The sequence below is a fragment of the Ornithodoros turicata genome, chromosome 6 (assembly GCF_037126465.1).
Source record: "Ornithodoros turicata isolate Travis chromosome 6, ASM3712646v1, whole genome shotgun sequence".
Lineage (NCBI taxonomy): Eukaryota > Metazoa > Arthropoda > Arachnida > Ixodida > Argasidae > Ornithodoros > Ornithodoros turicata.
In genome coordinates this window covers 3397425-3510435 of record NC_088206.1, presented here as the reverse complement: position 1 = coordinate 3510435, position 113011 = coordinate 3397425, and the positions used below count along the sequence as shown (strand labels likewise).

General features: G+C 45.3%; 5 protein-coding genes across 15 annotated transcripts; 1 reads left to right on the top strand and 4 right to left on the bottom strand.

Moving 5' to 3' along the window:
* Nucleotides 1–327: 327 nt before the first annotated feature.
* On the bottom strand, nt 328–12201 carry LOC135398835 (probable serine carboxypeptidase CPVL). The gene is made up of 5 exons (XM_064630347.1): nt 12023–12201; nt 10605–10839; nt 6134–6461; nt 2177–2697; nt 328–1575 (listed from the first exon to the last, which is right to left on the bottom strand). Exons 1-5 carry the CDS (start codon nt 12103–12105, stop codon nt 1294–1296), a joined length of 1449 nt encoding a protein of 482 aa, XP_064486417.1. The 5' UTR covers nt 12106–12201; the 3' UTR covers nt 328–1293.
* Nucleotides 12202–14393: 2192 nt separating this feature from the next.
* On the bottom strand, nt 14394–21559 carry LOC135398833 (probable serine carboxypeptidase CPVL). Its single transcript, XM_064630346.1, has 5 exons — nt 21324–21559; nt 20175–20409; nt 18787–19114; nt 15653–16173; nt 14394–15023 (listed from the first exon to the last, which is right to left on the bottom strand). Exons 1-5 carry the CDS (start codon nt 21410–21412, stop codon nt 14742–14744), a joined length of 1455 nt encoding a protein of 484 aa, XP_064486416.1. The 5' UTR covers nt 21413–21559; the 3' UTR covers nt 14394–14741.
* A 16593-nt stretch (nt 21560–38152) lies between these two features.
* On the bottom strand, nt 38153–88442 carry LOC135398831 (phosphatase and actin regulator 1-like). 10 transcript variants are annotated; one of them, XM_064630339.1, is made up of 14 exons: nt 88295–88381; nt 85808–85928; nt 54209–54403; nt 52159–52257; nt 48798–48920; nt 47483–47677; nt 45659–46013; nt 43979–44166; nt 43175–43352; nt 42223–42278; nt 42073–42134; nt 41108–41245; nt 40959–41035; nt 38153–40131 (listed from the first exon to the last, which is right to left on the bottom strand). In XM_064630339.1, exons 2-14 carry the CDS (start codon nt 85857–85859, stop codon nt 40116–40118), a joined length of 1734 nt encoding a protein of 577 aa, XP_064486409.1. In that variant the 5' UTR covers nt 85860–85928; nt 88295–88381; the 3' UTR covers nt 38153–40115. The 10 variants fall into 10 exon arrangements, with proteins under 10 accessions (XP_064486409.1, XP_064486404.1, XP_064486405.1 ...); XM_064630334.1 differs by lacking the exon at nt 85808–85928 and having other exon boundaries at nt 88295–88442; XM_064630335.1 differs by lacking the exon at nt 85808–85928 and having other exon boundaries at nt 43175–43331; nt 88295–88442.
* A 1507-nt stretch (nt 88443–89949) lies between these two features.
* Nucleotides 89950–100201, bottom strand: LOC135397567 (serine/threonine-protein kinase haspin homolog). 2 transcript variants are annotated; one of them, XM_064629165.1, is made up of 11 exons: nt 99957–100201; nt 99247–99466; nt 98986–99110; nt 98535–98710; nt 96737–96889; nt 96247–96309; nt 94411–94508; nt 93525–93595; nt 92380–92611; nt 90356–90452; nt 89950–90295 (listed from the first exon to the last, which is right to left on the bottom strand). In XM_064629165.1, exons 1-11 carry the CDS (start codon nt 100125–100127, stop codon nt 90076–90078), a joined length of 1626 nt encoding a protein of 541 aa, XP_064485235.1. In that variant the 5' UTR covers nt 100128–100201; the 3' UTR covers nt 89950–90075. The 2 variants fall into 2 exon arrangements, with proteins under 2 accessions (XP_064485235.1, XP_064485236.1); XM_064629166.1 differs by having other exon boundaries at nt 98986–99107.
* A 1395-nt stretch (nt 100202–101596) lies between these two features.
* On the top strand, nt 101597–112746 carry LOC135397473 (uncharacterized). The gene is made up of 11 exons (XM_064629077.1): nt 101597–101878; nt 102126–102438; nt 102510–102661; nt 104070–104242; nt 105661–105813; nt 106064–106129; nt 106786–106880; nt 106952–107025; nt 108508–108739; nt 109696–109795; nt 112460–112746. Exons 1-11 carry the CDS (start codon nt 101597–101599, stop codon nt 112698–112700), a joined length of 1881 nt encoding a protein of 626 aa, XP_064485147.1. The 3' UTR covers nt 112701–112746.
* Nucleotides 112747–113011: the final 265 nt, after the last annotated feature.

Genomic DNA, 113011 nt, shown 5'->3' with positions numbered 1-113011 from the left:
GCAAAAATTGAACAATTCTCATCTAAATACTGGCCTTGTACTTGAAAGCCCAGGCAAGGTATATCTAAACAGGTAGCGCAACTCCCATAGGCCCCTGTGTCTTCAGAATGACGCCATGATAGAGACGGTCAGCGCCATCCATCCGTTGAGCGGACTACTACGATTGAAAATAAATTGTAAATAAATGTAAATAAATGACGTCAGGGATGACGTCAGCACTATGAATAATAAATAGTGAATAATTAGCCATGGCACGTTTACATTCGCGCACTTTTCGTTTGCGTTGTATACCCTTTCCCTCACCCAAGCAACAACACCAGACGAGAATACAGAAAAATAAATCACATCAGGTTTAATTAAACTTATCAATTCGAAATACATAGGGTTATCACAGATTTAGACAACTCCCAACTGAAGGGCATCGTGATGACCACACACAAATTAGGAAGGTTCACTTAAGTTCCATTTCTCTCCTAGAGCAACACGTACACGTAGTGATTAGACGTTTGCATTTATTCAGTGAGTGGCTATTATAGGCAAATTGCAACGAAACATGGCATCGTTGGTGCACAGCTGATTCCTGCTAACACTCACGCTATCATGGCCGCTCGTCCCATGACGAATTTCTTTTTTTTTTTTTTTTTTCGCGGGACCAGCAACAGGGGATGCATTGTATTTATCTGTTCACACAAGTGGTTCTTGGTCTACAGCTCCGAGATGTGAACGTCGTTTCCTGTTTAACCCAAAAAGAGCACCAACTCAGTATTACAATGCACGGATACAGCTTTGCACGGATAAACACGTCCACTGCGACACATGCGCAAAAGGAGCAGGACACAGAAATGTACTCGGGTGGTAGATGATTTCGTATATGTGCACGGGAAGGGCAACAGAAAGTTTCTTCTACATTGAAATTATGAATAACCTATTAGTACACACACAAGCCACGCCCATGTTGTAAAGTTTTTTGTGTTTACGACCGTACCTCTACTGTCAACACCCAGGATCGCTCGCACCTCTTGCTGGTGGCCTTGCCGATGGGTCTGATTTTGGTATTTTCGCTTGTTTACGCTACCAGTTTAGATATGCCTTGGCCCAGGCAGCATTGGAGATGGCTGCGATTTGGTGACGATTGCAAGGCATACTGCGCTTGTGTTATCCCCCACGTTACTTCACACACTCAGTTTTGGCAGCCGTAGCGCACGCTAACCTTTCCCTGTTTTTTTTTTGTTTGTTCTTTTTTAGGTAAACATATATTCGCCCCCTCAGTTTTGGAGTGTTCATGACCCTGAACTAGACGAAGCGATCGTTGACGAACTGGAAGAACATTTCCGTCACCGCCTGTGGTTGGTCGAACGCTGGATAATGCCCGACTCTGGCTAGTTTTACGTAAGTGAAGTTCCCAATGCGCGTCACATAGCCTGCGGAATGAGTGTCGTCCTCGTTGATGTACCATATTTTGTGATGGGCTGACGTGAACTCTTCGGCGCCGGTCCAGGACGACAGGTTCCGGAAGAAGACCTCGGTTTGGTCCCGCGCAAATGTAGGATCAAGCTGGCCGACGTACACTAGGACCTGCGGGGAATCATACTTAAATTACTTTTCAAAGTTAATCGTCCATATTTACAGGTACAGCGCTCGGAACACAACCACCACTCTTGCTGTAACTGGGCGCTATACTGATGAGCGACACATTTCTTTGAGGCTATTTTGCGATTCATTTGACAATGGACCTCTCCCTGTTTGTCTACAAATGACGTCACAGCGTTCGACAGCGCCACCAATTTGGTAGAGTTGAACTACGCTGGAAGGTAGGGGCGGACAAGGTCGCGCCCGGAAGCCACGATCTTGAGGGGATTACGATGGTCCCTGAAAGGGACGTACCTTCGGTCCTACTACTCTTTCAGTAGGAGGCAGCGAACAAGTGCCCATTCGTGGATCCCAGCCCTCCCCTTTAGATTTGTTTCGGTTTCAGTTTGTCTACTAACGTCATGATGACGTTGCTCGGATCGAGGTCTATTCCTTTTAATATCTTGTTACGCATGCGAGGGACCAAGATGTCCTTTATATAAACACGAAAAAGAAAAATGTAGAGCAACAAAAAATTGGTTGATTGGTAGAAAAAAAAAGAAGAAGAATGCAACAAAAGAGACTAACTTACTTCGCCATTGCTTACCTTGTAGTTATTCAACACCTCAACAGCCATGTCCCCGAGGTCCCTGAATGGATCGTGCACAAGGTTTCCGTGGATGTACAGCTCGTACTGTCTGAACGGTCCATCTTTGCCCACGTGGATTGCCTTCTTAAACCAAGGCGTAACCGCCAGTTCGTTGAACCTCGTGAACACTGGGGGTTCTTTGGGTTCCAGAACATTCCCGCAAAATTCGTAGCCCGTCAGCTCCTGGTATAGCGTAGGGTTCGACTTGTTGCTCGAGGACCGAAAGGTCTGTGCCATAAGCATGCAGGCTTCAAGGTGCATTCCTTTGCTGACGAGGGCGCTGATGTTGGACACCCGTTCTGAGAATGTTTTGTAGCCGTTGTGATCAAGAAGACCGAGGGCACTGAAATAGGAACTGACGTGTAAAGGTCCCATGACAGAACTCCAGAAGCCAACGCCGTTGATGACTCCCTTGAGGGTGAGATTGACCTTAGATGGTTCTTTGTGGATACAGTACGCTGTGGTTAGGGCTGGCCTGCCTGGGTGCGGAACAAGAAATTATTTCACCGGACGTTACCTCACCATGTATCCACACGGAAGATGTGATAAGCGTCATAGCATTATGTTGCCACGCATAGCGCGAGCGCTCAGCCTCTGTCTTCTTGTGCACTGCTAACCGTGGATAATGTGCTGTGGCCGGCCCACTGACAAGATATTCCGTAGCAGACGACAGGAAAAAACGCAGGCGATGTCGTCTGCAATGTGCGCAGTTTCAACGCCACCTACAGGATGAATTTAGCAAAGGTTTGGCAATACAAGCAAAGGTTACACATTTTGACCACGTCGTAAAAATACAAAATAACGTTTCTGGCGCTTCAAACTTTGCAGACTGATAGTCATTCGGGTGAAGTTTTTTTCAAATGATATTACTTTGTAGAAAAAAAGTTAGAAGCAAAGCAAATTCTCACCCCATGCATTTCCTATGGCGTATGCCGCCCGCAAATCATCGTTTTTTTTTCCTTTTTTTCCCCGTCTATCTGCTTCACGTTCACATCAACACGTATAGATGGCGCTGCCTCAAAACCCTGCATCAGGTCCCCCAAACTCACCTCGGAAAAGCGTGCAACGAAGAAGGCCGCCACTAGATACCACTGTTGCCGTTCCGGATCACTTCAGCGCGCTAAGTTTAGCGGCAAAATGTTTTTGTTGTTTCTGCGAATGAATCTAGTCTTTATATGTCCAAATAAAACGCGTATAACAACTTTCTCTGTCTTGTTTCACTTTTTGGTCCAGTTTTTAAACGTGTTGAGCGATCGGAAGGATCTAGTGCACGGCTGCGTGCATCACATAGCGTACCTGTCGTACCAGGCGCCGCAGGCGCAGTCGTCTATTTCTCCTTCGGTGACTTGGCCTGTGCTTCAACTGGATCTTTAGCGCGCTACAATTCAACGCAAGCCAACGTCTGGTAACAATGGGGTATCTAAGGGCGGCCTCCGGCATTGCACGCATCGGGATAGGAGCAAATACATGGGAAAATGGCGACCTTGGGGGACCTGCCCTGCATCTGGTCCATCTAGTTGTTTGTCGTTCCATAGGGCTGTTCGGCTGGGCCAGAGGGCGCTCCTGTTTACGGCAGTCACCACCACTTGTGGCGATTGCGCTAAGTTTTCCAAAGTAGCGTGTTCTCTCGTCACGCACATGGTACGTGCTGTGTCAGAATGACCAAGTTGTGTTGCGCTTTTGAATTAGGCGAAAGGGACCGGGTGCGTTTTATAACAGTAACGTGGTCCAGGCTTTTATTTTCCCCGTTCCCCGGGCTGCACATTCTCAGATATTGCACGGAAACGGGTGGAAGATCGTGCACAGCGCATGTAATCACATTCTTCGCATGGCGGGTCTACTTTGAAACTTTTCCTCCCCGTACCGCCAGGGGAGAAAGGCGGCGCTAGTGTCGCGTTGCCAAACTCCAGGCGAACGTCCCTATAGGTTATGGTTTTTCTTCGTTTCCAAGCAGCACCACATCTACGTGGTGATGTGAACGTGAAGCAGACAGAGGGAAAAACGGCGCTTTGCGGGAAGTGTAGACCGTTTACAGCAGCCAGTGGCTTCGGGTGCTAATAGATGGCGCCAGAGTAGCCACGCCATTGCTTGCCTTCTGCGAGTGCCTGTGTGCCTTTGCCTATGTGAGTGCTTCCACATTTCTTGCCGTTGTGCTACAGTTCTGTGCAAAATCTGGAAAAGCAGATGGAAGACTTGTTCCGTGATTGAGTGTAGAAACTGTGACAGAGATCGCATCGTGTGGGACGAAGCTGTTTGTTAAATTCACGAGCCGTCGCTATACAAAGACTGCCCGCGTTCGAGGCATTTTGCGATGCACGGGTTTCCACAAAGAGAGAGAGAAAAACAACCTGATTCGACAACGGTAGGTATCGATTCTTCAGAGGAAGGATTTCGAACCGGGAAAGTCAGCGAGGGTAAGTAATGCAGCCCTCAGAGTGGCGCAGCATTTCTATGTGAGCCCCAAACTCCGCTGTAGGCGTTGGCTGCTGCTTTTGAGAATAAACTTCCCCCATATAGTAGCAGGGGTCACGTTCCTTGCAGCTGAACGGTTCCATGTACATGCCGCGTCAGTGCACGAAGCACTCATGAGCCCCTTGTTTGTCGCCTCTACAACCTTGATGAGCAGTGTACAAATATGACTGCACCTGCTGCTCAAACCCGCTTTACACGTGCATGTTGCCGCCAAAGTGGGCCCGAAGCGAGTCTCTGTACAGCTTGGGACAAAAGTTTACGGAACACCGGGGTGGCACGTTTCTACATTGCAGCGACACTCTAGCAGCGGACAGACATACTGAGAGTTGGATAGAATAGCTGGTCACCCGTTTCTTATTCGATATCTTCCTGATATCTAGCAGGAGGCCGCTCCGATGAAGAAATACGCCAGTGCCGTGTTCCGTAAACTTTTGTCCCAAGCTGTACTACACGTTCTGCTCAGTGTTTGTGTCGACCTGACGTCTTCCTTTAAAATTCATGCACCATCGTTGCACTGGCACAGTACTACACCGACATGGCTGCTGTCAAACAGCTTCTAATTCTCTTTGCGAATTCAGCTTTGCAAATTCTCTGTATATCAGCGCAGGCTTTCCGTCTCCCTCTAGCTCGTTGATCACGTGGTTGTATACATCTGAAATCAACAATAAATGTATGCTACTTCATAACGACAACATAACAGCCCTTACACGCATATCTTTCTCAGGTAGTTGTACCGCGACGCTCGCGATATAAAGCAAGAAATCACGATATTACACTATCAACGTACCCACAACGTAACGTATGCGCAACAAAAGAAGAGGGGGGGAAAAAAGACGCCGAAATATGTAGTAACTCGAGCATAGTGGGGCCGATCATGTAGGACGCATGAGGACAGAAATGTCACTCTAAATCAAGCAAATTCACTCATCTGACCGTTGAAACTTTGGCCATAGCCTCGTGACCTCCTTCCATCCGGAATTCATTGCAAAAAGTTTAAAATCGGGGAAAGCGTCTCCGGGTTGCACCTCCGTACTACGTGCGCCGTGCCAACAGGCAGCCGAAAGAGAAGGCAAGCAGTGGCGCGCAAGGTCACGTGCGCTAAGATGGCGGCGCCCAGATAACTCTGCTGTAAACGGTCTATAGGCCATAGGAAATGCATGGGGTGAGGATTTGCTTTGCTTCAAACTTTTCTTCTACAAAGTGATAGCACATGAAAAAAACATGGATGAAACTATCAGTCTGTGAAGTTTGAAGCTGCAGAGACGATATCTTGTATTTTTACGACTGAGTCGAAATGCGTAACCTTTGCTAAATTCTCCCTATAGATGCAGAAGGCCTGCTTAACGAATTCTCTAACTCCTTCGGACGTGTACATATCAAGTCCGCCAATCACAGAAGCCAGACAAGATGTCTACCAATCATATATGCCGAAACATTACGTACTTCCGTAGGATTCACCAGCGACGTAAAAGTCCCTTCCATGATACTCGGGGAACAGGATCAGGAACTGACGCAAAAACTCCAGAATGTATCGGCTCATGTCCTCGACTGTTTTCGCGAATCCATGGGTGAGGTCCCTCGTGAAACTGTAGCCGGCTCCAACAGGTTCATCCAAGTAGACGACATCGAACAGCTTCCACAGTGTGTGGTTTCTCCTGTAGAAACTCCCGTTGCCGTCGAGACCGAGCAGTCCGTGCTCGACGAATTGCCCGAACAAGGACGTCTGTCCTGGTCCCCCTTGAAGCCATAGTAGGAGCGGTGCAGGTGACGTCTGTTAGGTGACACAAAAAAGATATCAATGAACTGACACGAGCGGAGATAATTTGAAATGGAGAGATCATGGTCTGCACAGGGGAAGCCTGTCGGATCGTGAAATCCTGTTGCAGTGGAAACTATACAGGATCGTTTTTTGTTTTTATTTGTTACATATGTTTTATATAAAAAAGCTATGAGCAGCATAGATGCCGTTAGGTGGAGCCATGCGGCCAGGAGGCATCCTCTCGACGGGAGAACGTAACTACTAGAGTAATGACCAGTTCAATAAAATTCATTAATTGATTCTTAAATTAGAGGTCTTCGCGCAAGAGTGAGAGAGCAGAGTGGGAGCAATCCTCATTTAAAGCCACTATTTTTTTTTAAATCCTGGTACGAGCGCGGACTTTGAAATATACATTGCAGAATTGGGGATACGGACCTTTCGGTACGGGACATTTCGGTACAGGAGCTTTCGGTACGGACATTTCGGTACACGGACCTCTCGGTACACGGACCTCTCGGTACACGGACCTTTCGGTACAAGGACATTTCGGTACACGGCCATACCGCTGGAATATGGTCTTCGGCTTATTGGTTATGACAACGTGTTTTGTTCTCAATACAAATTTTTTATTAAAAATGTATGAGCTACAGCCGTCCTGTTTTCACTTCTAAGATCTCTGGGACGGCAGATATTCTTTGCCGGCTATTTTCACCCAAACGGCATATCTGGGACTCTTATAGATTTTTCATAAAAAATCTGTATAAAAAAGACACCCTGTATAAGGAAGGGCATTACAAGGTCTTGCACGTACGGAAACATCAGTTCGTTGTTCCTTTCCGTGGTTCACTGTAAATTAAAATTACCATGACCATTCTTTCTTTCTTTCTTTTTTCTTTTTTTAACCGCTTTCAACGAAAATACGTTTGCTGAAAAGTCCGGCAACCTCTTCATTTCCTTTTTTACGAACATAACATTTTTGACGACCTACATTAACAACGGGCATCTGGGATGTCTTCTGTGAAAGAGAGTAGGACAAAATAAGCCAGATAAAAATGCCCGCCTGCTATACCGGGGGCACTTTTTTCCGGGAACGTTTTCTCCGGGGTCATTCTTTCCTACGCCCTTCTGGTTGCCACCGGTAAGGCACTGCAGAAAGGCTACTTTGCGATGATTGCAGCATGCCGATACAGGCAATTTTAGGGGAACATCTACACTCCCGTCACCACATTTACTACCATTCTTGAGCTTTTTTTTGTGTCCTTCAGAGGGAAACCCATCAAAAGGTCACAACACGAAAGGCCAAAAGATTAAAATGGTCAACAGACGAAGGGCCGAAAAATCAAAACACCGACCTATCTGAAGGCCGAAGAGACATTGTTCAATTTTTTCGCACAAGATTTCAACATAATGTCCGTCCTAGCGCGTGTAAACTGTAAACACTCTTTTTGAACTAACCATATAAAGAAAATTTAACCTAACCTTACCCTTGAATTTTGACTTTCGGTTTGTTCGAGGATTCGATTTTTCGGCCTTATGGCTGCCACTCCCTGCAGAGGCAATGCCTGGAAGTTATACTTTTCGCGGCGACCATCTAAAGACATGTATCGTGCATGGGATGGTTCGAGTATTTCCCTTGGATGACATACTGAAACAACACATTGCATGATTAATGCATAGTCTAGGTACTCGCAATTTTAGGTACTCGAAAAGAAAAAAAAGAAACAGTCACCGTTTTATGACTAAGAAGCCGAAGACCACCTTCCAGCGGTGTGGCCGTGTACCGAAATGTCCGTGTACCGAAAGGTCCATGTACCGAAATGTCCGTGTACCGAAATGTCCGTACCGAAAGGTCCTGTACCGAAATGTCCTTTACCGAAAAGTCCTAGACCCGCAGAATTGAGTTTGCAAAAATACTCAATATGCAAATGAGTCGAAACCAAAACCGGGCGCAACAAGAGCACAGGAACGATATGACCAATTCACCGCCGACGGCTTATCTGGACCACAAAACGGTTGATCTAGGGTCACTAAATAAGCATTGCCTCAGAGTAGTGACACTGAACTCCACCAGCCATCTTGTTTGCGCACAAGGGCCGCTATCCCCAGTTGAGGAATCAGAGACAGCCAACATTATAATGCTCGCCCTGGAGGCCGTAGGTTAGGGAAGGGTGTGTGTATTGTCCAAGAGACCGCCCAGAGGAGTTCAAGGTGAGCCCAAGCCTGTTAAGGTATCTAGCGTGCTCGACAGATGGCATCGTGAACAAAGTTAGGTCACAGCCATTTATGAGGAGAGTTTGACCATTCTGTTATCTTTTGCCGCCCGGACATTGGGAGTCGCCGTAACATCAGAGCCATCATCGCTCCGCCCACTTGATCGTGATGAAAGGCGGGCCGCGGGGCCCAGGGGATCTCAAGGCTGTGCCTGGGCTCCAAAATGGCGGAATGGGAGATTTCAAGGTGATAGCCCTGAGCCAAAATGGTGCCACTGGCCTTGGCACCACCCATCGTGTGACGTCAAATGGCGCGCTTTGGGACAGACTCCTCCCAATGGACAAACTCTCCTAACGAACGGCTCTGAGTTAGGTGACGCTAGCGTGGCGCGGAAACCAGAGCCGTATATTAAAAGGGAGTCCTGCCATTAATGGGTCATGCCTATACCTGAAGCTCCACCCACTGTTTCAGCTTTCCGACCAATGAAGTCTTGAAATATGGGGCGCTATCAATCAGCCTATCCTCACTATTTGCCCCCTTATCCAACATGGGCAGCGCCATTTTGGGTGGCAAGTGGATTGGATGGGATTGAAATGGATACCTCTCGCAATCTGCAAAACTAGTGGATTGTTGGTGCAAATTTGATGAGCGCCACCTAGGGGGCGTAAGGCACATCGGGAATTGTCGTCTGCTTCCGTCGTTGTACCGCTGCCGGCAGAACCACCTGCTGGGACACGTTCTGTTGTCGGTATGATTTTTAAACAAATCTACATGAATAGTTGGAATATAAGAGACAAGAATGTTTATATCCATGAAATCCAGCTGTTAAATATAAGATTGTACAGCACAGCGCCGTTTTTGTTATGATTTCGTTGAAGATCGCCGTGTTCACTAGGCCTAACACTGGCGACAAAACGTATTATTTTCAGTTGGATATCGATGGATGAGCATAAGTTGAAACTGATTTCCGAAAAATTTATATTAGGATGTACATTTGCAACGTAAAATCAGGTTAGTCTGTGAAAATTTTTTGTCACGAAGTCCCCGCTTCACTGTGTTTGTTTTCGTCGCCATTTTGGGTGGCAGTATGGTGTCATGGCGACCCCCTTGGTAAAAAGCAAACCAATCAGAGGAACGAAACTGTGATTGACAGGTCGAGCCTCTTTTTGTGACTCCTCCCAATGGCCAGACTCCCTTTTAATATACGGCTCTGGCGGAAACCTGGTGGGAACAAATTGGAACTTAGTGTCGATACTCGGAAGCGAAGCTTATTTAGTGACTCTATGTTGATCGGACCAGCGGATCAGCACCTACTGCAATCATTTCCATCAGTCCGTAGCCGTCTGACGCGTAAGGATCACTGTCCTCCCTGCGCTGCAGGTGCGCGTGGTTTCCGTTTCGGCCCGCAAGACTTCATAGTTTCGGATTCGCCAGCAGTATCGGTGACGTAACCGGGAGTTCTGACGCATATGTCTCCTAGGTTCTAGCAACAACCCGCAGCTCCGTTATCTGCCTCATATTGTATGACTGCCAACTGCTGTGGTGAGGAGACGGAAATCGACCTTCGAGGTGCAGTGTCGGCAGACGCCTAGGTAGATTGGGCACCCATGACGTCACACTTCCCAACACTATAAATTAATTTTATGGTACTTCCGCGTCACACAATGAAACAATGTTTTGGGATAATGCAGTGTTGAACACGTAGATTGCAATGAGATAAATTCGGCAGGACTGTGAAGGCACAATATTTAGTTGTTACATACAAGTGTGCCGCCAACTGTACATCACTCCCGTTGTGCGCCAGTCAACACAAAGCAGATAATATTGCGATGTTGGAAAACCGAGAGGCAGGGACAAAAAAAAAAAAGGAACAACAAGGGCTTCCGTGCCTCTCGGTACCAGCTTGCTCGCACCCTGTCTCTATACTCTCGCGGATAATATTACCGTATTATCGAGCGCGCTTTGCCCCTTGGCCAGCATAAAGAAAAGGTTCGTGTCGGCTGACTTGTTAACGGTGATGTAACCAGAGTGCACATCCGGGATGTTGTGGTCCGCAGTGAAGAGGGACACAATGCTCTCCGTACGAGCACGATTTATATCCCCGCTGTCGACGTGCTGGGTCAGGAATAACGAGTCGTTCGTTTCGCTGCAGAGCTCATCTCGAGTGGCACGGCCGAACCTGCAGATTAGAAGAATGACTCAGCAAGTACTATGCATACAAAAAAGCACTCGTTGCAATCTACGATGTCACGTGGACCTGAAACTTGCGATGTAACGTCGGAAAACTAAATTTGCAAGAATGGCGTAAATGCAGGCTAGCTGGTGGATAAATTTCATGATAGGCTTGCCTATCATGCTAAATTTGCAACCCTGGCGCAACACCCGGCCGGCATTTTGAAGGACCTAGATTATGTCAGTAGACGGACGGATAGAAGATCCAGCGACCCTGTAAGGCACTTCCCTGCATAGGTTAGGTTAAGTTAGTTAGTTTAGTTTTATTGGTTAAGTTAGGTTGGGTTAGGATAGTCGTGGAAATGAAAATAGGGAGAGGGAAAATTTGCAACCCTGGCGCAACACCCGGCTGGCATTTTGAAATACCTAGATTATGTCAGTAGACGGACGGGTAGAAGATCCAGCGACCCTGTAAGGCACTTCCCTGCATAGGTTAGGTTAAGTTAGTTAGTTTAGTTTTATTGGTTAAGTTAGGTTAGGTTGGGTTAGGATAGCCGTAGAAATGAAAATAGGGAGATATTAGCTCCTGCATCAGGGGCTTACTACTACTACTAAATCGTTTGCACCAAAATATGCGTGTTTCTGTGTTAGGAAGAAGGCAAAAAAATAGCTGTCATAGTATTTGCAACGAGCCGCATTGTCAACAATAAATTTGACGAGGGTAGCTACTTGTTCTCGCTTCATGTCGAGACGATACCAGACAGATATTTACGACACCAAAATTAATTAGTTACCTTAAAGCAGCTATTCATCTGTTAGCGACGAGTGTGGCTATATGATTGTCTAGAATGCGTCTAGACTCTATTCGGACTCGGGAAAAGTCCGCGTTCTGAATTTTGCAACGTCACTTTGTGCGTGAAATTTTTTTTCTACGACTCCCACGCACTGTGCGGCGAGAGCGGCGAGAATCGGACAACGGCCCTCTAGATTGCCCGTCGATTGCGTTATGCAACAACAACAACAATTTCTACTACTATTTCTACTACTATACTACATGAATATACGATGAGCATCGTAGTACGCCACGCTGGCAACGGCTTACCGACGACCCCTTGGTAAATCGTCGACAAGCTGCTGCCAGGAAGCTTATAGTGAATACTGCGAAGATCCGCACACCAGTGATAACCTACCTTGGATGACAACACCCAGAGTCCAGGACCCAACATAACATAGAGAGCACCACGACATAGCGAGCCATTCCACCCAGCACCATCTTGGCTCCCGTCACAGCAACAATCTAATCGCTTCTCCACTGCAATGTTATCGTATCCATGGGATCTAATCGGAATAAATGCACGACAGTGCTGTATCTTAAGCAATTGGCCCGAATACGAGACCATTTCCGCCACGAATACAGTTACTTCAGTAACGAAAGGAAAGGTGTCTTTCATTATTTTTATTTTTTATTTTTGTTCCGGAGACGGTTATGCAAACGGAGATGAGCGACGGGTATTGTTCAACGTGCACGCGTTAATGTATACAGAGTGAAGGGCACGGATGTCTCTGGTATGAAACATAGTAACAGGTGTCTCGTGTTTTATTCAAGTATGGCAACAACGAGAACAACAGTAGATGCTGACGATGAGATGCAGTGACCCGTATAGTATTGCAAATGCAAAGCGCCTCCAACTTGTGTAACATCTACGGGGAAGTGATTCGCGAAAATTAATACATCGTACATACATACACAATTTTATTTTTATTTTATTTTTTGTTTTTTAATGGTGCGTATAGGACGGGAGGAAATCCATTAGAAGTGGATTCACTTCAATGGATTTCCTCCCGTCCTATACGCACCATTAAAAAACAAAAAATAAAAAATAAAAATTGTGTATGTATGTACGATGTATTAATTTTCGCGAATCGCATTTGGGAAGTTCTTTAATTTATTCACTTCCAATGGATTTCCTCCCGTCCTATACGCAGCATTAAAAAACAAAAACAAAAAATAAAAATAAAATTGTGTATGTATGTACGATATATTAATTTTTGGCGAATCGCATTTGGGAAGTTCTTTAATTTATTTAATTTCGCGATTCCAGGTCTGTTTCCTTCCACGGGATCAATGTCATACAATGTCAATGTCAATGTTCGCGAGTACAATTTTTTTCGAACCAACGCGGTATAACTATAGTTGAGTTGAATTGGAGTGGAGAAGAAAAAAATTCGGAAGTATATAGGCACTCATTACGAGAGCCGGCTACTCCAGATCACTTAGAAAAACAAAAATTGGCTAACTACAATAAGAACAATGAGTAACAAATACACTTAGTCAGTCACTCACGCACACTGTCCACACAGGCTGTCACACACACAACGAATTAGGCTTGGTTTCACCAATGCAGGTTAACTTTGAACCGAGATCAAAGGTTGACAAACTTGATATGTTAACACTCACTTCTTTTTTTACAAACGTTAGTTGGTGACGTGATGAATGTTTCAGTGACAATAACTACCTTTAGTGAGGCAGCGAGTTACGCGTTAAATTCAAGTTAAGGGACCGTTGATCTCGGTTCAAAAGTTAGAAACTGGGCTTCAATCCAAGCGTCGTTGCTCGTGTGCACCGCAGTATCGTAGCCATCTAGCCGCCGCAGCGCATTTTAGAAAAGCAAGCGCCACCTGGTGGTACGCAAGGGCTCATGGGAACTTAGAGCGCCTTCAAGCATTACGATAGGGAATCCGGCTAATTAAGAAAAGGGAAATGTTTAACAGAGGGTCACAATGTGACTCCCGGCCTAGACTTGCAGGTGCAGCCAAGGAAAAGTTGCGGGACCTGGTTAATTATGAAAAGGGAAAAGATTGAAAAGAGGGTCAGAAGGTGACTCCCGGCCAAGACTCGCAGGTGCAGCCAAGGAAAAGTTGTGGGATCCGGCTAATTAAGAAAAAAGCACCCCCAAGAAAAGCCAAGGTCACACAATCCACAAAGAAGATCATGGCAACAATATTTTGGGATTGTCACGGGATCCTCCTCATCGACTTCAAAAAGCAGAACACCACAGTGAATGCGACTTATTATGCTTCACTCCTGCACCGACTGCGAGACGCCATCAAGGAAAAGAGGCGCGGCAGGTTGAGTCCAGGTGTCCTCTTGCTCCAGGACAATGCCCCTGTCCACACGGCATCTCTTGCCAAGGCTGCACTGAAGGAGTGCGGCTTCGAAGAAATGCACCACCCACCCTACAGTCCAGACTTGGCACCGAGTGACTACTTCCTGTTCTCAAACTTGAAGAGGGATCTCAGAGGACGGAGATTTCAAAACGATAGTGAGGTGCAAGAGGCAGTTTTCCAGCATTTGCGGACAAAACTTCGGACTATTTTTTCGAGGGTATAAGAATGCTGGTTGAAAGGTGTCAAAAGTGCATCGAAGTTAAGAGTGACTATGTCGAAAAGTGATACACTTGTTTCGTCTCTATCTATGACCATTAAAGGTTGGTCGGGCCGGAAACCTACGGAACCACCCTCGTATGTCTGTCTTGACGGGTAAAGAAACGAGAAGCCACGTGACAGTATTTCTTAGTTTATTTTTGGTCTAGGCTACCGCTAGGGTCTTACACCTTCGCACAGTACATTCCTTTAGCGCTGAACCCGCATCATTGCTCAGCAAAAATTGAACAATTCTCTTCTAAATACTGGTTTTGTACTTCAAAGCGCAAGCAGCATTGGAGATGGCTGCGATTTGGTGACGATTGCAATTGGCATACTGCGCTTATGTTATCCCCCACGTTACTTCGCACACTCAGTTTTGGCAGCCGTAGCGCACGCTAACCTTTCCCTGTCTTTTTTTCCCTTCTTTTTTAGGTAAACATATATTCGCCCCTCAGCTAGTTTTGGAGTGTTCATGACCCTGAACTAGACGAAGCGATCGTTGACGAACCGGAAGAACATTTCCGTCACCGCCTGTGGTTGGTCGAACGCTGGATAATGCCCGACTCTGGCTAGTTTTACGTAAGTGAAGTTCCGAATGCGGGTCACATAGCCTGCGGAATGAGTGTCGTCCTCGTTGATGTACCATATTTTGTGATGGGCCGACGTGAACTCTTGGGCTCCGGTCCAGGACGACAGGTTCCGGAAGAAGACCTCGGTTTGGTCCTGCGCAAATGTAGGATCAAGCTGGCCGACGTACACTAGGACCTGCGGGGAATCATACTTAAATTACTTTTCAAAGTTAATCGTCGATATTTACAGCTACAGTGCTCGGAACACAATCACCACTCTTGCTGTAACTGGTCGCTATACTGCTGAGCGACACATTTCTTTGAGGCTATTTTGCGTTTAATTTGACAATGGACCTCTCCCTGTTTGTAAACAAATGACGTCACAGCGTTCGACAGCGCCACCAATTTGGTAGAGTTCAACTACGCTGGAAGGTAGGGGGCGAACAAAGTCGCGCCCGGAGGCCACGGTCTTGGGGGGATTCCGATGGTCCCTGAAAGGGACGTACCTTCGGTCCTACTATTCTTTCAGTAGGAGGCAGCGAACAAGTGCCCATTCGTGGAATCGAGCTCTCCCTTTTAGATTTATTTCGGTTTCAGTTTGTCTACTAACGTCATGATGGCGTTTCTCGGATAGATCTCGGATAGAGACGTCTGTTTATATCTTGTTACGCGTGTGAGGGACCAAGATGTTCGTTCCATAAGCACAAAAAAGAAAAATGTAGAGCAACAAAAAATTGATTGATTGGTAGAAGAACAAAAACGAAAAAAAAAAAAAGGAGAAGGAGAGTGAAACAAAAGAGACTAACTTACTTCGCCATTGCTTACCTTGTAGTTATTCAACACCTTAACAGCCATGTCCCCGAGGTCCCTGAATCGATCGTGCACAAGATTTCCGTGGATGTACATGTCGTACTTTCTGAACGGTCTATCTTTGCCCACGTGGACTGCCTTCTTAAACCAAGGCATAACCGCCAGTTCGTTGAACCTCGTGAACACTGGGGGTTCTTTGGGTTCCAGAACATTCCCGTCAAATTCGTAGCCCGTCAGCTCCTGGTACAGCGTAGGGTCCGACTTGTTGCTCGAGGACCAAAAGGTCTGTGCCATAAGCATGGAGGCTTCAAGGTGCATTCCTTTGCTGGCGAGGGTGCTGATGTTGGACACTCGTTCTGAGAATGTTTTGTAGCCGTTGTGGTCAAGAAGACCGAGGGCATTGAAATAGGAACTGACGTGTAAAGGTTCCATGATAGAACTCCAGAAGCCAACGCCGTTGATGACTCCCTTGAGGGTGAGATTAACCCTAAATGGTTCTTCGTGGATACTGTACGCTGTGGCTAGGGCTGGCCTGCCTGGGTGCGGAACAAGAAATTATTTCACCGAACGTTACCTCACCATGTATTCACACGAGCGACATTAACTGAAATACTCCAGCGGAAGATGCCATAAGCGTCATAGCATTATGTTGCCAAGCATAGCGCGAGCGCTCAGCCTCGTCTTCTTGGCACTGCTAGTCGTGGGTAATGTGCTGTGGCCGGCCCACTGACAAGATATTCCGTAGCAGACGACAGGAAAAAACGCAGGCGATGTCGTCTGCTATGTGCGCAGTTTTAACGCCAACTACAGGATGAATTTAGCAAAGGTTACACATTTTGATCACGTCGTAAAAATACAAGATGACGTTTCTGGCGCTTCAAACTTTGCAGACACGTATAGATGGCGCTGCCTCAAAACCCTGCATCTGCTCCATCTGGTTGTTGGTCGTTCCATAGGGCTGTTTGGCTGGGCCAGAGGGCGCTCCTGTCCAGTCCAGAGCCGTATATTAAAAGGGAGTCTGGCCATTGGGAGGAGTCACAAAAAGAGGCTCGACCTGTCAATCACAGTTTCGCTCCTCTGATTGGTTTGTTTTTTACCAAGGGGGTCGCCATGACACCATACTGCCACCCAAAATGGCGACGAAAACAAACGCAGTGATGCGGGGATTTCGTGACAAAAAACTTTCACAGACTAACCTGATTTTACGCTGCAAATGTACATCCTAATATAAATTTCTCAGAAATCAGTTTCAACTTATGCTCATCCATCAATATCTAACTGAAAATAATATGTTTTGTCGCCGGTGTTAGGCCTGGTGAACACGGCGATCGCGGCGACCACAACGAAATCATAACAAAAACGGCGCTGTGCTGTACAATCTTTTAACAGCTGGATTTTATGGATATAAACATTCCTGCCACTTATATTCCAACTACTCATGTAGATTTGTTTAAAAATCATACCGACAAGAGAATGTGTCCCAGTAGGTGGTTCTGCCTGCAGCGGTACAACGACGGAAGCAGACGACAATTCCCGACGTGCCTTACGCACCCTAGGTGGCGCTTATCAAATTTGCATCAACAATCCACTACTTTTGCAGATTGCGAGAGGTATCCATTTCAATCCCATCCAATCCACTTGCCACCCAAAATGGCGCTACCCATGTTGGATAGGAGGGCAAATAGTGAGGATAGGCTGATTGATAGCGCCCCATATTTCAAGACTTCATTGGTCGGAAAGCTGAAAAAGTGGGTGGAGCTTCAGGTATAGGCATGACCCATTAATGGCCAGGCTCCCTTTTAATATACGGCTCTGCGGCAGTCAACCACTTGTGCTACGACTGCGCTAAGTTTTCCAAATTAGTGTGTTCTCTCATCACGCACACGGCATGTGCTGTGTCAGAATGACCAAGTTGTGTTGCGCTTTTGAATAAGGCGAAAGGGACCGGGTGCGTTTTATAACAGTAACGTGGTCCAGGCTTTTATTTTTCTTGTTCCATGGGCTGCACATTCTCAGATATTGCACGGTAACGGGTGGAAGATCGTGCACAGCGCATGTAATCCCATTCTTCGCCTGACGGGTCTACTCTGAAACTTTTCCTGCCCGTACCGCCAGGGGAGAAAGGCGGCGCTAGTGTCGCGTTGCCAAACTCCAGGCGAACGTCCCTATATGTTATGGTTTTGCTTCGTCTCCAGGCAGCACCACCTATACGTGGTGATGTGAACGTGAAGCAGACAGAGGAAAAAATGGCGCTTTGCGGGAAGTATAGGCCATAGGAAATGCATGGGGTGAGGATTTGCTTTGCTTCAAACTTTGTTTCTACAAAGTGATAGCCTATGGAAAAAAAAAATATATATATATATATATATTCCATTAATAACGTCGCACTTTTTATTTTAGAGTCAAATTTCACATCCGATCGCTGCAGAGAGCAACGCGAATCGTACTTGATCTACAAATTCCAATCTCTAATAAATGAGGATGAAGGAGTGCTATCAACTGTAAGAAGCATATCCGGATAACTTTTTTTCTGTATGTCCTCGGAGTGCCCGCTGCCTCTTTTCTTCTTTTCTTTACAGCTGGACACAATGACGCTCAGAACACCCCGGACAACAGGTTTTCAACGAGCGCGACCCCAGACCTTTCTGGAACTCCGAGGCTCTGACACGTAATCTCCCCGGCCGATGACCCAGGAACCTTCCGGAATCTTCCAGAACATGACTCACTGACGACTGCCTCGCAGTGTTTGTAACCTTTTAAAAGACCTTGTACATAGATTTCCGTCTCAGTCCCGAAGAAGGCGGAGCTTCCGCCGAAGCGTAGACTTCCCCAGACCCTTAGTTTAAATGCCAGCTTAATAAATAACTTTCCTCTACTTCCTACTTCAGTCTCTGGTGTCTTTTATATATATATGGATAAAACTTCAGGCGAATGACTGCCAGTCTGTAAAGTTTGAACCACCAGAGACGATATCTTGTCTTTTTACGACTTAATCGAAATGTGTAACCTTTGCTAAATTCACCCTGTAGATACAGAAGGCCTGCTTAATGAATTCTCTAACTCCTTCGGACGTCACTACATATAAAGTCCGCCAATCGCAGCAGCAAGCCAAGATATCTGCCAGTCACATATGCCGAAACTTTACGTACTTCCGTAGGATTCACCAGCGACGTAAAAGTCCCTTCCATGATACTCGGGGAACAGGATCAGGAACTGACGCAAAAACTCCACAATGTCTCGGCTCATGTCCTCGACGGTTTTCGCGAATCCATCGGTGAGGTCCCTCGTGAAACTGTAGCCGGCTCCAACAGGTTCATCCAAGTAGACGACATCGAACAGCTTCCACAGTGTGTGGTTTCTCCTGTAGAAACTCCCGTTGCCGTCGAGACCGAGCAGTCCGTGCTCGACGAATTGCCCGAACAAGGACGTCTGCCCTGGTCCCCCTTGAAGCCATAGTAGGAGCGGTGCAGGTGACGTCTGTTAGGTGACACAAAAAAAAGATATCAGTCAACTGACACGAGCGGAGATATTTTGAAATGGACATCAGAGCCGCCATCGCTCCGGCCAATTGATCGGGATGAAAGGCGGGGCCCAGGGGATCTCAAGGCCGTGCCTGGGCTCCAAAATGGCGGAATGGGAGATTTCAAGGTGATAAGCCCTGAGCCAAAATGGTGCCACTGGCCTTGGCACCGCCCATCGTATGACGTCAAATGGCGCGCTTTGGGACAGACTCCTCCCAATGGACAAACTCTCCTAATGAACGGCTCTGAGTTAGGTGACGCTAACGTGGCGCGGAAACCTGGTGCAAACAAATTGGAACTCAGTGTCGATACTCGGAAGCAAAGCTTATTTAGTGACTCTAGGTTGATCGGACCAGCGGATCAGCACCTACTGCAATCATTTCCATCAGTCCGTAGCCGTCTGACGCGTAAGGATCACTGTGCTCCCTGCGCTGCAGGTGCGCGTGGTTTCGGTTTCGGCCCGCAAAACTTCATAGTTTCGGATTCGGCAGCAGTATCGGTGACGTGACCGGGAGTTCTGACGCATGACGTAGCTTATTTAGTGACTGTAATGTCTCCTAGGTTCTAGCAACAACCCGCATCTCCGTTATCTGCCTCACGTTGTATGACTGCCAACTGCTGTGGTGAGGAGACGGAAATCGACCCTTGAGTTGCAGTGTTGCCAGACGCCTAGGTAGATTGGGCACCCATGGCAATTAATTCATAATTAATTTTATGGTACTTCCGCGTCACGCAATGAAACAATGTTTTGGGAGAATGCAGTGTTGAACACGTAGATTACAATGAGATAAATTCGACAGGACTGTGAAGACACAATATTTTGTTGTTACATAGAAGTGTGTCGCCAACTGTACATCACTCCAGTTGTGCGCCGGTCAACACAAAGCAGATAATATTGCGATGTTGGAAAACCGAGAGGCAGGGACAAAAAAAAAAAAAGGGCAAACAAGGGGTTCCATGCCTCTCGGTACCAGCTTGCTCGCACCCTATCTCTATACTCTCGCGGATAATATTACCGTATTATCGAGCGCGCTTTGCCCCTTGGCCAGCATAAAGAAAAGGTTCGTGTCGGCTGACTTGTTAACGGTGATGTAACCAGAGTGCACATCCGGGATGTTGTAGTCCGCAGTGAAGAGGGACACAATGCTCTCCGTACGAGCACGCGTTATATTCCCGCTGTCGACGTGCTGGGTCAGGAATAACGAGTCGTTCGTTTCGCTGCAGAGCTCATCTCGAGCGGCACGGCCAATCCTGCAGATTAGGAGAAATGAGTCAGCAAGTACTATGCATACAAAAAGCACTCGTTGCAATCTACGATGTCACGTGGACCTGAAACTTGCGATGTAACGTCGGAAAACTAAATTTGCAACCCTGGCGCAACACCCGGCCGGCCATTTGAAAGACCTAGATTATGTCAGTAGACGGACGGGTAGAAGATCCAGCGACCCTGTAAGGCACTTCCCTGCATAGGTTAGGTTAAGTTAGTTAGTTCAGTTTTGTAGGTTAAGTTAGGTTAGGTTGGGTTAGGATAGCCGTGGAAATGAAAATAGGGAGATATTGGCTCCTACATCAGGGGCTACTTTGGGGCTTACTACTACTACTACTAAATCGTTTGCACCAAAATATGCGTGTTTGTGCGTTAGGAAGAAGGCAAAAAATTAACTGTCATAGTATTTGCAACGAACCGCATTGTCAACAATAAATTTGTCGAGGGTAGCTACGTGTACTCGCTTCATATCGAAACGATGCCAAACGATATCAAACTTATATTTGCGATACCAGAATTAATTAATTACCTTAAAACGGCTGTTCATCTGTTACCGACGAGTGTGGCTATACGACTGTCTAGAATGCGTCTCTATTCAGACTCGGGAAAAGTCCGCGTTCTGAATTTTGCAACGTCACTTTGTGCGTGAAAATTTTTTCCACGACTCTCACGCACTGTGCGGCGAGAGCGGCGAGAATCGGACAACGGCCCTCTAGATTGCCCGTTTACTACTACTAGATTACTACTACTACTACTACTACAAGAATATACGAGGAGCATCGTAGTACGCCACGCTGGCAACGGCTTTTCCGACGGCCACTTGGTAAATCGTCGACAAGCTGCTGCCAGGAAGCGTATAGTGATTACTGCGAAGAGCCGCACACCAGTGAGAACCTACCTTGGATGACAACACCCCGAGTCCAGGACCCAACATAACATAGCGAGCACCACGACACAGCGTGCCATTCCACCCAGCACCATCTCCATCTCTAAAGACTTTCCTTCAGGCTCCCGTCACAACAACAATCTAATCGCTTCTCCACTGCAATGCACACTTATCGTATCTATGGGAGCTAATCGGAATAACTGCGCGAGAATGCTGTATCTTAAGCAACTGGCCTGAATACGAGACTATTTCCGCCACGAATACAGTTATACTTCAGTAGCGAAAAGAAAGGTGTCTTCTTTCTTTTTCTTTTTTTTTTTCGGAGACGGTTATGCAAACGGAGATGAGCGATGGGTATTGTTCAACGTGCATGCGTTAATGTATACGGAGTGAAGGGCACGGATGTCTCTTGGCTAAATGGGTGTATTGCGCTGTCGTGTATGAAACGTAACAGTTGTCTGGTGTGTTATTCAAGTATGGCAACAACAAGAAGAACAATAGACGCTGACGATGAGATGCAGTGACCCGTATATAGCAAATGCAAAGCACATCCCAGTTGTGCAAAATGTACGGGGGTTTCACTTTCAATGGATTTCCTCCCGTCCTACGCACCATTAAAAAAAGAAAAAAAAAGAAAAAGAAAACTGTGTTGGGGAGTAATTACAGTCTCTATAGTCCACTATGATGACAATTACGACAACGAAGGCTTTATTTTGACAGATGTTGATTGAGATGTTCCATCACTTGCTCCCGCATGCAGTTCTGCAAATACTGTAAACGTATTTTTGTTCGCGATGTACGTATTAATTTTCGTGAATCGCATTTGCGAAGTTATTAATTAATTATTAATTTCGTGATTCCAGGTATGTTTCCTACCACGGGATCAATGTCACAGCTGTGTTTGCGAGTACAATTTTTTTTTAAACCAACGCGGTATAACTATAGTTGAGTTGAATTGAGTTGAGAAGAAAAAAATTCAGAAGTATATAGGCACTCATTACGAGAGCCAGCTACTCCGGATCACCTTGAAAAGCGAAAATGACTAACGACAATAAGAAACAAATACACTTAGTCAGTCACTCACGCACACTGTCCACACAGACTGTCACACACACAACTAATTAGGCTTGCTTTCACCAAGGCAGGTTAACTTTGAACCGAGATCAAAGGTTGATAAAACTTGATATGTTAACACTCACTTCTTTTTTTGCAAACGTTAGTTGGTGACGTGATGAATGTTTCAGTGACAAAAACTCCCTTTAGTGATGCAGCGAGTTACGCGTTAAATTCCGGGACCGTTGATCTCGGTTCAAACGTGTTGGTGAAACCGGGCGTAAGCAATTTAGTAACCAAGGGGCGTAAACCAGCGTAACCAAGTAAGAAATACTGGTTCTTTTGTTACAACTCGTGTTCTATGAAGAATCGCTCGGAAGGCATTCCGGTCGTCTTCACAACCACGCCTCCTGGGGCTTCCTTCTGGGGTTCAATCCTAGCGTCGTTGCTCGTGTGCACCTGCACAGCGTCGTAGCCAAGAGCGTGTTTCGTAATGAGCGGCACTACGATATGCTACGATGCTCACGCGCTGCCAGGAACGCAGTATGTGTGTGTGTGTGTGTTCGTATCATCTGAGGGTGTTATAGCCAATTAGCTCGGCCCAGCGACCCAGTCAACGAATTCGTTGGATGGCCATTCACTGTCCCAATGTCAAGCACGTTATCAAGCTCGATGACGATATTTCCGTTCGTTCGTCGAGTTTATCCACAGGACAGGTTCATGCACTGCCTGGTATGGAATCAGGCGCCAGTGCATAGAGATGTCAACGACCTTTTCTATGTTCCTTATCACCTGCATCCGGCGAACACCTACCATTCGTACTGCTCCGGTCGCGTTATCATCATGCCCGGTCGGATATTATCGGAGCTGTACCATACGTCTCTGAAGATACCTACCATAAGGCCAACGTTATTGGTCAGTTGGCGCACGCTATCGGAATGGGGCATGAAGATATTGCAAAGAACATCAGCTTCAATGAGCGAAGATTCGACAAGCTATACTTCTGGACAGTGGCGTCGCCAGACCTCCAAGGTAGAGGGGGCTCGATACGAAAACTCGCCCCCCCCCCCCGCTGATTCTGGGTGCGACAACACACACGTACTTGTGCACATTTCAAAATGCGATGAAATAAAAAAGACGAAAATAATTTATTTGGACGTTCAGAATACGATTACATGTATAGGCTGTCATGACCAACGAGGTGGTGTCACGAGATTGGAAGTATTTTGAGAAGCTCATCTTTGAAACCATTCAAGAGTGCTGCTTAGATAGACGCCGTGAACTGCAAGAACTTTCGCGATTGTCACACTTGTTTGATGAAAAACCGAAGAAGAAAACCAGACGGAAGAAAGACATGAGTTCTGACTCAGATGGAAAGCCGTCAAAGAAAACAGATGTCCCTGGCGTAGGCGGATTTAACACCTCCAGGGAGGTGTGAAATGGTGTCAATGGTGTCCCCCCCCTTATATTATGTTCTCCTCGGACTTGCACGATTTGCGTGGGTCGGTCGGTGGCAGGTAGGGGGGGGGGGCTCGGGCCCCCCCGTAGCCCCCCCGTGGCTACGCCACTGCTCAGAATGAGCTGGAATTATGCACACATGCTCGGTAGAAAGTGCTCTTTATTTTGCACGTGGAATGGCAGGGGTAGAAGAAACTTGAAAATTTGGCCTCAGAAAACACCAGGGGTTAGCCTTACCTTTTTTTCAATTTTCAGCAAAAAAAATAAAATAAAAGTGCTCAGAATGAGCTGGAATTATGCACACATGCTCGGTAGAAAGTGCTCTTTATTTTGCACGTGGAATGGCAGGGGTAGAAGAAACTTGAAAATTTGGCCTCAGAAAACACCAAGGGGTTAGCCTTACCTTTTTTTCAATTTTCAGCAAAAAATAAAATTGCTCAGAATGAGCTGGAATTATGCACACATGCTCAGTAGAAAGTGCTCGTTATTTTGCACGTGGAATGGCAGGGGTAGAACCACCTTGGAAATTTGGCCTCAGAAAACACCAGGGGTTAGCCTTACCTTTTTTTCAATTCTCAGCAAAAAAAATAAAATAAAAGTGCTCAGAATGAGCTGGAATTATGCACACATGCTCGGTAGAAAGTGCTCTTTATTTTGCACGTGGTATGGCAGGGGTAGAAGAAACTTGAAAATTTGTCCTCAGAAAACACCAAGGGGTTAGCCTTACCTTTTTTTCAATTTTCAGCAAAAAAATAAAAGTGCTCAGAATGAGCTGGAATTATGCACACATGCTCGGTAGAAAGTGCTCTTTATTTTGCACGTGGAATTGCCGGGGTAGAACCACCTTGGAAATTTGGCCTCAGAAAACACCAAGGGGTTAGCCTTACCTTTTTTTCAATTTTCAGCAAAAAAATAAAAGTGCTCAGAATGAGCAGTAATTATGCACACATGCTCGGTAGAAAGTGCTCTTTATTTTGCACGTGGAATTGCAGGGGTAGAACCACCTTGGAAATTTTGCCTCAGAAAACACCAAGGGGTTAGCCTTACTTTTTTTCAATTTTCAGCAAAAAAATAAAAGTGCTCAGAATGAGCTGGAATTATGCACACATGCTCAGTAGAAAGTGCTCTTTATTTTGCACGTGGAATTGCCGGGGTAGAACCACCTTGGAAATTTGGCCTCAGAAAACACCAAGGGGTTAGCCTTACCTTTTTTTCAATTTTCAGCAAAAAAAATAAAAGTGCTCACAATGAGCTGGAATTATGCACACATGCTCGGTAGAAAGTGCTCTTTATTTTGCACGTGGAATGGCAGGGGTAGAACCACCTTGGAAATTTGGCCTCAGAAAACACCAAGGGGTTAGCCTTACCTTTTTTTCAATTTTCAGCAAAAAAATAAAAGTGCTCAGTAGAAAGTGCTCTTTATTTTGCACGTGGAATTGTAGGTTTAGAACCACCTTGGAAATTTGGCTTCAGAAAACGCCAAGGGGTTAGCCTTACCTTTTTTTTCAATTTTCAGCAAAAAAATAAAAGTGCTCAAAATGAGCTGTAATTATGCACACATGCTCAGTAGAAAGTGCTCTTTATTTTGCACGTGGAATTGCAGGGGTAGAACCACCTTGGAAATTTGGCCTCAGAAAACACCAAGGGGTTAGCCTTACTTTTTTTTCAATTTTCAGCAAAAAAATAAAAGTGCTCAGAATGAGCTGGAATTATGCACACATGCTCGGTAGAAAGTGCTCTTTATTTTGCACGTGGAATTGCCGGGGTAGAACCACCTTGGAAATTTGGCCTCAGAAAACACCAAGGGGTTAGCCTTACCTTTTTTTCAATTTTCAGCAAAAAAATAAAAGTGCTCAGAATGAGCTGTAATTATGCACACATGCTCAGTAGAAAGTGCTCTTTATTTTGCACGTGGAATGGCAAGGGTAGAACCACCTTGGAAATTTGGCCTCAGAAAACACCAAGGGGTTAGCCTTACCTTTTTTTCAATTTTCAGCAAAAAAATAAAAGTGCTCAGAATGAGCTGGAATTATGCACACATGCTCAGTAGAAAGTGCTCTTTATTTTGCACGTGGAATTGCAGGTTTAGAACCACCTTGGAAATTTGGCTTCAGAAAACGCCAAGGGGTTAGCCTTACCTTTTTTTCAATTTTCAGCAAAAAAATAAAAGTGCTCAGAATGAGCTGGAATTATGCACACATGCTCGGTAGAAAGTGCTCGTTATTTTGCACGTGGAATGGCAGGTTTAGAACCACCTTGGAAATTTGGCTTCAGAAAACGCCAAGGGGTTAGCCTTACCTTTTTTTCAATTTTCAGCAAAAAAATAAAAGTGCTCAGAATGAGCTGTAATTATGCACACATGCTCAGTAGAAAGTGCTCTTTATTTTGCACGTGGAATTGCAGGTTTAGAACCACCTTGGAAATTTGGCTTCAGAAAACGCCAAGGGGTTAGCCTTACCTTTTTTTCAATTTTCAGCAAAAAAATAAAAGTGCTCAGTAGAAAGTGCTCTTTATTTTGCACGTGGAATTGCAGGTTTAGAGCCACCTTGGAAATTTGGCTTCAGAAAACGCCAAGGGGTTAGCCTTACCTTTTTTTCAATTTTCAGCAAAAAAATAAAAGTGCTCAGAATGAGCTGGAATTATGCACACATGCTCTGTAGAAAGTGCTCTTTATTTTGCACGTGGAATTGCCGGGGTAGAACCACCTTGGAAATTTGGCCTCAGAAAACACCAAGGGGTTAGCCTTACCTTTTTTTCAATTTTCAGCAAAAAAATAAAAGTGCTCAGAATGAGCTGGAATTATGCACACATGCTCAGTAGAAAGTGCTCGTTATTTTGCACGTGGAATGGCAGGGGTAGAACCACCTTGGAAATTTGGCCTCAGAAAACACCAGGGGTTAGCCTTACCTTTTTTTCAATTTTCAGCAAAAAAAATAAAATAAAAGTGCTCAGAATGAGCTGGAATTATGCACACATGCTCGGTAGAAAGTGCTCTTTATTTTGCACGTGGAATGGCAGGGGTAGAAGAAACTTGAAAATTTGGCCTCAGAAAACACCAAGGGGTTAGCCTTACCTTTTTTTCAATTTTCAGCAAAAAAATAAAAGTGCTCAGAATGAGCTGGAATTATGCACACATGCTCAGTAGAAAGTGCTCTTTATTTTGCACGTGGAATTGCAGGTTTAGAACCACCTTGGAAATTTGGCTTCAGAAAACGCCAAGGGGTTAGCCTTACCTTTTTTTCAATTTTCAGCAAAAAAATAAAAGTGCTCAGAATGAGCTGGAATTATGCACACATGCTCTGTAGAAAGTGCTCTTTATTTTGCACGTGGAATTGCCGGGGTAGAACCACCTTGGAAATTTGGCCTCAGAAAACACCAAGGGGTTAGCCTTACCTTTTTTTCAATTTTCAGCAAAAAAATAAAAGTGCTCAGAATGAGCTGGAATTATGCACACATGCTCGGTAGAAAGTGCTCTTTATTTTGCACGTGGAATGGCAGGGGTAGAAGAAACTTGAAAATTTGGCCTCAGAAAACACCAAGGGGTTAGCCTTACCTTTTTTTCAATTTTCAGCAAAAAATAAAATTGCTCAGAATGAGCTGGAATTATGCACACATGCTCAGTAGAAAGTGCTCGTTATTTTGCACGTGGAATGGCAGGGGTAGAACCACCTTGGAAATTTGGCCTCAGAAAACACCAGGGGTTAGCCTTACCTTTTTTTCAATTCTCACCAAAAAAAAATAAAATAAAAGTGCTCAGAATGAGCTGGAATTATGCACACATGCTCGGTAGAAAGTGCTCTTTATTTTGCACGTGGTATGGCAGGGGTAGAAGAAACTTGAAAATTTGTCCTCAGAAAACACCAAGGGGTTAGCCTTACCTTTTTTTCAATTTTCAGCAAAAAAATAAAAGTGCTCAGAATGAGCTGGAATTATGCACACATGCTCGGTAGAAAGTGCTCTTTATTTTGCACGTGGAATGGCAGGGGTAGAACCACCTTGGAAATTTGGCCTCAGAAAACACCAAGGGGTTAGCCTTACCTTTTTTTCAATTTTCAGCAAAAAAATAAAAGTGCTCAGAATGAGCTGTAATTATGCACACATGCTCAGTAGAAAGTGCTCTTTATTTTGCACGTGGAATGGCAAGGGTAGAACCACCTTGGAAATTTGGCCTCAGAAAACACCAAGGGGTTAGCCTTACCTTTTTTTCAATTTTCAGCAAAAAAATAAAAGTGCTCAGAATGAGCTGGAATTATGCACACATGCTCAGTAGAAAGTGCTCTTTATTTTGCACGTGGAATTGCAGGTTTAGAACCACCTTGGAAATTTGGCTTCAGAAAACGCCAAGGGGTTAGCCTTACCTTTTTTTCAATTTTCAGCAAAAAAATAAAAGTGCTCAGAATGAGCTGGAATTATGCACACATGCTCTGTAGAAAGTGCTCTTTATTTTGCACGTGGAATTGCCGGGGTAGAACCACCTTGGAAATTTGGCCTCAGAAAACACCAAGGGGTTAGCCTTACCTTTTTTTCAATTTTCAGCAAAAAAATAAAAGTGCTCAGAATGAGCTGGAATTATGCACACATGCTCGGTAGAAAGTGCTCTTTATTTTGCACGTGGAATGGCAGGGGTAGAAGAAACTTGAAAATTTGGCCTCAGAAAACACCAAGGGGTTAGCCTTACCTTTTTTTCAATTTTCAGCAAAAAATAAAATTGCTCAGAATGAGCTGGAATTATGCACACATGCTCAGTAGAAAGTGCTCGTTATTTTGCACGTGGAATGGCAGGGGTAGAACCACCTTGGAAATTTGGCCTCAGAAAACACCAGGGGTTAGCCTTACCTTTTTTTCAATTCTCACCAAAAAAAAATAAAATAAAAGTGCTCAGAATGAGCTGGAATTATGCACACATGCTCGGTAGAAAGTGCTCTTTATTTTGCACGTGGTATGGCAGGGGTAGAAGAAACTTGAAAATTTGTCCTCAGAAAACACCAAGGGGTTAGCCTTACCTTTTTTTCAATTTTCAGCAAAAAAATAAAAGTGCTCAGAATGAGCAGTAATTATGCACACATGCTCGGTAGAAAGTGCTCTTTATTTTGCACGTGGAATTGCAGGGGTAGAACCACCTTGGAAATTTTGCCTCAGAAAACACCAAGGGGTTAGCCTTACTTTTTTTCAATTTTCAGCAAAAAAATAAAAGTGCTCAGAATGAGCTGGAATTATGCACACATGCTCGGTAGAAAGTGCTCTTTATTTTGCACGTGGAATTGCCGGGGTAGAACCACCTTGGAAATTTGGCCTCAGAAAACACCAAGGGGTTAGCCTTACCTTTTTTTCAATTTTCAGCAAAAAAATAAAAGTGCTCAGAATGAGCTGTAATTATGCACACATGCTCAGTAGAAAGTGCTCTTTATTTTGCACGTGGAATTGCAGGGGTAGAACCACCTTGGAAATTTGGCTTCAGAAAACGCCAAGGGGTTAGCCTTACCTTTTTTTCAATTTTCAGCAAAAAAATAAAAGTGCTCAGTAGAAACTGCTCTTTATTTTGCACCTGGAATTGTAGGTTTAGAACCACCTTGGAAATTTGGCTTCAGAAAACGCCAAGGGGTTAGCCTTACCTTTTTTTTCAATTTTCAGCAAAAAAATAAAAGTGCTCAGAATGAGCTGTAATTATGCACACATGCTCAGTAGAAAGTGCTCTTTATTTTGCACGTGGAATTGCAGGGGTAGAACCACCTTGGAAATTTGGCCTCAGAAAACACCAAGGGGTTAGCCTTACTTTTTTTTCAATTTTCAGCAAAAAAATAAAAGTGCTCAGAATGAGCTGGAATTATGCACACATGCTCGGTAGAAAGTGCTCGTTATTTTGCACGTGGAATGGCAGGTTTAGAACCACCTTGGAAATTTGGCTTCAGAAAACGCCAAGGGGTTAGCCTTACCTTTTTTTCAATTTTCAGCAAAAAAATAAAAGTGCTCAGAATGAGCTGTAATTATGCACACATGCTCAGTAGAAAGTGCTCTTTATTTTGCACGTGGAATTGCAGGGGTAGAACCACCTTGGAAATTTGGCTTCAGAAAACGCCAAGGGGTTAGCCTTACCTTTTTTTCAATTTTCAGCAAAAAAATAAAAGTGCTCAGTAGAAAGTGCTCTTTATTTTGCACGTGGAATTGCAGGTTTAGAGCCACCTTGGAAATTTGGCTTCAGAAAACGCCAAGGGGTTAGCCTTACCTTTTTTTCAATTTTCAGCAAAAAAATAAAAGTGCTCAGAATGAGCTGTAATTATGCACACATGCTCAGTAGAAAGTGCTCTTTATTTTGCACGTGGAATGGCAGGGGTAGAACCACCTTGGAAATTTGGCCTCAGAAAACACCAAGGGGTTAGCCTTACCTTTTTTTCAATTTTCAGCAAAAAAATAAAAGTGCTCAGAATGAGCTGGAATTATGCACACATGCTCAGTAGAAAGTGCTCTTTATTTTGCACGTGGAATTGCAGGTTTAGAACCACCTTGGAAATTTGGCTTCAGAAAACGCCAAGGGGTTAGCCTTACCTTTTTTTCAATTTTCAGCAAAAAAATAAAAGTGCTCAGAATGAGCTGTAATTATGCACACATGCTCAGTAGAAAGTGCTCTTTATTTTGCACGTGGAATGGGAGGGGTAGAAGAAACTTGAAAATTTGGCCTCAGAAAACACCAAGGGGTTAGCCTTACCTTTTTTCAATTTTCAGCAAAAAAATAAAAGTGCTCAGAATGAGCTGTAATTATGCACACATGCTCAGTAGAAAGTGCTCTTTATTTTGCACGTGGAATTGCAGGGGTAGAACCACCTTGGAAATTTGGCCTCAGAAAACACCAAGGGGTTAGCCTTACCTTTTTTTCAATTTTCAGCAAAAAAAAATAAAAGTGCTCAGAATGAGCTGTAATTATGCACACATGCTCAGTAGAAAGTGCTCTTTATTTTGCACGTGGAATTGCAGGGGTAGAACCACCTTGGAAATTTGGCCTCAGAAAACACCAAGGGGTTAGCCTTACCTTTTTTTCAATTTTCAGCAAAAAAAAATAAAAGTGCTCAGAATGAGCTGTAATTATGCACACATGCTCAGTAGAAAGTGCTCTTTATTTTGCACGTGGAATTGCAGGGGTAGAAGAAACTTGAAAATTTGGCCTCAGAAAACACCAAGGGGTTAGCCTTACCTTTTTTCAATTTTCAGCAAAAAAATAAAAGTGCTCAGAATGAGCTGTAATTATGCACACATGCTCAGTAGAAAGTGCTCTTTATTTTGCACGTGGAATTGCAGGGGTAGAACCACCTTGGAAATTTGGCCTCAGAAAACACCAAGGGGTTAGCCTTACCTTTTTTTCAATTTTCAGCAAAAAAAAAAAGTGCTCAGAATGAGCTGTAATTATGCACACATGCTCAGTAGAAAGTGCTCTTTATTTTGCACGTGGAATTGCAGGGGTAGAACCACCTTGGAAATTTGGCCTCAGAAAACGCCAAGGGGTTAGCCTTACCTTTTTTTTAATTTTCAGCAAAAAAATAAAAGTGCTCAGAATGAGCTGTAATTATGCACACATGCTCAGTAGAAAGTGCTCTTTATTTTGCACGTGGAATGGCAGGTTTAGAACCACCTTGGAAATTTGGCTTCAGAAAACGCCAAGGGGTTAGCCTTACCTTTTTTTCAATTTTCAGCAAAAAAATAAAAGTGCTCAGAATGAGCTGTAATTATGCACACATGCTCAGTAGAAAGTGCTCTTTATTTTGCACGTGGAATGGCAGGGGTAGAACCACCTTGGAAATTTGGCCTCAGAAAACACCAAGGGGTTAGCCTTACCTTTTTTTCAATTTTCAGCAAAAAAATAAAAGTGCTCAGAATGAGCTGGAATTATGCACACATGCTCAGTAGAAAGTGCTCTTTATTTTGCACGTGGAATTGCAGGTTTAGAACCACCTTGGAAATTTGGCTTCAGAAAACGCCAAGGGGTTAGCCTTACCTTTTTTTCAATTTTCAGCAAAAAATAAAAGTGCTCAGAATGAGCTGTAATTATGCACACATGCTCAGTAGAAAGTGCTCTTTATTTTGCACGTGGAATGGCAGGGGTAGAAGAAACTTGAAAATTTGGCCTCAGAAAACACCAAGGGGTTAGCCTTACCTTTTTTCAATTTTCAGCAAAAAAATAAAAGTGCTCAGAATGAGCTGTAATTATGCACACATGCTCAGTAGAAAGTGCTCTTTATTTTGCACGTGGAATTGCAGGGGTAGAACCACCTTGGAAATTTGGCCTCAGAAAACACCAAGGGGTTAGCCTTACCTTTTTTTCAATTTTCAGCAAAAAAAAATAAAAGTGCTCAGAATGAGCTGTAATTATGCACACATGCTCAGTAGAAAGTGCTCTTTATTTTGCACGTGGAATTGCAGGGGTAGAACCACCTTGGAAATTTGGCCTCAGAAAACACCAAGGGGTTAGCCTTACCTTTTTTTCAATTTTCAGCAAAAAAAAAAATAAAAGTGCTCAGAATGAGCTGTAATTATGCACACATGCTCAGTAGAAAGTGCTCTTTATTTTGCACGTGGAATTGCAGGGGTAGAAGAAACTTGAAAATTTGGCCTCAGAAAACACCAAGGGGTTAGCCTTACCTTTTTTCAATTTTCAGCAAAAAAATAAAAGTGCTCAGAATGAGCTGTAATTATGCACACATGCTCAGTAGAAAGTGCTCTTTATTTTGCACGTGGAATTGCAGGGGTAGAACCACCTTGGAAATTTGGCCTCAGAAAACACCAAGGGGTTAGCCTTACCTTTTTTTCAATTTTCAGCAAAAAAAAAATAAAAGTGCTCAGAATGAGCTGTAATTATGCACACATGCTCAGTAGAAAGTGCTCTTTATTTTGCACGTGGAATTGCAGGGGTAGAACCACCTTGGAAATTTGGCCTCAGAAAACACCAAGGGGTTAGCCTTACCTTTTTTCAATTTTCAGCAAAAAAAATAAAAGTGCTCAGAATGAGCTGTAATTATGCACACATGCTCAGTAGAAAGTGCTCTTTATTTTGCACGTGGAATTGCAGGGGTAGAACCACCTTGGAAATTTGGCCTCAGAAAACACCAAGGGGTTAGCCTTACCTTTTTTCAATTTTCAGCAAAAAAATAAAAGTGCTCAGAATGAGCTGTAATTATGCACACATGCTCAGTAGAAAGTGCTCTTTATTTTGCACGTGGAATGGCAGGTTTAGAACCACCTTGGAAATTTGGCTTCAGAAAACGCCAAGGGGTTAGCCTTACCTTTTTTTCAATTTTCAGCAAAAAAATAAAAGTGCTCAGAATGAGCTGTAATTATGCACACATGCTCAGTAGAAAGTGCTCTTTATTTTGCACGTGGAATGGCAGGGGTAGAACCACCTTGGAAATTTGGCCTCAGAAAACACCAAGGGGTTAGCCTTACCTTTTTTTCAATTTTCAGCAAAAAAATAAAAGTGCTCAGAATGAGCTGTAATTATGCACACATGCTCAGTAGAAAGTGCTCTTTATTTTGCACGTGGAATGGCAGGGGTAGAACCACCTTGGAAATTTGGCCTCAGAAAACACCAAGGGGTTAGCCTTACCTTTTTTTCAATTTTCAGCAAAAAAATAAAAGTGCTCAGAATGAGCTGTAATTATGCACACATGCTCAGTAGAAAGTGCTCTTTATTTTGCACGTGGAATGGCAGGGGTAGAACCACCTTGGAAATTTGGCCTCAGAAAACACCAAGGGGTTAGCCTTACCTTTTTTTCAATTTTCAGCAAAAAAATAAAAGTGCTCAGAATGAGCTGGAATTATGCACACATGCTCTGTAGAAAGTGCTCTTTATTTTGCACGTGGAATTGCAGGTTTAGAACCACCTTGGAAATTTGGCTTCAGAAAACACCAAGGGGTTAGCCTTACCTTTTTTTCAATTTTCAGCAAAAAAATAAAAGTGCTCAGAATGAGCTGTAATTATGCACACATGCTCAGTAGAAAGTGCTCTTTATTTTGCACGTGGAATGGCAGGGGTAGAAGAAACTTGAAAATTTGGCCTCAGAAAACACCAAGGGGTTAGCCTTACTTTTTTTCAATTTTCAGCAAAAAAATAAAGGTGCTCAGAATGAGCTGGAATTATGCACACATGCTCTGTAGAAAGTGCTCTTTATTTTGCACGTGGAATTGCCGGTGTAGAACCACCTTGGAAATTTGGCCTCAGAAAACACCAAGGGGTTAGCCTTACCTTTTTTCAATTTTCAGCAAAAAAATAAAAGTGCTCAGAATGAGCTGTAATTATGCACACATGCTCAGTAGAAAGTGCTCTTTATTTTGCACGTGGAATGGCAGGTTTAGAACCACCTTGGAAATTTGGCCTCAGAAAACACCAAGGGGTTAGCCTTACCTTTTTTTCAATTCTCAGCAAAAAAAAATAAAAGTGCTCAGAATCAGTGGCGTCGCCAGACCTCCAAGGTAGAGGGGGCTCGATACGAAAACTCGTCCCCCCCCCCCCGCTGATTCTGGGTGCGACAACACACACGTACTTGTGCACATTTCAAAATGCGATGAAATAAAAAAAGACGAAAATAATTTATTTGGACGTTCAGAATACGATTACATGTATAGGCTGTCATGACCAATGAGGTGGTGTCACGAGATTGGAAGTATTTTGAAAAGCTCATCTTTGAAACCATTCAAGAGTGCTGCTTAGATAGACGCCGTGAACTGCAAGAAATTTCGCGATTGTCACACTCGTTTGATGAAAAACCGAAGAAGAAAACCAGACGGAAGAAAGACATGAGTTCTGACTCAGATGGAAAGCCGTCAAAGAAAACAGATGTCCCTGGCGTAGGCGGATTTAACACCTCCAGGGAGGTGTGAAATGGTGTCAGTGGTGTCCCCCCCTTATATTATGTTCTCCTCGGATTTGCACGATTTGCGTGGGTCGGTCGGTGGCAGGTAGGGGGGGGGGGGGGCTCGGGCCCCCCCTAGCCCCCCCGTGGCTACGCCACTGCTGCTGGATAAGAACATAATATTCGTCCATTATTACTCTAGGATGGGTAACGTGCTTCGTCGAGCGGCGTGGCACCTGGTACTTATGGAAGACGTCCTGGGAGGAACTGGACTTTTCGAGATGAATGCGTATAAGCTGAATGTGTTCTGGAATCTGACCTCACTATGTTACCGCATGTTTGTTGTTATCTGTCTCTTGTCTGTTAGTCTACGAACAAAGAATCTCGAATGTCTTTCGACAAGCTTTGGAAGCATAGATATAGTCAACCTGAGTAAGCAGAGATTATGGGCTTTAAAAAAGACTTTGGAATTTTGACCCTAAAGAACTGCAAAAGGTTAGGCCCGCCTTCTTTGCTATTAGCGAAAAAGTAGCAAAAAAAAACCCCTCAAAATTTTGCCCGTAAAAAACAAGGCTTGCAAATGGGCATGTGCTAATAAATTATTGTGGAAAAGCATATTCTGCTTAGTAGTTGAAGTGCAACTTCGAAAGGCACTAAGAAGTTAGGTTACAGTTTTTCTGGATTCCAAATGTGAAACTTTCCAAACTGAGCTGAAGCTCCTCTGCCTTTTCCATGCGGTGTGGACCAGTTGGTTTCGGTGAATTTTCGTTCGAGAGATTTATTGCGAAGTTTCTGGATCCGAGGAAATGCTGGTCTTTCAAAAGGTTGCAATTTGAGATATGTATCTTGTGTCCTGGAGAGACCAGGCTTTTCATCTTGTCTCTGATAATCTGGTTGTCGGTCTAGTTTGGTGGAATAAAAGATCTGTGCACCCCAGAACAGTAACCGACCTTCAGAACAAGGCAAGTATTCACAAAGGCAGAATTTTATTTCGTATAATGATTCGAAGCTCTAGGATATACCTTGAAAATACGTACTAGTCAACGCTGATAGCGTAGAAACAAGAGCGTTCCATACAAAAACACTGCCTCGTGACCCTGCCACTTTTATCACTGCAGCTGCAAAATCGCACCTCTCTACAGTTTGATCGATGACCCGCTAAACGAGTGCAGGTTCTCCAAAAACAGGGTGCTCGAGAAACGTAGAGCAATCACATATACAACGCCTATACTAAATAATATACTGTGAGCATTTCATAGGTTACGAGGCATATAGACGATAGGCAAAAGCAGTTAACAAATCCATATAATACAATACCTTGTTTCGTCGAATATGGCACTTATTTTCTCGATTTGGCCCTGTGATTTATTGTAAGAAGTCGGGCCTTGGGTTGCAAGGCAGAGCTTCTAGGTCTGGAGTTCCAATACACCTTTTTAGAAAAGCTAGCGCCACCTGTGGCGCGCAAGGGCTCATGGGAACTTCGAGCGCCTCAGAGCATCACGAGACGGCCAGAGGCGGAGGTAGAGGAAGAACAACATTATTCACGGTGTGCGCAGCAGCAGCTGCGTCAGCCGGGGGGTAAACCCTAACCGAAGCAGACGACAGAGCAGTGTCCCTCAAAGTTCCCATGCTGCTTTGCGCCACGCGCTTGGTGGCGCCAGCATCTTTTTAAAATCGTCTGTTAGCCAACCTGCCTTTGGTGCTCCACCTAGGAGCTTCTACCCTTTCTACCCTGCACCTGTCTTTTTTTTTTTTTTAAAGGAAAGGCTTAAGCGAACAACGAAAAAAAAAAAAAAGGAAAGCCTTTGCACATAAAAGCAGGATGCAAGCAAGCTGGTGATAATACGGACATGGCGACACTCCTCGAGATTGAAGGAAGATACACGGGTCATCAAATAAGCTAAGGAAGACAACCTGATAACCTGTCGCTTTCACTTTTCGCCCGATGTTATCCCGCAATCTCGAGCAAATGGCTTGCACGATTTGCAACGAAGATGAGGTGAAAATTGTGGGCCCTAGTTTGTTTTGAATCTCTTTTGATACGCAGGCTGCAAAAGTCAAATTGAAGCAATATCTATAAATTTATATATACACTATATACAGAGGAAGTAACAAAAATTAACCACAGGGCAGAGCAGCTGTACAGGGTTGCTCACACCTTCGCGTTTGCAAGCTAGTCGAGATGGGACGAATCGAGAATTTCCCGAATCCAAGGAAGGTTCTGCGAATTCTCGAATCTTTCGAATCATTTCTTTAAAAAAAGGAAAAGAGTCAAAGAGCCAGGCGTAAAAAACACTTCTAGTGAAAAGTTGAATAGTGTTTTGAAGTAGAATTTGATATTTTTGTTTAATGAAAAACAAATTGAATAATAGCTCACTTTCAGAAGAAATATTTACCTTTGGTTTACCTTTTTTTTTTCTTAATAAACATATCCCCCACCCCCCCACCCACGCCAGAGTACTTATTTCGCGGTGCGCCCTTGCCCCCCCCTGGGAAAATGAAAACTCTCCGCCTCTGAGGTGCCGACCTGCGGGACCCCAGGACGTCAGTCGTGACGTTGCCGACGATGATGGTGAGGCCGACAACGGCCATCACCATCTCCACCACTGCTTTCCCGCACAGATAAGCCTTCGTCGTCGAAGGTGATACGCTTTTTCAGTTTCGGCTAATTTGCATATCAAAATTCGAGGATTGGTATCTTACCGCAGGTGCGTGTTTCAGGATTTTTTAAACGTGGAATGGCTGTCAATTAGGAGAGCCTCTCACTCTGCTATCCCGCTTTCCCCTATTAAAGAGTTAATGAATTCTAGGTAATTCATCATCTGGTAGTTACACACTTTCTTCGCGAGGATGTTAGAGAGGAGTTTAGGCAGGAACTGTTACATGACAAGTTTAAAAGTCAACCTGGTTTTGCTTTTGATTGTTGCTTAGTTTTATGGAAATAATTCAGACTGTATTTATGCGTTTCTTGTAGTCGATGAACAACATGTTAAATAAATTACGTTTAAGAACAACTATATGGGGGTATATTTATCTCCTGAAACTGAAGCACCATTTAATTTTTTTCATTAAATAAAGGTATCATATTCTGCTTCGAAACACTTTTCACTACAAGTGTTTTTTTCCTACTTTTTAATCCCTTTTTAAAGAAAAGATTAGAAAGATTCGTAGAACCTTCCTTAGATTCAGACTCGAAAAATTCTGGATTCGTCCCGCCTCTACTATAAACCATGCAATACCCACAAAAAGCTCTTCAAATTAGATATCACTTCTTGCAGTCACATTTTAAACACAGCATGGAGGAGCCTGAAACAGACAAACTGAAAGGATGCCCCGCCCTGCAGTTCTTGGCATAGTACTTTGACAACGCAGTGGCAAAGAAAATTGGTGCTGAAACACACCTACTTTCGCTCAGCAAAAACGAAAAAAAAAAGCCTGCAATTGTGGTGGCATGCTTGAAGCGATGCAACGGCCATTAAAAGACAAAGCATAAGAGACTTTTTGATTTAGCATTTATTTGTTCTTTTCTTTTGTACCTACCAAATGAATGTACAGGCGCAGCTACAAGCAAAGAACAGGCTTGAACAACTGCAACAAACGTCTGCTAAAAAATAAATAGTCTCACATGCTTAAAACATTTTGCTAAAAAAAAAAAATCCCCAAGCCTGACCTCTTCACTGAACAAGCAAACCATATACAAAACCTATGTACAGATTGCAAGGCGCCAACCTATGTACAGGACAGTGCTAACGATGCGGAAAACAAAAGTATGTACAAGCTTTGGCATGTCCAAATGCTAAAAAAATGTTACAACTGTACAAGTGCTACATGCTCATGCACGTACCCCTATTCGGTCTCCTGTCAGCGGTAGTCTTTTGTACAAATGTGTTGATATGCATATAACAGGTCTGCATAAGTCATTCCCAAAAACAAAACAAAAAAAACTCTTATTGTATTGATCATTTTGCAGCACTACGTCAGAGTTTTCTTAGAACCAGCTCACTATGCTTCCACAATGCTAAGCACCCATTCTACCGGGTGCACCAAATAATATACACTGCAATAAAAAAAAATACTGGGCACTGTGTTTCTAAACCTCAGTGCACTTTGGTTGAGACACCTTGTATAGTTAGGAGCACTCAGCATTGTGGAAGCACAGCACCTCTTTTTACCACTGGCATTCACTTGCATAGTCACTAAGTATCCCTAAAGAATGTGTAGGATGCTGTCAAACAATATAACAATGGACCCCCCCCCCCATAAAAAAAAAAGAAGAAAAAGAAAGAAATGAACACTCCGAGAAATAGAGTCACCCAATGAACCATGCGACAGCCCAAAACCACAGCACTTGACCATGGCAGCACTGTTTCAAGTACATTATCAATATTTTCATTTCGTCCTCTAAAGGCAATAATACAGGGTGGGATCACTAATAATGGGAATCTTCATACAGCTCTGCCAACACACCTTTCAACATCAGGGGGACCACAGTATTGTCTGAAGTTATGGGACACTTAGTTGCAGGGGAAGACACCCCTAAAGTCACCTGGGCATCAGAGCAGATGCAAGCTTTTCCTTTGACAATCACAAGCTGTAGGAGCCAGTTACAAAGCCCACATCCTTAAAGTGCCGCAAAATTTGAGCACTTTTTTTTTTTCTTTCCGCAATTTTTTTTTCTATAGTGGTTTGGGAAATTGCGGATAAGTCTTACTGGTAGTCCAGGTTTGTACGGCGGATCAGTCATACGATGCACGACTGCCAGGGGGGGGTAACAAAGAAATACTAGGCAATACGTGCACAACACAAAATACTCGCTGTGCACCATTTCTAACAAAGGCACTCGCAAAAAACGGTGTTTTTTTTTTTTTCACTTTTCGTTACTTTCTTTTTTTCTTTCTCCCTCTCTGTGCTCCACTTGCAACAATTAACAGCAGGAGCAAGAAACAAAAAAGAAAAGAAAAAAAAAAGTTAATGGATGCGCAAAAAAATACTTTCCTGGCGATGAAACGTTCTTGCACCTTGTGAAGGTTCGATGCAGGTGCTGCCAAAAACAGTCGAAACAAAAAAAAAGACACGTGGACACACACGGACACACACAGGGTTTGTTGCTCGGTCGCTCTCCAGCTCTGAGGCGAGGCGAGGCGAGGCGGGGAGGTGATGTTGAGGGAGTAGAGTTTTGCAGCCTACCCTTCATCGAGACAGAGGGCGCCACAATGCCTCGCGCTGGGCACCCCAGTCGAGTGACGACCAGCGCCTCGTATGGTCCTCCAACCGTTGGGGCTTCGTTGAAGAAGCAGGGGGGGTTTGTCGTTGGGAGCGGAACGACTGTTTCAAACAATGTGCGAGGCAGGGAAGGAGGGGTCGCTCGTTGCTTCGTATGGGCCCAGTTCTCTTTAGAAGTGAGCAAGCTTACCAACGGCAGTGACTGCACCTTCGAAGATTTCCAAGGACTCTTTTTTCATGGCCGGTGGAACCTGTATTTTTTATCGGGGGTGGGGGTGGGGTGGATGATACACGTTAGCAAGGCCTGGGTTGGACACAGAATTTGCGCATCTTTCAAGCTCCGCCCCCAGTTCAGACGGAAATTTAAACACCCGAAACTGGAGCAGAGCAGGATTCAGTCCGAAGGGGGACAGAACTCATCAATTCAGCTTGAACACAGCAACAAATTAGGCGATTAGCAGTATATAATGAATAAATAAATGTTGCGTGGCAGCGAAAAAGTGGGCCTTGAAAGGGGTTTGGCGTGTGGGTTTGTCGAAAAGGGAGGAGCACACTTTTGCAGGCCAAGAGTATTTGCATGATGCGTTCCAAAAAGCTCGACTTCGGCACAAAACACACAATGCTGTGTTCTCATGCCGCAGTTAACTGGCCCCTCTATGCGAGAGAGAGCTCGACTATGTATGCCTGACTTTTTAGGGTTAAACCCGTATCCGCCCGATATTTACCCCCCGAACGAAATCTGTAAAATTCGGGTTTAACCCAAATCTACCCGAAAACATCCGGGTTGCGTGGCACACTCATAAGCGTGCATTAAAATAAAGTTTGATAACATTGCTAAACATTAGTTCCATGTTAAGACAAATTTTTATTTAAAAAAAAAATCACCCGAATACACCCGAATTCCTGACGACAGAATATGCCGTAACGGGATTTAACCCGAATTTTCAAATGAAAAATATCACCCGATATTTACCCCCCGTATTTGGCCAAAAATAAAACCCGAAAAAGTTAGGCCCTAACTATGGTCTACACACGTTGAATACGGACGGAAGCGCGGCACCGAGTGACCTTCTCGTACCTGGTAAGGTGTCTGCTGTCCTCGTGGACTTCCATCTCCATGCTCTTGAACTCATTGAGCTCCTTCCGAATGGCTGCCTGCATCGTAGAGTGGGTGGGTGTCACGAGCGGTTGAAAAAATGAAAGGAAGGAACAGAAACTGGCACGGACCTTATCCTTGGGCGTGAGCCGCGTCCACGGTTTGTCCGCCCGACGGTCGTATTCCTGAGCCTGCGTCACCTCCACGTAGTCGTTGAAGCGGATTATCTTCCTCTCCTTGAGTTCCTCTATTGTTGGTCGGAAGCTCAGCTGCAAAGAAAAGGGGAAAGCGCAATGTCTTTGAGTACGATGTTACCATTGCCAACTCAGATCCTCGAGTTTTCGGATTTTGCCTTTTTCGTAGCCAGAGGTGATATCAAGTGCCGAGCATCTTTTCAGGTGGAAAATATTCATAGAGTAGAATCTCGATAATCACGGATGACACGAATTATTTTCCGGTCCCGGCCGGAATGCCTACTCTTTCAATGTATGAGGGTTCGGATGATACGAGAGCTCTGGGAGAAGAGAGCTCTGGGAGAAGAGAGCTCTGGGAGAAGAGAGCTCTGGGAGAAGAGAGCTCTAGGAGAAGAGAGCTCTAGGAGAAGAGAGCAGACACTGACAGAATTGCAAAAAAACGCGTGGCAAGCGAAAAACAATCACTGCGGTTGCTGAGAGGTGTGGGCCAGATATCTGGGCGCGAAAATGAGGGTGTGAAAATTACAAAATTTTGCATTTTTGCCTGTATTTTTTGCATTTTGGCATTTTTTGTGCCAAACTAGGGATGCGCAAATAGTTTTGGCACACTTTTGTGTTGTGCACGGAAAGCTGCAGGAAAACCGTGCTCTTTACACACCACAGAGAAGCAAGGGTGGCTGAGAGAACCGTTCTGTTACCACAGCCCGCATTTCTACCATGCCAGATCGTGCAACGCCAGACACTGATTACTGCGCATCAGACGGTGCTGCGACCTAGTCCCTCTTTTGAGTGCACAGTTTCATCAACTCTCTCGTCTGTAGCGGAGAGAAAGATTTTGTTTCCTTTACTTCTTTGTCTGTGCGTCACACACGGGTTTGTAAAGGCAAACTTGTATGGCTCACCTTTCTGATGAGAACCTTTTTCTTCTGCTCTTTCTCCTTCTTCAATTCCTCCACAGTTTGAACTGCAGGAACACGTGCACATTTTACGTAACGCAATGTCGCCGTAAAATTTCTAACGAGAACTCAACCCAAAATGCTTTCAACACTCACATTTGAGAATGTTCCTCTGCTCTAGTTCCTCCGCAGTCGGTCGCAAACTTAACCTCCTACAGCATCAATGCATCAAGGTTAGAGATATATTGCTCGTAACAGAGCTTAAAGAGACACCAGAGAATGGCAGCATAAAAGACAAACATGGAAACTCTTTGGCCTGTGTAGAAATCTCAAAAGTAAAAAAAAAAAAAAAAAAAAAAAAAAAGCAACTACGCCATTCCTTCTCTCTGATATTCTCATCTATTTTATTCTGATACTAACATGGATTTCGGATAATGCGAATAGTATTTTCCGTGACCCTGAGAGAGATTTGTATCATCCTAGATTCTACCGTAGACGAAAATCTGTACGTACCAGCAACAAAAACTAAAATACCAGTTTCGAAAGAAAAAAAATGAAAAGAAAAAGCACAATCCTAACAGACTTTTTTATAGCACTCAAAACAGTCGTTTTGGGCAGCATGTACCTCTCAACGTTAAGGCAACAAAAGCTGAAGATCCCCACGCTTGCAAAGACGTGTCAAGTCATAAGAGCCAAGCAGGTGAGAAATCAAAAGGACAGATTGATTTGAAGTTTGGAATAACGAAAAGCACGCTGTTGACAATTCTGTCGAAAAAGTTGAAGATTTTGTTGAGTGCCAGCAGTGGATTATGCCCAACTGGTCAATCAATCTTACTGGCCAGTGCAACATTTTGGGGGCCAATTTTCAATGAAACTTGAGGCAGGTTCGATAAGTCGAAACTCCCCTTAAGTCAAAGTAAGATTGTGGATAGCGGATGTATCAGTTAGAGAGTTCATTGCATTCAAACCATCATCAACAACTATTCGATTCAATTTGCAATGACAATTTTGCTATTCGCCTAGCTGTACTAAAAATTTGGACTGAAGTCCAAAAAGATCAGTTAAGCGACTGTTCTGTTCTGCTGGTATCGTAATCGCCAAGTCTTACCTGATCAACTTATTCCCGACAGCCTCCCTTGATTCCTGTCTCTCTTTGTCAGATTGCACCTTCAGAATGTTCTTGTCGATGAGCTCCTGTCGGTCAGGACGCTGAGACAGCTTGAGCGCCAGAGAATCCTTGCGTGCAATCTTCGCAGCCAGACGTCCTGCGTCAGAACGGGAAACCCCTACTGACTGATATAACGAGCCTACATCGTGACATCACACAAAACAAAAAGGGGTACAAACTGATAGTCCCAATCATTAGAGACCAGAGGGAGAATTTCCCAGCTAGTTTTAGCCCGTATGGAATAGTGACAGAACTTACTGCGAAACCCATAATGTCAGTAGGCCCCAAATCAGAGTTCAAAAATTCTGCCGATTCTAAGGACATGCAACAGCAGACTTCATTTCCACAGTTGTTTGTACATGCTGCTATTAAGCCTTTGGACTGCTTTGATTGCACTGCTCATTGCAGCTCATTGCTCACTGCATTGCTCATTTGCTTGCTCATTTAACGCCACTTTAGTTACACGCACCAACCTGCGAAGACGCCCCAAAAGTTGGAAAACTGAGGGTCTTTAGAGGGAGGTTTTTTGTTTTTTTTACTAGATGGATGCCCCATTATGTGCTGTACGTTAAACTAAGGAACGCATTAAAAAAAAAAGTCCTTTGCCTAACTCTTCACCTTAGTTACTTGCGCAGATGCCAACGTGAACCACACTTGCTCATTTACTAAAAAAAAAATCTGAGCTCAAACAGATTTTTATGCCTCAACAAAGATCTTAACAGACAGGATTGCCTTGACCAATACCTTGTTCGTCGTCTCCGTAATAGTCCCTCCAGTTGATGGGACCGTCGTCAGAGTCAGAGTCGGAGTCGTAGGCAGCAGGCCGGCTGTTCTCCTTGTTGTCTTGCTGAAGCGTTATCGTCGGTGGAGGCAGCGGGTACTGAGGGGTGCCGATGCCACCAGGCGGCAGTTGCACCTTGGCTACTCGCAACCTGACCGGTGAAATAAAGTTGTTTCAAAAACACCGTTCGGATTTCTTGGTGCAAAAGTGACAGACACTGTAACCGACCACTCTTATGTAGGCCTGGAGAAGACACGATTAACCTGTTAAGAGCCGTTACGAATAGGGTTGCCACCAGGCCGGTATTATACCGGCACGGCCGGTTATTTGCGCTCTCTGCCGGTAGGAAGGTGATACCGGCAGCCTTCTGCCGGTATTTGTGGCTCGAGACCTTTCATAGGGGGCTTTTGTGGGGTTTTGCCTTCAACATTCGACTACAGCTTGAATAAATCTGGAGCACAGACCCCAACTCTGCAGTCCCCAGTCGTTTTCTTAATTATTCATTGTTATTATTATCATTGTTATTCATTAAGTCTCGTGTTCGGAGGTGGACAAGAGCAGTGGTTGTGCAAAGCTGTTGGTGGTTGTGTCGAGCCAGCTAGAACGTTCCTCACCCACTTTCCCTTTCCCACGAGCCTTTCCTCCTTTCCCTCTATTCTACCTCAGTCGTTATTTTTTCACTCTGAAAGGTGGCAACCCTGGTTACGAATCCCTGAGGTAACCAACATCAAGAAAAAGAAAGCGAAGTGTTCACACACTTTTACGAAGGGAAACAAGGGGTACAAGCAGTGACACACAGTAATACTAACGCGCGTGTTGCAGGACATTCCCACCAGCAGGCCTCTCGGGCGGACTGCATCACCCGTGAACGCAAACATAAAGACGGCGCTGATGGCATCGCACAATGTATCAGTCATTCGCGTAAGTTGCAATTTTTTTTTTCAAAATTTCGGGTATTAACCGAGCCCTAAAAAATTAATCTTGAAAAACTCAAATTCCCTAGAAAGTAATTAGCTCCAAAAACCGTCCTCAGAATCTGCCCCAAAATAAACTCCGAAAACCCGGAACCCTGGGAATAAGGCTTGTCATCCAGCAGTAAGGCTAAGCAGAGCCGCACCAACTGTCAGACAAGACCTCGAAAACTGGCAAATCTGGTAAATAAAACTGGTAAAATGGTAAAAAAAAATTGGGTAAATAAACGTGTGCACTAAATTCGTGCGAATTCGGGTGAAAAAAAACTCCCGGTATTCTAAATTCGGGGAGAAATCTGGCTTAGTTACTCAAACTAACTGTAGTGCTTTAGTACAAACGGTGAGGTAACTGCCATTTGCTGCCAAAAAAAAAAAAAAAAAAAGTTAATGCATTCCTGCGGACATCCCAGTGAGGGGAATTTGGCGGGTAAAAATCGGGTTTCACCCTAAAGGGTGAAACCCGATGGTGAAACCCTTTAGGTTTCACCCTTCGATGGTGAAACCCTTTAGGTTTCACCCTAAAGGGTTTCACCATCGGGTGTTGGGTGTACTGTGAAGGTTTCACCCTAAAGGGTGAAACCTTCAATTCGGGGTGCAAATTCGGGGAAGAATCGGGTTAAAACCCTAAAACTTCAGGCTCTACACATGCGCTATATAAGTTCGCCGACTCACCTGTTGGGTGCTATGCGTACCCCCGATGCCACTGGTGCGCCATTTGCCTGGTGCTTCTTCAACGCACTCTTCAGCGGCACTGCTGTGCACTGCGGAGGCTCCTTTGCGGGAATCTCCTCCACCAGAGCTGTGTCTCCTGCCTCCTGCGCTCCTGCGGGGCCCCCCGTGGACCTGCGCACCACCTGCGGAGAGACAGCCTTGGCGAAGCGCCCGTCGTCCACAGGTTCGTCTTCTTCATCGTCGTCACTGGGCGTGTCCTGGTGAGGTTCCTGGTGAGGCGTGGCAGCTGCCTGCGCAGCCAGTTGACGGTTTCTCTCCGCCATCTGAGCGAACCGCAGGTTGAGACTGGACGCCACTGTTGAACGGGGGAAAAAAAAAAGAAGAAAGGAGCTCAGGCCAAACGCCCCAAAAATGTCAGATATTTCGCACCAACGCGCAGGATGAGCACAGAAAGCAGCTCCTAATTTCCAGGTCTTTGCAGTGATTTTATGAGAATGAAAATCAGAAGACTTTCACCAATTGATATCCATTATTTTTGGATCAATTAATATGGGCTAAATACTTCCACAGAGCACATGGAAGAGTTACGACGTTGCAATTGCGATACATTATTAAAACAAATATTTCGTAGGACATACTTTAAAATGCTCATATTTACCAAGGATTAATCTCCAATCGGAATGACTTTATCCTACGAAATATGCAAGTAAAATTCGTATGAATATTACAAAAATGGAACTCCTCATTGAGCAGCGAGCGCAGAAACACAGAGATAGCTTTGATGCTGCATAGATGTGGGTTATATTTTTCAGCAACATCCGGGGGTAAATATCAGGTTATATTTTGCTTCAATAATTCGGGTGTAACCGGGTTGTATCTGGTTGTATCAGTTTACTCGGCATAATACACGTGACACTCCAGTAGATGCAGAGTATCAATATCTAGTCTATACATCAAAGAGGCACCAGGGTCTTTGTTTTGACAGGTTGTATGAGCATATTTATACATTTATAACACAGTTTCCAAAGTTCTGTGTTAGTTTTGATGACTTTCGGACCTCGGCAGTTTTGGGGGGAAATATCGGGCGTAATCTGGTATAACCCTAAAAGGTCTTGCCCCAATTATATATTATATAGCTCAAATTGGGTTTGCTATATTAGCGTTTGCGGGGTTTGTGACTGGGTTGGGCTCATTGAGTCGCGGCTGATGAAGCTGCGTATAACAGATTATTTTCTACCATGAGATGTTTTGATCCTTGTCTGCAAATGAATATTTTGCGCTACGTGCGGCAAGGCATAGCGAGCCATGACAAGTCTCCCATGCAGCTAGTATGTGCTGCCATGCCTCAAGCCCTCATTCAGAGCAGCTCCCCCCCTTTGTTTCGAAATCCGCTTCATTCGGACAAATCGGTCCTCCTTCATGTTCGAGTTAACGACACTGCACAGCGCTGAGCATGCCGTGCTGGATGTTGTACGATTAATATGAAAGTTGCGTTTTTGCTGAAGTGCTCAAGAATGAGTAAGCAGTATTTTAAAATAAGTAAATTTAGAAACAGACAACAGAATGACAAGCAGACTGAGCCAAAAGCCTAGCCAGTCATTGCCAAGTAGTTTCTGACGTAGAATACGTTGCAGAAAGTGTCACACGTTTCATAACGTTTCTTCACAAACTTCAAGAAAATTCAACTGACACTGACCACTGAAAATGACCATCAGAAAAATATTTTGCAACCAGCTCGAATAAGAAAGAAAGAAAGAGAGAAAGAAAGAGAGAAAGAGAGAAAGAAAGAAAGAAGAGAGACAGAAGTCACTGTGAAAAACTCACCTTCTGCAAATTTGAGCCCCAACGTGGGAGAGGGATTAGAAAACATCGGGGGAGGAGGAATGGGACCGATGTCGCTAACAGCAATGGGGGGATCGGGCAACGTAGAAAGCGTCAGGTGGTCCACAGGTTCTCCCCCTGCCGCCGGTGGCACTTCGGAAAAGTGGAGTGAGCTCATGTCTAGCAGGATAGCCGGTGCTGCAACGTTTCATTAAGCAGCAATTAGAGGAGAACTCCATAGACAGTATTGTAAAAAGTACTGTTAGCAATATACGAAAAAGCATCACCAGTATCCACCATGAAAACCACAAAAACTGCTTAATCATGTGCTAGTGGCGGCCTAAATATTCTTTCCGTTAAAGCAATTCTGCGTTGGATAACGTTTAAGTTTGCACTTTTTGAATGAAACTTTATATTCCACTTGGCCGAGGCTAATTAACCTGATGCTCCAATTCCAAACAGCAATAATGCTTTAAGAAGAGTTTTAAAAAGCCAGGAAAAAAAAAGGTCTAGTGAAAAGTGTTTTAAAGCAGAATGATACCTTTGTTTAATAAAAAACAAATTAAATAATAGATCAGTTTCAGGAGACAATATACCCATATTAGTCCTCCTTAAACGTGTGGTTCATCGACTACAAGGAATACATAAATTCTCGAGCCCGAATTATTTCCATAAACAAAGCAAACAATCAAAGCAACAATCAAAAGCAAAAGCATATTACTTTTAAGCTTGTAATGCAACAGTTCCTGCCTGAACTCTCAGTCCAGAGCAATGTAAACAAACAAACAATTAAACACCTTTCGGCCAATGAGGCTTTCGGCGGACTCATGAGGCGCCAATTTGAAAAATAAACAAATGTGATTGGTGGATCCGAAAGATTTGATTCGCCGTTTTGGGCACTGGAATTTGGATTCCCGAATCTCGAATCCCTGCCTAGGATTTGCGGATAACAAGAAGATTTGCACACTTTGTTTACAGCTTCACACCTAGCAGTGACTACAAAAGTAATTTAAACACAGCTTCACAACTCCACTGCAAAGTTACCAAACACCCCGATACTGGGTTTTTATTGGCTCAGAGCGGCACGGAGCATAAAATACTGTTGGCCCGTCCACTAACTTCAGCACCACGTTTGCTCATGGTACTGTGTTTGTTGTTTTTGGGCTGCCCCTCTGCTCTGGCACGGGCTACCAGAGATCAGGTCCACGGGAACCCGCTTCGTGAAATCCGTGCAGGAATCCGCAAACCTACAGAAGGCACTCAGAGCGTAGAACGCGGAGGAACCCGTTGAAGCGCGGAAGCCTGCGGTTTAACGTACCTGCAGTCGTTGGTCCTGCAGTGCTCTCATCCTGCTCTGAAGCTATCACAGTTTGGGCACAATGATCTGACTCGTCAACGGATAGTTTCCCATTGGCTTGTGTGGGGGAGGGGAATGCAATGTCTGCAACACAACCGAGCAAAAACACAATGCAAACTAAAATGCGCAGAAACAAGGTTTTTTTTTTTTTTTCAGCCACTAAACAGAGGCAGCTCGAGCAGGAATGCATGGGCAAAAAAGGCTAGAAGAAAAACGAAAAGCAATGTGCAAGGCCTAAACGTATGTTTCTTGGGTGCTTGGTTTTAGTAAAACTTTGCTGGGGGGCAAACATGACCACAGAGTTACATGTACACTTTTCATGAAACATAGCACGAGCTAAGAACAAAGGACAGCGCAGCAAAGCACAGCCGACACTCAATCTATGAACAGTTAGTTAGTGTTTCTCAAAAAAGTTGTTAATAAATTGAGGGATCCACAAACAGAGGTTGGGAATGAGCGGAAGAGCACTAGAAGAATAGGAAATGCATTGTGAGGTGGAATCACATTTACTTTAGAAAATATCTTGTAATAGCACTCTGCAGAACCGTATCGGTGCTGTAGAGAGCTGGGGATGGAAAAGGGGCGAGGGTACGATCGTCATGATTCGTCGCGGAAACATGTGAAATAGAGGGTTCATAAAGGGGGGGGGGAATAAGGAGAGGCATTTTGTTGCAGAAGGTACCGTTCATAAAGCCATAACTTGTAAATCGAGCGAACAAAATAACTAATAACTAATTAAAAGAAAAGGTGAATTGAAATGCGTACACACAAAGAACAACTGACATTAGTACGACACAACAGAAATAATAATGAGGACACACCAGAAGCACACAGCAAAGCACGCTCCTCCATAAGCCTCTTTTGCTTCAAACACTCCCAACCCTCACACCGTAGAAGATTTTGAAACCACCTCTCATTGAAACGGGTGAGCCACGCCGTCAAAGTGAGCCAATACGATCCAAGCGCCGCGCACAAATCACGGAAACAGGCACACAATAAAGACAAGCAAGCTATTTTTCGAAAGAGATGTATGTCTTCACTGGGAAACGAGCGCACAAGACTAGCAAAAGCACGGTTGGCTAGCTCTCGGACATCCTCACTGAGCCCTCACAGCCAACGAGTAAAAGAGAGAGGAGGAGGAGGAAAGAGAAGGGGTGGAATGTGCCCCTGACCAAAATAGATGCTTGACTCAAAGCAGGAGGGAGGGGGAGAGGGAGGGAGGGGGGGGAGAGAGAGAGAGAGTGAAAGGAAAGGCTTCGAGACTACAGTCGCGGTATTCCAGACAGGTCTCTCCCCGTGATGCTGGCGCACGGATTAATCTGGGTCAGATGGGGGGGGGGGGGGGGGGGGGGGGGAATGGAATCTCGGGGACGAAGGGACGTCCAAAATGTGATCTTAAGCAGAATGTGGAGGAGGGGGCCTTTGAACTAATTCAGGCAGTGAAGTACGCAGGGTATGTTGACCCTGAAGAAGTTTCAGAGACCAAGTGCTCATCACAGGAAGCTCTGATGTCACGTGTAATGTAATTAGAACACTATGTGTAAAGAGAGAAAGAGCATCCGATGTAACCATAATTCACATAAGAAACCACATAATAACCACATAAGAAAATTCAATACACGACAGAGTTGAGACCGATACCACTATGTTAGGTATGGGCCGACAATCTTTCCGGCTACTTTTTTTTCGTAAGAAAAGTGCTTGGATATTAAATAGGCAAATTTAATAGGCAATTTTAAATAGGCAAAAGGTCAGCGCTGTTTCAGAAGCTGCAATGGTGTGACGTTGCTCCATAAGAGGAACAGTGGGAGCGCGGCATTCCTTTCTCTCAAGGTCGCGGCCTCGGTTCTTAGGGAATGACGATTTCTCATTTTCCCCAGAGAGGAAATTCCGAAATAAACTCTCAATATCCGGGCGTCCGCCCTTGTCATGTATTTTGTCGAATAACAGTCAAATTACGGCACTATTTCGAGTGAGATTATACCGTGGTCAGTGATCCAGGAGGAATAAAATGACACTAGTTTTGAAATCGACTGGAGTGGATTGCAACCATCCCTTTAATGATCAGAGCTCGCACCCACCACTTCGCTGTTTTAATGATTTCTGCTCCAATCACAGGTATATTTACGGCACATACTAGGGGATATATACTGCCCCCCCCCCCCCAAACTGCAAACCAAATGTAACACCACCATATCACAAATCAAAGTGGGAGGAATCACTCAATGCCAAGAAAGCAGGCAAGCTCATGCCTAAATACATCATGATTAGAGCCTGAAATTTCAGAGTTTAACCAGATTCTTTTCCCCGAATTGAGGGTTGCCTCCTTAGGGTGAAACCCCGATTTTTACACGGGGAATTGCCCTCACTGAGACGTCTGCATGAATGCACACGAGCTCGTTTGGCAGCAAACGCAGTTACATCACTGTTTGTAACAAACCGTTAGTTAGTTTGAGCAACTGAGCCTGATTTCTGCTTGAACTTTAGCATACTGAAAGTTTTTTCCACCCAAATTTGCAGGAATTTACAGCATGCGTTTATTTACCAAATTTTTTATCCCCCGAATTTAGAAAAACAATATTTCCCGAAAACTTCAGGCTCTTATCATGACCAAGCGGCTGAGGAAGCCAGTTCCAAGCAGTGGCTAATAAAAAAAAAAGAAAAAAAAAGAAAAAGATAACTGGGCTGAATGATACATAAAGAAAGATTAGGACTTCCTAATATAGTATAGAATTGATAGTAACGCTGTTTGGAGCGTGTGAGCATTTGGTTACATTCGTAGAAAGAGTCCAAATACGAATATAGGTTCTTGAGGTCAAGTTGGAGGTCAAGCAGGTCAGAAGCAGACAAGACACAACGACAGACACGATCACCAGCAAAGAGATGAATAGATGAGGAAACAGAATTAGTCAGACGGTCAGTGCTAATAGAAACGAAGAATAGGAGGGGACCTGGCCTTAGATCCTTGAAGTGTGCCAGACAGCGCAGGAAATAAGAAAGAATCATTTATTAAAGTAGCCCGCGAACAGTTGCACGGGCAACCTTGGAACCCAGTAAGGCCAAGGGGGTGCAAGTTCAGCAGAGACAGAGTTTATAAAGAAGGCAGGAGTGACAAACGGCACTGAAAGCCCGGGAAAAGTCTAGGTAAATGGTGTCGGTCCGTGCGTTATTTCCCCAAGTTGCGTTGAATATATCTGGTCAGAAAAAGCATTCTAGCTACACTTTCAAATAAGGACTAACGGCAGAAAACACTGAGACACGGACGGAAGCGTGAAACTTGTTTTGAGCGGAACGAAGAGCAATGTCGTCTTGCAAAACGCACCTTTCTGAGTTGGGCTGCTGAGGTCACGCTCAGAAAGCAACACACCACGCTGAATGAGCTCTTCTTTCGTGGAACGCATGGAAATCTTGCGCTCGAGGGCTGAAAGTTGCACATGGGAATGCGTAAGTGAGCATTATGGCAGACAATATGGAACATGACATGACGTTACTTGTTCTAATTCTAGATACAGAAATGTTTGGAAACAATGTCAGACACAGTCTGGAATAACCAAAGCTAGCTTTATCTTATCGGACCACTCCCTTCAAAGGTGACCAGCCGAACTGTGCGATTACAGCGACGCAGGTGGTGCGACTCAGCACCGCTGCCGCTTCCTCCGCGGTGCGTTGAAGCCAAAAACGGCGTGAGGAGTCCCTGAGAACATGTGACTTTTTTTTGCCTGCGTGTGGTCGTCTGTATAGAAAGGGGTCCATTGTTGGGGAGCTGGCACAAAGAGCTACTGCACCAAGTGCAAAAGGGCTAGACAGTGACATTTAATGGAAAAGACTGATCTAAATGATGTTTTTACATACGTCGATTCTTATAAATTTAAAAAAAAATTTTTTATGAAAGTGATATGCTTGACTCCTCTAATTTTGAGATATTTTTCTTTTTTTTTTTTGCAAATGTATTATCGAGAGTCATGAGTAATGCCACAGTGATCTGTCCCTGCATTCATTTTGCCCACCTGAAGGTTCTTTTACATGTCTCAGAGCACACACAGTACCCCACAGTTTATGGCCTTCATGGAAGGTGATGTGACGTGTGTAAGTAAGCAGTCCCCTAATATGCATGCAAGTGGTTCTTAATGCATGGATTACGAAAACATCCTCCGAGGCTGAGGCTGGTGCTAAAACACTTAGTTGGCTTTCGGAACTGTGCAGGTAAGAATGCAGGGCGTGATACTAGAAAATGGTTCAGCACATTCATGCACAATGTGGAGGCTTTGAAACGGGATTCAAATTCACATGAGACATATGGATTGAATGACAGCCATTTAATTATAGTGGGATTTGGACTGAATCTCTTTGCTGCAGATGGATTTGATCATCTCTGTACGGGGGGGACCTCATATTTCAAGTCAAACCATTGAACCCAAGTCATTTTTGTACTTCAAAGCTTTTGATCTGAAGTATGTCAGAGACTTGCTGGATCTGCTGGCTCATATGACAAATCTGGACTTAAAAAAAAAACTTGGAACTGACATGGAAGCTATAAATCTGGATACAAATGATTTGACCTGCTGACACAAAGTTAAATCGGAACTTCATTTGGGTTGGATTTAAAAAGTCATCCTCAAAGTAGGGGTTTGATTTGAACGCTTCAGCTTCATAGGAGATCGACATCATTAGGTGCACATACATTGCGTATATTTGCATGCATGTGGCAACGGAGTAACAAAGTAGAGACGTACAATTAATTCACTAACACTAAAATTAACGTGGGGACAGTTATAATAATAGGTTGTCCTCAAACCGTCAAAAGTAGCAGCAAAACATGTAGTTCCTTCACATCTGAAAAAACCTGAACTTATTCAGACTACGGATGTAGTTTTCAAGCACGGTTGCCAAATAATAAAATCAACTTTGGTTTGTACGTTATATACACTAGATGCATTGATGGAAACGTCGACGCAGCTTTCTAGCATGATTACCAACTCAAAAATGCAACCTTGGCTCGGACGTTGCTTTCAGCTGGCCCCGAGAAACTTGGTTCCGCTTGTATCTATTTGACAAAGTGAGTCTGCAAGTGGGCATAACTGTAAGGCCGTAATTTTTTCTCAGTCCTTTTATGAGGTATTGTATGCAAGATATTTAGAAGAATGAAAAATTGTCACGTTTCTTTCCGTTGCACTTATCAAACACGCAAAAGAGCTGCACGATAATCATGTTTACAAGGGTCAGTCCATTGGTTATTATTGTCACGTTACGTCTACATTACGTTCCCAAGAAGACAATGCCGCTGTATGTTTGTCTACTTGATTGTACGATTGTTGTGATCAAGAAAGTCAAGCCAAGTCACATTCGGACACGGTGCAAGAATCAATACTGACTGCGTGAGGTCTGCTCAAACTTGTCGCTTTTCCGTTTCCGCTTCCACTTCCAGGGCTTGAAGAGGCGACTCAGGGCAGCTAGCCTACTGGCATGTTTGCTCACTTCCATGCTGCCTGTGCTCCCTCCCGAGATGGGCACGCGTGAATTAGAGCCAAGGGAACCTGTCCTCATGTTACTATTGGTGCACCTTTGCCCTGCAAAAAAAGAAGAAGAAAAAAGGAAGATTAACACAGACGCTTCTCGCATACATTTTCAGACGGGCAACAGGGTTTAAAAAGGGGAGCAGTCTGCATTGAGTATCATGCATGCTGTTAAGTGACCATTTTGCAAAAACAATTTGCTTAGCACAGCCTTTCAACAAACTCTCTCTTTCCAGAACACTGCAGTGCAGCAACTTGGCACGTGTACAGTGTTTTCCTCTATTCTGCGGACATCACCAGTGTGGCGGAATGGAGAGTGTGCGCAACTGAGTCATTCTAGTCTTACTAAAAAAATGTGACAGATACTGCAAAACAAAGACCTAGAAGAATGACTGATCTGCAACGTTTAATGCCCACCTTTGTTAAAAAGTACACTGAAGTAATCACTCACCATGTGCACTTTGTGCATAAAACAGAGTTGAGTGTTGTACGTGTGTTGTATAGTACTAAAGGTGATACTTTCAAAATAGTTTGTGTAGAACTGACCAACAGTGTTACGAAGCATTACAGAACATGGAAAGCATAAAATTGCAGAATTTTGCACTGACTACTTTTCGAGTACCAGTGGGGTTGAAAAGACGAATCCTCACATTGCAAGAGCACCAATTAATCCAAGACACCATCCTACCTCGTCGCCGCAGCACAGCACGGACATTTACAACAATGCACCACCACAACGACAGAGCTTCGCTGCCGAGCCCTAGTATCAGATCTAATCCAAGCAACCTGCCAAGTTCATTAGTGTCACTAATTGGATAAACGATCCACGTGACTAAGAAAGTCTCGAAATAGAGGCGCAGTCACAGAAACATGCCATAAACCATGTTAAGTGTCACTCCGGCGACAAAACGGACGGGCAGTCAGTCGATCACTCACCCCTTGACATGTTTTTTTTAGCAACAATGGCTCACTTTTGTTACGTTCTGTTTTATTCATCCTCCAGTCTTTTTCTTTCTTATTATCACCCTCAACGTAGGAGCAACAAAGTCAAACATATCGACAGCGGGATAGTATCGTCACGATACGGACGTAAGTAAAAACAAACAAGTAAATACCTGAAATCTACAGGCGAGACCTCAAACATTACATGGGGGTCAACGGCCTGTAACATGATTCAACGTTCCACGCGCATAACATGAGCCAAGGCGCTGCCAAAACCTACTCACATACCGGACATCTTCTCGGAGGCGCACTCAAAAAAAATCCGTTAGTTAAATGAGAAATCAGATCCGACACTGGCTTCCGTGATTTCCCGTGGCATTGCGCCTATCGCGAGGCACTATCACATCCGAAGGGGTCGAATCTGGGGTATCGGGAATTAAAATCAATTTCCAATGACACACCTCGCAGGGAAAATGCACTGCGGCTTCGTCCGATCTTGCTCCGTCGCTCACCCATGGCGGCTGTCTCAGCAGACGATCGTCTCTCGCGGCCTTAAGAAGCAGACGATGGTAACGAAGTTGGTCCGCGAGCAGACGACGCATTATTCATGACGGTCATGCCTCAGAACTGTTCTCTAGACTACAATCAAACGCAGTACACACTGCGGTGATCTCAAAAAGCCATCAGCGTATTGCTCAGAGCCAAAAGAAAAATAAAAACATCACGTGGCCTGCCAAGATTCTTGAAATGCCCCATAGAGGGCGCCACGTCCGCTCGCGCTGCAGACGACGTTCTCTGCCCCAAGAACCATCGCAAAATCTTTTTTTTTTTTTCCTCCCTTTGGTTACGCGGCAATGACGGCCAAAAACTTCGAGTGAGCACCCACTAAGGAGTGTCAGAGGAAACATATGCAAGAGTTTTTTTTTTTTTTTATGAGAGGCTCCGGGAATCTCCTGCAAGCGTGTTGCAGCGCTTTCAAAAGCTGACTTCTGCAAAAGCGCGTTTATTTCATGACAGACGATAGTTCTAATGCAAGTTTCAAAGAAATAAGAGAGAGAGAGAGAGAGACCGTATTCTCACGCGTGTAGGACGTAACGGTGCATCGAATGCGAGGGCGTCTGAAGTGTACCGTAACAGGCTCTGTAAGGTCAAGGCTGCGAGGGAAGGACTTACGCGCGCGATGGTTGAAGCAGAACTAGCAGAACCTCTTCGAACCATTACGGAATTGATGTATCTCACCATTATCCAGTCGCGAAGGGTTACGGTCCGCTGCTAACGCGGCTACTAGATCGCATACCTATCCTACATGCACTGCATTAGCATTCTGAACAAATGAGGCACAAGTCCATTATTCTCGAGCACACCTGCGTTGAAAAGTCGCAACGAAAAAGCTGAATATGAATGAATATTGCGAGAGAATGCTACGATCTGCTGACGTTTCATGTCTGCTTTGCATGTTATATTTCATACTTTATTTCGCTAGAGCTTTACAACGTTGGAAGACTACCTTACGACACCCGGGTCTTCGGAACCACGGTGATTCTGTCAAACAGCTCCACAAAATGACGGTGTGTTGAAAAAAAGAAATAAGATACGCACGACTTGAGGCAATCCGTACATCACTGAAAAATCGTATCGCTAGTACAGTCAAACTCCTTTATAGCGAACACCTTTTTAACGAAAATACCACTACAGCAAATTTTTTTTGCGGTCCCGCTGGAGCCCCATAGGTCCAATAATGGACATCATTTTTAACGAAAATACCTTTACTGCAAATTTTTTTTGCTGTCCCCTGAGTTTCGTTGTAAAGGAGTTTGACTGTACCACTAATTAGTGCCTAAGAAATGCAACCATTTTATGCGGTTTTAAAGCGGGGTACTCAAGCGCTTGGGTACTCTGTGATGAAACTGCCTTTTTATCTCGGATACGCGCGAAGTTCCTCTTTTTTTCCCACTCGTTTAGCTCTATCCCCCACACACCATAATTTGCCATCCCGTACCGATGCTAACCGGTACGTCCTGGTAACGTATGCACCAGTGCCTGACTTTGCAAATAGCTAGCACGAGACAGACACAGCGTACGACCTCGCCAAGCGATTGGAAACAGAACGACGTACAAAGTGCCAGTCAAACAGTCTACACCTGCGTCAAAGTAACGGTACAGAATTTGTCGCGCGCTCGAGGTCGGTATTTTACACGTACCGACGACGGCGCCCCTCAACAACGGGGCGCGACAGGTGGTTGATTGTATAAGACCTCTACCCGAGAAACGTCATCATGACGTTGGCGACGTCATGACAAGCGTCAGCCATTTTCACGTTTTCTTACGACAACTACGGTTTCCGCATTGAAAAATCGCGTAGTTCGTCATCGTACAATACTGCCACCACGAAAAGTGGCCACCATTCGGAGGAGCTTCGCGCAAGCGACGTTACAACGTGACGTAGGTGAATACACTGTGCCAGGGTCACGTCATAGCTCCATTCCGATAAATATGCGAAACAAGGCATACGAGCAAAAATATCAATCAAGCCAATAAAACACAGAATAAAACTATGCAGACCGTACGCGCTTTAGGAAAATGATACGACAAAAAAGAGCTGTCAGATAAAGATCATGTTTGATATGAACAACTTCCCATACAGCAAAGGTCTCTAAGAAAACACGCTACCATAAAAAGTAAACAAAATGAACGACGCAAGGTCATGACCCCGTCATTAACATGCAAGTCAGAGCGTAATGGGTGATCCCTAAATAGCGGAAAACGCGGTAGTTACTCCGAGTCCGCCATGTAGCGTGATAGCGTGGACTGCTTTCCATTTTGGGAGCAGAAAAGAAATCTCCCACAAGCTCCCCGCGGAATCAGAATGGCACTGCTACCGCGGAGTCTCCACGGGAGCTCAGCGATCAGCATTGCACCCTGTCACGCACTCAATTTTTTTCGTTCTTTCTATTTATTCAACGCACGTTCTTTTTCTTTCAAGAGCGAACTATAAATTTCGTGGCAAAGTGTGTTTCGACATAATAGTCTCAACGTCGACTCCGCCGTCCACCTCCACCAAGTACACGAACTTGTACAACTCGCTGCTAAGTTTACTCGGGGAGTTTTTTTTTTTTTTTTTTTTTTGCTTCGCCCCCTTTTCTAGGGTAAGTATCGCTTCAAAAGAAGAACGTGAAGGCATCATTAGCTTTCGTCAATGGAGAAGTAAGGGGCGGGGACAGCAAATAGATAAAGATGTACTCTAGAGACGGAACTACACTTTTTTTTTTTTTTGTTATCCACATACCCTTAGCCGTGTCGAGCCAAATCGGTAGGCTCAGAAGGAAGTGTAGGGGGTCTCTTTCGGGACAATCGCACAGGTGGGGACATTCGTTGTAGTAGCTTTTTATTTTGCTCGATCGTTCTTTTTGTTACTATACCTGTACGTTGTTGATTTTTTTTTGTCTTTTCTGGACAAATAGTCTTTTCTTCTAAAGCTAGCTGTTCTCGACCACCTTCTGTCCGTCGATTTATAACCTATACCCCAAGAATGGCATCTCCGGCGCTGAAGTAGAACTTCATAATATACAGGGTGTGCGCGGATAAACTCCAGTGGTATTTGCACACTTAACCCGTCGTTAACTTAGTCGACAAACTTCCGGTGGCGCACGATAGCGCATCTACGCGTCCGAAAGCCACAGAAAAAAATCGTGGAGGCCATACTCAGCGTAAAAAAATAACCAGAGAGACGAAAACGTCGTCTTCCGTGTATTACAATAGGGCAACATGGCCGTCTCACGGAGAGTTGTGTACAGCTACCGCTAAGGGGCGCTATCGGTCCAGTTTACGCTTATCTGGGATAACGTGTTTCCAATTTGAAAAGAAAATTTGTTAAAAGTAGTGTAACCCGAAGAGTTTCTATACATATAACGTTCCAAACACTACGTTGGCTTCTATAGTGGTTAAATACAGAAGGGCAAGGGCGAGCTAGTACATCATTATAGCGGTGAGACCCGAGACACGGAGGGAAAGACAAGACTACACGATCTCAAACCCTAAACACAGAATGAAAAACACCGGCAATGCTGTTCTTAGCTTAGACACGACTATACATTTGACTACAGAGGGCGTTACGTACCAGACAAACAGCAACGCCATTCCGATTCCCCCACCCACACGCGAATGTAATGCGCACCATGATCACAGACCACGTGATAAGATAAGGCGCAAGGATAAGACTATTTCCTTGTTCGCACGCGACCAAGGGGGGATTTAATCTGGGTCTAATTTGAGGCACTCATTACTGATCAGATCAATGAGAGCGAGAGAAGTTTTAACAAATACGAAATTTAAAAAAAAATAGAAGAAAAGGTCATTTATGCTTCCCGCATAAGTGCCGATCACTAATGCGCTCTAATTGGAGGGATAAAGAAAAGGAAGAGTCATTCGGCGCTGCGTTCAACGAAAACTGATGTGAACATAGTACAAGCCGACAATTCCTGGAGTATTTACACGACATGGGTTAGAGAGCACGAGCACGGGCCCTCGACCCGGCTCGCGGGCCCGTGCCAGGCTTCTTATCGGCTGTGTGCTCCGGGCCGGGACGACAAGCATGCTTCCGAGAGTTTGGCTCGATCGGGTCACGCAGCTAATTCCATTCAGCACGTGCTGGCGTCATTGCTGCGCATATATATTTGCAAAAGTCAAACAAAGGACACTGCATTATGCGCATGATTCAACCCCCTTGATAGAACCTTCTCAAAGCCTCTTCACTCCTAACTCCTGACATCTGTCGCGCGAGTATTTGTTTTTATTGTTTTTAAATATCGTAGCGAATGTTCGTGTATTAGATTCGCGGTCTGACTCGATTATTGAATTCTATATTTCAATTCCGTATCGGAAAATACACGAATGTATCAATAGCAGCAGTTCCCGGGAAAGGTAGTCGGTTGGTTACATAACTACTATTTGGTTTCTCTTTTAAAGCGATCTTTCGCACAGCCCTATAGATCAAATCACAGAGACGAACACGGGAGAGCATGAAACGGTTCCAAATCGTGACGTAGCAGTGTCGGGTCTTCCCGGAAAATATTTAGGGCCGAGGGTTTCGGGGTTTGATACACTTCAGAGTAAAAATATGGTGCCAGACACGGGTGGCAAATAGATTCCAGGTTAAATAAGTACTTCTAACACTGTTCACTGCGAAGAAAATAATGAGATCGTTTAATGACACTGCCTCGACAAACCACTCCTCCTTCAAACCCATTTCCAAGGCGTCCAAGCACCTCGGCAGCAACGCGTAACCAGCCGTTCCGTTCGAAACACATATCCCTTCGAGACAAGCAACAGGCAACCTTGACACAGAGCCAATTATGCGGAGCCTGCAAACGCAGCCACGAGGAGTCTTTCGCATTCCAAAGCACTGAGGACATTCAAGAGGCAGTAGAACTTCACCAGCGGCTCACACGCGAACGAAAGAGACGCCGGAACGTGATATACTCACGCTCTGAGACCTCACGCGATACAAGGTTTCCCTGAAGGCAGAAGAAAAAAAAAAAAAAAAATGCGGGTGACGTTCCCGCATTTATTTATTTTCCTCGCGCGGCGGCAAGGTTACAAAACGCGTACCATAAGTGAAAGTGTGAACCGGTTTGGCGCGTTTGCGAGCAAACCCGTTGCGTCCGCACGCGATGGAGCGATGAAGGCATGTTGACAACGCGCGAGTTGAAGTGGCTGCGTCGGTAAACAAGCACGCAGAAGGAAAACAGAGGCCGTCGGGAGTATACGGAAATATTGTGAACTCACATTCACGCGGAAGGAACGTACGATTTAAATCAATCTGCTCGCGAGTATCCTCTCTGCCAAGTCGCTGGTGCGCGCGCAAGCTGCTATACAAACATCGCGTAACGAGATTATCATCGTAAACAACGAAATTTGGCCGAGGCAGACCAACAATTAGGGACGACACAGATAAGTAAGCCTCAAACGCCCAGAAATTAACGAATGCAAACAACTCAGGGAAAAGAGGTGCTGACGCCAGGAATCGAACCTGGGTCTTCTGATTTCCGGTCAGATATGCTAACCACTACACAGATTATCATAAGTCTTGTACCGCAAGCAGTGAACAAGATCAACAGTTTTTTTTTCCCAGACATTTTAGTTCTTTTGGGGACCGGATAGCATTCCCACAGCGGTTACCCACCTTCGGGTATCTAAATGCACGCGAGTTCACGCGAAGCTTAGGAACTATACTTGCAGTGCTCGGGAGTAAATTTCAGGGGTAGGGGATCAGGGTTCCGGAGGTGCCACTCAAAAATCATTCCAGTTTTATCAGAACCTGGAATGGAATGGTAGTTTTTGTTCCAACCCAATGGTTTTTGCCCTTGCGCCTCTTGAACCCTACCTGCCACGATGAGGAGGGAAATAACACTGTCGAATGTTAACCGGAATTCTTCAGCACTTCAAAACTATAAAGAGAAGCTCTCCGCGGTCACTCAAAACTTGATGCAAGAATACAATGTGATGGGACGATGTGGGGAATGAAATAATCAGACCCCTTCACAATAAGGTTCGAAGTCCCATGGCGTCCAAAAAATGTCAAGAGAGCTTTGAGGGCACAGCATTGGTGGGCTGGATTTTGGCCAGGGATCAATTAATTTTCAGAGGGGGGGGATGACAGTTGTCCATTGGCGGGAAGCCAGGAGGGACATTGGAACAACTGTCTCCCTCTCAGCAGGGCAATACTCGTCAGTCTCAGAGACGAAATGGCTATGCCTCTGCTGGGCTGTCGGCCCGTTAATTCCCCACGACACCACAATGGGCTGGAAGCCACTAGAGAACCAGCTGGAGAAAGGAATGGAATTGGAATGGTAGCCCTCATTCTGCAACTCTGCAGGGTCTAACAGTAATCTTGGGGGGGGGGGGGGTAGCAGCTGGAATTGCTGCCCAATTTACCCTTCTTTCTTCTTTTGAGCGTAGATTACTACAAAGCTCGTTGCACAGTCCCAGCAAAACTTCAATGCCAACATCGTGCCTCACTGCCAGTATACAAAGGAGCGGCTGACATAATTACTTTCTCTCTCTCTCTCTCTAATAGCGTCACCATGGCTGGCGCGGAACGTTCGCTGATCCTGTGGCCACACGAAGCGTCAACGCAGAAACGAGGGAAGTGTGGTACAACAAAGAGAAAGGCTAAATGAACGCTACAAAAAAATATATAAATAAAAAGATGCAGGCGACTTATCGAGCTGCGTCCAGGCACGCGCCTCGACGCAACAAGGCCACGCGCGGCTGAATGCCTTGGAGGAAGTTGGAGGAAGTGAAAGACAATGTCTGTGCGTGCGACTAAAGAGCAAATTATGTGGCATAGAGCAACGGCGGATAGTGTGTAGTAGAGACAAAAGCGACGACGACGACGACGACGACGACGCTGGAAGGCTTAGATTACAGCGCAAGGAGGAGGAGGCGCCGGGGCTTTAAATGCGATTCGCCCACTTCAGTACAACCTTGTTCATCACATAATGCGCCCAATGTCCAGGAAGAAAATTATTTTCGACGTGTCCTAGTCGGCGAGAGACGAGAGAGAGAAAACCTCAAAGACACCACTGCGTCGGTTTGGTTGCTCGTCAGGAAAAAGGTAACGGAATCTTTCCCGTTACCATGTTCCCAGGCAACTTGAGGCTCGCGTCGTGTTTGTCTGTTCCAGCCTCAGAACAATTACTTCCCATAATGCTCACCAGATTCCGCTGCCTCGTACTTGTATCGTATGTGCGTGAATGAGAAGAATGTAGGAGAGAGTGTGATGAGAGAGAGAGTGTGCGTGCCCCGTCAGCTAAATGCGCGTTATACTCTCAAACCAGTAGTCTCCGTGCGCTCCTTAGCCTCGTTCCCAGCGACGACACAACAGGGGCGGACTGCCAAAAATTGCTCTTCCCACTGGGATGAATACTGGTTGGCCGCCGTATCTTTAATGAGTAATGGCTGACGATAACGTAACATTCCATAGAACTAGTCATCCGGTAAACATCTGACTAGCATGTATCGACGTTCGAAAGATCACGGGAAAAGATTGACCGGTAGTCAAGAGATACGTGGTTCAAAGTCCCGACGCTATCTGGCCTTTTCCATACTTCAACTGTTCCGTTTCTCCTTCCGCCTCCACTACTGTCCCATGTTTGTTTCTGTTTCTGTTACATTATCGTTTCGGTATCTAAGGTATTCTACAAGGTTTTCTCACTGCCGGAGATGACTGCCGTGATATTATCCACTTCGCTCGAAAACTTCGAATGAAAGCTGACACGGATGCAAATTAATCGATTGTTACGAGCTTATAAAGAAGATTTAAAAAAAAGCCTCGATGTGGGCACACGACAGAATATGAAGCTCGCCTCAGTTATGCCATTTTATCATTCCAAAACTACGCAGGGCAAAGAGTCACTATTCTGCAAGGATATCCGTATGTTCTCCGTTCAAATTTATGAGACCTCGTATTGGACGAGCAAGGAAACAAATATCGAGCACGCCAAGCCACAGAAATAAAAATACCGATCATTTAGCAGAAATTACATGAGAGAGAGAGCTGAAGTTCATCAATGAGGAATTCCATCATGACCACGTGACCTTCAACGTCCCAGTCCACGCCTACGTAGTATACAGCAACCACGTCATACTCGTGGCAGCCATTACGTAAGGTGACCTTGAAATGGCAAGACGACGAGCGTGTGACCTCCAATGCGCCCGCTGCTGACCTCTCCACATCCGACATCGGCGCACACGCCTCAAATACTTGGCATAACTGGGTACAGTCAGTACCCACATAAAAACTTTCGCGACCTCTATAGCCCTTGACACATGGGATCTCATATATATATACGCCTTCCCGAAGAAGTTTCGTTTCCACCACTGACGCGCGACGAGGGAGAATATCCTTTGGATGCTCCGATGGTTTTGGAAAGAGGAGATAGACCATCTCCTTTGAGACCAAAAAGGCGAAACCTCGAACACAGCGTACGATGTCCCTGACGTCTGAAGACTATGTTTACTGGCCTAAGCTTTTCCCCCTCAACAGTCCTTCTGCACACAGAATAAAGGAACGTGATAAAGCCTCCGTTTTGCTTTTAGTCTGCTAAACGTAAACACGATAACACGCATGTTTGCACAGTTTTCAGAACCAGAGACATTTGCGCAATGTCGATAATACAACTTATCATGAGAGAACTGATGTTCTGAGGCCGGAACAACACAGAAGGGACAGACACATACAAAGCCTCAAGCTGAAGATGTGGGTTCGAGTCCTACAGCTGGCTAACCTTTTCAGTGACTTTCATCTTTCAACTTATCAAGTCAATTATCGAATTCATCACCTCAAAATAAAGATGTTGCTTTTCACGAAGGAGGCACTGATAAGAGGGGGGGGGGGGGGGATACTGATACAGATTAATTACTGCGAATGATCAGATAGAGATACTAAACACTATAATTACTTCGCTAATATGATATTCTGCTTAGTACTGACATTATTTGCCCTTCCTCACAATTTGGAAAGTGGTAAACGAACACGAATCTCGAAAGTTGCGCTACTTTTGGCTTTTAAGCTCGAGTTCAACTTGTGCCATATCCCTCCCCTTTGCTTAGGGGAGATATCCATTGGAAAAGAGGAATTATTTTAGTGTTCGCAGGTAGCTCACGAGGCGTTTTCGGCCACCTTTCCCAGTTCTCTAAGGTGCCACTTGGCCTTCTCAACTATGTCCCGGTGTTGTCCTAGCACGGTGGCAACGCCGACTTCCTTCTGACGCGTCGTGTCCGAAGATGACATTGTTCTGCGCCACTGCGTCACAGGTGTCAAATAGTCCTCTCCTCATCCATCATCTCGAAATAAAGTTGTTGAGACAGCTACTGTTTTCCATAGCAGTTTACCGATCGCGTAATGAGTTGTAGGAATGTCAGGCCAGATGCCAGATTTTGTTCGTCGTAGCTACTATTAATTCTTCGTGGCCTCCCAGGCAGTTCGCCTGGTTCTCCATGCATATACCTAGGTACAGCTTGGGACAAAAGTTTACGGAACACCGGGGTGTCACATTTGTCCATTGGGGTGACACCCAAGCAGCAAACAGGAGCGGACACATATACAAGGAGATGGACAGAATAAACGGTCACCCGTTTCTTATTTGAACTCCTCTTGATAGCTAGCACGAGACCGCGGTGATGAAGAAATACGCAACTGCTGTGTTCCGTAAACTTTTGTCCCAAGCTGTACTTGTACTCATTTGTGTGGGCGACTGAAATTTAAATTTCGAAGATAGCTTTCCACGCTATTGCTGCAGCTCCCTCCAATCTTCATTCATTGTTTTTGTCATGCTGTACTTAAGTTTTCCACCGATTCTGCAACTTCAGTGCACATGTCAAGTTGCTGTTGATTCCTTCGTTGCCGTCTCGCAGTTCGCCTAGAAATATGCTGAATAATGCGGTTGACAGCGGGCATCCCCTACTTCACGCGTACGACTTGTCTTACCCTCCCTGATTGAATTCGTTTGGTAATGTGCAGAAGCGATCTGTGCGCATGTTTTGGATTGCAGACAGCATGCCTACTGGGAGGCCCGTCTTTGGTAGCTTTCCTCTTAAAGCATCTCGTGCAGAACGGCGTCGTACGCCTTTTCCGAGTCGAGAGAAGCTAGATACATGTCATTCCCAGTCTTCTGGGTTCTATAGCTAGCATGAGTTTGGTAGCAACTCGCTTCTTCTGTCACGTCGGAATCCATTGGGGACTCGCATAATTTATGGTCATATGACGTCGCCATGCTTTCGTTTACGATGGCAGCAAATAATTTGGCTACACTGTAGTGCAACGCTATAGGCCTGTGGAAGTGAATATATTCTTGTTTCCTTTGGCCTTTATATATTAGCCGAACTTTACTTTGTTTCCACTCTTCGGGAAGTCATTTAGTTTAAAAAAAAGCATTAAATGTTTATTTTGGAATGCGGTTCGATTACTCCTAAAGATTCGTTTAGCATTCAGTCTGGGCCTGCTGCTTTACGATTCATTAGTTCTTTTCATGCGCTTCGTCAAGTCGTGTCTTATTGGCTTTAAAATCTCACGTTCGTGCTGGGATCCTATAGGGCAGCATTGAAGGTTTGATTCTGTTTTATTCCGTTTCGTGCGTGTCCTCTTGTTGTTGCCGAAAGAATCGTCTCATATTTCTCGATTACCTCTTCATTGCAGTCTTCCGATAGGAGGCGAAGGTTATGTCATGCCCCCCCCCCCCCCTTCAAAGTTCCCCCGTATTTAGGACACCTGCTCTAGACGTATTTGGCAAGCGTTATACCCGATTGGCGTCTTGGATATTTCGCCAAATAAGAAACAAGGAGAAAGGAAAACACGCGGCAAAACTCGACAAGTAGGCAAAAGGCCATACAACAGGTGCATAAAAATATTCAGGAGCTCTTCCGAAGACGGGGTCTCTCATATTTCTGTCCTATTCACTTTCCCACTCCATATTTAATGACGTCGTCACCTTTACATACTTTCTCCTCTCTGACTAGAGGTCGCAGTAAAGAAGACGACGAAGAAAAAAAAACTGACCGTCATTTACGTAGAACAATGTACCGCTGGAGAGAGAGGTTCCGATAAATTTTTGAGGGCAATAAAGGTAAACGACCATAAGAAAGCTGCCTGGCCCGCATGCATGTTTCAGCGAGTTCCAGACATTTTTACCAGGGATGAGGAAAGAAGGCTTTTAAATTCCGCCTTAGCGCCACGAAGCAACTGTGGCTATATGAGCGGCGTACGAAACGTGGACAGATGGAGAGAGGACAGCAGGAAGGAGTGGGGGACAGGAGGGGGGTTAACGCGCGTCCTGGGCAGACTTCAGGGGGAACTGCGTCGACATTCGTCTGGAAAGTCATCGGAAAACCCAGGGAAAACCTCAGACAGCACAGACGGTGGTAGGATTCGAACCCACCACCTCCCCAGTCTTCAGCACGACCTTATTGGCTACCACCAACGAGTTTGAACAACCTGACATAGTTTTACTTTGGAAGGCTCGTGCAGTGACGTCACGTTCGGTCACGTGACATTGTAAAACGTATTGCGCAATACCGGAGACATAGTGTGGTGAGGTCATGCGGTGGGTTGTTGCGGTATGCGTGCAATTCCGAGAGGAAACTGGAAAAAACACAAGCTGCAGTCTCATTAGGCCCGCAGTATAAGGCGCCTATATGACGCATTCCCCACGTTCTCCCATGTCACGTGGCTCCAGGGCGCGCAAAGGCTGCGCGTGACGTCACGTGCACGAGCCTCATTCGAAACCAACGGAGTACGCACTGGGCGGAACACCTCGATCACTGCAGATCTCGCAGTTGCGAAAAGCGCGTTCGCGTAAACGCCAAAAAAAAAAAAAAAAAAAAAGAACGGGAAACGTTTGGCGCGTTGCGGGCTGGTTTCCGTGTCAAACTTTCCCCCACTTTCAGGTGTTTTTAAGGTACGTACGACATTTTTTCGCGCAAGTACGCGTATACTCGCCAGGTACAGAGTAACAAATAGTGCCCAAAGTGCGACCTGTAGGTAGCGTACACTTCCTAGTACCTATAGGTCACACTCTGCGGTCCAGGGAAACCGTGCACAACTTAAGAGGGGAATAAATGTGCAGCGTATTGCTCCACAGCATCCCTGATTTTAAAGGGGCACTAAAATGCAAAAAACAGCTTGTCTTCAAATGAAAGTCCGCGTTTCAATTAGCATAGTGCAAGCAAAATTAGTTCACGCAGCGCTACCGTTTAGAAGAAAAACGCGATGAAAACAGTCGTCTTTGGCGGCATCCAGTGAGACAGCAGGTGAAGCGCGCATGCGTGTGGATTTGAAACGGGGGCTGGTCGTAGTACTCCGTACATGTGCGGCATGATGGGCATTGGCTGCATTTTTCAATATCAATTTACTGAATTGCAGCCCACAACAGTCATCACAAATGTTCCGACGAAAACAATTATATTCGCGTCCTTCGCACAGCGACACCTGTCAGCTTCGTAACGCGCACTATGTTTTTCGCCGGAACTACTCCACGGCGTAGCACGCGCAGCATGGGCTAAAAGCACCCGATGTATAGCCGATGTATACCCGACGCACCAGCTGAAGCGACGTTCACTGCTTAGTGCCGAAGCAAGAAAGAGCCCGGTATAATGCTGACTGTAGCTTCGTAACGAAATCAAAGTTTTGAATTATGGCAACAAGTGCGAAATTAATATAGCGCGTAACGTAATTTGAGGTGAACCTGTTTTTGCATTTCAGTGCCCCTTTAAGACACAGATAAGACAACACATTCCTATAAACGCAGTATCGCAATAAAAAAGGCAGACACATGGAACGTCTCACCAAAGTAGAGAGATAACGAAATACCTGCGTGTGGTACGGTACACAGGAGAAGCAAAACGGCCATATCGCGTGAGTATGTAGCGGAAGTGGATATAATTTCGTAAATAAGTGTTGCAGTCTCTTGAATAGGATAATAAGATAATTCACACTCGTGGAAAGTTCCACGAGTGAGAACAAATTATGGAAAACAATCCATAAATTTCCTACTACCTAAATTATTAAATACGCTGAATTCTAAAGCAGTTTCTTTGTCTAACACGCCAATTCGTGAATTTCGCGGTAACATTATGTGTGCCTCGTTGAATGACTGTACGTGATGTCTGATGCCCATGTCGAAACATGTGTGTTATAAGTGTTTCTTGAGCTCATTTGAAATTTTTGATCCTAATATTGCATGAGTGCAGGTGATGTAATATTGCATGAGGAGTATCTTTTTCCTCACTTCCTGTAACCCACTCCTCCCATGTAACGCCCGTATGGGACTTTTGGGAGCTCAATAAATTGATTGATTGAGTGAATGCTCTTAAGATAATCACTGTAGTTTTTGAACTCTGTAAATGTGATGTCGCAGGTAGTGTAAAACGGGGGCCCGGGCTCGTCATGTTGTATTTTACAACTTTTTCTCGGTCCTCCTTTCGTCACATGATGAAAAATAAAGTGATTGATTGATTATAATACGTCGTTTTCACCTGTTTGTATCTTATGTGTGTAAGCGTCCCGGGGTAGCCAGTTAGACTTCGTCGCGTCTCACTTTTTTCTTTCTTTATCACATCATCATCATCACACGTGTAATCATGAAAATCGCCATAGTACTGTCCGTCAACTTAATTACTATCCCACTCCGACGTTTTCTAAGCAACTTCTACCTTCGCTGTCATGCAGGTTCGAACCCGAAACCTTCGGGTGAGTGATCTTAACAAAACCGAGACGCCGAGAGGCCGGTCAAACGAGAAGCAGACACGTAAAATCACACTCGGGATATAACTCGGGAATGCGGATGTCAACTCATTTTCGTGAACATTTTTGTAAAGGCATCCTTGAAAGATAAACTTTCCCGATTTCGGAAGCGTCCCTTATCGCCAGCCTTGGCGAGAAGCATTGTGTTGGCACTCCTTCGCTGCACTCTATTATCGCGAGAAATTCATTATCGGCAGGATGCGACAAACTAATCGGCCCTTATAATGATAAATGGGAGTAGTCCTTATTGTGAACCTTCTTTCCGTTGCTTGCGCGTGTTTTTGCTGACTCAGCCTTCCAGTACTTAAAATATAAATAAATAAATAAATAAACTTCAGCATAGCAGCAGCGAGATTGACCTACAGGGGGCGGCACTGTCACCTTTCTAGTTTCTTTTTTTTTATTCTGTGTTAGCGCCGCGAAGCACCTGTAGCTACGAGCGGCATACAGACGTGGACAGATGGAAAGAGGACAGCATGAAGGACTGGGGGACAGGGAGGTTCGTATGCGCGTCCCGGGCCGACTTCAACTGGGGGAACTGTGTAAAAGCAGACGACGCGAGGAAGCTATCCACAGTACAGTAGTTCACCGTTTCTCCGCAGCGCGCCGACGCCGTTCGATCTATAGAGGAGCGGATACTCCTGCTCAATGTCAAGATACCAACCACCCCGCCCTTGCTACTCTTGCTTGTCTTTCCTTTCGACCGAACCTGCCTCTCTCCCGCTCTACGACGCTGGTACGCCGTATTGTACGTATTTACTGTCACCCTCTTAATGTAATGACCTGTTAATAACTTCAAGGTAAATGCGCGAATGAATAAAAATGCGAGCAGCAACCAACGGTACCTGCATCATGGACATGTAGAGAGCTTGACTGGGTTCCCATGGCGTCCTCGGAGCACTTCACTCGCCGCAACCAAAGACGGTGGCAAGCGGGTCAGACCGCACTTCATTGCACGCGCCAAACATCGTCATCGCCGCGCTTCAATGCCAGCCGTTCACAGAAGGCATTCCTCCAACACAACGGTGTACACGCTCGAAAAAAACAAGGTGACGTCACATCCTGCTCGTGCTTCACAAAAGAGAACGTCATATCTCGATCACGTGGTTCGAAATCATCTAGCAAACACCACGCTGCCGACAAGACGGAGGTAACGGCAAAAAAAAAAAACGGAACAGCTCTCAAGAAGACAAGCGCTAGTGTATATCGCGGTTATTGCAGCAGCGCGAGTTATGTGGGGCTGTATTGCGCGACACGGCCACTTGGCGAAAAAAAAGATATCGGAGGTAGAGGTTTTCGTTATCTGCAGATTAAGACGATCATTCGAGTGTCTGGTACCGCTAGAGGGCAAGGGGAAAGAAACACGACGGTGCGAAGTACACTGTGGAAGAAATAACGCCGAGATATATATATATATAATCGGCTTCCCCGCCAGAGAGAGTACAACGTTCAAGATCAAAACATGAACGAGAGATGAGGAAAACGGGAAGCGTGCCTGGATCCGTTTTATATAGAGCCATTGTTTATAGTTTCACTTGACACAGACACTTGAAGGGGGTACAAAAATTTAGAAGGAGAGGGAAAGCGTAGATTGCAGGTTCTTTCGTCCATAAATCACGAACGGTGCAACGGAGGACTCCGTGTTCCTTTTGTGTTGGGTCTCAAGGAGATGGCAACTTTAATTCGCGGAGAATTTGTTGCACTGCAGTGCCCCATAAACATTACAAACGCAAACTTGTATACTCAGATTAAAAAATAATAATAATAATGGCAATCGATGAAAGCACGGTGTAACGGCAGGTTACGGGTTCGTTTCGCTTCTCCTGATGCCTTTTTCTTATAAGCTGTCCTTTTAAAAAAAGGCACGAAGTGGTTTGTGTTTCTGCAACATTCTGTGCATTCCTCCTTCGTGTCTTCCGTAACGAAGGAAGTGTCCACAGAAGCTATACACAGCGTACTTGGCTACGTTCTTGCTATACTAGTTGGGCGGCAACAAAATCTAACTGGAAGCCATCAAAAGCCGCGTCAAGAGGACGGTTCCGTCTTTGTCACCAGTCATGACAGGGCATAGTGCCAGAGCCATGCGTCAGCATTTCAGCCGATTACCGATTACACTACCGATTAGACATAAAAAGGTAATATGGTCCGATATTGTTTTCTCGATGAAAATACAATAATACTTCCCACCATTGTCTGTTGTCGCCCCTAGTCACTGGGAACACCACCACCAACAGCAGCAGCGATTCAGCTTGACCAAGCCTGACTCGGCATTACACGAAACCGGAAGTGATTCTCATACGTGGTGGAAGTTACGTCACACACTGTCTGTTGGATATGAAATGATCCATATGGCGTCGTATATTGCGTAACGCGACATCAGCGATGACGTCATCAGTGAACCCCCCCCCATTCCACAACCGAACGTACAAGGCTCGATTGTTCACGCCCAATCGTCATCGTCACGACATCGGGCCAATGGCCTGCTACCTTAATTTCTTGTGCCCTCTAGCGGCGTGGGTGCACACGTAGGAGGCGCGCGCAGTCGTAGGGTTTCTTCAAGGTCGGATCGCTCTTGTAAAAACAAACGCCTTCTGCTGCGAATCGACGTCTGTTTATATTTAGAGTTCTGAATGCGCCAGAAGCATTTCACCTCGCGTTCTCGAGTTGCGAGAAAATATCCGACGTCAAAATCACACCCGTGCGAGACAGAGTTCATGCACCAAAAATTGCCGCGCTGCGTTGCTTTTCCGCATGAACGGATCTGTTGGGAAACCCTTTTCCTCGCAGACGATGAAGAAATGCAGCCCTTCGCAGACAACCGGTACTATATGTAGCAGACGACAGAAATCGTGTGTGAGCATCGCAAGGAATGTAAAGAAAACTTGTGGTCAAACAATATTTTCGAAGGAAATTCTAATAGAAAGGCTATTTTCATGCGGCATGGAATGCAGCGGAGTAGTCCTGTGATTTCACGCACGAAATGTCGTCTGCTGCTCTGCTGGGTTTCGTGTTCTGGTTCTTCGGAAGAAGTCAAGCGCCATTTTCTTTTACATATTCGCATTTTTGGTCTTCAACGGCGCAGTATCGATTAGCGCATTGCACAGAGCCAAATTTAGAACGCTAAGAACTAACGCGACAAGCACAGCGTACTTCAAACATATTTTGCAAAATCACAGTCACATTCAGCGCTGCATTGCTGGAAAAAAAGAAATAGAAATTAAAAAAAAAAAAAACAGCGCGATATGCACATTTAGCGCTATAAAAGTTGCGAAAAAACGACGTACGAGGGCGTGACGTTCTCACAAGTCCCCATTGTTGCTAACCCAAGTCTTTCAATTATTCCTACCTCGGCATGGAAACTCACAAAGAAGCCAGTGCACAACAACGAACTTGAACGCGAAATTCACGTCATAAACCTTTAACGGATGAGAAAATAACGAAGACGTTACAGTTCCGCACTTGGCCGTTCCCACGGTCCTTGGAATTGCACAATTTCCTTCTCGTTACGGGATATGAGCAAGAGGTCTTTTCTCTCTCGCTCTCTTGTTTGCCGCGCGAGCGGAATGCATCCAAACATCCCCCCCACCCCCCGACGAAAACAGTAAATATTTTGAAGACGTCTTTTTCAACTCATGGACGCAGCAGTGTTACCCTGGCTTGTTATCAGCTGGAATCGAGTCAGCTTACGGGTTCGAAGATTCCAGCAACATGGTGGCCGGGTACAGGTTGTGCGCAGAGATTTCATCCTACGATATTAAAGGGACAGTCCGGGAAAACCGGAAGTTGATTTTTTCCAACTGTCACGCAAGCTTACATGCTGGGTGGAAAGTTTCAGCTCACAAAACGGCGTGGTTTTCGAGATATCGAATAAAAAAATACTCCTCTGAATACATCCGGTTTCGTTTTTCTCCCTCGCATACTCCTTGCCCCAAGGATCCTCTATGTACGTCAGCCGTCACGTGAGCATGACGTCCCCAATGGACAAAGTGGAGCGGAGGACTGCGCCGTTGCTGGGAATGCAGAGAGGTGTTTTTGTCTATGAGTGTACTGCACAGAAGGCTTGTCGTGATACCTGTGTTTACATTGACGCTACTCTGCATTTTAGTCTACATAACGCGTGATTGCTACTCAAAAACATCATAATGGACAAATGCTAGCACGCAACAATCAACTATCGCGCAAACAGGCATGCGCAAGTCACGTGCGGCATTGCTCTTATGCACGTCACGCGAGAGCTCGCTGCGGCCTTTACTCGGGACCAACTGCGGCATAGAAAAATGTCGATTATAAATCGTGCGATACGATTTCTTCTGAAATATTTTGCACAGTTGTTGTGAGGAGTATTAGCAATCATAAGGCGGTGTTTCCCAGACCTATGTTTTGGACCGGACTGTCACTTTAAACTGAGGAGAAGGAGGAGAACAAAACTGAAGACGAACACACGAGATTAACTGACGGGACAAGCGCTGTGTTCTGTCTTGTCTTGCGTGTCCGTCTGCCGTTTTGCCTAATAGTCAAACTTCGAATTGTACTGACATTACACTAGAACAAGGTAACCGGGTGCACCTCGAAATAAAGTTACCGAAATCCCCGTTGCAAAACAAGCTGCTGGAAATAAATGTTTCGTGGACTAACCTGATAACAAACTAACCAACATGCTGTGCCGGTGTGTCTGCCCTGCTAAGCCTAACAGTATAGCTAAAATGTGGTGTCGTGCGCTGAAATGACTTCGACAAACATCGAAAGCTCGTGAAGCTGATAGGGTTTTCTTTCTTTCTCTCTTTTTTTGTGACATCGGATTTTTAAACACGGCATGTCATTTTGCGAAGCGATCGAGAATTTTCTTTGTTTTGCGATCGTGGAATCGGGTATCCAGGGAATTTCGCAACCGGAAAGATCGAAGCCCTCCCAGATAACCACGAGCTATACTTGACAGCACACACACACAGAATTGCGCCGAAATATTACGTCAAATTACGCTCTGTTCCCAGCGCACTACTCTTGGTCCACCAAGATTATTGACATCGATGACAATTCAATTAATCCTTCGAAGAGGACGTCACGAAAATCAATGATCAACAGACCTATACCGCGGTGCACAACATCGAACGTAATTCCGCCAACACAGTGACATCCCCTGGTGTAAGACATGATTCAACTTCGCACTATTTCAATCGCAGTTCCTTTCTATACGGGTCACGTGGGCATGATTCATTGGAGACGGGTGACGTCAGAGCCAGAATTACGGCACCCGCGGGAGACGTCTATGACGTTATTGTACCCTCGCGCGCCGTATAGTGCAGGCACAACGAGCCGACCATTATCTAGTCATAATAATGGCACTCGGTAAGCGACACCGTGACGGGCCTGCAAAGTCACCGTGAAGCAACAGTGATGTGGTGGTAGTAGCAGTATCCCGTCTCATCCGGGTAAATAACCTGCCCTCCCGGAGTTACGACAGTTACGACATCGATTTCGCGATAGCGCGAAGGAAATTATTTATCTCGCTATACTGTCAAACTCCTTTACAACGAAACTCAGGGGACAGCAAAAAAAAATTCGCAGTAAAGGTATTTTCGTTAAAAAGGATGTCCATTATTGGACCTATAGGGTTCCAGTGGGACCGCAAAAAAATTTGCTGTGGTGGTATTTTTGTTAAAAAGGTGTTCGCTATAAAGGAGTTTGACTGTACCATATTATACTCGAGAGTTCCTTCCAAATAAAAAGAACAAAGAAAGAAAGAAGATCGCTGCGACAATCGAGCACTGCCTAATGGGAGGATAACGAGCTCAAGTTTTATCGTCCAGTCCAATATCTTTGCAGGAGAAAAAGATAACCGGAGAATGAAAGGCGCCGTACATCACGGAACAGACGAAGATAACGAGGTGGTAAAATGCGCATCTATTCCGGAAAAGAGAGAGAGAGAGAAAAAAAAATCGCAAAAGTTGACTGACCTCCCCCGTGATGCTTATAGAAATAATCGATGCACAGCTTAGAGTTGCTCGTTATTTTCCCAAGTGTCGTGAAAAAAAAAAAAAAAGGCTGGGTGGGTGGGTTGCGTTTTCGAAAGTAGCAACAGTGTTTCCAATCGTAAAGTTGGCAAGCGAAGAAGTTAACCCGATTTCTTTTTTTCTCTCGGCCGGTTCCCGGCTGGGGTTAGGGCGAACTCGCTTCACCCGGGTTAAGAGCTTCGAATGCCCAGCAAAGGCCACTGCTGTCGTTGACGTTTATGGGATGGAACGGGGGTGACTTCATTTTTGTTTCGCCCGCGCGGTTAATCGATACTCGTCGGGATCTGCTGTGCTGGAGCAAGGAACTTTAGCCGCTTCTTCTCACAATCACTTCCAGGGCACGTCGTCCGTTGTTACTGACCGTATAGACCAAGGAAGAGAGAGAGACTGACATCGATACGAACGAGGGAGGGAGGTCACCTTACCAAAACCAGAGAAGTTGTGAACACAGAGACAAATCAACGATGATATCGAGTGGCCATTCCTAACCACTGAGAAAAGCAATCGGACATATACAGTGAACCCTCGTTAATATGACCCCCGATAATCTGACATACGCGCTTTAAGACCATACTCCTGGGGAACAATTTAGTGAAACCTCTGCAAATATCCCCCGTTAATATGACAATTCCGCATTACAGTGAACCCTCGTTATTATGACCATGGTCGTTCCCAAAAATTTTGGTCATAATGCGGAATTGTCATATTAACGGGGGATATTTGCGGAGGTTTCACTAAATTGTTCCCCGGGAGTATGGTCTTAAAGCGCGTATGTCAGATTATCGGGGGTCATATTAACGAGGGTTCTGTAATGCGGAATTGTCATATTAACGGGGGATATTTGCAGAGGTTTCACTAAATTGTTCCCCAGGAGTATGGTCGTAAAGCGCGTATGTCAGATTATCGGGGGTCATATTAACGAGGGTTCACTGTATGACCAAAATTTTTGGGAACGACCATGGTCATAATAACGAGGGTTCACTGTAATGCGGAATTGTCATATTAACGGGGGATACTTGCAGAGGTTTCGCTAAATTGTTCCCCAGGAGTATGGTCGTAAAGCGCGTATGTCAGATTATCGGGGGTCATATTAACGAGGGTTCACTGTATGACCAAAATTTTTGGGAACGACCATGGTCATAATAACGAGGGTTCACTGTAATGCGGAATTGTCATATTAACGGGGGATACTTGCAGAGGTTTCGCTAAATTGTTCCCCAGGAGTATGGTCGTAAAGCGCGTATGTCAGATTATCGGGGGTCATATTAACGAGGGTTCACTGTATGACCAAAATTTTTGGGAACGACCACTGTCATAATAACGAGGGTTCACTGTATTACATTACATTGCCGACTGAATGACGTTTGTACGATGCCTGTCAACGGCGGGGTCCTTCTGACCCGTGCAACCAAGCGGATAAGTAATACAGAAATCAATAAAGCAATCACTCAAAAGCGAGCCCATAGCTACTTAAAGCATGCGGATTGGCGGATTAAAAGCGGATAGACAGATTTAAATAACGGGTGACAGAATGCGATCGGCGCAAAATATTGGAACGCTCACTTTTAAAAACGACTATACGATCAGGAAAACCAATGTCATTGCATAGCGTCTGTATATCCTAGCTTGTAGCTATGATCCGACTGGTTTACAGTGCCTTACCGTGTACATTACGATGTTGTCAGTTTAATAATAATAAAAAAATATATAAGTGACGTATGCATCATATAGGCGATGATGACACAGCGAATGTACTCGGCTGGAACGAATGCATACCGTGAAGGGCAAGATCTCGTCCAAATATGGTCTGGGAGACCCATCGCGACTTCACATACACACAACCGAAACTACAGACTTCAAAGTCGTCGTTTTCAGAAAGAAACAGAAAAATGAAAGGACTGAAAATAAATAATGAGAAGTCACGCAGTGCCGTTTGGACGCGCATATCCCCTCGATATGTGACAAACATCTACAGACAAAATCAGACGGCAAAAAGGTTACAGAAAAGCAGCTGTGCACCGAGCCTGCGCACGTCTCCTCTAGAGTAAACAATAACTCGAACTTGGGTCGAGAAACGAGGAGAAACTATTTTGTGACGGAAAGGGGGAAAAAAAAGAAAAAAGCCAGAGAGCGACGGAAATTCTAACTACAGTCAAACTCCTTTATAGCGAACACCTTTTTAACGAAAATACCACTACAGCAAATTTTTTTTTGCGGTCCCGCTGGAGTCTATAGGTCCAATAATGGACATCCTTTTTAACGAAAACACCTTTACTGATAATTTTTTTTGCTGTCCCCTGAGCTTCGTTATAAAGGAGTTTGACTGTACAAACAAGGACACGCATTAACAGGACCACATAAGTGCAATACCTGAGTACGGCTTGGTGTTGATGACGATGATGATGATGATTTTTTTCTTTGTGCATCGACAACCACGGAACTAGTTAAGTTTGTGAGACTGCAGCTACCATTGTGGAAATGGTATAGCCTCTCTACCGGAATTCAGAGAGTGCGGGTTCGAACCCCACTGCTGCTGCCCCCCAATTAATCAAACGCCATTCCTTCACCGAGAACCAGTTCGGGGACCTGCACACTTTCTGACGTCGACTCACCGTTTCCGCCTATAGACACCAGACCGCGAGTCAAGGGCGGTTCCTTCGAAAGTCCAAACAGCATCGGAACTATTCAATCCCGACAGAGAGGGAACCGTCTATATGCAACGTTCCAAGCGCGCTCTCCCCTGTCCATCAACGGGGCTGGAAATAGCTCTCTCCATGCGTAACGGTACACTCGCACGACAGCTGCGGAGGCGCGATTCTCGAACACATTCCGGACAACACAGACAGACGCAAAACAGTGAATCCCACGTGACACAGAGAGAGAGAGAGAAAAACTGCTGCGTAGACAAGACACTTCCCACCAAGACGAAACCCGACCTCTTGGCGAAGGGCCTGGGGAATTGGACACACAGCCTTAATTACGTCTTCTCAACTTCGGGGCAGTATAGCTGATACACTTTCCCGTTCTTGGTGGCACGTACTACTAGAACGGTACTAGGCAAGCAGTGACATCGATACAAACGGGGCTAAGTGACTGTTATGAATTCGCCATGAAGAAGGAAGGGGTCACAGAGTTTGGATAATGTGTTCCCGCGCGAGATCTTATTCCGAGGAGTTGCTTGTCTTCGTGTAGACGCGGGATAAGCCCTCGCAAATGGACAGGGGTCAATAATAACGTTCAGCACTTTTTTTTTCCCTTCCTTCGTGTTCTTTTGACAGCGGGCTCGTCATTGGCATGGTGGTACTCGTGCGGGACTAATGTATTCTCGGATATGTATCGAAGCCCAAAAGTCGGAGCTGATGCTGTGCCAACATCTTGGACCGCTCGCTATGCAAAGGTTTGCCTCGTAATCAAGTGCTAAAGGTTATTCGATATTTTCAGATACACGCAAGATGATGTAGCAGATGTTCGAGTGTTCGCGCTGGCTGGCTGCTGTATGCTTGAAGCGATGGCAGACACTTCGAACAAGCTGCAAGCAAGACAGTGGCTTTCCGCTGGAGCGGCAAGAACAAAATGTCAACATGTACTATTATATGTTGACATATCACTCCGAAAGAAGCGCTTACCAGAACAAAATTAAGATGAAATTGGCGCACAAATATAAAAACATAATACGAGGAAACAATTAAAATCGCGACGGTTTTTTTAAAAGCCCACATCAATCGAACCTCGGTACGCAATAAGGTGATAAGTCGAAAAATCCCAAACCGAGAAAAAGAGGCCTGATCTGATTGTCCGTCCCATTGACACCCATGCATTTCCCGTATCTTACCCTCATGTAGCGGGCCAATAAATTGAAATACAGATACAGTCGTAAATTTTCTCTGTCAGGCACATAATGGTATGTATGTAAAAATTGTAAAAAGGGGATAAGTCGACTTATCCCCTTATTTAGCATACATAGGTTCAATTAAAAGTCAGAATGTACAGGCTCCAAGGAGGTGCACGTTCATCCTGCCTCGTTGCCAAATTGGCAATGTACGCTCGGCCACTGCACAGTCCGCATTCTTAGAAAAATACGAGGCAGTCTGAATGACAAAAAGTGGCAAATGCTTTGTTTTCGTCTTGTATGGCGCGTAAGTATATTGTATACTTGCGCCAATACATTCGGCCTATGGGAAATGACACCATAGAATTATCACAGTTCGCACCCACCGTTTGACCGCCCCTGCTGGCGAAGATTAGGCATGCTGCAGCTGCGCTTACAACGTCCGACCCTTTCATGTCTTTTCTGTGGCGGCTTTTCGGAAGGCGGTCGCCGCGGACTCTGAGAACCAGAGAGCCTGGAATGGTATGCGCCGCGTCGTGGGGCGCAGCTTTCGATTCTACAGCTCATGGTGCACACGAGACAGATTGTGTAAAACATCCTGGAACCCGTGAACGCTTTCAGGTCATGTCGTCGTGAGTTCTACCGAATCAATCGACAAAGACTAGACTTTGCTGGCAAATTGATCGATTTAGGAAAACGGTTTATGGCACTGTATTCGCGTGCGGCACCTGAAATAACAATTTGGCGCCCCTTCCATAAATTCAGGGGGGGTCTATAGAAACCCCTGTGACCCCCCCCTAACCATGGCTAACTGACGAAGTGGAGTAACACAGGCTCGAGTCCGATGTAGTGTTCACCGCGTGAACACAGGACGCAAAGCTGGCCGAAAACAGTCTCCTTAACGCACGTTAAGTTAGCAGCCCGTGTACAACTTTTAGGAGATGGAACGTATTCACGATAACGGTGCTGAAAACATGACAGGCCAATCATCCTATTCCCTTGGAGTGACTGACATCACGTTGCTGATATTTGGTTTGACGACTTCCTTCGTCATAGTTTTCGAAGAGTGCTTCCGACCCACTAAAGGTCCCTATTGTAGTTAAGTCGTCTGCCTGATACTCACCGTGGTACCATGGCGGGCCAGGGGGCGGTCGTTCCTCCGAAACCGGTGACAGCTGCACCAGCATGTAGGAAGTGGAACGCTTGGGAAACACTAACTTCGAAATGGTTGCACCGAATGGGAAAACGACACTGGGCTCAAATCACCACCAACACCCGCGAGGCTCCTTGCAAAGTAGCAGACGACACTTCTGAAAGCATACACTGCCCGCAAACAACTTTCACACGTCAGCTCTGTGACGACAATGACACAATAGTGAAGACTGAGCACACATTCCGAAGAAAAGACGTAATCGCCGACGGCGAGGAAACAATGGCCAACAAGAACCGCACTACACCAATCCACAAGCTCGTATGGAGAGAAAGCAGACGAACTCTGCGTGGGCCGCCGAGCAGACGGCACGCGAGACGGACGTTGCGCCATCTAGGAGAGCGAAGCATCACTGTGGCATCATCTCCCGAATAGTATGTGGTGATTTACTATGGTCAATTGTTTTGTGATACCAACCAGTAATACACATATTCACCGCTTACAAGACGCAATTAACGCAATAAAACAATTAAAAAATCAACTATATTGAGACGTGCTTCGATGTGGCCGTTAAGCTCAACGCACAAAGTTCAACTGCAACAAATAAATTCGTGAAAAAGTTACGAGCTCTGCATTTCCAATGATTCTGCAACTTTAATTTTCTCGATTTCCGCGCGCCCATGGTACGTAGAAACTAGAAACAAAAGCGAATTTTTGGAAAAAGCAAAATAGCAAAATGGTGTGACGCAGGACGAGACAGGATCTGAGTCACGGCAACGGATATCAGCCTGTTTCACCTGTGCTGGTAGCCCCATCAATCAAAGTATATTTCACAATGGCAGCGCGAACGTGCGGTTAGACTGGCCCGTACTCGCATTCAATGGCACGCACTTCAAGCTTTCGCTGTTCACACTAGGTGCGCTAATCACGCGGGAGCTGAGGTAAAAATATGAATGGAATAGTCCCCGTTCGTAAATCTACTGCATCACATGCCTGCGAATACATATTCTTAACCAGTGCTTTCCTTCGAAAGACAAAGCTACCGTGCACCAACACAGCTTCATACGCGCTCCTTGAAAGCTGCCTACAAGGAATATTAGTTTTAATAGCCCCCTCCTCCCAATATTAACGAATGGAATGGTTTAAATAAAACTTGTACCTTGCAATATTCAGCGATTCCCTAGCACATTTGAAACAAAAAACCTGTGTGAATTGCTTTCGTGTTTACTTTAAAGTTGTGTGCATTTATGTATCTCACATTACTAACGTTGTGAGTTTCATGTATATGTACCTGCCCAGTTCGCAGATAGCCTTATTATTTTGCACAAAATGATTGCCCTGTGTACATCCAACATCACAAAATAGCGCTACAGAAACACTGACACCAAACAGCAAGCACGAACACTGGACTACAGCACTAAACCCCCCCCCGCCCCCCCAAAGGCGAGAAAATAAAATATAATGCGATTAGTTCCTTACAAATTACAGTTACTGTACAATTACAGAAATACTGAACTGTGTGGACAAACAAATTCGAATGTTCTTTCATAAAAAGCGTGGAACGCTTCGAGTGTTTATACCTTTAAAAGCAGGCTCGTAGACATGTGATGTGCTGATTGATTCCTATTAGTACTGTTTACAGACTGTCTAGACTATCAGTTTGCAAATATGTATATTTTATATCAGTGTAGAAACATGTATGCCTTGAAGGATTGTATCACTGGAATGTCTAGCAGTTGTGCCAACTGATCAACCATGACAAAAGTCTGTGCTTGCTATAAAAGTAACCAAGAATCGCATATGCACGAGGTTTGGCAGGTTGCATAAATCGCTTATCTGTGTTGATAGACCTACATTTTCTAAATTTTTCAAATTTATTGAAAGCGAATTTTAAGAGCATAATATTGCTCCAATGCATATCAATGGTGCACTACACAAGTTGCACAACATTTTCTAGTTTGTGCATAAAAAAAAACCTCTGCAGGCATCTTTAAGTGCTGGAAAGACAGCCAAAAATATCCAGATTTGAGGAAACTGTTGAAAAATTCCTTATCACACCCCCATAGACGCCCTCAGCACATTGGATGTCATAGCTGATAAAAAAACACAGTAAGATAGACCCTGATTGGGTGAGAATGCTAGTGTTTTGGAACAAAAATCTACATTAATCTAAAACTTTCAGCTGCTTTTCTTGTTTACTTTGCTCTGGACTGAATGCCTTCCAGCAGGAATTCTTACATTACAAGTTTAAAAGTAACATGGTTTTGCTTTTGATTGTTTCTTAGTTTTGTGGAAAGAATTCAGACTCAAAAGAGTTTATGTATTTTCTGCGGTCGATGAAAAACACGTTACATAAATTACGTTTAAGAACAAGTATATGGGTATGTTTTCTCCTGAAAGTGAACCATTATTTAATTTTGTGTTTCATTAAACAAATACATCAAATTCTGCTTCAAAACACTTTTCAGTAGAAGTGTTTTTTTTTTCCCCTGGCTTTTTAAACTTTTTCGAGAAAGGATTCGGAAAATTCTGGATTTGTCCAGTCTCTAGATAATACCTTTGAGGAACTGTGACTCTCCCATCCCCTCCCTCGCATCACTTGGTTATGACACAAAATTTCTAGATATTGGAACTCCGGAATTTTTTTTGTGTGTTTTGGACTCTTAGCTGGAGCTGATGAGCTGGACCCCCTTATAACATAGCGTGGGGCGCAGCTGGTTGTATACTGGTTGTGAGAGCACTGCAGTGACCTTGGCAGATCACATGCGGTATTATGGAGATGGCAATGTCGAATATTTGTCCCCACTCGCGGAGCAGCACAGCTCTGAAAATATAGTGCACAGGTGAAATTAAATGAAACATTGCGGACTTTTAATATGGTTTGAACTTTCCAACGTGTTGGTTCTAGATACAAGGGCGTTCTGAACTGGCCTCACTTCAAGATACTGCAATAAATTTATGCACAAGCGTCCTGTTGAACGTAGAATGTGAGCAAGCTGCAAATGAGATGACAATTCCGTGGGACTGAGGGGAAAAAAATGGAGATGCAAGGCGGGACACTGTGTCCTGTTCATAGAGCACAACGTTACAATGGCTTGTCCAATACTGTAATAAGTATGAAAGATTGCAGTGAGTACGTTGTCGGTTTCCTGGCATTCTGCACATGATAGCACAGATAACTTTTTGGGAAACTTTCACTGTCGGCAACGCAGCGTACCGTATAAAGAATTGCACAGCCCTGTTCATTGGCCTTTTAGTTTGCTCTTCATTACTAATGTAGTGGAGCAGCAAGGAGTGATAGCTTGCATCTCGACACTGGGCAGAAAAACGTGCAGTAAGTGAAACACAAACAGATACGGAGATGCCAACATACACAGGCACTGCAAACTAACAACTGAAGTTCATTCATCGAAACACTTTTTAATGCGTAAATATGGTTTGTGAATACTTCTGTCAAGGTGTCCCCCTCAAGGATAGACTTTCCCCAAGAGATTTTAGAGGTGCCCTTATCACCTACCCTGGCAAGAAGCATCCTGCTGCCGTGTTATTGCAAGATATTCATTATCTACAGCTTGCAACAAACTGATCAGTCCTCATTGTGAACCTCCTTTTACGTAGCTTACTCTTCGTGCTGACTCAGCCTTCGTGAACTTGAAAACTCGTTTCCGATAAATAAACTCAACTGTTAGTTTGCAGTGACTGTGTATGTTTGCCTCTCAGCACCCATGCGTATTTTACTTACTGCATATTCTCCGGCATGAATCACGTAGTACTTCATCTTGGGAAACCCCCCCGCACACATTTTCACAGAACCAGCGACCAGACCAAGCATTTTGGCACATGGCACCAGTCAAGAGAGATACAAACGGACATGGCTGCCAATAACAACATCCGGTGCAGACTAAACTTGGGTTACAGTCAGTGCTGCCCTTCAGGTGCATGGCATAGCTCAAGATGGACTGCTCGCACATCTTACAGCAACAAATAACACGTGCCAGAAAAAAAGGGTTTAACGATGTGGTGCAGTGGACAAGAGCCAATTTTTTATCCCCGGGGTTACAGCAGGATATGAAAATAAAGGTTACGAGATAGTCCCATTTTATTTTTAATAACGAGCGGGTGAATGACCTGAAGAAATGGGATCCACGTGGATAGATTACAATTTTTTAAAATAAATAAATAAATCCCTAGCATTAGAGATCTGAGGTCTTTAAAGGAGCTAGGAAAGCACTTTAATCACTAGCATTTTTTTGAACCAAGTGGTCAATAAGCATATTAAAATGCACCATGCGAAGTAATACTATCAACAGGTGCATAAATATCGCAGAATTCGATTTTGAAAATCGCGACCGTGCGCAACGGTGGCAATACCCGGAACGAGCCGTCGAGCCGCTTGCGTCATTTTGACGTCAGAAAGGTGGATCCCCTGATTGGTTTCGAAGAACGTCGTCTGCTATTTTTCACTCGGAACCCCGCTGCAACGGTGGAAGAGGTTTCTTTTGCTTTTTCTTTGGTTTACCAGATACAGTAAACGAAGACTGGTCTACAGACACTGTTCAAGGTTAAACCGTGAGATTGTAGAGGCCTCCTCATTGAACTCCCCGAGCGAAGTCAACCAAAAATCGGTCAATCTCTCCCCGCTTGACCTTGCTTTCCCTAAAGCGACCTTCCGGAGTAGGTGGATTATGAAAATAAACTTCAGGTGCCAGTTGAACGCTGTTCTGCCCGTGTCTGTGTTTTGTATGCTGTTCGTTATCGTGGTGACTGTTTCTTGTTGTGTTGTTGGTGGCAATACGTATAAACACAGTGCGGCACTAAGCGCTGCTTCACTTCACGCCTCGAAATGATCGCTGCATGGCTATGACCACTAATTCCGTCCGCTATGTCATTATATCAATATACGCTATATCACTAATTCGCTATGATCACTAGTGCCCTGCCCGTCACTTTGACTAGCAACTTTGTTAGCCATTCAGTTAATTCCTTATTCAGCTGGAGCAGTGTTCTTGCCCATACGTTGTCAGATACAATCCAGTGAAATCTATCGCAATAGGCCGTCGCCGGCACATCGTGGCATCAGGAGTTGAACATTCATTGGCTGAGTTACACACCAACATAGCCAAGCAGTGTCATAAGACCACCACAATTTATGGTCAACTTACCAACCATCGAGCTAAACGAGAATTGGCCGATGCAGACTACAAATATGGACGACGCAGATACGTACGTTTGAGTTCATCCGTGCTCGGCGCCATTTGTTTTGTCACCATATAGTGCATCAGTTTTATCCACCATATAGTGACCGACAACGCCGGTTAAGTTTGCGTCCGACGACATACCAGCGTGCACTGAAACAACACGTGACAAGCGTAAATTTTAGCTGACTATAAAATGCACATGTTGCGCGCGGAAAACTGCCAACGGCAAACTGTGACTAGCCCACCCATAATATTGCAAGCACACAACTAACCAACCAACATGCCGCCCTGCTAAGGCTTCTAAATGTGTCTTTCGTTCGCTAAGGCGACTTGAACACATATAGAAAATTCCTGAATTTGAGTGGTTAAATAGTGATGTTATGTTCTTAATCGCGGCATAACATCTTACGAAGCAGCATTTCCCCTTTTCCTTGTTTCCAGAACATGAATTTCGAGAACGGGGGTTTCACGACCATGAATATCGAGGTCCTCCCTTATTCATCCCTTGACAGAGAGAAAGCAGGGTGAAAGAAAACGGAAAGAAAGAAAAGAAAACCAGTCAGCACTGACCCGGATAGAAGCGCGGTCGCCGCTTTCAACTTTTATTACGTCACCAATGACGTTTTTTCTTTCTCCTCCTCGTTTGACCCGGAGGAGCGAGTCGAGTGGGAACACGCGCGGCGATGTTCAAGTGTCTTTTTTTCTACGAAAAACATCGCGCACAGAGAAAATTTTCGTGTTAATCATCAAGTTAAGTTACCTGCTTCCACAACGCGTTCGGAACGGAAAATTTCTGAGTTGGCTTTCAGAGCTCCTTTAAATGCTACTTTCACTTCCAATCCTGATCCTTCCTTTCTGAGAGAATCTTCCACTCAATTTCAAACAATCCTGGTGTTGCTGATGAGCTATCTTTTGCTACAACCTTTGTTTGTAAGACCTTTGTTTTTGTCGATACACAATCTGTTCTCTTGTTTTCTGATGTGCTCTCGTAGCTTCTGATTGTACCTTAGTTGCGCTTGAAAGTGTTGTACCGATATTGTATTTGAAGGTGGACCACATGCTGCACGTGTTTATTGCTCCAAATAAATAGTCTTGCTACACCTTGAGATTAGAGATAAACCACGGGGTGCTGATTTCAGACAAGCGTGTTGAGAGCAGTACGAAAACGAGCAAATGTAGATGAACTGACTTAATTGCATTAGATTTTGCATTGTTACAGATTTGTCAGTGTTACAGAGTGTCAGTCAGCCAAAACAGACCCCCCCCCCCCCCCCCCCCCCGACTATTCTCTTTTTCCCATGACCCAAGAACGTGCTTATCTGTTCGATACGCTCATTTCCCAAGGCAGCGAGGACTTGAGTCCACACTTATATGAGCAAAATGTGAACATTTTGTGAGTGTTGCAAAGCGATCCCATCACTGTACAATATTAATCACCAAAAAGGAATGCATACACCACATATTTTCCTGGGGCAACACTATCCATCCATCCATCCATCAATATACAATATAGGTGTGGTTTACTGTGATACCGACGAAAACATATTTCATTTGGAACTGATACTATCCAAAGGCGCAGGCATGAATTAATTGTGACCTCTCAAATTACGAAAAAAAGAGAAGAAAAGATAACACGGGAAAGTAGGACCCTGTTCATATATTTGATCAACTATGAAAGCGTGTGAAATTCAAAGATTGTGGCTACATTGCAATAAAAGTCTCACTCAAGAAACGTCAAAGGCCACAAGGAAATATAGTAGAGGGGATGGAAACATTTAAAGACACTGTAAAGTACATTTATTCTAGGGATATGTATTTTGCAGACGGTTCTCGAGTTCATCAGGATGCAATGGCCGCACTGATTCTGTGCTGTACGGCCATCCCTCATTCCTCGAAAACGCTGGTGTTTCTGCGTTGTTCTCCGCATATTACACCCGAAAAATACCAGGTTTTGCCCTTATGAGATTTTACGTCACGCATGCTCGCGAGTGCTCAGAATCCCACACACCAAAATTAATCTGAAACACGAAAGAGAAAATCACTTGTTTACAAACAGTACAACGTGCAGAACATAAGCAAGATCCTCTAGTATGCACTCCGGTACACTGTATATTGAACTTAACGAGATGAGGTTAAGGAAAATACGGATATCGTTTACACCGAAATGGAAATGACCCCTGCAACCAAAGTTCAACTCACGCCGCAACAACGGGGGCACCTGTTCAAACCTTGACTCAGCGTCTTATGAATGTGTTTGATAACGTGGTTCTGTTACTAGGTAATTATGATACTAGAACAATATTTTTAAAATTAGCAGTCAGTGCCTGCAAAAATCTAAGCGTTACGCCCGCCAAGAGAAACGAGAAGGAACCCAAACCATTGGAACGTGAAGATATGCTTCACCTGTCAAAATAGTGCTAAGCCTAGCGGTAGGTAAACCGTTAAGCGGCTAAAGTTATTCGGTACAACGCCTAGTCAGGTTTAGGGCGTAGAAACTGTTTGCCGTGGGAACTTACCATCTTCAAGTTGAAGTTGGGCTAAAGCTTCAGCGGTTGCTTGAGGGTCCGAATTACTACGATGTCTTCTATGTCCGTGTTCACGCACTTTCAAATTTCCACTGCCCGTGGCAGACATTACACTTTTAACGCACAAACATTTCCGGAAGTCGACACTATCGTTCGAAGCACTACCGGAAGTTGAGCGGCGGTTTGGGGAAGCTGTGATTGAGTTTTACCCTCATAGATGGCGGAAAGCATGCAGGAGCAGGCAGCGCGGCACAAAAGATTTCGCTGTCCGCGGTTATGAAATCAAAAAAAAGAAAAAAATATACTCGAGAAATCTGTGCTACAGTCCTTGGACATTGGAGTAGCTTTCCGCGTGAGGTGTGCCGTAGGGTACAGGCATAGCTCATGGCACAGTGCACTGTTTCTTGGGTAACCTTGGGTTTGGGAGATTACTAGTGACGCGGAGCTCACGTGTTCAACTGCAGTCGACCACAATCTCGTGTTCAATCACAATTGTTCTGTCCCGGTCTGTGGCGTTCAATCTAATGTTCCATGTGTGAGATTGTACAACCCGACGGACTCAGCCAAATAGCTCACACAGGCGCACACAGAATCGGCACGCAAGGATCAGATAACGCGAGCAGACAGGCATCCGGTATTTTGAACACCTGTCGTCGCTCTTAGCGCGCTCTCAGGTTTCCGGACGGCCGAGGAGAGAATCGGTTAGCGTCTCGGCCTCGAGGTATTAAGCATGAGCCATATGTACTCTTGTAAGTAATTTGTTAGAGTAAACTGTTCCCCTGCCTCAACTCATACATGTTCCCATAAAGCTCCCATGCAACCCCTCCTAAAATATTTATCTGGATACGCTACTGTTCAGAAGGGTTCAAACCTTGGGCCACTACTCTTCAATACCTTTGTTAGTGACCTAGTGCCCAATGCATCAAGCTGTTCAGAGCCCAGCATCAACGCGATTTTTCCGGTTCGGGTACGGGTCCTTGCATAATGGTTCGTTTCCGGTTCAGCTCCAGGAGGATACATATATCGGTTCCGAACCGGTTCAAGGTGCTCTATACCAGTTCCGAACCGGTTCATTGCACAAGGTATATGGCCTAAAATAAACGCTAGGAAAGTTACTTCTAAATCTGTTCGGTTCCGACAAAAAATAACGGTTCTTTCCGGTGTTCGGTTCCGATTCTAGTCCGGTTTGATGCTCTGGTTCAGAGTTGTTCCTTCAGCGACTGACTGCGCCCTACTACAATATGTTGGTGTTGATGTTGAGACTCATGTACAACCTGAACTCGGCTAAAACAAAGATCGTGTCATTCTCGTGAGTAAAAGCAACAACTGGGTTTCATCTCAAGGCAAACCCATTTTACTTTTTTTTTACATAACTCCATGCGGGACCTTGGTATTACATTCGACTCGTATAGTTGCACTTTGATACACATCAACACACACAACACCACATGGACACAGCATGTTAATACAGTTCGCTTTCAGCTCCTTTGAGTTATATCCTTGGTCTCCTGACCTACAGGTGCAGGACATTCTCCAATCCAAACATTTTCGTTTGCCAAGGCAATATTGTTCAAAGCCGTTACTTATGCCCTACATCGGCATGATTATTTAAAATATGTTTTAGCAGATACTCGACTACTCGATGATAAGTTTGATTTGATTTTATTTCGTTTTTAAAATCGTTATCACGGGACCGTTTGGAGGTATTCCAACGGTAACACGCTACCGCTACGAACTATTTTTACTAGGTAATTTATCGCTTCTCAAATTTGTTACTTTAGAGGTTCCGGCTTGAAGCTATCCATAACAAAGTCGGCAAGGCAGACGTAATCCAAAAGCTGATGGCGGCGGCTTTCGATTTCGGACCATGCCAGATATTCGTAAGGGTCTGTGAGCGTTTCGAACCGATGGCGATACATGCGATGGAGCTCCTTGGTCACATGCAGGGCGAAGAACAGGTTGGTCATGGAATGGTAGGCTTCCCACTTGCCACTGAAAAGAGACGTTCCTATTTGGAGGTTCTTGCAGCAGATAACAGCGGACCCAACTTACGACACAATGCAGCCCATCTGCTTGTACGCAAACGGGAGGTTGCGACTCGCAGGCGCCTGCAACGTATGGTCCAAGTTTGTGAAAATAGCGGAGTCACCTGTAGACGCAAAGGATGCCTTGGAAACACTGAACAATTAAAAAAATGGCTAGGAAGCAAGCGAGCTGGTGAAGATGATGCATAATGTAAAAGCCCCCGAGACTAGGGAACACGAAGGGACAGACACAACAGGTGTCTGTCCCTTCGTGTTCCCTAGTCTCGGCGTTTTTACATTACACTGAACAATTTACACAGTTAAAGCACACAAACTCCATGCACTGCATAGGCGCTCCTTTATAGGCAATCGGTACACCCTTCTCTGACTGAGCGGTGCGACACTCTCTACAGAGTATAGACCTTGACGCGTTACTCTCAAACCAGTAGTCTCCGTGCGCTCCTTAGCCTCGTTCCCAGCGACGACACAACAGGGGTGGACTGCCAAAATCGCCCTTCCCATTGGGGTGAACACTGGTGGCCGCCATCTTTATAATGAGTATGACTGGCGATAACGTAACATTCTATATAACTAGTCATCCGGTAAACATCTGAGTAGCGTATCGACGTTCGAAAGATCAAGGAAAAAGAAGATTGCTTGCTTCTGCGTGCGATGTGCACAGTTGGTCACGTGAGGAGTGCTGGCCGATGCGATATTTGTTCTACACCGGTTCCCGAGCGGAAGAAAATGAACCGGCACGAAGTGAACACGAAGGGAAACGAAAATGAATGAAAACAGACACAGAGGCGAATGAAAACAGACACAGAGGCAAATGAAGGAACCCGGCAAACGGCAGTCCACACGTGCACAGTTCCTGTGGCTACCGCGGGGTGGCAGCACTAATATGGCGGCGCCCATTCCTCGTATCGCGTTTTTGTGTATGATTCTTATGTTTACTTGTTATCGAATAAATTAATGTAATACATCGCTCGGGAAACAATGGATGCCAGTAGAGGGCCGGATCCAGGATATTTTTCAGGAGTAGGGAGGCTCATGTCATGGGGGTAGTATCGAAAGAAAAAGCAGGGCCATACCGAGGTCCGACGCGAGCCTCCGCCTGGGGCACGATTACGCGAAGCGTAGGTCCCTGCTGCGGAAATGCACCAGAGACTTCAGCGTGATTATGGAAGTGTGTGCGTAGGTGCTAGAAGTGTCCGGAGGTGGGTGAAACACTGCCAAGTATGGGAGCACGAGGCATAGGTCGGCGAATTCATCATGATGACCTTCACCGACTTCACTCACCATCACATCATAGAGAATGATGTGAGGTTGAATGAAGGGCTATGAGGTGAGGTGAGGAGGTGAGGTGAGGTGAGGTGAGGTGAGTGAAGCGCGGTGAAGTGAGGTGAAAAAGCTGGAACCAGCGATACACGAAGACATTGGTCTTGTGCTGCTTTTTGAGAATCTTTCCGGTCACGGTTGCTGCAACCCCTCCGAAATTTAAATATTTTTTGTTGTCGTGTTGTGATCGTCCGGGACGAAACGTAGTCCTCCTACGTGACAATGGGCAACGCCGCTTGCCTCACGTCAGTGGGAAGACCTTCCACATCCACCTTACAGTCCCGATCTGCCACACTCCGACTACCATCATCTGTTGGGATTTGCGAAGGATCAGATGCGCGCGGACAACGTTGCGAGACAACGGAGGCAATCCAAAAGGCAATGCCTTCGGGTATCTAGAACGGATTTGTATCGCAGGGGAATTTTTCAAGCTTCCAGAACTCCGGGACAAGCGCGTACGGGGAAGTGCCGATTATGTAGAAAAATAAAGAAAAATACTTCAGATTAAAATTGTGCATTTTGTTTGCCACCACTAAAGTATGATACGCGTTACAAAAATATCTCGTTTATGACTTTCGGCAGGGACCTCCTTAAGGTCGATTGAAACACTACGTGACGACAGAAATTGGCGGGTCAGGACATCCGGGCTCTCCCCCCATATCCGCGCCTATATGTCAGTACGATGTCGTGTCTTCCACTCGAATAGTGTACCGTCAATGATCCTGGAGGCTGCGAAGTCGATGACTTGAGCCTTAATTCCCCACGTGTTGATGACGATGCTGCGTCCTCTGATGCAGAACTGCTGCGTATCTTCATCCGTTCTCTTCACAAGTATATGACGCAGAAACAGGTTCCGGTGTTCGAACTCGAACGCTTCTTCGGCCACAGCAATGCACAGTATCACTTGCTGAATAACGCTCCACAGCTGAAGTACGCCGCTAACCTGCGTGAACGAAAAACACAAAACCAAAACCATCTTAATGACCTGACCTATCAAGTGCCACCGAGAGTAAACAGAGCCTCATCGCTTAAAGGTACTATAAAGCAGTCGAGGTCGAACCTATGCAATCAGCATGACGTGAGAGTGCTAGACTCAAAGGTTCAGCACAACAAGTAATATGCGCAGGAGTTTACTCTAAGTATTTTTAATTGGTAAATAAAAACGCAGTCAAGAATGTCGGGGCGACGTCTGGTGGGAAGAAGTCCTCAATTTGTCTAGCAACCCTGTAAACAAGGAGACCGATAAACAGATGGCTTTCCTGTTGGGATTTGCAAATACTACCTTTTGAGAAAATGTAATCTGTGTGAAATAAAATAAACAAAAGCTGAATCTTGCACTCAGTAGCGAAACATCTGTACCTGGGCCTTGTTTCAGCACCGTGGCGCTGCTATCGTACGTCGCTCTGTTTGGCCCAGAGTCGTGCGCATGAGACATTTTCGCCGCCGTACTTGGTGGAGTTGGCGTTTCGTCGGTCCGCTTCGCCACAGTGTCGCCAGTAGATTTAAATTTGCATTTTTTCGGGAGCTATAACGTCTATGTGAGAACATTTTGCGGCATTTTACTCCTGAGGACGTACACAATTCAGGGCACACAAAACATGAGGTTGCACCTGGACTGCTTTATAGTACCTTTAAACGGCGTCGGCACTAACAGTCAGAGGTCAGAAAGAGTCTGAAGTGCTAATAGCAGAGTAGGTTGCAAGAGTAACCGAGCCTACCATCGCTGCAGAATAAAGTAGAAGAGAGAGAGAGAGAGAAACACACAAAGAACAGATTGTGAGGCCGCACTTGTAGCATATATACTACCTTGTACAGCAATAAGCATGTGCGCATTATTATAGTCAATTATGTCTCACCTCAAATGTGTGCATTGGCTGTCCACCGTAGGACATGTGCCACACAAGGAACGGTTGACTCTCTTTGAATGCTTTTGAAAGAAAGAGATCACATTACAAAAGGCAGAAACGTATATTCCAGCGTTAGTCTTTCGCAGCATAACTCCTATGTATACATCAAATGTCAGTGCACGTGCGCTGAAGAATCAATAATGAAGAACGCGGCGCATTTAGATGTACATTATATATTATTTCACACTAGATAGTATTTCATACTACGTATTAGATTAGGATGTATTTCACGCTGCGCACAAAGCGATATACTAAACCAACGACTCCGGTACTCCAAGAGGGCCTGCTCGATGCCCCTTTCCTTCTTCGCTATGCGGGCGTCTGAAGTCGCGGTGCATCGTACGCTATCGCCTTTGCGTACGTAAGGGATAGCGTTGATAGTTCAACGCACGCGCAAAACATAAAGAGAGCTTTGCGCAGTGCGCAGAAACACCACGCTATCCCTTACGTACGCAATGACGATAGCGTATACGGTGCACTAAAACTCTCTATTGAAGCCTCACATTTTGTGTCGCATTACAGGGATGCAGTGGATGCACTGTAAGCAATGAAAGACAAGAAGCCGAAGCAAGCTCCATCTCGAGCCTAAAAAGCCTTTCCTCCAATCACCTTGATGCAGAGGCGTGGCTTTAACTGCAGACGTTATGTTGCAAACGCTGTCTAATGAAGACCTACGAACATAATGTGGACCTCGGATATAATGTGGAGATCATCTGCTACACTCGGACTGGCGAATAACAATGACAAGTCTCACAGTATGAGGTTGCCGGGCAACCGAGCTAATGGCTCTTAATTACCGACCCGTCTCGGGCAGACCGAAGTGAAGGACGGGTACCTGATAGATCGTCCGCTTCCTGTCCGCATTCCTTTTCTTGGAATTCACGGCAGGCCTTGATCAGTTCCTCGGGGTAACAGCCCGAAACACAGGACACGCTGAACATGGTGGAGAACAGACATGTCTTAAAACATTTTTTTTCCCTCTAAGTCAGTTACCCAGTTTCCATATTAACTTAACCTATAGCTACAATTTCTTTTGAGGAACGAAATACGGGCAAATGCAACTATCAAAAACCGTACTGACCAAACGCAATTACATCACACACCCGTTGCAATTAAGCGGCAGGTTGTTTTCCCAAGTTATTTTCAGTAAGCCTTCCATCTTTTGTGTTCAAACACATCCCTTCCAACACTAATCAAAACTGATTGATCATGCGCTGAAAAACCGCAAATACACTGTAGCAGTTAACAGACTTGAGTCATCTAAAGGAGGAGTTAGATTAGATGGTCCGAGATATGCCATCCCCTCTGTGCTCAAACTGGTTTCCTAAGGGGGCTGATAGTGCCCTATACAGCCATGATGTGGTAAAGCGATAGTCTGAACCACGACCTACTAGATTATAACGACCATGTCAGGCGCACCCCTTCTATGCGCCGCATTTTTAGAAGGTAGCGGTGGCGCTTCTAATCGTCCCAGTTATTGCTTCCTCAACTTCTACAATACTTTGTACTTCAGCTTACCTTAGTATTTCTGTACAAGCGGTGGACGTTCCACAGATGTTTCATTCTAGAGTTGATTATCATCATCATTCCACGCGTTTTCATAGGGGCTGTCGCTGTCGTCTGCTACGGTGGTCGTACACACGCTTCTGCGCGTTCAGAATTCAAATTTTCGTCGTCCAATCGTGTTGTGCCGATCAGTAGCGCCCCTGGCGGATCGTGTGGACAGGCTCCTCATAGGCTTTTCTGATTGTGACATGGTCGTTATAATCTAGTAGGTCGTGGTCTGAACACACGCCCCTCTTCAGAACTGCGCAAAGCTACGGCCCTCTCGTCGCCTGAGGTCGATGCACACGAGAAGACTTCTTATTGGCAAGAGCCCGTGAAGTCATGGGCACTGGAGCCCTCGCGGCAAGACGATCTCCCGACCCAACTGATGTAGCCGCCTTAATTTCGTTCTGCCTCTCGTTTCGGTCTGTTACGTGATGCCACTGTGAACTCGTCCCATACTCATACAACACTATTGGCCAATACGTCTTTCTAGCGCATCTCCAGAGAGAATCGTAATAAGCGCCGTCGTGGCGGTCAGCGATGACTGACACGGTCCACAGTTTCGAGTCATATCGAATGGATGCTCACTGAGAAACTGACGAATGAGGAACGAGCGATCGTCCATCGTGCAGCGCTCGCGTGGAACTGCGGACGTTCCCGAGACATTTGTCGCAATTTGCGCCCCACCACCTTGGCTTCACATTCTGAAGGGGCCTCTATTTCAAGTGCATAGGGAATTCACATACACGCCATATCCTAGCGGCTCTCCAGCGAACCACGCTCGGAGCACCTCAACACAAATCCACGTGGGTAGCACAAAGGACCAAAACCGGTCCGGAGTGGGACCGACGAGCTCGCGCCGTTCGTGCGGTCCTCCCACTGGTCCCCACTTCTGTCGTCGTCATACCGCGCCATCTAGTGAAGACGGAGATAACCCTCTCTGGCGCCTCAAGGTCATGCGCACGCGCACAGGCCATTGTGAAAAAGGTCCACTGTTGGCCCGGAAAATGTGTTCAGCGACGCAAGCTCGACATGGAACGGCGCTTACGATTCCGAGTTCCTAAGACAAATACCCGTATGTGGTCGGGTTGTACGAAGAGGAAAAAGAAGAGAAAGAACATGCCTCCGAAGTTCAGCAAATCCAGCCGTGTTGTAGTCTACGCCGTGCCTCAGTGCTGACACCTTCCTGCGAAACAGAAGGATCGAGAATGGAGTACTCTTCAGACTCTTCAGAGTACTAATCAGACTCTTCCTCCTCTATGTAAAACCATTACGACTAACCCCTAGAATGTTGTGTTGAATGAAGAACACGGGCATTATTGGAAGAAACAGCGGTAATATATAGTTGCCTTTCATCTGATCGTTCCTGTTTCCCATCGCTAATCTGCATGACGTCGGTGCCACGTCCCAAATAAGAGCTTGCCAATCACAGTCATGCTCTCTGCGGCTGTAGTAATGGGCCAAAGTGGTCATTAGCCGAACTGGTCTTTACCCGCAGTCACAACTATTTGTCTGTGGACGTGGCGAAGGGGAGAAGCATATATCGAGCATTGTATATAGGAGGCGTTGGTATGCGGTCCTTGAGGTGCACATGTCCGTCAGGGACTACTTACGCTGCGACGATGATCTCTGAAAAGAGCTGGTCCCAGCAGTTCGCGATGAACTCCAGGTTGACAACCTTGATGACGCTGTCGCCACGGTAGCTGGAGACGCGGAAGATATCTGAGTGGGCGCCATCGGCAATCTTCTTAAACGAATGCGCGTCGCTGAAAACACGCAAAAGAAAAGAAAGATGGCGGAGAACCGAAACCGAACAGTATACGACTTACAGAAAGGTAGCAAACCCGTAAGGGAATGTTAAAGGAGCACAAGAAAACGCTTCAGTCACGACCATTTTTTTTTTTTTTCAAACCAAGCCGTTAACCTGACTGCTAAAACGCACCACGCGAAGTGGTTCACTCGACAGATGCATAGATATCGCGGAATTCGATTTTGAAAATCGCAACCGCGCGCAACGGTGGCAATGCCCGCAACTAGCCGCCAGAGTCGTTTTGACGTCATCGCGGTGCAACCCGCTAACTGGTTTGCTTGTTTGGAGAAGCGTCGTCTGCTACACTGAGAGAGAGAACTGAGAGTAGAAAGTGCGAAAAGCGCCGGCCTTGATTGGAGCGCGGTCTCTCTTGTAACCCTGATGACATCACAATCCTCCTCCTCCTCGTTTCGGCCTGCAGAGCGAGGCGAGCGGGAACGCGCGCGTCGATGTTCGGGGGGCGTTTTATTCGAAGAAAAATACTGCGTACAGAGAATATTTTCGTGTTAGTTGTCACGTCAAGTTACATCCTTTCGTAATTCGCCAGAAACAGAAAATCTTTTGGATGGCTTTCTGGGCCCCTTTAAGGTAAGGGCCTCAGGACGAGAGCCGCCGATATTTCAAACAGAGCCTGTTTCGAGCCAGTTTCCAACTGGAACCCAGAAGAATAACAGCCTCTGTTCAAAATGTCGGCGGTTATCGTCCTGTGCTCCCCCCCCCCCCCTTAACACTACTACTTGCAGTATAACGCATCATCTAATCTGACAATATATTCAGGTACTCGAAACAGGATAATAAAATTTGATTTGATCTGATCCGGTGCTCGTAGCACCTCATCGAAATCGAGAGCTGATAGAAGAATTTTTTTTTCTAGATAGAAGAAATTTGAAGAAGATTTGAACGGCGCTTTCCAACGAAGCATCGACCCGCTGGTGCTGCCTTGATAGGCCCACCGCGACAACGCGAGTTCTCGGCCGTTACTTACTAGGGCCCTGCAAAAGGTCGGCAGTGTTTGGAATTGTTATCTAGTCCAAACCAAGTACAGTGCCTTCCTTGTCCGTATCAGAGGGTGCGCAAAAAGTGGTAACGGAACACGGAGGAACAAGTGCGATAACATTCCTGGCAAGTTAAGGCCCCAGGACGAACTTCGTCGTAAGAAATCTTTGAGGATTCGCTCCGAGATCAAACGGTGTCGGCGCGCTGCGGAGAAACGATGAACTATACCGCAGTGTGGACACGTCGTCTGCTCTTACACGTTTATTCTGCGTTCAGTGCATATAGATGGAGCATTGGGGAACCGAACAGTACCGTACCATCGCGGCACAAGTGATCTTCGGGTGAATATACATAAGAATAGGAGAAAGGAACCGTGAACCCCGAACATCGGCCCGCGTGTTATCACACCAGACTGGTGAAGGTGTTGCCCCCTATAGGTCGATCTCGCAGCGAATAGTCAGCGACGAAATCAAAATGGGAATGAAATCTAGGATGACGATGACCCCCTTGGCGATATAGCTTTGCTTCTAAGCTCTACTACTACTTCTTTTTTGCTCTACAATTCTAATCGTAGCATCGAGAAGTACTTGGAGCATTATACTGACATTTGGTTGAACAATTCAGCAAACGTCATCGGGTCTGTCTGATGGCATGCGGAGAGGAGGTTGCCGAACCGGTTGCCTCCTTTGCACGCGACAGGCGGCGTCGGCGACAAGAGAGGGGTTATCCTACATGCTGAAGATGGTGGTCTGCCGCTGCTGCTTCCAGAGTCCGTGCGGCTCTGTCGTGAGAAATGAAGCGTTCTCTCAGCTTGGTGACACATCTTCAACGCACTGCATAATCAATCATATATCGAACAACTAAACCAGATTTTTTAAAATTTTTTTTGCCAGGGTATGCCACAAGAACGCTGCCCTCAGGGTCAGTTCAAGAAAACAACATTTCTAAAGTTATTTTTTTCTGCACGACACCATGCCCACGCAGAAAAGCCGACTTCGACAGACTCGTTGATTTTTGTCGTTAACGTCTAATAACGTGATCCGCTCGTATACAAACTCGAAGTGGACGTCCTCTGCTACGCGTGGAAGACACGCTTTGACCACTTGGACAGGCGTGAAGTCGGGTGGACCGGCACATTTCAGAATCGGCCCAGAGGATCGGTCCAGTTTCCAACGTGTCTGCTGTGAAAGAGATTAAACATCAGGCTGCATAACTGCATAAGAAATTGCAGTCGTATATCCAATCCCAGCCAGTACGCATATTAGCAGACGACGAACTTCAAAAGCGCAATGGATGAAATCAGGGCAGCGTATATACCTTGCGCCTCGAGGGCGGAATCAACTTCGTCGAAGCCAGAGCTTCCTTTGGAACACTGCGAGCGCACGTCTTCAAACAGTTGTCCGTTGTCGTCTTCATGGGCGGGCTTGTCATCCTGATGATCGTTGGGCACCGGCAGGCGTCGCCTCCGTTGAACGAAGTACATGGCCATGTACAGGGTTGTCACAGACGCCAGCAAAGTGAGCAGACGGTAGTTAACCTGCGATCGGCTGCTTGTTTAGTGTCGAAAGTGTAAGTTCTTGTACAATGGCGCTTTTTTTTTATAGTGCGGTTGCCTACTCACTGAGATATATGTATTGTAAAAGGTAGTGGTATAGTGCACGTGATATATGGCTTGTAGGTAGACCAGTGCCCGGTACCCTTGTTTTAGCCTGTTATGACAGCTAAGTACCCCTCAGGTACGATGTGTCATCCATGATGCTCCATGAACCTCAGATTATGTCCAATTAGCCCTTTATGGCAAACAGCACGTACGCATGGTTTTAGTTCACGCCATTATTGACAACCACTCCACGTCGCCAGTTAGCCGCGCGGTGGCGCCAGCTCTTTCTGAAAAGGCGGGTTGCGCTGCGTGAAACTCAGGGTCCTACGCGTGAAGGTTTCCGCAGCGCGTCACACGTACCGTTTTACGCTGCGAAATACGCACGATGGGGCTCGACCTTTATAAATATGCGGCCTTCATTACTAACCTGAAAGCTGTCAGTTGCATATGGATCCATGATCCCCGTGCGGCCGAAGAGCACAACTTTGCTGCCGTTGTCTTGAGGCAGGAAAGCGATGGCGGGGATCTTGCGCGCCAATTCTAAGGTGACCGCGGCGAAGATGGCTACCAGAATTGAACAGAGTACAAAGGGCAGCATCGCTAGGACACGTCCGGGCAACCTTGCCGCAACGGGCAACTGTTGAACTTCGCGTGCGTGCACTCGTGCGCACTGCTTTCATCGACCTTCTCTTCCATCGCTGTCGGAAAAGTGACAAGTTTAAATTTCTCGAGGAGAAGTGTTTTCTGCCTCATCCAATATAATTAGGGAGTGACTTTTTACCCGATTCCGCCCGGTTATCCCCCGATGTGACCTTCGACCAATTCGAGTTAAACCTGATTTCTCCCCGAATTCCAGTCACTATGAAATCCTCAAGTGACGTTTCCACTGAAGACGAACAAAGGTCGCCACGTGTAATTGGGGGAGGGGGGGGGTATGTAAGAATGGGTCACTTACGTTCCCAGTAATACACCCATGTGTGTCAACACTGTCTATGCCTTCGTGGGTTACCGCTGGAAGATCACGATCCCGCAAAAAAAACAACAACAACAACAACAACAAAAAGAGAGATTTGGAAATGACTTAATAGACGAGAGGAGAAACAAAAACGCCCGATAACACCCGAAGGCACAATTATCGCCCGATTTCTCCCCGAATTACAGATTTTAAAAATAGCGCCCCAATTTTTACCTCCCGCATCTGAGAGAGGCATTTAACCCGAAAAAGTCACTCCCTAAATACATATAATATGCGGTCACGAGAGGAACAAGTCCGTTATAAGTTTGCTTTTGCGTAAGCAGATTTTCCTTTAATTTCCCCGGAACCGCTCCCAGTCTTCATCATGACCTGAGCTGCCAATGGTACAGCCTATACCATAAACGAGCAGATATGTTGTAACACTTCTGCGACAACGAAATGCAGACACAGCTAGATGGGAAAAGCGAGATCTTTTTTACCGTGCACATGAAGAGGAAGATTGTTCTGTAAATCTGTAAGTCTCATACGTTACGCTTAGTTGAACTCGCTCGTAACACTTTATGTCATTCTTTTTTGTTTGTTTGTTTGTCTTCTAATAAACATATCCCACCGCGTCGCGCATAAAGTAAATGCGAGCGGCGGAAGTAGGTCATGTCTGACATTGAGAGAGAAAAAGCGTCGAGAGAGAGAGAGAGAGAGAGAGAGAGAAAAGGCATGTCGAACTCTCTTCACGGCGTTCACGAGAGCTTGTGAAACCAATGTTCCCTTGACCAATGAGGTGACGATGCCCAAACCACGGTGTCTTCATGTTTTTCGTCCGCTAATCTATACGCATTTGTCTCGCTTCTTCTTCGTATTTCTTTGATTCCTTAACGTTGGAATCATCAACATGTCGCCACACTGCGCAGACAAAACCTACGTGGAACATCACAGTATAGCATTTTTGGAATCATCAAAGAGCGTCCAAAGTACAACGTGAATGGAAATGAGTAGGGTGCCTCAATACTATAGCTACTATTCAGGCACCAGGACGTCCATTGTACAAGCACGAACCAAGAGACGAAGACCCATCGACATCGTCAGTGGCGACGATGCCAGCGTTCTTACCACAGGTGGTCAACTTCTTCCAACACCTGCTCGCACTGACGACCGTGTATTTCGCCGTGAAGCTTCCATTGGATAGATGGGTTCCGCTGGAGAGGCAAATTGCGCACGTCCCACCCAACGGAACGTCCAACTTTCCCAATATCTCGCTACGGTCTTTGCAGATGTATGAGGCTGAAAAGGCTAAATGTCCAGCTTCACGAGAGAGACAAGTCACTGCAGTTATGATCTATCCTGTGCCGTCGTGGATACCCAAAGAAGCGGACAAGGTAGGGCGACATACGTAATATTGTACGTCGCTATTCTTTTGGCTGGCGTCGCCATTCTACGAGCCAGCTTGATCTCACGAAGACAGTGCGAAGGAAAGTAATTACTGCAGCGCAATAAATAGCGCAGGAAGTATGTAAAATACAACCTTGTAATGGGCATTCAGCCTATTAGGCCTCGTGAGCATTCGAGTTTACGTAGCAGTAGATACTTTGCAGCGATATTTATTTTGGTATCCCGGATCAGCAGGTTCGCCATACACAGCTGCAACCCGCTGCAGAACGAGCGAAAGACCATTCCGGATTCCTCACCATCACCTGGACCCTCATACTGCTCATATTCATGCTGCTGCTTCAACGAGTCAAGGATGAAATCTTCAGGAGCTTCGTTGATGTCCACCGTGAAACCGGAAGCCTGGAAACACCGAAACGTCGCGTGAGAGAGCCGCCGGAAACTTCGACCGATGACGATATTATTGAAACGCAATTTAATAGTTTGAGAGACTACTTGTGGATGATTTCTGGAGGGCCAAGGGACGAAGTGCAACAATACCTTCAAGAAGGTAAGGCGCTTTATTGATGGGTCGTTATTTGGCGGCAGACTAATCAGTTGCACGTGCACTGGTGGATGCAGATGATGCCGAACCATCGGATGATTTGATAGAGGAGGAAGACAACAGGTACGAACTGAGCGACGAAGATTCGAATGTAGACACGGGTGATGACTTTGATCCAGAGGACCATGCAACACTACCTGCTGTGGATGAGGTCGAATATGAATACAAAGTAAGCGATGAAAGATGAAAGTCACTGAAAAGGTTAGCCAGCTGTAGGGATCGAACCCACATCTTCTGGATTGCCGGATGTGGGTTCGATCCCTACAGCTGGCTAACCTTTTCAGTGACTTTCATCTTTCATCGTTGATTTCTTAGGCAATTTGAGGCTTTGTGTGTATCTGTCCCCTCTATGTTGTTCCAGCCTCAGAACATCAGTTTATCTCTTGTTCAACAAAGTAAGCGTTCGAGTCCAAGGCGACATACCCAAATCCTTGTTCATTATATAGTCACGTTCACCTTTCATCCCGAGAGGAGTTCCGGGAACAACATTCGGGTACTCATTCTTCATGTGCACGTCGTGTGTCGAATGGTTTGCGAAGTTATAAATGTCGCACTACTTTTCACTTCTTCAGAAATCTATGGGCGATTTTCGTTCGCACAAAACACGTGAACGCTCTAAACGATCGTCGTAACATTGGTACAGCGTGTTCTTTTAGCTTTTCTCTAGTCAATGACGTATTTTTTAGAGGACAAGGTTAAGCCGTTGATTTTTCGAACATGTGCTGCCATCTCGATAGAGTGTCGCGCACTAAAATATTTGCGAATTCGGGCTCAATGCAAATCAACGGATAGTCCTGGAATTCTACAAAATGTGTCATTGACAAGGGTAATACAAGGAGAACACGCCAGTTCTCCTGTGTTGGCGATATTTTACGCCGTTTGTGAGCGCTGTGCGAACAAACTTTCGCTATTGGCTCTCGAAGAAGTGACTCCCCCTGCGAAAAAAAAAATATAGCCTATTATAATGTGAGTTCATGTCCCGAGGTCTGAAATGCTACGACAATGTAAATTATTTTCTGAATGAGAGTTGCGGTGAGAGCACTAGAAATGTGACGGATTTGCTTACAAAATGTTTTGCCGGGAACAGCGACACAATGGCAATAACTTTTTAGACTTAGTTCGCAGTGAAAAAGAAAGTGACAAAGCTTGCACTAACTTTCTTTCTAAATGGCTGACTCTCTTGATATTGTTTATCAAAGAATACCAACATCAAATGGGCCTAGATGAAATTTTAAAATCGATAAAGCACGGTGCTGGGTAAAGAAAGGGACAGAGGACGGTACAAGTAACTACCAAGAATGACTATACTGAACTAATCGGTGTTTTATCGATTTTGAAATGAACAGCCAACTCGCCCAGATTTTAACCTTGTTCAAGATGGATGAAAGTTGCAGTAAAAAATCGGAAAATGCGGCAATCAGAATGTAACCGGCAGAGCAAAGAACGCCATAAGATTCTCGTTCAGATTTACCGCGTTCAAGACATTCGCAGCACTAAAATCATTTCTGTGGATACATCGTATGTCCAGTACATGCTTCACAGTTCGCGATACAGTCATACTGATGCCTCATTTCCAGGACTTCGTGGGCGACATCATTCAAGACGTATTTGGAGCCTTCGCCGAGTACCTGGGGGCATCGCTCGGAGCTGACCTGATCGACCGCCATGAAAAGAAGGGATTCTTCGGAGACTTACTGAACTTATGCGAACAGCGAAGGGAAACTACTTTCACGACAATGCTTCATGAAATGTAAATCCGCAATAGACGATTTCAGAAATTGCATGGATGGCCCACCAGAGAGCGCCGTGTTGCGAAAGCCCCGCTGCACCTTGGGATTTAGTTTTCATGAGTCAGAGAGAAGAACAAGAGCGCAAACGGTTTCGGTTTTCTCTCTCCTTCACCTCCCGCACCTTCAAGCAACAGGCAGACGAGCACGAATGCAAACCATTTCCCACAACGCATTGCGCGATGCGCGTGACTTGGGCGACGGAGGGCCCCCGTGCGGAGCACAAGGGCAATATCTGAAATCGCCTATTGTGTTTTCACCGGGCCGCTGCCGCGGCGAAAATCACCAGGTGTGCACTTGCAGAGCGACAGTATTTGTTTGCCCATCTTCCCATTTCAAAAGCTACTCCAGACTCCAGAATTTTCTTTTTGTTCGTTTTATGTGCACTGTGTGCAGCCCTCTTGCACTTAGTTGCACTGAGCCAACTGCATCAGGGACAAGAAACGCGACGCAACAAGAGCGTGTGTTGTGCTTTCAGACTGTAGCAGGTCAACAACCAAGTCAGAAGGTGGTACAGGTCCCGACAAAAGTTTACGGAACACGCGAGCGGTGTATTTTCTTCTCGGTACGACACCCTAGCGGCAAGCGGAAGCTGGCCAAATCAGGCTAGTTCACTGCCTCAGAGGGGTGGACGACTGCGCTCTTAGCGACACACAGCGGTAGTTTCGGTATGACTACTGTTGTATGTGCCCGCGAAGTGAGTTGGATTTAACTGTTGCGCTCGCCAACAACTCGTGACTCAACGTCAGTTGTTTATCAACCAATCAATTATCAATGTCAGTGTCAATTGTTTATCAGCTCGTCACGCGTCGTCCATAATAAAGCAACTGTTTACAAGATATCTTTCTTTCTCTTGTCTACATACCACGGCTTTCCAGTAAAAGCAATACACCGTAAAGTGTTTCCACCATGATTCATCCTTGTTATCACGATGATAGCGGCGATCTCCCTCTCTCAACAACCGTTGAATCACGTGTTGTTGGCGAGCACAACAGTAAAATCCAACTTACTTTGCGGGCACATACAACAGTAATCATACCGAAACGACCGCAGTGTGTCGCTAAGAGCGCAGTCGTCCACCCCTCTGAGGCAATGAACTGGCCTGATTTCGCCAGCTTCCGCTTGCCGCTAGGGTGTCGTACCGAGGAGGAAATACACAGCTCGCGTGTTCCGTAAACTTTTGTCGGGACCTGTACGCAAACATTGTGTACGGTTTTACTACCTGAGAAAATATAAAATTCCATCACGTTAACTAGAAGCAAAAACGAAAAGCGCAAGGACGTCTTGCGGATAAAAAAAAAAAAGGAAATAAAAACAGAACTAGGAAGAAGTATATAACGTTCATGTGACGCATGACTTGGTGAATATTCTTGTATCCCAGAGACATCCGTAGCTGTATCAAAATTGGAGAATCCAGAAGCGGCGACGTCTTCCGGATATCCACGGCCGATGGACTAACTGTACTCAAACTGCACAGAGCAGATTACGTGCTTCGCTACAGAGACCAACTTGAGAATCATATACGTATTGCAAGGTGAGAACCAAATCATTTTTTTTTTTTCTGCTCATACCTCATACCTGTAGATAGGTTTTAACTACCACACACTCTCTCACATCATCTTTCCCATAATCATCTCCGACACACTCACCATGGTTTTGGCGCTCTATGGCCTTTGTTGCCTTTGTGCCATTAAACACATAATCAATCAATCAATCAATTTTTCTGTCGACTTTTGTAAATATCGGGACTCAAGATATAACGTTCGTATATGAATGTTTTGCAGAAGCCTCGAAGTTTTGTCTAATGGGGGATGTGAGAACTATACGGAAGGATTCATAAAAATATTCAAGTAAGTAAAAAAAAAACAAAAACAAAAGAAAACGAATTAAATAGTTTTTCCCTCGGCAGAAATGGGTATTTGATCCTGTAAAATGTTGTTGCAAAAGTGCTTCTAGAGTACTCTGAGGAGTACTTGTAACTGTAAACTCACAGTACTTAAAGTACTTGTAGGTGTAAAAGGAATGGCATTGCAAACAAAGCACTGCGGTGACCAATCTTCAAAGCGCGAGGCGCCCCAAAAATATCTACAGAAAAGTCTCGAAAATAATTGTCGTCTCAGTGTTTGGGTCAAGGCTGTTTGACTCTCTCGTTTTTTACTTTTTTATTTTTTTATCGCCTTTCTGGACCAACGTGCTTGTACTCGTAAATTCTGTTTTACTGTGGAAATTTTTGAACATCTTATTCGTTCTCTCTTGCATGACACTCAGAGTCAATGAGCAGGAGGGAAAAAATATAGAATGAACCAGCTGGTACCAGAACCGTTATATTGCTTACAGCAGCGCGAGAATACAAGTTGCATTTGTTCCATTCCATTGAACCATTCCACTGGTTCGTTCTGGCTCAAAGCCGCGACAATGTATACAAAGACATACTTCTGCATGACAATTCGCTACCTTCTGAAAGTCCCTCACCTATTTCCCGTTACTATTATTTTGTCACTGACAGGGTTCGCTGCGTATGGGATAGTTACCCGGCTCTTCTATTAAACGCTTGTAGAAGGTTTCAGCGACGCACTGGCGGTCACGTGGAACGCATGTACGGTAAGCGTGCAACGCTTACACGACCATCATATTTTGCTCTAACTATACAACATATGCCTTTCTGTTTTCAGCCGATGTCGAAGTTCCTCAACCTTATGTTGTAATCTATATGAAATACGGAGGAAGTCCACTGTCGTCTATTGAGGTATGAAACCCTTGAGTAAGCTTCACGTGTCTAATATGTTACGCTATGTTATGCATACGTATGTTATGCTGGTCATACCAGCACCAGACGCTAGGCTAAGACAGTTTTCCAGGCACTGCATGGCCACAATACTCCTACAGGTTGGGACAAAAGTTTACGGAACACGCGAGCGGCGTATTTTTTCGTCGGTACGACACCCTAGCGGCTGGCGGAAGCGGGTGAGTTCACTGCTTCGGAGGGGTGCAAGCGTGCGATGCCAGAGACACAGCGGTAGTTCCGGTATCGCCTGGTTGTGTTTGGGAAGTGGAAGCTACCGCTGTGTGTCGCTAACAGCGTACCCTTCCACCCCTCCGAAACAGTGAACTCACCCGCTTCCTGCAGCCGCTAGGGTGTCGCACCGAAGAAAAAGTACGCCGCTCGCGTGTTCCGTAAACTTTTGTCCCAACCTGTACCACAAATACGGACGCAGACATGCGGGGTATTAGACCTGGCAGGCTAGACGTTCACTTCGCGGGGAAGTTAGCACTAGTAGTCGTCTACTCGTCATCAACCCTCTAACCCAATCGGAAACTGCGGCGAGGTTCTAGGTCCTTATGGCAAATTTCCACTAGCTGATCTGGGGTGAGTACTTGAATGGACTACAGAGCGACAAAATCCACAAGCGAAAAACAACGGTGGTGCAGCCGAGAACTTGTCGGAAGTCGTTACGCGCACATTCAGCGAATTCAGCTAATCGGCTTGCTGTCTCCCAAGATGCGGAAGTGACGAGAGTACCTTCTCGGAGTTCCAGTCTAATCCGGGTTTTCCGTGGTGGAGCGAGTTGATCTGAAACTGCAAGAGAAACACTCGAATCCGCCCCGAATCGACCAGCGAAACGAGATAAGCCACCTCCAGATAAGCCAGTGGAATTTGTATTTTGCCATCAGACCATGATGTATAGAGTAGACAGCAGACCATGTGCTGTACCACAACAGCGTCAGCCACGACGAAGGCCCCAACAGACAAGTGGCGGTCCTAGCGAACGCTATCCTAATTAGCTGCGTGGAAAGGCCCCGTGGAGCATCGGGGCATGTCAGGCTGGTATGCGGAGTAGCACGCAGTTGGCAGGTCAGGACCACGTTTCAGTCGTATTGTCCGGTTGCCACTTGATGACATTCGACGTGGCTGACTAGCCGGCAACCGATGGGGTAACAATCCTGGCGGTTACCGTGGTACAGGGAGCATTCCAATGAAGACTATACTGAGGGATGCCCGCTTGGTTTCGGTGGTAGGTAGTCCTACCCAAATCCCAGAGTAAGAGGGTTACCACGCCCCCTCCCTTCCCTGGGTGCACCGAGCAAACCATTTGAGTGCAGGCTGACCACACCTTCCCCCTACATCACCCCCCCCCTCCTCTCCCGTGACTGGCTATGCCAAAAGGCGTCGGGAGAGCATGTTCTTCATTTCATCGTTTTTAAAACGGCAAGACTTCATTCTTCCTAGGTGCTGTCTGCGCCTCAACTCTTCAGCATTCTTCAGCAAACAGTCCTGACCATAGCGGCAGCAGAAAGCGAGCTCAGCTTCGAGCATCGCGACCTGCGCCTCGAACACATCTACGTTCTCAGTGCGACCGAACGAAGCATTCAATATAAAGTTGGCGGAAAGGAGTACGCAGTTGGCAACGGTGGAGTGGAACCGTTCGTCGGAAGCTTCGCCGTTTCACGCGTTCAACAAGGTTGAGTATTTGAACGTTGTTTACTTTGGGAGCTCTTATATGCTCGTGCATCAACAACAAACTATGTATGACTACTGCATCGAATAACTCTGTCGACCTAAACTCAATCAGGATCAGGGCCCGTTTGCATAAAAGTTGAGTTGAGAATCTCGACAGCTTCGGCAGCACTTCCTGCACGAGCAGCGAGCTCGTGCTCAATGCTACTCGCCTCTCCAACTACCTATATAAGGCGCTCGTGTCGTCCTGAAGATGGCGGAGAAAAGAATGATTGCCGATGAATAAACCAATCTGTTGTTGTTTTCGTTCACGCCGCTCCTGTGATAGTATATTTTTCCTGTTTCCCTTCTCGACATTGAATATTCTTCTCCGCAGTAGTTTTTGCACTGCAGAATTGAGTAGTGCTGTTGTAGTTTGAGTTCTGTAAGCCCGGAAACTCCACCGCACACGAGGGGACTCTGCGGCAGTTTCGGATCAGCGCGAAATACACCTGTCGTCTGCTGTTAAGTAACAGCGCAGACGACAGTACTATCACTCATTGAGTTCTTCTGCTGGGGTCCTCTAGGTGGCGCGCAGACAGCGGGAGAGGCGAACTGACATTGAGTACGGGATTCTTGCTTATTTAATGCAAACTTTTACGCAAACATGGACGAACTGTTCAATTCCCCCATATTACTACCGTCCGCGGGTTCAATCCCGGCCGAGGACGGTATAGCAACGCGGGGTAGGTAAACATTGCTTCCAGCGCCGCGCGTCGGACATTTCCGGCGCACGTCAAAAGAACCCCCCGGGTGATCGAAATTATTCGAAGTCCTACCCTGCAGCACGTGCAGCATGTAGAGACACTGTAGGTAGACGCACCTTACGTGTAAATCTACTTCAACTACCTACTTATGCAAACGGGCCCAGATCTCATAAACATATAAGTCACCGATGTAGCCTTTTCAACTGTTTTATAGGAGAGGGAATTATTTGGTGCGATCCTGAGGTCACGTGGTCCGGACGTGAAGTGCACGAGGCACTGGCTGTCACCTGCGGAAAGATAGGACAAAATATCAAGTAGGTTAAGACGAGATACCCTTATCGCTCTGGTCAACTGATCAGCAGCCCGTACCAGAAACCCCGGGGGGTACAAGTGGAGAACTCGGACGCGATAGACTATAAGACTGTAAAACCCAGCGCCCTCTTGTAGCACGCACGGAAACCTCCGGAATTTCGCCATGTCTGAGACTCCCTCCCCGACCCGAGTCACACACACGACTCACGCGCAGCTGTTCCATCGCATGTCTTGCCTCACACATGTGCTGTTTCGCCTATGTTATTCACGTGGTGAGACAAGGCGACCAAACGGTAATGCAAAGCAAGGAAAGAGTGCTTCTGGATTCATCGTTGCATTGGAGCACGGTCATTTCGATTTTGGGAGAGAGAATTACATTAACTTAGTGCAAAGGCTGCTCTTTAATATACCATCCTATGACATATTTAGATAGTTCAGTACAGTCCATTTAAGAACTATTTAGTACACTGTATACCGCATAAACATTTGGTACAAAATAAAAAGCTTAGTACGATAGCGGAAGTATCGATGGTCAGTTATCCTAAAACTATCTATGTTTCTGGACACTATCGACGACGTATCGATAGTTTTGCATCACTACTACGCGTTCCCTTGGTAGTCTTCTCTGTGGCTGCTTCTTCTTGAATGTGAAGACTGAAACAGCAAATTTATAGAGGCCCCGTCTTCCATTTGGCACGTTTGGGACAAAATCAGCCTCTTTTGAAGTGCCGTGAACACATCTTTGCTGTGTCAGCATTGAACTTATCTTTTCTCTTGAGGGCTAGAAGCCATTTCTGTCTCAGGGAAGCTGTTGAAGGTGACTGTAAGGCGAGCATCAAGTGTCCCCGCACTAAACGATTGAAACAGTCAAGAGTAAACCGTCTTAGGGGCACATCTGAGGCGGAATATATATATCTGATGAACAGTCACATGAAATGCACTGGAACCAAACGTGGCAACTATGTGGGAGATACTCAAATAAGGAAAACTCAGATTCACCGAGCTGAGAAAGACCACATTTTATACCAGTAAGTAACTGTGACTATCACAACGGGTTTCATAGCAACAACTGCAATCGTATTAAGCTTTTATTTTGTACCAAACGTTTCTGCTGTATAAAGTGCACTAACAAGTTCTCAAATGTGCTGTACTAAACTGTATAAATTTCTCCTGGGATGGGGTAACAAAGCATCGTTGCACTAGGTTAAAGTGGTATACTCCGCAAGAAAATCACCGATTTTATTCAAACGAATTTATTACGAAAAAGCGAGGGCTTCACTTCTGTGAAGCGAGAGGGCACTGAAAGCAACACCCTGCTGACGTCATAGAGCAAGGGAGAATACAGGCTTCGTAGCGGACAAGAATGCTGGGTGACGTCACAGTATCCTCCTCCGGACGAAAGGACGTAGTATGGAGCTCTGCTTCCTGCTCTTCGGATTTCGGTTTCGGTTTGCTATTGTCATGATTTACGAATTACTTACTCGCGCAAAATTAATTAATTAATTATTCGGTGTCGAGGGGGTGGTTCGTGTTCGGTGTGCTGCTCACCTATTATTTATTTATTTTTTTCGATTCCTTGCGAAATCTCCCTTTAACGTAATTTTCTCGCCCAACCTATATCACCGCGCTCAATGCTTTCAATGCAATAAGGAATACAGATATCTGAGGCTCTCTTACCTGGTTTACATTCCCCTTTGAAACCCACGTCTCATCACACAAATAAGACAGTGAAACAGTATATGTGAGAAGCACGACACGCGAGAGAACTGTTGTATGACAGTCGTTTGCATTGCTCGGGCCGGGTTAAGACGCCTCAGACATTACCGGTATAATTATTGGTCGAGCCCTCGACCGCTAATCCAGATGATGTGGGTTTGAGTCTTGCAGCTGGCTAACCTTTTCAGCGACTTCCTACTCTCTTCGTTAAATGTAAGTGGTTACATAAAGAGCGGCTAAAAAGAAGGCGAGCTGGTGATAACAGACAACCCCCAGTCAGATTCTCCCCAGCATCAGGGTACGTTATATAGTAATGTGTTACTTTTCGTGAAAGAAGCTGTGAAATGCAGTGCGATTAAGTATAGTTTCTGATCGGTATTAGAACCGTAATCCATAGTAAAACAGCCTGAGCCCCTAGTTAGCCCGCTTTTATGCCATTATATCAGTACTAAGATAAAGCGTGCTGTAAGGCATGTAAAACCCGTAACACGCGCATTTCAATTGAAATGGATGACGCTTGAACTCAATGGTGATTCATCGCTGCTACACAACCATTTGGAATTACCATTGACTAACAACCACAACCTAGCCGCCCTAGCAGCAACGTCCATGCGGTTGTTTTACTCGTCTTATTCCTCAAATTGACGGAAATTTTCTCGTCCAGCTCGCCTCATCCTACTTTGGCTCATCGATGTAGGACACGCTTTATTTGCCTTGCCAACGTGTGATTAGTAAGTTACAGATGCGGTTACCGCGTTAAAATAACCCAGTATTTGTACCATACTCCACAGTCGCTCTTCGTAGTATCAACTTCACGATAAGAAAGTCGTTGGAAGCATACAACTGTATGACACTACACGATTAAATTGATTACACTTTCGTCTTACGGTCACCTCGTTACTGCAACTATCAACTGCACAAGACTGACATGAACTATATACCTCTTTCAGGTCATGGAACAACTTCTATCCCAGAAGCAACGTCCTGTTCCTGGAGTATGTGAGCCAAGAACTTTACAAGAAGTTTGACCGTTGCGTCAACCACAATATTTCCGACGAAGACCGTAGGGCGTGGAAGGCTTTCCAGGAATGGAGTGCACGACTCGCGTGGTTTCCTTCGACCGCGGAGTTTGTCAAGGTCGCTATGAACCAAGATGCTAGTCTCGCTTCCAGGCTCAGTTGGTTCTTTTGACGAACCGCGAAAAAAAAAGTTTAATAGCCTAAATACGTCAATGTAATAAAATGATATGCGCAATGAACTGTCGCTTCTAACGCCGAATAGACCCTCTCCGTTTTACGCTCAAAGCTAGGGGCGAACAAGGTCGCGCCCGAAAGCCACGGTCTTCAGGGGACTACGGTGGTCCCTGAAAGGGGCGCGACCTTAGGTCCCTACTTTTCTTTCAATAGGAGGCAGCGAACAAGTGCCCATTCAAGGAACCGAGCCCTCCCCTTCCGATTTGTTTCGATTTCAGTCTGTCTGCCAACGTCATGATGACGTTTCTC

Bases quoted from the DNA above. Each gene is read 5' to 3' on its own strand.
- LOC135398835 (XM_064630347.1), bottom strand. From the start codon at position 12,105: ATGGTGCTGGGTGGAATGGCTCGCTATGTCGTGGTGCTCTCTATGTTA. The intron at 2,698-6,133 runs GTACGTAATGTT...TTCCGCACCCAG, and splicing joins CGCTGGTGAATCCTACGGAA to GCAGGCCAGCCCTAACCACA. The intron at 1,576-2,176 runs GTAAGCAATGGC...GATTCCCCGCAG, and splicing joins AGGTGTTGAATAACTACAAG to GTCCTAGTGTACGTCGGCCA.
- LOC135398833 (XM_064630346.1), bottom strand. From the start codon at position 21,412: ATGGAGATGGTGCTGGGTGGAATGGCACGCTGTGTCGTGGTGCTCGCT. The intron at 19,115-20,174 runs GTAATATTATCC...GTCACCTAACAG, and splicing joins AAAGCGCGCTCGATAATACG to ACGTCACCTGCACCGCTCCT. The intron at 15,024-15,652 runs GTAAGCAATGGC...GATTCCCCGCAG, and splicing joins AGGTGTTGAATAACTACAAG to GTCCTAGTGTACGTCGGCCA.
- LOC135398831 (XM_064630334.1), bottom strand. From the start codon at position 88,412: ATGTCTGCCACGGGCAGTGGAAATTTGAAAGTGCGTGAACACGGACAT. The intron at 54,404-88,294 runs GTAAGTTCCCAC...CTTTTTTTGCAG, and splicing joins CCAACTTCAACTTGAAGATG to GGCAAAGGTGCACCAATAGT. The intron at 52,258-54,208 runs GTCAGTATTGAT...TGCAACTTTCAG, and splicing joins GTTTGAGCAGACCTCACGCA to CCCTCGAGCGCAAGATTTCC.
- LOC135397567 (XM_064629165.1), bottom strand. From the start codon at position 100,127: ATGCTGCCCTTTGTACTCTGTTCAATTCTGGTAGCCATCTTCGCCGCG. The intron at 99,467-99,956 runs GTTAGTAATGAA...AGCCGATCGCAG, and splicing joins ATGCAACTGACAGCTTTCAG to GTTAACTACCGTCTGCTCAC. The intron at 94,509-96,246 runs GCATGTTCTTTC...CACCATGTTCAG, and splicing joins GGATTTGCTGAACTTCGGAG to CGTGTCCTGTGTTTCGGGCT.
- LOC135397473 (XM_064629077.1), top strand. From the start codon at position 101,597: ATGCCAGCGTTCTTACCACAGGTGGTCAACTTCTTCCAACACCTGCTC. The intron at 108,740-109,695 runs GTTGAGTATTTG...ACTGTTTTATAG, and splicing joins CGTTTCACGCGTTCAACAAG to GAGAGGGAATTATTTGGTGC. The intron at 109,796-112,459 runs GTAGGTTAAGAC...TACCTCTTTCAG, and splicing joins AAGATAGGACAAAATATCAA to GTCATGGAACAACTTCTATC.